Source organism: Cydia amplana, chromosome 21 (genome assembly GCF_948474715.1).
Source record: "Cydia amplana chromosome 21, ilCydAmpl1.1, whole genome shotgun sequence".
In the NCBI taxonomy this organism is placed as follows: domain Eukaryota; kingdom Metazoa; phylum Arthropoda; class Insecta; order Lepidoptera; family Tortricidae; genus Cydia; species Cydia amplana.
In genome coordinates, this window is record NC_086089.1 from 5,830,035 (window position 1) to 5,974,213 (window position 144,179).

Below are 144,179 nucleotides of genomic sequence, written 5' to 3' on the forward strand. Positions count from 1 at the left end.
ATAACGAAGAAAATGGCTCAACCAACACTAAAATATTTTTAATTTACGCTCTTCCAGTGACAGCTAAAAAATTGCATGTCTTGGCCATATACCTAGTATTATATACTTAGATGAGCTATACGCGTGCGCCCGTGAGGGACAGAACATACGTGATGCGACCAAATTAAAAACACTTTTTGACGTTCCTGACAACCTACCAAACATAACCTACGTAATTTGGTCGGGTTATTTCAAAAGCGCTTTCTCTGCTACTCCATACTAAAAGTTCTATAAGTGCATCTCGTTCGGTCAACTGGCTCCTCGCCCATTTCATTTATATAATTATGATTGTACCTCTATGGTCTTGTTTTTTTTTTTTTTTTAACAGTTATAGCCTGGATGCGAGTCCTTTAAGCCACTCTATGGTCTTGGCGGTTATGCAAGTGTTGCCAGCATAAACAAACAGCATAATTAAATCACATTTTAACAAAACTCTTATTTTTTCGCAAAATTAATTGAAAATTATAATAATTAAAAATATTAATTCGTACTTATTTTAATTTTAATATGAATGCCACTAAAATTATATGAATTTTATAGTGACATCTGGTGACGTAGTTTGTGTAATCGGAAGTCAACTTTACGCAATAGTATGTTGTCGGGGGCAAAATATAGAAATCGCCTGCATCTTTACTGACGTTAACTACATTCCTAGTGTCCCCCCCCTGAGTTACTGCATACTACCATCTATGGAGTGATCCAATGTCTATTTGTCAAATTGATGTCAAAACACTCAAAACTAAACGTCAGACTCAGAGAAGAGAAGACATTAGACAACAGATCCACGAAAAATTCTGGACAAATTCGATCGGGACACGTGTACAAAGCTGCAATTTGCATAGAATTACATCAGGAATATTTATTTATCAAACGAGAATTCCTTAAACAGCGAGTCATTCCAGAATATATCGCGTAACCATATTGTGTTGTGTTATCTAGCACCGGTGTAGATAAGCCCTAAATTTGTTTCTTGCACAATAACATTAAAATAATTGGCTTTAAATAAATATACGAGTTATACAATGACGGAATTTAGAGACTGGTATTACGGAATACCCTTCTTCACCCGTTACTGGTTATCCTTAACTGTTGGACTCAGTATATTAGCCAAATTTAATCTTCTCGACTTCAGGTATTTAATTTTGGATATTGGCGCCTTCATCAACAGATTCCATGTAAGTGCTCTTAATATAATTACCTTTATTTTTATGTGAATCACCTTCAAAGCTACAAGCATGCCTAACTGAATTTCTGCCAAACTGTAATTTAATTTAAATTACCCTATTTACAAGCTTTGTTTAATTTGGGGCTGTGTAATATTGTCCCCACGTACTTATTGTGTGCTGCGTGCATTCAGTCCGCAGCCTTAGAAATAGATACCCAAGTGACAGTAGATTTCCCAATCAAAATTTTCCCTCAATATTAACTTAGCAAATAGGCTGCTATAAAAGATAGAGAAAAGCAGATATATAAAAAAATACTTTCTTTTTATAGCTATGGCGTCCAGCAACAGCACTATTCTACTATCCCATCACCCCATCGACCGGGTTCCACTTCCTCGTGAACTGTTACTTCCTGTACAGTTATTCCGAGCGACTGGAGACTGGGATCTTCGCTGGCAAGCCGGCTGACTACTTTACCATGCTGATCTTTAATTGGCTGGTCTGCATTGGTATTGGAGTTTTGGTTGGATTGAGTGTGAGTACATTTTAAAGTAACTGATTACATTATTTATCTACATCCAAAAAAGAGTCCACCATTTAAAATACACACTTGCTTCTGATCTCAAACTAAGAGTACGCAAACTAAGCATGTGTAGGGGCGGTACTTGCAGTAGGGGCAATGTCCGCGCTGCTCGAACGGGCAATTCACGTCTACACAGAATGAGTTGTTTAAGCAGATCCAGACAGAACGAAACGCCTCGCGAGGAAATTGCCGCGTGTAGACATGCCTCGGGCGGAGCAAACACACTCGTGGCCGCAATGCCTCGAGCGACGTACGATTTCACAGACCGAGCTGCTTCGCGCGGCATTTTCATCGTAAGATGGTCGTTTTCCTCGCGAGGCGTATTGTTCTAATCTAAAGAACAATAAATGGAACATAGGGCAGGTTTTGATCGTTACTTTTCCTTAATATTTTGTGTGTAAGTAATTTAACGACGAGTTTCGTTCCTCAGTACGTAATGGACCCAATGGTTATCTCGGTGCTGTACGTGTGGTGCCAGCTGAATAAGGACGTGATTGTGTCCTTCTGGTTCGGGACGCGGTTCCGCGCCATGTTCCTGCCGTGGGTGCTGCTCGCGTTCAACGTTATCGTCAATGGAGGGTGAGATTTTTGACATATATAGTTTTATTTAATTTTTTTTAAAAGGTATTGATCAAATTTATGATGATTTCGCCAATGACAAGTGTGCTGTGCCGTTGTTCGATAGTTGTGATAGCTGGACAGCGACGTCAGCGACAATTCGGCATGCATTGCTGGTCCAACAAATAAATATTGACGCTAGGTACCAGAATTACTTATCGACCAGGACATGGACAGGAAATTATCAGTGTCAGGTGCCAATTAGCCGGGTCTACACAGACCGAACTGCTTCGCGCGGCAATTTCCTGGCGAGGCGGCTCGTTCTGTGTGGACCTAATTGTTAGAGTGGTGAAATAGGCCCCAAGCTCTAATGGTCTGTTTAAAATGGAGTCCATTTAATTAAATAATGTTTCCAGTGGCGTTGAAGAGTTCCTGGGCATCCTGGTGGGCCACCTGGCCTTCTTCCTGATCTTCAAGTACCCGCAGGAGTTCGGCGGACCCGCTTTACTTACACCACCTGCCATTCTGTAAGTATATACCGTGCCTACATAGTCTTTTATGCGAGGGCAAATAAATCTTAAGGCGGGTTCACACAGAACGAGCCGCCTCGCGATGAAATTGCCGCGCGAGGCAGCTCGTCCGGTGAAGACGTGCCAAGGCACGGCCGCAATGCCTCGGGCAAAAAAATCGATTGTTTATCCAATCCATCTTGTGTTTTTTTAGCTAATAGTACATTTTCACTTTATTTTGTTTATAGCAAGAAGTATTTCCCTGACTTCCGTCGCCCGAACAACTTCGGTCCTGCGGCAGCAGCACCAACCAGAGCCCCCGTCCCAGAGGGACACCAGTGGGGCCGAGGGCAAACCCTAGGAGGCCTCTGAATACACATTCTACCCTTTAAATACCTAGCTATCTTAGTATCTTAACACATTCACTGCCAACGTTTTCCTAGAGCAACGCTCGTAGCCGATTCCAGCGTTTTCTCGCTTTGTAGAGGAAAGCGACTATGAACAGAGAACCCACTGAGCGGGTTTCTGGCACTCAATGTGTTAAACTGGGTGAAAAAACATCAGTCCAAATAATTTCAGTGTGGCCTCAGCCCAAATGAGAGTAGGGCCCAATGAAGGAGTCCAGTTGGGCCGCGGGCAAACTCTAGCAGGCCTCTGAATACATTATACAATAATGATATAGGTAATCAAGCTTTTCAATCTTGTACCGTACTTAGGCCACTCAGCCAGCTTCGTGTCCTAAACAAAATATTAAAGTAGGTATAACTTGCAGAGGGACCTACTCACGTGGTTTGCTTATATTTTTTTAAATAACTAAATATGAAATATGTGATCAAGTCACAAGTCGAATAACAACTAAACTAAAGTATGAGCGCTAGAAATATACAGGTGAAATTTTAATCACCAGCCATACCTACTCTGCGTAGTGACTTTATAGGTCATTATTATTATTATATAGCCCTTTATTCTGAACATATTTGTTGATTTTAGTATGATTTTAGTTTTTTTTTTTGTTGATTTTTTTTTATTTAGGTCTATAGGTCATACGTATTGAACAACTTTTACTATGGGACTAATGCCGAAATCGCGAACAAAAATTTGGCTGTTTCATACATTTTGCCAATTTTTTTTTTGCGGTTAATTCGTTATTCGTCCCATACTAAAAGTATGATCTATAAAGTATGGCTGGTGATTAAAATTTCACCCTGTATTGACGTTATATAAAATTTTACGTATTGAGTGATTGATGTTGTGTGTTTTGATTATGATGGTCCATGTACAGTCAGCAGCAATAGTCGCTAAGCGGGCGAGGTGTTCAAAATGATCTTGACGCGACTTTATTGTTAAGAGAATAAGAGCGCGTCAAGGTAGTTTTGAACACCTCGCCTGCTTAGCAACTATTGCTGCTGACTGTACATATCTGTTAGTACTACTAACAGAACTTCGATCTATATCAGATTTGTTGATGTCAGAAATATATATTACTTATATCAAGAATATATTTTGTACATAAAGTATTATAATCTACTTTTATGTATGGACTTACACTAATTTAATTTTAAATAAATAATATGTAAAGCACTCAGTATTTTTAATTTATTTATGTCTAAACTTATTATCGTTAGCAGACGTTTCTATTTAACACAATATTAGTACATTATTGTCGAGACTCGGAAGTTGATGTACAATTGTACATATAAAGTCTGTGCGGAAAGAGACGAGTCGTAGAATGTATTGGTTTCTTCCTATAGTTTGTCAAAGTACTGTCTCATTTGAAACATAGAGAGAATCATACTATACTAACTATGTCTTACAGTGACACAGATAACACAGTAAACAGATATCTCTTTCTCGCTCTCACTTATGGGTGCGACACTCCAAGGTCGCGGTGCGGTGCGATAGTGTGTTATCACTTTTAGACTAGTACCTATTATATAATATGTGCTAGTACTAGCACTCAAAAGAAAAATATGAGTATAGTTTTTTGTTCTTATTTACTGACAAATTGGTTTGACCAACTATATATTCCTCGACCATTCTCTTTCCGAACAGCTATGTTTACAGGGTTCCGTACATGCAAAAACAGAACCCTTGTTAAGATTACGTCACTGCCACATCACTCATACTTTTTGGCATCTAGAAACTTCAAATCTGACAGATAACCTCTTCATCTCGATAGTATCTGTGGTGTCGTGTAGTTTTGCATTGCAGTGACTAAACAATAATAAAATAAGAAAGCTAATTCAATTTATTGAGCATATAAATGATAAAAAATTGACACGTATGCCATGACATCATTTTAACTCATTACCAATAGTGTTTTTACAAGTAAGCGGTGTAAACTTAAACATAAAAAGTGCATACGAACTCGAAATCCTACATTTGTTTATTTTACCCAGAAAGCTATAAGTATAAGAATTTATAAAAATGACTGAATTTAGTGAGTTCTACTACGGAATACCATTCTTTACACGATATTGGTTGAGTGCTACTGTAGTGATCAGTATTTTAGCCAAATTCGGATTCTTCAATCCATTCAATTTAATTTTATTATGGTCGCCGTTCTATTCCCAGTTCCAAGTAAGTAGTAACTTCCTTCATATACTTATAATTTTTGCATTAGATCCTTACAATAAAGTCGTATCCAGTGTTTGCAAAGGCTTGATAACATTTTCATGCAAAACTCCTTAATGTTTATCATTTATTTATTTAATTTTTGGTAAGAAAACTAATGTATGGAGTTACCAGTCTTTCTTTACTTATATTTCTCTATGGGTTATATTATATAAATATAAGCTCAATATAATCATAGAGAAATATAGTAAGACAAGAGTTCTCCCTCCATACATCAGTTCAGACTATTAATTTCAGTGTCTACATCTAGCATCGAGTAGCGGAACTATCAGTACTGCTACTTGACAATAGATCTAGCATCGACTGGAAAGTCTTATCTCAACAGCATAAGACTTTCTGGTCGGTGCTACATCTATTGTTAAGTAGCAGTACTGATAGTTCCACTACTCGATGCTAGATGCTAATAGTCTTTTTGGTACTAAAACTGATGAATGGAGTGAGCACTCTATGTATTTTTTTCTCTATGATATAATTGATCTCTTACTGTATTTATGGAATTTAACCAGCAACAATTGAAAAGCTATATTAATTACTGGCGATCTCTGGGATCAGATCGGAACCACAGATCTACAACCTACACAATCTATTCCAGATATGGCGCCCTCTAACAGCCCTCTTCTACTTTCCCCCGAGCTTCCCGTTCCTGGTGAACTGCTACTTCTTGTACAGCTACTCGGAGCGCCTGGAGACGGGCATGTTCGCCGGCAAGCCTGCCGACTACTTCACCATGCTGCTGTTCAACTGGCTGGTGTGCGTGATTATTGGATTCTTAATTAATATGCCAGTGAGTGTTTATATTATTTTGTAAATTAAAACTTTTTTTATAGCTTTGCACCTGAAATAGATGGGTGGATCAACTATTTCTTGTTGTTTTTCTGTTTGGTCAGCCAAGAGACAATAGTAGCATAGACATAGTTGTACACCACCTTCTTCTGACACGCTTGGTAGACGACCCTCAATGGAAAGGGTTTATAAGTATCACAAAAAAGCGTGTTTGGTGAATTTAAATGCCTAAAAATCAGGTTTTAAAGAGTGACCCAGGAGATCATAACCATTGGCAACGAGTGACAAGAAAAAGTTGATTCACCCAGGAAACAACAATCCATCTAAAATTTAATTTAAATGACTATATTTTGGTAACAAAAGTTACCTGATAATTTTAAACCCCAGCTACATTTTGTTTTAATTAATGTTGGCTAACATTGCCAAAACTTTAAAACTAACCTAAAATCTGTTTTCCAGCTATTAATGATCCCGATGGTGATCTCGGTGCTGTATGTGTGGTGCCAGCTGAACAAGGACGTGATCGTCACGTTCTGGTTCGGGACGCGGTTCCGTGCCATGTTCCTGCCGTGGGTGCTGTTTGCGTTCAATCTTATTGTCAGTGGAGGGTAAGTCGTTACCAAAGAGTATTTGGATAGAGCAGTCTAATAAAGCATGGTCTTTTCTTCCCAGAGTGACACAAGCCTACGTCACAATAACATTGCCACTTTATACAGAGTGCCCAGTAATTAAAGAATAACCATCTAACCACCAACAGGGCACCTTAGGCTAGTCCAGAAAATTCACTTACAGGTCTAGTAAAAGTTTCGTGGTTTTCGAGATAATCGAACTTTTCTGTCTTTTTTAATAGTACTAGCACCATACTTCAAATTTAGAAAAGTGCGATTATCTCGAAAACCACGAAACTTTTACTAGACCTATAAGTGCATTTTCTGGATCAGCCTAAGGTGCCCTGTCGGTGGTTAGAAGGTTATCCATTAATTACTGGGCACCCTGTATAGCGCTGTCGCATGATGACGTAGGCTTGTGTCAGTCACGTGGTCAAGGTCAAGTCGGAAGAGAGTACCAGGCAGAGTATATTATTATACCATGGGATAGAGGCGGATTGTCAAAGCATAAAAAACTGATGTATGGAGTGAGCACTCTTGTCTTACTATATTTCTCTATGACCTGTAACCTGTGGTAATTTTCTATGTGTTTTTGCAGTGGAATCGCCGAATTCATCGGCATTCTAGTGGGCCACCTGGCTTTCTTCCTGCTATTTAAGTATCCTCAGGAGTTCGGCGGGCCTACGCTGCTCGCACCACCAGCTATTGTGTAAGTATTACCGTCGGCGAAATAACTACTGTTTTCCTTCCCCTCGGACATAGAAGGTAGGATCCTATAGAAGTGGTATACGCGTGCCTAGACTATTAACATCTAGCATCGAGTAGCGGAACTATCAGTACTACTACTTGACAATAGATCTAGCACCGACCGGAAAGGCTTATCTCAACAGCATAAGACTTTCTGGTCGGTGCTACATCTATTGTCAAGTAGCGGTACTGATAGTTCCACTACTCGATGCTAGATGCTAATAGTCTTTTTGGTACTAAAACTGATGAATGGAGTGAGCACTCTATGTATTTTTTTCTCTATGGTATTACCGTCGGTGAAAGAACGACTATTTTCCTTCCCCTCGGACATAGATGGTAGGATCCTATAGAAGTGGTATACGCGTGCCTCCGTGAGGGACAAAACATAGGCAATGCGACACTATGATTGGTCGAATTTATTTGTTGCCCACCATAATACATACTAATTTACGGTGGGGAATAAAATAAAATTGTGACAAGGACAAACAATAATAGCGCTTTCGCTGCTACTCCTACTGAACGATACCATAGAGAAAAAAATACATAGAGTGCTCACTCCATACATCAGTTTTAGTACCAAAAAGACTATTAGCGACCGACCGGAAAGTCTTATGCTGTTGAGATAAGACTTTCCGGTCGGTGCTACATCTATTGTCAAGTAGCAGTACTGATAGTTCCGCTACTCAATGCTAGATGTAGACACTGAAGTTAATAGTCTGAACTGATGTATAGAGTGAGCACTCTATGTATTTTTTTCTCTATGACGATACATAAGACTATCCCGTTCGGTCATTTCCCCCACCCCTCATGCCTGGTCCAGTTAAAATACTAGATTCATGTCCTCGGACCTCGTGCACAGATTGTGAGACTTACTCTGTGTCTCTTATGCATTGTATCAAGTTTTCACACGTATACATATACTAGCTTTTGCCCGCGACTTCGTCTGCGTGGAATGAGGGCTGCCGCGTTTAATTTCGCCGCTAGGGGCGCTAGTGTAGATGGAGGTCTTTCAAAATGTCAAATGCATAGAAGTTTTGCTCCTTATTCATAATGGTGGCAAAGAGCGACAGAGACACAGACACACTTTCGCATTTTAATACTAGCTTTTCGACTTCGTATGCATGGAGTTAGTAATTTGGGTAGGGTAGTTAGTTATTTTTAACCTATCTGCTTTTAATCGATTAACCATACAAATTTCCACCCCCTTAAAGGGTGATTTCTGGGATAAAAACTACCCTATGTCCTTCCACGGGACTCGAACTATCTCCATACCAAATATCAACTAAATCGGTTTAACGGTTTAAGCGTGAAGAGGTAACAGACAGACAGACACACTTTCGCATTATTTATTATATTATTATGGAGTAATGATTAAGTATGGACATAGAGAAAAAAATACATAGATTGCTCACTCCATACATCAGTTTTAGTACCAAAAAGACTATTAGCATCTAGCATCGAGTAGCGGAACTATCAGTACTGCTACTTGACAATAGATGTAGCACCGACCGGAAAGTCTTATGCTGTTGAGATAAGACTTTCCGGTCGGTGCTACATCTATTGTCAAGTAGCAGTACTGATAGTTCCGCTACTCGATGCTAGATGTAGACACTGAAATTAATAGTCTAACTGATGTATGGAGTGAGCACTCTTGTCTTACTATATTTCTCTATGGTATGGATAACAATATTAACAACGTTATCTACTTGCAGACGGAAATGGTTCCCAAACTCGCGGACGACGGTGACCGGTTTCGGTCGCCCCGCGCAGGCGCAGACGCACGGCCCCGCGCCGGGGCAGCGCAACTGGGGCACGGGGCACACGCTCGGGGGCAACTGACTCTGATTGGCCGTTTACACTTGTTGGTCTAACGCTATTGGTCGAATTGGGTTATTCCCACTAGTTACCACCAAGTTCTTACCAGTGGTAACTACTGGGAATTTTTTTCCCACCTTTTACCACTGGTAACTACTGGGAAAAATAATTCCCAGTAGTTACCACCAAATTTTTGTTAGTGTTAAATACTAATAAAAGCAGTATAAAAAAATAAAAAATAAATATAGAGTGCACAACACCGCCCACAACAACAACGCAACAACGCAACGCAACGCAACGGGGACAACGCCGTCCTCGAAACGTCGGAGGTAAATCTTAAAACTTAGATACGCGATTAAGTCCCGTTGTATAATTTAATAATGTGTAAAAATCGTGAAAGTTTAAATCAGTGAAATATAGAGTGATTTAATAAATCATTATTAAGTCGATTAGTGTTTTAGTAAACTGCCTTAAAAGTGACGAAAAAATATTGAAATAGTTTAACAGGTACTAGTACAAGCAAGGATAAATTTAATAATCCATTTAGATTATTTTTAAGTGATTTTATTCGGTAATTCAAAAGCACTCTATATTTATACCATACTATTTTATACTGTTTTTATTAGTATTTAACTCTATCAAAATTTTGGTGGTAACTACTGGGAATAATTTTTCCCAGTAGTTACCAGTGGTAAAAGGTGGGAAAAAAAATCCCAGTAGTTACCACTGGTTACAACTTGGTGGTAACTAGTGGGAATAACCCGTCGAATTGGCTACTTTCCTAGAACTGTCAAAACGATTTGCGTCACGGTCAACTCACGTACTTTTTATATTTCACTCAGATTTATTAAATAGCAATTTTGTTTAAAAATAACTGCTATCTATGTTTTTCTAATAATTATCTGGTGTTTTATTTCGTGCACAGTTTGAAATAATTTATTTCAAGTAGTGGGAAGTACCCAATTAATCCACTGGATGTGGCCAAAGAATACTATGACGCATAAAGTGGTGAAATATAAAATGTAGAGGGCGCTGTATACGGTAAGGTTTGACAACTCCATTTATTTACAACACCATACTTACAAGGTTATATTGACGCGAACAATTTTTTTTCTATGCCAAAGATATATGGCGTTCAAAAAAAAAACATATACATACATATTTTTTTAATACATTTTTAGTTTTAATCCTGTGTCGATATATAATTATGTAGCAGTAAATTTACTCTGACAATAACTCTATTCTTTTAGCTTTTTTCCTAATTAGAACACGATACATAACGGATCCCCACTATTATTTGTTAAATCTTGCATAATTCAGGTGTACACCGCCATCTACTTCAGCCGTTAATTTGCGACTACATATATTATTTTACACTACTTAACCTTTTCGACGCCGTGTCAAACACAAAAGCTGTCACGCTGACGCCACGTCACCGAAGTGTCAAAACTAAAATTGAACCTTATGCATATGCACGTAGGTCTATGTTGCTCTGTGGTCTGTGACCGATTAATCGGTCTTTGGCGTTGAATCTACGGTGCGGATATATCGGTCATTGGCGTCGAAAAGGTTAACGCCTCCTAGTATTCCTTTGGGTTTAGTTGTATAAACTATTTTTTAATGCCTTTTTTCTAATGCAACGACAAATGCTGTGACGAATTGTTACGAGTATTAAGTCTTAAATGAGTTCTCAGTTTTGTGTAAACATCTGTTCTATGTATTTTAATTTTTCACTGACTTTGCTTTGTATTTATTATTTTTGGTAATTTAAGAGACTGATAATTTCCAGTATATCAATGTGTATCAAGATTTTGAATACAAGCATACAGATGTAGTGAACAAATCCTTTGTCATCGTATTTTCTTGAAAACCTTCGTATTTGTCATGTTACTTCAGTCAACCTCAGTAGTTTTTCTACTGAGACTGACTGAAATAGCATAACACGTTCGTGCGTTTCCGTGAAAATACGACGGTAAAGGAGTATTCACTAAATCTGTACCTACCCATGTTTAAATAGGGGCAAATTTTGAAATTGTTATATAGTTAAATGTCTGTGTTCTAGACCGGTAAGATAACTTTGTTAAAAGTTAGAATTAAACTATTGAATGTATTTTTGAGAACTTTGTATTAGTGCACAGTTTAGTGACATACATACTTACTCAATTTACGGGCATCTAAAATTACACAAGGTTTCGCTTTTGTAACGTAAATTAATGGTACATTCCTTCCTGGACATATCGGGGTCTAGCATAAGTTGCGTTCTCGCGTCATGCTAGCAGGACAGATCACACAATGTATTGTTTCAAACAAACCTGATTCTTATTTAAATAGGAATTTGTACATACAATATCATGTAGGTAATATCTACATCAAGTACAAGTGTATATAACATTTATTTATACAGAGTGATTTAACTTAAATAAAGAATTTAAACACATATCCTTTGATTACTATGAATTCCTTTTGTACTATACAACCCTTGTGACTTTTAAAATTTGAATTTTATTAAATAAACAAATCAATATTATAGGACATTCTTACACAGATTGACTAAGTCCCACAGTAAGCTCAAGAAGGCTTGTGTTGTGGGTACTCAGACAACGAGATATACAGGGTGCCCGGTAATTAGTGGATAACCTTCTAAGCACCGACAGAGCACCTTAGGCTGGTCCAGAAAATGCACTTATAGGTCTAGTAAAAGTTTCGTGGTTTTCGAGATAATCGAACTTTTCTGTCTTTTTTAATTGGAGCTAGCCATTAAAAAAGACATAAAAGTTCGATTATCTCGAAAACCACGAAACTTTTACTAGACCTATAAGTGCATTTTCTGGACCAACCTAAGGTGCTCTGTCGGTGGTTAGAAGGTTATCCACTAATTACCGGGCAACCTGTATAATATACACATACAAAATACATAGAAAACACCCAAGACTCTGGAACAAACATCTGTGCTCATTACACAAATAAACGCCCTTACCGGGATTAAAACCCAGGACCGCGGCTTCACAGCCAGGCCAGTCAAAAAGACCAGACCAAAAAACAGTCTTTATTAGTGCTAAAAAGCAGTGTTTGCAAATTGTCGGGGTGTTAAAGTAAAAAACCTGGTTACAATAACAAATATATTTACTAATTAACTATGGTACACAATATTTAATGGTGTGGCTTCTCTTCATGCTTGCCGTACTGCTTCTCCCACATGGCGATGAACTCTTTCTTGCGCTGCTCGCGCCGCTTGAAGTACTCTGGGTACTGCGCCTTCTCCAGCGGGTGCCAGTAGTCCAAGACCCAGTCCGGGGACTCCACTTCACGCTCGTAGGCCACGCCGCCGGGACTCTCGGCGACTAGAAGGAAAAAAAATGGTTCTTAAAAAGGCAACTTACCAACATAGTTACAAAAAGTTTTAAAAACGAATAAAAGCTGTGATATATAAAAGCAGTGGCCTGCTTCGATACTTAACAAAATGGATTCCTTACATTTAGAATGCACAATATGACTTGTAGTCCTATAGTTCGTTTTTTATAGCATTAGAAAAAAAGTAAAAAAATCTTGACATGTCTTTTCATTGAAAAACACCTTTGAAAAGTAAGCAAATATCTAACAATTGTAAATTATATACGATTATTTACATTGTTTTGCTTTCATAAGCAGAGGGCGGAATTGCTCATGGCAAAAATCAAACGTCAATAGAGTTGGAACGGAACGTTGAATTTATCGACTTTTTCAGCTATCGATAAGTTCAGTCACCTTTTACATTTCTGAATTTAACATTAACCTCTTTGATTAGCTAGTTGACTAGCTAGTTTTAATAATGAAGTGCTAAGTAGGTAATTTTTAAAATTATCGTTTTATATTCTTTTATTTAAATGTTATTCCGTAATGTTCATATGAAGTCTATTATTGTTTGCTTATGGATTTGAGGTTTAGTTTTGTTAATAAATAAATAAAGATACGCTAATAGGTACCCAAATATAATTTCAGTTTATTCAATAGTCGATAAAATTCAACGTTCCAACTCTATAGAATACTATAGATGTTTGATTTTTGCCATGAACAATTCCGCCCTCTCTTCATAAGTAATAGTTACTGATTTTTAAAGTGTTTTTCAATTAAAAGACATGTCAAGATCGCAGTCTTTTTCTAATGCTAATAAAATTAACTTTAATCCCAGTAGTAACACCAAAGGGAATGGGTAGGTTTTCTCAGTTGTTCCCAACCTGTGGTTTTTTCACCTGTTACCATACCAGTGGTAATGTCTGAAAGGAACAGCTGATATTCACGGTAACCTTTATCCTCCTAAAGCCCAAGGTCCTATGTATAGTACCTATTCAGTTCGATGTAATTTAAACCATGTTCAATTGGAACAGTTGCTTTAATTTTGTTTCATTCAATTTTCAAACAACACAAAACCAACTCTATTTCCTACAGTTTAGGTTCAAATTTCAGTGGCAAATTTTGGATGTTTAGTTTGTATGGCTGGGCCTTAGGAGGATATATTACTTACACTTCTTAGGAATAGGATGCTGCTGCAGGAAGAGCTCCTCTTCACCCTCCTTCAGGAGCTGAGCCGCCTTACGCATGTCCTGGATCTTGGCATTCTTGTCAAAGCGATCACGCATCAACACGGCTTGGTAGCGGTATACATCACTGCAACAGAATAGTAAGGAAGGGCTTGATTTTAGTACATTCTTTTGGTAAGTTAAAATAATTATATTAGTCAACTTATTGTCTAAAAATTTACTTTAAAGATGCCTAACCTAAAACAGATTTCGTTTGATCTTCTGTCTGTATTTTCCTGTATTGCATTTATCATAATAAGGATAACTAATTGTTATAGCTATATAGCAGATTGAGAGTAACAGTTTCAAAGTATTTGACATACTTGGGAAACTAAATCTACTAACCAAAATCGAATAAAACTGCTAAATCTATCCTACGATTAAAGGTAAAACTAAAATAAATAAAGACCTACAAATGAATAAAATAAACACCTCTTATCGTCAAGAGCTCAACAAAAAGCAAAATGGTAATCTTGCAAAGCTGATTTTCAGTTATCTTGGAAAATAAACCTGTAATTCAATGAAAAAATAGGTTATAGTGTTGACAACAAATTACGTAACCCTATGGAAGTAAGGTTGCAAAAGTATTTTTAATCTTTGTAATAACTTACCGTCTATCGTAAAACGCTTCAATATTACGCAGAGCCCTTTTGTAAAGGCTGCAAACTCTTTGAGAGTGGGTCCTAATTCCAAGAGGCAGTGCGCCTGCCATCTTTGTTTTTGCAAAATATAACTTCATGGTTTTTGCACTATATTCTGACGTTTATCTGACATTGACATTTCAGTGAGTCTCACCCCGAATTTACTCTCGCGCGAGCCACGAGACGAGCCGCGAGCCGCGCCACGAGACGCGAGTGTAAGCGGTGGGCTCGCGGCTCGTCTCGTGGCTCGCAAGCTCGTCGAGCTAATATAATTTAAACACTAACGGCACGGCATAAGGTTTATAACCGAATGACAAGCCGAACGAGAGTGTAAGCGGTGGACTCCATGAAGTTATATTTTTTAAACTGGAGCGAATTGTCACTTTTTTTGCCATACTAATTTGAACCTTATCACCGAGACAGAAAGTTGTTCGTACCAGACTAGAGAAAACGGTCCACTTGAGATAGAAAAACCCGAGCCCTGTGTCTCACTCGCACATGTTGCCAATGTTAAAAAGATACGGTAGAAATTATATCATTAAACTACTGAATTTAATTACCTTCTTATACAATTTTAGTGCTATATTCAGATTACAGTTCCGATATATTTTAAGTAATTTGTAAATAATTATGATGCCAATATTATTAACTGATTAAACCAAGCGCATACACAGCAAAAAAAAAAAACCTAAATTTTAGTATGGTAGGATTTGTAGTAACTTTAAATATTAATTGGTATCCCCAACTTGATGACATTTCTTCAAAACACGTGAATGCGAAATTTCTTAAAAATTGTGAAGAAATGTTATGTTAAAGGTTGTTGGAGTGAAATAATTGCTAATTGTGGAATATTGTTTCACAAGAAAGCCACAATTATTACATTTTACTATAAAAATACAAGACAACATTGTCAAACTCATTAGGGTGACTATGATGTCGGCACGTTGTGAATCGGTCTCACAGAATTCTTATAATTAACGTAGGTAATGTAAAAGTAAGTTTAACTTAATAGGTATGTCTTAATTTCGGCATGTTTAATTTAAGATTTGTTATAGAATACCTAATTGAAGGGATGTTTACAAAAACAACATAACTGATTAGAGCGGTTGTCATTTTTTTTAAGAACATGTTAATCGTTTCAGGTGTCAACCAGTGTAGTCAGTTATGTTGTTTTTGTAAACATCCCTTCAATTGCCAAAATTAAAAACCAAAGTGCTTAACTCCTTAAACATTACAGACTCTCATTTATACATAATATTTTGTTACGGAAAAGGTGTGTCAAACTGTTGATATATATGCAATCGATTCTTTATAGGTAGGACACATTTCCGACAATAGAAAAAAGGCACCAACTTTAAAAAAAACGTCATATTTGCTAAACAGATCTTCAATGACGCTTACACTTAAAAAAAGCTGAAGTGGACAAAAGGGAAGCCTACCTTTATGAACATACCATGAGTGAGTGCTAAAGAGGCCGACTACAAATGAAAGAAAAAACCCGACTACTTAAAATTTCACTTTATTTAGAAAATGTCACACCCTACTGATATATTTCATGTTATCCTAATATCCCACATACAGATGTCTTATGGTCACCCTAATTAGAACGAGATGCAGGGCTCTAGTTTGACTTCTCATGTGGACACACTTTTTGGTCAATGTACTCGATCCAGTTTATTAACTCTAAATCCGTGGTGGACTCGCGTCTCGTGGCGCGGCTCGCGGCTCGTCTCGTGGCTCGCGCGAGAGTCTAATTTGCCTATCAGATGTCGTTCAGAAATCCGATTTATTTCACATGGCGCATATAGCTAGATGAAGTAAACACGTTGCAGGTTGCGCAAATTACTTGTACCATAGAGAAAAAATACATAGAGTGCTCACTCCATACATCAGTTTTAGTACCAAAAAGACTATTAGCATCTAGCATCAAGTAGCGGAACTATCAGTACTGCTACTTGACAATAGATGTAGCACCGACCGGAAAGTCTTATGCTGTTGAGATAAGACTTTCCGGTCGGTGCTACATCTATTGTCAAGTAGCAGTACTGATAGTTCCGCTACTCGATGCTAGATGTAGACACTGAAATTAATAGTCTGAACTGATGTATGGAGTGAGCACTCTATGTATTTTTTTCTCTATTCTTGTACGAGCCCGCACCTTTATGTTAAGGCCCCAGTACACAATGGGCCATCGCCGGCCACTCCAAGGGACGCATTTATGCGTTAGAGGGAGCAAGTGATATTGCTATCTCATTCTACCGCATGGCTGCGTCCCATGGAGTGGCCGGCGATGGCCCATTGTGTACTGGGGCCTTTATGGCAAGCCAGCTTTGTCAGGAGAAAAAGGCGGCAAATTTGAACATTGTATGCGCGAAGGATTGATATAAATGTAGAATTTCGCGCCTTTTTCTACGGACAAGGCAGTGGCGTAGCTAGAGGATATGGCGCCCGGGGCAGGCACCAAATTTGCGCGCCCCCCCCCCCCAACGAAATGAACTAACGAAAGGGTTACTTTTTACTTATTAAAGTTTACTTTTGATTTAGACAAATAAGTGTTTTTTTAGTCCATCGGTGGCTAACAAGCTTACGACTCACCTGATCGTAAGCGGTCACCGCATCCTATGGACGTCTACACTCCAGGGGCGTTACATGCGCGTTGCCGACCATTTTAAAACTTATACCTACACTTCTTTTTTGGAGATCTCCTTAGACTTGAAGATTCAATATCGCTTGTAAGTTTGGGATCGTAGACTATTCATAGCGCGCCTTTGGACTGATTTGAAGGGACCAAGGTGGCATCTAGGTGCTCATTATATGGGATCTGTCCATGGTCGTACGCAGTGGCGTAGCTAGAGGATATGGCGCCCGGGGCAGGCACCAAATTTGCGCGCCCCCCCCCCCCAACGAAATGAACTAACGAAAGGGTTACTTTTTACTTATTAAAGTTTACTTTTGATTTAGACAAATAAGTGTTTTTTTAGTCCATCGGTGGCTAACAAGCTTACGTCTCACCTGATCGTAAGCGGTCACCGCATCCTATGGACGTCTACACTCCAGGGGCGTTACATGCGCGTTGCCGACCATTTTAAAACTTATACCTACACTTCTTTTTTGGAGATCTCCTTAGACTTGAAGATTCAATATCGCTTGTAAGTTTGGGATCGTAGACTATTCATAGCGCGCCTTTGGACTGATTTGAAGGGACCAAGGTGGCATCTAGGTGCTCATTATATGGGATCTGTCCATGGTCGTACGCAGCATTTTTTAAGAGGTGGGGCAGAAGTAGGGGAGGCTGGGGACGTTGTAACAGGGTACGGTTGAAACAGAGATTCTTAGCTTATGGTCAGAGACCAGGGTGGGATAACTGCTCCACCTTGCCCCACCGTGGGTACACCTATGAATCTGTCTGCCCCAGAGTAAAGTATCGCCTCCCTTTATTGAGCACGCCGAGTTTTTTTGATACGAGCGCAGCCTACCCAGCAAGGTGGCTACGAAATTATTAGACGTCCCTGATGGAGATGTCAACACCGAGGCTCCCAATAAAGTCAAAGTCAAAGTCAAAATATACTTTATTCATGTAGGCCTAGCAACAAGCACTTATGAATCGTAACATACTTATAAATTATCTTAAGCTAATTATCAGAGCAATTTATTGATGTTATTATTCCATAAGAATATTGGATTATTATACAAATCAAATTAAACACAAATTAAATTAAATTAAATTACTCCCTGACATGGGAAGGGTTGTGCCTTGAAAGATGAGGTTTTCTTAGCGGTAAACGCGCAAAATTGAGCCTTGGATCCCACACCGATACTCTGGATAGAATGCTCTCAATACCTGACACAGGTTTTTCACGGCATTCTAGTATCGCAGAACGAGCGATGTTAGCACGGCATGTGTTATAAGTACAGGTTGGTCCAAACCTTGCCGTCCAAAAATTTTTTTTTAGATTCCTCACGCTGTGGGCTATCGGAATATGTATGTTAGCCGACTTTTCGTAGTTTTCGAATTATGATTTTTATTTTTATTACTTTTAACTTTTGTTGAGAAATTCCGGGGTAAGCTATTATTTATTAAAAAAAACTATTGAACTTTTTTGAATATTTCTTTTTGTAACATAATCCTTCACAAACGGCGCAGTTGCTAAAAAAAATCAGCATCCTCACTTGGCTGTGTTTGGAAAAAAAGACAAACTTTTACGTTCAAGCTTAGATGTTGCCCTTACCTAAATAAATAAAAAATACAAGCGATTTCAAGGACTTTTGGTTATTTTAGAAACTGCTAGACCCTACGTTTTTTAAAAGGTCAAAAAAGTGATACTTAATAGTCATAATTTGTCAGAGTCGCCGGTCAAAGGATCTGAGGTGGAAAGCTTCCAAATTCATTACAAAAATCCTGTTTTCTTATTTCTACTATTATTTTATGGGGTCACTTCCCCATCGCTATTTCATTAGAAGGCATAAAAGCAACGCAAAGCTTCACCCCGGAATTTCTTAACAAAAGTTAAAAGTTAAACTCGAAAACTACGAAAAATCGGCTAACATACATGGGGTAAATTCTGATGACCAACGAGTCCAACGACGAGGATTCTAAAAAAATATCAAATATCAAATATCAAATATCAACATTTATTCAGCAAATAGGCCACAAGGGCACTTTTACACGTCAATATGGAATTTACATACAGCAAAAAAAAAAACACATCAATAATTATAAAATACAACTAAGCCGTAAATATCAAATCAAACTAACATAGAGATGTATAAAGCCTCTAAATGTCGAATTACAGAAAACGCAATAACAATAGTATTGAAAAAAAAAACACAAAGATACAAAAACTATAATCTAAAATTATTTAGAGATGTAAATGTCTCTAAGTGTCATCATAACTAATGTTTTGGATGTCAAGGTTTGGACCACCCTGTATACAGGGTGGCTAAAAAATAACTGCATTTCCGTTGCCAGGGAGGTTTTGGAATTATACTGAGCAATTTTTACTATGAGACCAACCCCTAAGTCGCGAAAAAAATTTTTTCTGTTTCCTACTTTTTGGCTGGTCCATTTTCTATGGGAGGTATTTTGCCCATTTTGGCGCCCCCCCTTGGACGGCGCCCGGGGCACGTGCCCCCCCCAGCACCCCCCTAGTTACGCCACTGGGACAAGGTTAGCTTGTCAGCGTATACTTGCTCCAGTCTCGCAGATCGTAGGGTTTCGTTATTTAAAATAACATCATTCAGATATCATTCTGATGTGTGTTCGAATTGGCCTGAAATTCCTATGTGGAAATCCGTGAGTTCTCCAAGGTCGTAAGAACAGTTAAGCTTTGGATTCCTCCGAAAACGGTGCCGTCATATTACGGCCGTAATATAGCCGCGAATGACGTCACTAGAACGTTGTCGATGTAAACAAGATGGCGCGGTTTCCTAGACGGCGTTGATTGTCAACGTAACGTAATAAAGCGGTGCCGTCATTTGGATGACGGCCGCCATGACCTTGGCGATAGTTTCGTGAACGTTTTATTAGATAGCGGTGACGCCATTTTGAATAAATGACACGAGATTTGAATAAATGATTCCGTACTACGATTATTTTCCTCTTCTGATGATATTTCATCTTCCAAGTAAATTATAGATGGTCAAGCAAATCTTGTCAGTTCGCGCCTACATTTTTCAAATTTGCCGCTTTGACCTTGGTGGCTGACGGTGTGTTATGACGCCGTGGTACTTTCCACATGTCGTCACCGTAAAGACGGCCGTCTTTTGCTGCCGCTATATGACGGCCGTCATATGACGGCACCGTTTTCGGAGGAATCATGTTTATTTGTTTAATAAAATCTGTTTGCAAAAATAAGAGAAATTGCTAGTGATTCATACGATTTCACCTATTTCGTAACTCAATAGAAATACAACAGGTATAGGGACTATAGGGAGACATGGCAATCAGCCAATAGGGATGATGACACATGTTGAATTTTATAACAAAATCTAGTAAAATAGATAGCAATAATGTAAATATTAAAATAAAATATTGAAAAATTACAAAAATACAGGACCTGAAAGTTTCAAAATTTTAGTTTTTAGGGTTCCGTACCCAAAGGGTAAAAACGGGACCCTATTACTAAGATTCCGGTGTCCGTCCGTCCATCCGTCTGTCACCAGGCTGTATCTCACGAATCGTGATAGCTAGACAGTTGAAATTTTCACAGATGATGTATTTCTGTTGCCGCTATAACAACAAATACTAAACACAGAATAAAATTAAGCTTTAAGTGGGGCTCCCATACAACAAACGTGATTTTTGACCGAAGTTAAGCAACGTCGGGCGGGGTCAGTACTTGGATGGTTGACCGTTTTTTTGCTTGTTTTGCTCTATTTTTTGTTGATGGTGCGGAACCCTCCGTGCGCGAGTCCGACTCGCACTTGGCCGGTTTTTTTTTTACTTCCAAAAACGATAAAAGGGTACCATTCGATTCCTTACATTTCATCCAAAAAAAATGTATAGCAACTATATACATAAACGCAATATTTCACCGACAAAAACGCAATTTTCTTGTTTTGTCCATACTTCAAGATGGGCTCCCAGAGACCTTGACGGCATGTTCCCTTATCGTTTTGTTTAGGGCGTTTCGCGAGTGAAGTGCGACTGTCGGCCTTTGACTACAATTTTTGACTTTTGTGTTACTTTAAATCAATGGGTCGCATATAGACATTTGATCCTAAAAACAAACCCGATCGATTGATACCATAAATGAAAATTAGTCATGTATAGCCTAATTAAGTTATCAATATCATGCATGCATCTTCAGGCATTTGTAAACCACTTGTCTCTATAATATTGAAGAGAAAACTTCTTTAGCGGCGCTGTGCATTTTTTGTGATGGGGATAAAATGTTAAACTCGTAACAGGTGTCACGTGACCGTAAGACTTAAAGACTGTTACTTCAATGTCATTGAGTTTTTCTTTATTGATTTAAATGCCATCTAGTGAGTTTCGCTCTAACTGATATTAATATAACTCGAATACTAACAGTGATGTGCTTAGGGGTTTCAAATAATGCGACGAAATAACGCTAGATGGCGTTAACCTCAATATACATAGTGCTGCAGACATTTTGCAATAATGATTGAGTTTTCACTTGTCCCGGCACTCCCTGAGTGCAGCCCGTTGTTTCTATAATAAGATTTTGCCTCACTGTACTTATATTGTATAGATTTGGCAATGTTTTGTTCTCAGTATGATTACAATATTCGCCAAATATGGCCAAAGTAACACTAATAGTCACAGAACAATAGAATCAAATAGATTGAAGATTTTGCAACATGCATTTTCCAATTTCGTGACGCAAGGTTCATATCTTACGGCACCTCGGCTCGGTTAACTGACAATTCTACATTTTATTGTAAAGCAAATATGGTCTACAACACAAAGTCTATAGGGTCTACACAAAGATCTAGTGTTGGTTAAGACTCGACACAGTTCTTCAGATTCTTGATTCTGTACGGAAAGAGAAGTCGTAAATGTATGGGGTCCAATAGTTCCAATACATTCTAGTCATTCTACGACTCTTCCGCACAGACTCTACATACAGGTAGACTCTTAGTTATGTTTAATTTAAACCCGAGTTCGTTTCAACTTGTTACAGGCCAGACTTTTGTGACTTGAGTCCTTTTCAGATATAGGTACCTACTTTTTTTACAAAAATAAATCAAAATGCATTCAAGTAAGTTATTACTGTTATTAGGTACACAAATCATACAATAACGCGTATTTTATTTACTTTTATTAAGATAAAACCTATGAATTGTTGATGGTGTCTTTATTTTCAGTTGCACCTAAAAATATCCAATAAGTAACTCGTGATTTCACCAATTTAAAACGGGTCGAGTTACCTACTCAAATGTATATGCAAAAGACTCGAGTCCCTACCGACACTACAAAGAAGGCGAATCTTCATATCTGTGACAAGGCCGGTGGTTGCATGCGAATATCATTGCCAGGCACATACATACAATACTTATACATAATCGACTCTAAACTCTAACACATCATTTATGCGCGACATGCGATGCCAAATGGTGCCTTAGATGTTGCCTACACCTCCTATGAGGCCAGTGCACGGCCGGCCGTTGTTTTATAAGGGGCCCACTGATTAACAGTCCGCCGGACGGTATCGGCCTGTCAGTTAGAACAAAATTTTGACAGTTCCGAACAACTGACAGGCCGATACCGTCAGGCGGACTGTTAATCAGTGGGCCCCTTTTTAGGGTTCCGTACCCAAAGGGTAAAAACGGGACCCTATTACTAAGACTCCGCTGTCCGTCCGTCCGTCCGTCTGTCACCAGGCTGTATCTCACGAACCGTGATAGCTAGACAGTTGAAATTTTCATTCTATTTCTGTTGCCGCTATAACAACAAATACTAAAAACAGAATAAAATACAGATTTAAGTGGGGCTTCCATACAACAAACGTGATTTTTGACCGAAGTTAAGCAACGTCGGGTGGGGTCAGTACTTGGATGGGTGACCGTTTTTTTGCTTCTTATTTTTGCTTATTTTGCTCTATTTTTTGTTGATGGTGCGGAACCCTCCGTGCGCGAGTCCGACTCGCACTTGGCCGGTTTTTTACATATGCCCATCAGTGCATTAAGGGCCGGTACAGACTAAATGCAATCCGACTGCAACTTGTATGGGAACTGCACGCCGACGTTGCAGTTGGCGTGCAGTAAGGGTAGGTAGTACCACATTTGACATCTTCCTGACAAAAAATGTATACCTTCCTTTTGCTATATTTTTTCCCCCGTGAGCTTGATAATGATAAGCAATTAATTTAACGCTACACAGAACGAGACTTAAAAATCAAAAGCCCATAAACGAGGTCGGAGAAAGTTGAAGCTGACGCGATGCTACTGCCACAAGATGACTGTTGAGTGTTGACCAATCAGAACCGGTCTGAACCGCGCCATTTTAAAAATTGAAATTGGAACACCCCAATTGAGAGCTGAAAGGTTTTTTATAGTGCTGAGGTCTGATGAGAAACGAATTGTGAAAATTTTATACTGAAATTAGCTGTTGCGTTCACTCTAGAATCACCTGAATAACGTACCTAGCGCTAGTAGTTGGAATTCTACGCCAGTGTTCCGCTGACACTCGGTGAGGTAGTATCTACGTCTACTACGCCATAGCTCAACTTTTTTAATTTAAGTTTTTGACACTTTCGTGCCAGTGCCAGACTTTGTGATAAAATAATTTATTTGTAATTTATATTTAGAACTACTTGCCATTGCAGCAAATTGGAAGTGTGATAGTTTTGTGGGAAACCATTGGAATTTATCAGGTAAGTTTCATATTTTCTTTATTGTTTTAAAGTTGTTTTTAAGTAAGCCCTTTTTTGCAATGTAGGGTAAAACACCCATTAACAGACACTCGAACTATTAAAAATGAACACCAAGATTTTTTTACTTAGATAGGTATAGGAATTATAGGATAGGTTAGTACGTATAGATATAGGTACTAGATGATTTTGGGGTCGTGATCCCAGATGTCAAAAATATATTAAGATGGTCATACTGTACAATACCGAGTTTCCCATGGGGCCGATATGAAAATACGAGGCACATACTTGGAAAAATTCGGCCAATGCCGCCCTGACCCCGGTGGCCGAATGGCTCAGGCACCGCCGCGATAGCAGAGGACGCTAGTTCGATTCCAGCCTGGGGCACTGGAGGCCTTGGCCACTTTTTCTTAGTATATGACATATATTTCTTAGGTCCAATATATTGATTAATTGATTATTATGCCCTTAACCGGATCATCAGTGGTTTTGTTAAATTCTGTATAAATAATGAATAATTAATTCACACACACGTTCCATTTTGAGCATCAACTTAACACAAAAAGCTTTCACTTTTTGACCGGCCACTTTTTAATGTGAATCATGTTGCATTCCAAACTTTCGAACTAACCTATTGTTGGTGGTGTAATTAAGGAGAAATTGGCATTAAAATGAACTGTTATGAATTGATAGGAGACTTTGTAAAAAAGAGGAAGACTTGACGCAACTTCATCAAACAGTCCCCAACCTACCTATAAGCTGCCTTCGCAGTTCGCACTGAGGCCGGATTGAGATGAGACGAGACGCGCGGGATTTGGTTCTCTTCTCCGCTCCGCATTAGGGCTCTTTTAGACGGCGCGCGAACTCGTATACGAATTTAGTTACATTGCGGAGCATTGAAGTTACATCAATTCAGCCGACCGATCAATGTAATGTAAACTCGCATGCGAGTTCTCGCACCGTCTAAATGAGCCCTAAACAGATAAAGCTAATGGTACCCCGTACGTCTCCTCTCATCTTCGCCTCAGTGGAAAAGCAGCCTTACTGTAAACGAGCAGACGAATCGCCTGATGGTAAGCGATTACCGTCGCCCATAGAAACCCGCAACACCAGAGGGGTTGTAAGTGCGTTGCCGGCGTTTAAGATCTTTTCTTGAAGGTCGTAGTATCTTATCTTGTTGCGTGTGAGATCTATGGTGTTAGTTGTCGGATTTTCTTATGACTCATTTCATTTATTTGCTGAATATGGGTTCACAAAGGTGTACAGTTAATTTTTAAAGGATCGGTGACGCGCATGTGTTACTTTAGGAGTCATCAACAGGCGGACTAATTGTTTGCCATGTTATTATGATAAGGTAAACGTCCCTGTGTCTGACAGCATTACAATATTTATAATGTGGCCTGTCCAGCCTATTTAGGTGGCCGTCTATTGCTAAAAAATGTAGACCGAAAATGGCAATATCGGAACACTGCCAAGCACTAAATTTAATTACATTATAAGAAAACCTGTCGTGAATGTTGCGAATACGTCTGCGACATAAATTTAAACTTGAATTTCTCCTTTTGTAAGTCCCCATCCCAAGGCCAATAACGTTGACGGTTGCCCAAGTGTTAACGCAATGTGTTGTGACAGTCCGTTAGCACAGGGGTCGTTGTTCACAACACTAGCCGAACTAACCAGTAAATCCTAGATCTCTAAAGAATGGTCTCTATAATAGACAAAAGGATAAGCCGTTCGGGGCCAGCTACAAATCTAACGACTAGGTATACCTCTAGCACCCTCTAGGTCTTTACCTAGTTGGAATTTTCTGAGGTGCTTTTTTAGGATTATACCCCAATCTGTTAAACTAAAGGTACTACTTATTGTTTCCTTATGCAGCGGTTACTAATGTTACTATTATCTCCAAAATAAATACCTGAATGCATGAACCTATAATATTACGGACAGAGTTTCGCTTACAACACAACTGTGATTCCAACATCCACCAGTTTCTAAGTATTTACGCGTGACACACACACATTGACAGCCCACATCCACCAGTTTGCCGTCAGACGAATCGAAACGTCATTGAAGTAAACATGTTGAAGAAAAATATAAAATATGCCGGTATGCGTAGCTAAATCCTGCTAGAATTGTACCGATCGAAAGAAAAAAAGTCACGGAATAACTTTTCATACTTAAGTTTATCAATTAGTACGTAAAATCACGATAATTTGTTGTTTATAAATTATCAAACTGCAAAACAGGAGTGTGACATGAATAGGGTAATTTCCTGAAAGTAGGGTAATTGATACCCTTCTTATTAAATAATTATGTATTAAGAGATCATTTAGGTAAATGGTTAAATTATTGATTATGCATTTCAAACTAGGTCGGTATGGTAATTTCCCGATACTAAGGAGCGATACTTAACGTTTGTTTGTTATGTATTATAATTTTTTTGTTGAAAACCAGATATGTTTCAAGTTAAATGTATAAATTAAAAAAAACATGACGAACTGATTTCATTACGATGCTAAATATCATTAGGTATTGAAAATAATGTTTGCACAAAGTAATTGTGCAATATTGCGCATTTTCAAGACCTATAAAATCAGGTACACACCTATTTTATTGTCTAACGTAAAACTGTCCTAATTTTTTTATTTGAAAACAAGGACGATGTTAAAAATAATTGTTTCACCATTAGGGGAGAATTTGTGTTACATGGTAACACTCGTCTACACGCACACATTCAAACCGTCCGCCATTGCAGTGTCACAGTTTGTCTTAGGTGACAGTCCGTCCGTAATATTCTAGGTCCATGCCTGAATGTGTCGAATGATCGTTCTACATCACCCAAACGTGTTATCTCCGAATGAGCTATTACAGTATGGATTTGAACTATAAATAGGATAGGAGGAACGTGAAAGAAGACGTACCTCATCTCATGGCTCAAAAACGTCAGAGGCTGGTTCAACATGAGCACCAGATCGCTGTTTCGAGCTGCAGCGTCAAAAGTGATAATAGCCCTAATGATAGTCAACCTCCGGCAGGAGACGGCACCATAAGAAGATAATTAGGATGGCAAAATTTGGCTTATAAACCAGCTTGTTAACGTTCAGTCAGTAGCAGTAGTTACCGATGCATAAAATAAACAATCATCGTCATCTCAGTCGAAAGACGTCCACTGCTGGACAAAGGCCTCCCTCAAAGATCTCCACAACGAACGTCAGGAACCGCTTCCGAAAGACGCAGCGTGGGAAGGGAAGGCTTCAGATTAGATGGACCGCGACTATCTGGTTAAGTAAAGTCGCGGGAAACCGTTAGCTGAGGGCAGCGATAATGACCGTTCGTTGTGGAAACAACTAAACAAAACCTTTTGTTTAACCTTTTGGACGCCAATGACCGATATATCCGCACCGTAGGTTCAACGCCAAAGACCGATTAATCGGTCACATATCACAGAGCAACATAGATCTACATGCATATGCATAAAGTTCAATTTTAGTTTTGACACTTCGGTGACGTGGCGTCAGCGTGACAACTATGTGTTTGACACGGCGTCGAAAAGGTTAACAGATTAAGCCCAAAATATCACCTCAGAAAAGTCCAACTATGCGCGCGTCCAACTGTTGTTACAGCCTACGTTGCGGGGTCAAGATATGTTGGTAATAGCCATGTTTTAAGGGCACGGTGCATGTGCCAATTACCATGGGCAGTTACCTAGTTGCTCATTGATATTATAATGGACCACGGTACATTTTGTAACACGGTGTAATATGAGAAATAATCAAAATTAACGTAAAGAAACTAATCGTAGCGTAATAAGCAAGTCGGTTAGCAATGTTAGCATATTAGGTCCAAAAGTCATGTCTCACCATGTAAATTGACTAAATTTGTTAAAAATACTCATTGTAATGTAGTGATATTTATCTAGATGTCAAGGACACCCTGTTTTTAAATTTTTAAATATTTTATTATAATTCAGACATGTTATTACACGACTGCCCCAAAAAAGGAGTGTATTGTTTCAGGGTTCATGTTTGTATGTGGGTGGGTGGGTATGTAAGTTTCTTTGTTCCACTCTAGCAGCTAAATGCCTTAACCGATTTACATGTATGATATATCATTAGAATCCTTACATCATCCCGAGTAACATAGGCTATGTGACGTCATTATAAAGACAATATGGCGGACTTAATACGCCATATTACGCAACCTTTAGAAAAAACATTTAGCTTTTCAGTTCGCTTTTAACTTGCAGTCGTGTTTCTTAATTTTTAATTAATTTATACCTAGTCTAGTCTCAATCTCTATCATATGTATTATAATGATGCTAAAAATATAGAATGAAGATCATGAGAGACAGGAGAATGAACCGATGAATTTTTGTTAGGTATTAAAATCATAGCGAGAGTATCACTTTAACCTTCTAAGGCCCAAGGTCCTTTCAATTTACCAACAACGCAAAATCAACTCTATTTCCTACAATTTAGGTTCAAATTTTGGATGTTTCGTTTGTATGGCTGGGCCTTAGAGGTTATAATATTACACCTTTCAATTCGGCAAAGTGCCGCGTGATTTGGCGTACGTTATTCGAAGTTATAAAAATTTTACAGTTTAATTTTATAGATTAGTTCTGGTAATTAGCTAAGCGGGTAATAATGTGGTTATTTTACAGCTAAAATTGCTTATTACCTTAATGGAATACTACTTAAGTAATTTCTTATTATGTAATGTTAATATAATATCTGGTGCTCTATTACCAATCGTCACAGAGGTTACCTTTAACCGTGGAACGTCACATTTGATGGATTTCTAAGGGTTCAAGATATTTCCAGAATGGAATAAACCCGAACACCTAAGTTTCTGAACGGCACATTCTAGAAATAGACTAGAAATAGTAGAAATAGGTATCGGGGAAATGGTAAGTAAAGTATGTCACTCGGTTAGTCGGCACTGTCGGCAGGCCTGTTATGTAATGGTGCGTTCACAATGATGGCTTGATAACTATGTATTAAAACTGGAAAGTAACTTCTTAACTACGACTTAAAAGCTTTTAGAGCAGAGTAAGATACCTTATTTAATTCAGTGCCAATTCAGTGGTAATTGACGCTATGTTTTTAACACGAATTTAATCTCAATGCGAACATAGAAAAAAAAACAACGGGTCGCACTCCGGGAGTGCCGATAGAAGTGAAAACTCACCTCACTATGTTACCGACGCCCGGTAACACGATACATACGTTTGCGGAGGTATTCTATTTATTTATTATATATTATTATCATTCTCAAATAAGATCACACTTTTTCATTGACATGTTTATTTACATACTGCAATGACAACGTCAAATTATTTGATTGAACATAGGTAAAGAGTCTTGAAAAGGAGTCCGCAACATAAATGTCAAACGGTCGTATAACATTGAGTTTTTCTTTATTGATTTAAATGCCATTTAAATTATGAGTGGCCACCTTACGGGGCTTACGGTCACGTGATCGCCTTACGCTGTCTCGAGACTCTCGAGTTTATCATTTTACCCCACCTCGAAAAGTGCCCAGCGCCGCTAAAGAAGTTTTCACTTCAAAACTATTCACGAAATAGTTTTTTTTTTTTTTTCGAGTTTTAGAGCAAAGTCGGTACATTTTATCGCTGCTTCTCCAGTAGACTACCAGCGCTTCCATAGGCTACATCGAGTTGGTCGAGCATAATTAGGGCTGCCATTCGTCCGGGTTTCCCCAGATTTGCCCTAGTTTGGAGGCCGTCCGGGGGACGTTCGAGGGCCGTCCGTTTTCATTAAGTGTGTTCGGGGAAACTTTTTAGAATGAAAAATAAAGCGATTGTTTTTATTATATTTTAAATATTTTTTCGGACACGTCCGGGGAAAAAATGCGATTTACGCCAAATGTGCGGGTTTTTTAAGTCTTTCTTCAGGTTCAGCAAATTTAGAGATGGCCGCCCTATCTAGCCATAACTCGCTAACAACAGTAACGTATCTAATCTACGTTTCTGCGCTGGCGCATGCTACAGTTAACGCGATCTCGTTCGGCTTCGCTACTTTCACTGAGATTGCGCGGATTTTGGTCTCATTTCGGACAATTTCGCTTAGCAAAAAAAGAATTATTGTTGCAGAAAGACTAGAAAGTCTAGAACTGGTAAATGTCAACAAAATGACTTAAATGAGGGTACTTTTAAAATCCTTGGTAGATATATGTAATTATTTATTATTTTATACCCCGTAGGGGCCGTAGCTTATGGACGGCCAAGGTTTTTATTTATTTATTTATTAAGGCAGAAAGGCACGTATTGCTGCCTTTTTAGATCAGGTTTGGCTCAGTGATCCAAAAATAATCTTGGCCGCGGAAACAGAATTGGTCTGTCTGTCAGAGAGATAAGAGCACCTGGAGGAAGTTATTACTTACGCACTAATGCATATTAACTGCACGTATGGAAAGAACTTATTAACCAACATTTATCTAAGAAACATTTATAAATCTTATGGGACCCACAGATTACCAGTTCGCCGGACGATATCAGCCAGATCAGCCTGTCACTTGTTCGTTTAACTGACAGGCTGATATCGTCCAGCGCACTGGTAATCTGTGGGCCCCTTTAGACAACGTGGAACCGGTGGAACCTTATAAGAATAGAGGATTGTACATTTGTGTGTGTGCCAATGTAAAGATTTCTGGTTAAGAGCCAACAGGAAATAAGATTTAAATATTTTAGGTAAATATACCCGTCTCGCTAACGGAAGCGGCTCCTAAAACTAGCGCGATAAGGACAAGGCGAAAAATCCTACGTAAAAATATCAAAAATCGAGGTTTCGTACTCGACTGTTTCCTCCTCCAAAACTTAACCAATCGTAACCAAATTTGTAAATCTAAATGATTATGACATTATCTGTGTCGGACCGTTTTGCTTTTTTGACTAATTGATGTCAGTTTTGAATCGCCTCTCATTGCGGCATAGTCAATTAGGCCATTTTGGCCATTTTTGAAGGGCTCTAGCTCCTTAAAAAACAAAAATATCAAAAAAAGCAAAACGGTCCGACACAGATATTGACAAGATTAATCTGTGTTGAAAAAATCATTGCTCTAGCTTCAAAACCCACGGAGGAAACAGTCGAGTACGTTTGTATGGAGAAATGACCACTCCTGTTGGCTCTTAAGCCAGTTTTTTTATGGAATTCTATGGGTCAATAAAGCACCTGTGTTTAACTATTTGATAATTATGCAAATTATAATTGGTTTCCATGTTGGAAAACGTGATAGAGGAGGTTGTTCTCTTATTGTTTGTTTTTGTATACAAACATGTTTTAAAGCAATTAAGGTTTATTTCTCAGTACATAATTACTCTTCTCAATTCGCACTTATCGTAACTATTAATTATATCGTATCGTAACGCTTACTTGATTTTTACAGCGTAGGTAATACACACGTATACGTAAGTACTAACAATAGGTACCTATACCTAATAAGCTACATGTATATTGTCAGTTAAGATATTAAATACTGGCACGTGGAAAGTGATAAAATATGTACCTACACACGAACAAGACCTTATTGCCTTGTCTATTATGTTAAGGAAGTGTGTACACATTTTTGGCACGTTGTCCGTGTCGATGTTTAATAGGTACCTTGACTGAACCTATATATCTACTTGCATAAATATCTCTTTTTGCAAGATATTATAAAGATAAAGATAGAGATTTTTGATTTACTTACAAGATAACTTAATTCTAAAATACATACATAGATGTTATCTTATAGGTACATATCTTCTTTACGTCACGAAAAAAAACCATGACGAATTAACGATATTATACCGAATTGAAAACATATTCTTTTAAAATTTGAAGTGCGAATTTCAATTTGTTAAATTCAGTTCCCGGAATCTCGGAACGATTCGCGGCACTAAACAGAATTAAGTACTTATTACCATCACTAACATTTTCCGTGTACCGTGTAGGGTAAGTGCACTTTGTATAGGACATAATTGATCCTTACATGGATGTTGATGGGTTTGCTAGTAGAAAACAAAGGAATGACACGGGTAAGACGATTTTAATGATGAATTATGTACGTGAGTTTGTTTCTAATGTGTATTTACTGAATGAGTAGATGTTTAATACATGGAGATGATATTAATATTAACATAATTATACGGTCTAGAGGTCGTCTGCTATCTTTGCTTTCAAAAATAGAACATTGCCTATTAACCCTTTAACCGCCAGAGTCTGATATATAAGACATTACATATCCAGCTCATTTCGCCATAGTCTGATAAATAAGACAAAGATCTGATTTGGTTTTTACAGCACATTTATAACTCCCGTAACTATGCCAACCTTACTCTGCGTGGTACAAAATATTACTGTCGGTGGCGACACAACCACGCTCGATCAAAAATTGCCGGCGGTTAACACATTCGGTGCGGCAGCGCAAAACCCAAACTTACTGCCAGTGCTTTACGAGTCATATACTTCCCGTATTGAGAAAGCCAAATTTGCGGCACGACCTCCATTTTCCCGTACCATGTCCTGACTTTAAAGGTCCCTACAGACCTGGAATATCATCGATTTGAACTAAAAGTCATTCTGATCAATAGACCATATCCTTGTGTATATATAGCTGCCGTCGCCCGCGGATCTGTATAAAATTCCAAAAGATATAGGCATTTTTCAAAACCCTTAATTTTACGGGAATATACGTCCCTTGCCGCACAGGCCGTATATATCATAGATATGAGCGCCGCGCCGGCGCGCCGCCGCCGCCGACAAAATTTTCGCGCCGCCGCCGCCGACGCTGCGCTATCGGCGTGGCATCGGCGTGACCTTGGTAGTTACTACTACTTTCGGAATCAGATAATATATTTTTAATCGAGTTTAGATCATTAACGGCGCCATTTCGAATAGTTTATAGGCATTTAAAAGGTATTTTAAGCCCATATAATTGAAAAATATTGAAGGCAAATGCAAACTTATCTGTCTAGTAACCGCGCTACTAGTCTTGGGGAAACGAAATTATTGAATATCAATTTTAACATCAATATGCTTGTAATCAAATACTGCTTTCCTTCCATTTTTATTGTGGAACGTTCCACATTACAATTTATAGATTGTATATATACACTAGACATATGTCAATCACAATGAAAAAATTAACTGTGATCAACTCTGGCTAACGTGAGACTCGAACCCACATCTTTGGATTACCGATGCAATGCATAACTAATTTTGTTAGCTAGCCATCCGTCATTTACCGCGAATTTAACCATTGCAAGCATGATTAAACGTCTTTAAAAGGTATAAAATGGGGTTAAAGTTGAGATATTAAGCGTTTCCACGTCCAAATGTCCGGCCGTTGGCTTCGCACGGAAGGGCGTCGGAATCGGGTCTCAATTAAACTTGGCCACTGTTTAAATTTCAATCTTTGCTCTCTCGCAGCTCAATCTTTGGCCTTGCATCGCTCGCATGGAATTAAGCCGCTATCTGAACCTGCAAGTTTTTGGCCCTGTTTGGAGCTCAACTTTCGGCCTATTTTAAAACGCTTGAGCATTGGTCCTTATCCGATCTTAGCTCCATTGCAGCTCGGCCTTTGGCGTCCGCACGAATGCGCCCGCAGGAAAGCACCAGATCTTTAACACATGGCTTCAGTCTTTATCGGCCTGCGCCCTCGCTCTGCTCTCTTGCAGCTCGGCCTCGCACAGAAGCGCGCCGCAATCGGCGCTCCAGGCGTTCGGCCATCAGCCAAGCTTACACTTGGCGTTCGATTCTTAGCTGTATGCTTACCTGCAGCTCATCCTCTGGCCTCGCATTGGGAGGCATCGAAATCAAGTCTTCGGTGTTACATGGAGCTCGGCGTTGGGCCTCACTTTTTGACATACTTAAATCGGTTTTGTTGAATCGATATTGGTTAATGACAGAGCTCGATTTTCTTTGGACTGTCGACAAGACTTTTCCCTGATACAGTCAATCCGCAATTTTTAACTTAGCACAAAAGATAAGGGCCTCGCTAAGATCTTCCGGCCAGAGCCTCGCCAAGATTAAGACCGCCTCTGATGCCGCGCGATACCGCTTATCCACAGTTTATACGATATCAATTTTTTTCGTACCATTATTCAATAAATTATCCTTGAAAATAAAAAATGCATTTATTTCATAACTTTCTTACAGCAAAGACATGTTTTTTCGGTAAAATTTTGGTTTGAATTCTTTTTCCATTAATCGAAGGTGTTTCAAGGCCACGCCGCCGATTCGCCGCCGCCGCCGACCAATTTTGACCGGCGCGCCGCCGCCGGCTAAATGCCTATCGGCGCTCATATCTAATATATCACTAGTGATGGGATACTAAAGAATCGATTACGACTTTTATAATCGACAAATTATTTATTATCGTCATCGTGTCTATACGTGTTCAAAACAAATATTATTCATCCTCATATAATTATAAAAAGGCGTCGGACTTTTAGAGTAGGTAATTTTCAATATAGATGTCATAATTTTAATTTTTAACAATTAGAAACGTCTGCGAATGATGCTATTCAACTTAGAATAAATTTAAAAGTGGAAAAAAAAATCATATATCAAAAATCATAAATATCATAAATGCCATAGTCTTGAATTGTTGCATTAATAAAATGTCGTATCGACGCGGCAACGTGAACAATGCGCAGCATTATACCCAATATGAGCGCTGCGTACCCGCCTTTCGGTGCGGTACGGGGTGATGGAGTACGGACAAATAGCACCCGTGCCGCACTTAAGAAAAAAAAATACCTTTCAGTGCGTTACGCAAAAATACTTCCCGTACATTTTTTCTTTTGAAATAGAATATACTTGAAGTAAGAATATCGGGAGTATAGTCATCTTTTTCTTACTCACACGAGAACATAGAAAAACCACCGCCGCACCGGGGGTAAGACAAGCGCAGATAGCTGCCGCACCGGCGGAAAGTCAAATACGCCCAAATGCTTCCCGTAACGCAGCGAATGTGTTAAAAGGTTATTAATATAATGTTTGAATGAGAAAGTGAAGGTCTTTTCTTACTTGGAAATGCATAAAAAACAGCTGAACCAACTTCCAAAAAGAAAGGGTTTCAAAATTTAAACAACGCGTACTAATCCATAATTTATTACCGAACGGTTTTCGTTACCTAATAAACCTAACCTAACCTAACAAATTATAAGTACCTAATAAATTATAAAAAAATATTTGCATTCCAGGGTCCCAAGTCCCAAGATAGAGGCTCAGCCACGGTCATACCCATGTACAGCTATAGCAGGTTTTTAAAAATGAACCCCTTTTGGAGCATTAAAACAAACTGTGAATTGGGACCGGTATGAACAAATGTAAAGTCGCCCTGTGTGGCTCGCGGAAGAGACCAGTCCAGTTTGACTGGCAAATTAAAAAATAAGTATAAGTAGGTAGGTTTTAAAGTCAAGGGCCCGTACAGTTCATTGTCTTTTGTAGAATTTTCATGTGATATAATTATTCACAGAGTTTTATTAATTTAACTGCCCTTGCAATTAAATCTTGCAAGACAAATTTAATCCACTTCCCGATTTCCGAGATGAAATTTTGAATAGGTACTCATGTATTAACAGCAGCCACTATGGTAGGGTAGATCTTATCTCAATACAATAAAGTACACGAACGCTCAGTTAAATTGTACTGATCGTAAATTCAGTGAGAAATTGACAATGGATTGGTAGATGCATAAGTGCATACAATACATAGCTAGTCTGATAAAGGAGAAGTCTGGCGAAGGTTCCCCATAAGAACTCAGTAATAAATTAAGTTCGAGCTCGTTAGAAATGACAGACGATAAAAGCTTGTAGTATCATAAATTCATCTTGATAATAACCAATGCTTGGTTTTCATCATCACACTGTTAAAGAGGAAAGGGAATGGTTGCTTCTCGATACAAACGTAGTCTCCATTTTCCTCTCTGGATATTGACATTATGGAAAATATTTGTTTTGCCCCTACGTGTGACTTTTCTCAACCGATTCTCGTGAAATTTTGTGAGCAGGTTCGATGAAAAATATTCAGAACGGTGGAGCCATACATTTACTAAGTTTTAAGATATGTTCGCGAGGTCTACAGTCACTATAGTTCAGTGGTTCCTAACCTGGGGGTAAAACTGGTATTTTAGGGGGGTAATAAGCTAACCTAATATAACAATACAACAAACGTACACGTTTTATTTTTTATTACCATTGGGAGGAGGGGTAAAATCAGGTTCCCTAGTTAGTCATAGGGGTGACCGGACTGAAAAGGTTAGGAACCACTGCTATAGTTACTTTAGTTGGTAACTATTTAATTTTACTAAGTATACTCAAAGGTTGACTGCAATATTTTTATACCACACCATCCTTCTATCTGATGTAAGGTCACAATAGCCTAAGGTAAATAAAATAAGAAGGAAAGACGGAACCCAAGGATGCACCAATTGCAGTCAATGACTCGCAATTCGGGTGTAACGGTGCATCTGGGTGCATCGACCGTGGGCACTTTTCGACCACGTGCATAACAGTACCTTTTTAATAAGTTGGTTTTTTGCTGTCTTTTTTATGGATTATTATGACTGTTATTCATTTGTATTTAATAAAACATTAATTTGAGAAACTTTTGTGATGTGTCATTTAAATGGGAAATGAATGACGCCCCACAATAATATTAATTAAGGTAAATTAATATTTAAGTACGTCATTTACCTAATTAAAGATTGCGTCAAATTAAGATTCCAAGCAATAGAGCTGTTAAACACTAGGGTTTTTAAGGATTAGGGTTAGTTTTATTATAATATATACGTAGGTAATTAATAATTTCTGTTAAGGAATTAAAAGTGAGGAAAATATGAAAATTCTATTAGACACCTACTTGACATTCATGTGTAAAAAATAAACAAATATTATTTTCTTGTAATCTATAACATTTTAGATAATAACCGTTCATATAGCGATTCTTTACCAAAACAGAATCACAACTTCCCATAACCTTACATTAAAAATACGATTTTTTCTACCTTTAATATACCAGTTATTATACGTACAACCTTCATATTCGGGGTCGTCAAGTTACGCCCGTTAAGGCATTACCATGAAGTACCTCATATCATATTTTAAATAATCGCCACAGCCAAATAAGCTTCGGTAGCTCAGTTGGTAGCGCGGTGGGCCAGTGTCCCTGAGTTACTTTATAATTTGAGAAGCCATCCATGGGGCAAGCTGTGAAGGGGCCCACTGATTTAGTCCGCCGGACGGTATCGGCCTGTCAGTTGTTCGGAGCTGTCAACTTTTTGTTCTAACTGACAGGCCGATATCGTCCGGCGGACTGTTAATCAGTGGGCCCCTTAACTCATTTAACCTACCACGAAACCGTCTCTAACTTGACAAGATATACTGTATCTTAAATCTTAATACATTATTGTTTCACAGGGAACCCATCTCTTCTGTTTACATAACAGTTTTTATATCAACGATCTGGTTACATTATGCCGATAGCGTGACTATTCACGAGTTACATAAGTGTTACATGTAACGAGTCAACCCTAATCTACTAAGCCGATGGAGCTATTGACCTCAACGATAATTCATGCTTAAATATTAATAATACAGATTCAGTTCCTGGTTATTTTGGGGAAGTCGGTTATTTCCTAATTCTAGAAACTTAATTGGTTAACTCTGTAACTCCATTGTCACGCGCGTGTGGCTATAACTGAAATTATTTAAAAAAAAAAGAAAAATCATCGCACCTGGCCGAAAACTTTCAAGAGTACCTATCGGTTGCGAATTGCGACCTGTAGAGGACATGACATACGAAAGCATTTTTGCCCATGGAAGCTAAAACGGCGACCTTATTGATGGTAAAGCGATTTATTCGATATCTGTTCCAATAACGATAACGATTTTCCCATACACCGTGTCCAAAATTCACAAACCGCAGGTCATCAAACTCCAAAAACTCGTACAAATACCTGCTAAGGGCAATACTCTACTTATAAAGTCGGCATGTCGCAATATTTCGGGAGCGACCGTTACTCCCGCAGTCGGGACGGACCGCCGGGCTATGCCGACGTGCCGGCTACAGGCGCGTTTACCCTACAAAATGGCGTTTTGTAGGGATGTGCTAATTTTCGCATAGACAAAATAGAGTTGTTAGTGTAATGTTGCCAGGATAAAGGCAGTATTTTTTTTATTGTTGTGTGACGTTTTCTCTTTTGGTACTAATGTGAATTTTGCGTTGATTTCAAAATAGAATGTTTTTTCTTTGATTACGATCTCGATACAGTATCATACTTTATTTAGATCTATTTAAAACGAGTACGAAAACAAAAGGCTTGTTGTATAAAATTCTGCATCCGTCTCAGAAAAAACAACAAAGAAAAAGCCTATGCTAAATTGTTAACACTAAATGCCAGGAAACTCATATCTTTAACTCAATCTTTACAGCATTTTCATATTCTTAATGTACCTTTAAGATTAGTTTTATTCGTTTAAAAATAGCCATTATAAGCGACGTAATAGAGTCTAAAATGCTTCAAAATGTGAAACAATGACGTCAAACGTAAGGTAAGGAGCGCGTTGGATGAATCCAAATAGCTTTATTGAGAGTGAGTCGATAGAATAACAATTAAGCTCCCATGTTTACTATATTTTATTAATAACTATTGCAATTTACAAATGCGACCGAGAGGCAACACTTCGAACGTGGTGGAAAACCGAATTTCGCATATTGCGGGGATCTTTCTCTTTTACTCTCATTAAGACGTAATTAGAGTGACAGAGAAAAATGCCTGCAATTGACGAACTTCGATTTTCGCGGTTATAAATAGCCCTGTTGAGTAGGTAGTTTGGTTGACGACATTCGGAAGATTGCGGATTACTTTTGGATGAGATTAGCTCAGGACCGGGACAAGTGGACCGGGGCCGGGACACATAGTAAACTTTACGGGCCAATAAGAAAATGGCGTCGCTGCGCAGTTGCGCAAAGTCACCAACCATTCGCCAACGCGTTGCGTCGAGCAGCAGCCATAAAGTTTACTATTAGACGCCGACGCTCGGGAGAGCTGGTGGGGGTTGGCCCTAACAGTTGAATAGTAAATAGATAAAGACGACAGGAACACGTCATTCGACCTTCAACCTAGCTGTCTACATGTCTAGTCATCCTCAGAAAATTTGCATGCAGCACTTTCACTTTATGAGAAATAAAATCCGTCAATCTATGCTAACTCTGGATCGAATTTGTGGATATTGAAAAGTGGGAAATTGTGGGAGTGCCACTATAAATGTCAAATTCAAATTCCTATGAATATATTCATAGGCATTTGAAGTTATTGGTGACACTCCATTGCACACACTGGTACTGCAAAGTCTGTGCAAAGTTAGCTCGGTCTGACTCTAGAGGTGTCTGTGCAAGCCGAAATGATGTACTTACTTAACGAATTATTTGAAAATGGGTGAAATAGAAAATTTCAACTTTTCCCATCTTAAATTTGCATACTAAAGTAGGTAACCCATCAGGGTTCGCTTTGGCAAGGAGCACAAGAATTGACGCAGGCACTACACTTTACGAAAGTGACTGCCGCCTGACCTTCCAATCCATAAGAGAAAATGTTTGATTCACCGGAAACTGATTTATAAATATAGAATAATTATTTCGTACAGAAACTCATTGGTACGAGCCAGGGTTCGAACCCGCGATCATCTGTTTAAAAGCCACACGCTTTATACCGCTCGGCCCCAACATATATCAAGAAGATTTATTCTTCTAATTATGCTTATTTATTATATCCGGTTCTTACGGTAAATTTCTACTTAATGCATCAATTAAATTCAGCTTTTGAGTCCAAATACCAGGTAAGAAATCTAAACGAATTCCTTGAATAAAATTTGCACGAACGAATCTCATAGTGTAGAGTGTGCTCAATACCACTTACCTATCTTATTTTAGTTAATGCCAACTAACCGACTATGCTAAAATGAATTTCCGTGTTCGTGAATTTACGATATTAACAACTGTAAACTAAGTATTCATTAATCCTTTTGTACCTTTTTGGTACGGAACCCTAAAAAGTTAAAGCATTGACCAAACTAGGGGTGTTAAAAATAAATATAGGTACGAGTATAGAATGGCAATCAACGTTAGTAGAAAAAGGCTGCTAATTTTAAAAAAAAGTGGGCAAAAAGGGTCGATCATTCAGAATACAAATTTTGCATTTTGCGCCCTTTTCAAGTGACTTTACAAACAGGTTTGACAGACTATTATGATTATTATGTACATTACGTTATTCAAAAAATATTTTTTTCACCTCAGCAGCTCGAACAAGGGTACTTTGCTACTTAAAAACAGTGAGCAAAATCGCATTTTGCTGACTGAGTGAAACAAAATGAGCAATATACGATTTTGGTCACTTAGTGAGCAAAATGCGATTTTGCTCACTGTTTTTAAGTAGCAAAGTACCCTTGTTCGAGCTGCTGAGGTGAAAATTTAATTGTTGGTATATATTAAGAAAACATGAGTGAATAGAGGTAAGTGATGAAGAAGGAATACATTTTTCGGGTTCTCTAATATGTTCTCACTGCTGAGGTGAAAAGTTTTGTGAACTACACGAGATCAAAGTTATTTACATCTCGTGCGCTTTTGAGTCCCTTACTACGCTCAAGATTCTAAATTAGATTATAGTATAGAATCTTTCGCTTGCACGGGACTCAAAATAAGCAGTCGAAGAAATATCAAACTTTGATCTCTTGTTGTACAAATAACTATTTTTAAACAGCAAGTTTCAAATCAATATTTACACGCTACGCCACACGTAGTGGTTATATTATAGTGTGTCAAAGGTCTGTTTGACTTCAAACATAGACAGAGCGAATCATACTATCTTTGTCTAACACTAGTACTAGCACCCAAAAGAAAAGGATGAGTATAGTTTTTTTTGTTCCTATTTACTGACAAGATTTGGTTGACCCAGTATATCTTTGGCCACATAGCTATGCGACACGTTTTAGCAGCCAAGCATTGGCATTGTGATTTGTGATGCAAATTTTGTTCGTGATAAAACGTAAATGTGCTACTAGAACTTAACCTAGTCAACCCTTCCATTTGAACTCGAATTTCCAATAGTTTGTTATCCTTTTCTACTTTTTGAATGAATAAAAACTTCATTGACCAAACTATAAACGCATACTTTCTATGGGGCTTCCGACTTACCTATAATAAGTTCATTATAAATACATCTTAACTATAATAAATAAGAATGAATTCGACCAATCAGGCGCCGGCGTGGGCATAAGACAAAACAAAAGACATCAACGCGGTTTAACACATTTGGGTCAATATACATTGCACTTCGTTACGTGGGGCCTAAAGTCTATTTTTTTATTCGGTAGACTGAAATGACAGTTAATAGTATGAACATGAAATGTCATTTCATACTATTAACTGTCATTTCAGTCTACCGAATAAAAAATAGACTTTAAATAATATATATAGCTGGTCAACCAAATCTTGTCAGTAAAAAAAGGCGCGAAATTCAAATTTTCTATGGGAAGATATCCCTTCGCGCCTACATTTTTCAAATTTGCCGCCTTTTTCTACTGTCAAGATCTGGTTGACCAAGTATAGATTTTCATTGGACACAGAAATAAACAAACTAGTGTGTTGTGATTTCGGTTGATTCGTAGGAAAAGATGGTACCCTAACAGACGACTAAGCTTGCCAAATAAAAATAAAAACATTCATCTACCTACGTTAATAAAAAAAAAAACATAGTATCTCCACTGGCATTAGAAATCTATTTCACTTATTTCATGGCCATACATTAATATACCTAATTATAATTAAAGCTTTCAGTAATTCAGATTCAGCTAAACATACATTAGGTATTCATAAATATAGTATTTATCTTTTAAGTATTGTCCTTGCCCGATTTCTACGAGCTAAGTAGGGCAGTTGTTTAGTGACTGCAGAGAGTTAGTGTAAGGCCTGAGTGGACGCTCGAGTTGGGCGTGCAGCGGGGCGAGGCGCGCAGCGTGCATGTTAAACAAATGCAAACGTATAGTAGCGGCCTTAGTGCACGCTGCTAAAATCCCTTGGGAGCTCGACGCCACGCTGCACGCCCCGCCGAACGCTCCGCTTCGGGCGTCCACTCAGGCCTTACACTTAGACGTACGATACGAACTGTAAGTAAAGATCTAAAGATCATGAGTCGTATCGAGTTTGACAGCCGAATATGGAGATATTTGCTTCGTAAAGTGTGTCAAAGGACTGTTCCATTTCAAACATAGACATGTAGAGAGATTCATACTATATTTGTCTTACACTAGTACTAGCACCCAAGAGAAAAGGATGAGTATAGTTTTTTTGGTTCCTATTTACTGACAAGATTTGGGTGACCAGCTATATAATTATTTATCTATACATAGATAGCCTTATACAAAATTCGTTTACGCGTTAGGTGAATAAACAATTTAGGATTCTAAATATAGTTGTGACACATTAGCAGATTTAGGGGGATACATGAAAAATTTTAGGGACCCTACCAGTGGCGAAAGTCAAAAATATTGATAGAAAAAACTGACCTAAGTAGTTGGCTTGTGGCGTTTCCTCCAGCCCTCACTGTCGACGACTTGCCACATGATTCTAATAGATAGCGTTAGGAAGCTAAAACCTAATTTAATTATTTATTTATTTATTTAATCTTTATTGCACAAATGAAAATACAAACGTACAAAAGGCGGACTTAATGCTAAAATGCATTCTCTACCAGTCAACCTTCGGGCAAAGCAGATAACTTGTAGGCGGTGCAATATCATGTTGTAATTACAAAACAAAGTAGGTACCTACTTTTACACAACTAAACAAATACAATGAATATAAATAATAAATAGATATAATACATACATAATACATATAACATACTAGAATACATATACATAAGAAATCTGATGAAAGTAACAAAATAGAGACGCTAAGAACTTGCCATTTTGCCAGCAAAGTACTCACTTAAGGCTTTTTTAAAAGCAAATCTATTCGGAGACTGTCTTATTTTAACAGGGAGACTGTTCCAAAGGCGAGCTACCTGAATGGAAAAAGAATAGGACATGTAACCTGATCGGTGAGATGGTATACACAGGGAAAGGTTGCCAGTAGAACGAAGTTGACGGACGCGAGAAACACCATAGTAGTTGAAGAAAGCTTTCAAATATTCGGGGGATTGGGGATCATTAATGACAGAAAAAAGGCTGCATAGCATGCGAATGTTGCGACGAACTCGTATAGGAAACCATCCAAGTTTAGAGCGGAAAGAGGAAACATGGTCGTATTTCCGGAGACAGAAGACAGAAGACAGAATTTGGTAGAAACCTACATCGCACTTACGGAGTTTCTAATGTCACTTACTATATTACATATATTATTACACTCCTTCTGACTAGGTACCTCTCAGTGGACTTCGGTCCTCAGGCATAACATTCGCCTGGAGAGAGTACTTACCCGTACTTACGCGTATTTACCCTAGGGCCATCCGGGCCATGGCCCGGGGCGCCAACCCTCGCCGCCCCTAGCGGATTGCATTTTGTTTTTCTTCTTTGACTTCTGGGGCGGCGAAACGTATTGGCCCGGGGCGCCAAATTTCAAAATACGCCCCTGGTTCAAACCAGTTCAAACCCTTACCAAACCTAAGCCCCGAAGATCAAGATCCTGGATCCGTCAGCTAGTGTGACACGCCCTGAACATTCTCTGCATTTGTAATCTCATTTGCTCGCACACATCGCTTTTTGGAAGAACTCGATGGGGTTTACCCGAATTTTCTCTAGCTGTAATACCTATTTCCTTAGACATAACACATACACAACTTAACATTTTAAATTGGTCATTTAATACTCAAGTTTTTGCGTAACGTGTTGCATTTATACTAACGCAGAGATCAGAATTCTCATTGGTCCGAAAACTTGGGCCAATTTGGACCAACATAAGGTATTCTCCGATTATTCATAGTAGTTACGGATCTCGAGTTCACGTTAATGTGGTTCGACTTGGAATACCATCGTTGACAAAGTTTGACTGTTCGGGAACCTTATGGCGAGGAGATAAGGTGTATTATAATCAGATTTTAATGCTGTTACTACTTGGTCTGCAAGCGGGTCAAGCTCCATGCCGCAATGCTTGTGTCAGTAGGGCTAAAGGGCTCTACAAGCGTCACCGATAATCGCATGTGATTTTCATTAAAGTGGTACCAGACTATCGCACCGCACCGTGACCTTGGAGCGTCGCACCCATAAGTGAGAGCGAGAAACAGATATCTCTTTCTCGCTCTCACTTATGGGTGCGACGCTCCAAGGTCACGCTGCGGTGCTATAGTCTGTTACCACTTTTAGGATAATATCTGGGTGACCGAGCGAAATGCGCGTTTTCCCAGAGATAAATAGCAAATTTCATCGAAATCGTTAGAGCCGTTTCCGAGATCCCCGAAATATATATATAAATAAATAAATAAATAAACAAGAATTGCTCGTTTAAAGGTATTAGATAAGCGCCAATCGATGAGATAACTATCACCTCCAAAATACTCAACATCAGTCTACTCAACTACAAATCAAAAGAATTCAAATTAAACGTTTTTCCTTCTCTTGTTTCAGAACCAAGATGGCGACATCAGTCCTCCAACCAGAATCGCGACGCGAACACGAACCGAAGGCGGAAATACCCGAGTCCCCCCGACTGACCGACGACGAGCGCATGGCGATCCTCGAAGCGAAAGAGAGGGAGACAGGCGAGCTGCCTGCGGAACTGAGGGAGAGAGCTAGAATAGAGATGAGAGAAGAGCCGGCGATTAGGGAGCACGCTTTGGCGCAGATGAGGCATTTTATTGAAAAGCATCCGGCCATCAAAAAGTCTAGGACAGGTTTGTTTATTTTTGTTGTTTTCTCGGGAGATTCTTAAAGGGCGACCGCATTTGATTTGATATCAAGATACAGGGAAAAAAATAACCTAGTCACTCCACCTATAATAGTTCAGATATTGTTGGAGAATTACTCAAGAATTAATCAGCCATTTGAAAATCCAACTTGGAGTGGCTTTTATTAAGTAGAGTCCAGACGAGCTGGGCAAATCGACCGATTTGATCAGGAAAATAAATGCCGCCAATCTCATCTAGCGTCCACACGTACACAATTTAACACCAATTTGCATTCCATAGATACTAACTTCGAAAATTGGCATTTTTGTGTCCGCACCTGCTGATTCGATCGGGGAATCAAATTGGCGTTTGGGTCCGATCGGACAATTTCATCAGATTGGCGAAAAATTTTCTCGTCTGGACTCCACTTTAATAGGGAAGAATAGGTTTCTCTGGTGTTGGAATCCAAGATTCTCATGGAGCCACAAGGCCAACGTTTTTAGGGTTCGGTACCCAAAGGGTAAAAACTAGACCCTATTACTAAGACTCCGCTGTCCGTCCGTCCGTCCGTCCGTCCGTCTGTCACCAGGCTGTATCTCACGAACCGTGATAGCTAGACAGTTGAAATTTTCACAGATGATGTATTTCTGTTGCCGCTATAACAACAAATACTAAACACAGAATAAAATTAAGATTTAAGTGGGGCTCCCATACAACAAACGTGATTTTTGACCGAAGTTAAGCAACGTCGGGCGGGGTCAGTACTTGGATGGGTGACCGTTTTTTTTGCTTGTTTTGCTCTATTTTTTGTTGATGGTGCGGAACCCTCCGTGCGCGAGTCCGACTCGCACTTGGCCGGTTTTTAGTTAGTCAGATGTCTTTACCCTTGTACATTTCTGTCAAGTTACTTATTACAAATTAATTCTTCGCTAACATTACATCATCTTCCTCGCGTTGTCCCGGCATTTGGCCACGGCTCATGGGAGCTTGGGGTCCGCTTGACAACTAATCCCAGGAATTGGCGCGGGCACTAGTTTTTACGAAAACGACTTCCATCTGACCTTCTAACCCAGAGGGGAAACTAGGCCTTATTGGGTTTAGTCCGGTTTCCTCACGATGTCTTCCTTCACCGAAAAGCGACTGGTAAATATGAAATATTTCGTACGTAAGTTTCGATAAACTCATTGGTACGAGCCGGGGTTTGAACCCGCGGCCTCCGGATTGCAAGTCGCACGCTCTTACCGTTAGGCCACCAGCGCTTCGCTAACATTAACAATATATTTAACTCAATTTCAGATGCCCCATTCCTCCTCCGGTTCCTCCGCACTAAGAAGTACTCCGTCCCCCAAGCCTGCGCCATGCTGGAGCGCTACCTCTCGCTGCGGCAGGTCCATCCCCACTGGTTCCAGAAGCTGGACCCGCTGGACCCTAAAATAGCGGCCGTGATTGATGCCGGGTATCTCGTTCCGCTGCCGAAAAGAGACGCTGAGGGCAGACGAGTCGTGTTATCTTGCATGGGTAAGATTTAAATGGTTCTTATAATAGAATATAGATGGTAGTCCATCTGGGGTATGGGGCACTAGTTTCAGAAGTCAAAGCTCTTGCGTGCCCTCACTATACTTACTATTATACTTAATTTATTCTTTGATGCCCCCTACGGATCCTTCATGAGCGTAAAAATATCATAGTGGGGTTGCCAGTTTAAAACCCTTGTCCTCAAAATAACCTTTCGATTTCTTGGCAGCGAAAGAAATTGAAGAATAATAAATTCTTTTAATGTTAATTTTCATTATTTTTGGTTGAGCGTTCCGACTGAACATCTAGCGACCTCACCAAGGGAATTTTGACCGAAGGGTGTCAAGCTCCGCGAGTTTTGCGTCCATTTTGCGTCCTGCTCCCAGAGGGGCTACCGCGAAAACCGAACTTCGCAAATTGCGGGATCTTTCTCTCTTACTCCAATGAAGGCGTAATTAGAGTGACAAAGAAAGATGCCCGTAATTTGCGAACTTCGATTTTCGCGGTTCTAGTTCTGACCCTGACACTGCGGGAGTTGTCAACTTGTGAAATTCATTGCAGCCATTGGTGTGTCTTTTAGCACTTATTTTATGACAAATTTGTTCTGCAGGTCGCTTCGACCCCTATGTATACGACAGCTGCGTCATGGCGCGCGTCCACTCCATGATAGTGGAGTTGCTGCTGGACGAGCCGCGGAGCCAACTCCTCGGCTACACTCACGTGAACGACGAGGCAGGCATGCAGATGCCGCATGTTAGTTTATGGTCCTTCAACGATGTTAGGACCATGCTCAACTGTATCCAGGTATTTCTTCATTCTACTCTCCTTTATACTCAAATCAAACTAGCGACCCGCCCCGGCTTCGCACGGGTTAACAAATTATACATAAACCTTCCTCTTGAAACACTCTCATCTTTAAAAAAAACCGCATCAAAATCCTTTGCGTAGTTTTAAATATCTAAGCATACATACAGACAGACAGCGGGAAGCGACTTTGTTTTATACTATGTAGTGATTTCTACACAATAATGCAAGAAAGTACTACCCGTTCACTTCGAGTTGGCCGTTGACGACCGTTAGACGATTACGTCACAGGTACAATTACTAGTTTATACTGCCATATACTGTCGACAAAAAATAATTTCGTACTGTATTTTTTAATGGTTACTTTAATAATAATTTAAGCCAAAGTAGATATTTAAAGCTGTGGTAGTCGAGTGGATAAGGAATCAGAGGGGGTGGGGCGGGGAAGCGGGGAGGTAACGGCCAACGCGAACGGGTAGGTCGGGTAGGGTAAATAAACACCTTTCAATTTCATGCGCAGACGAAAAAACACTAGGATTGTCGACTACACTTAGAAATAATTTGCAATGAAAATAAGGAAAACAGATGAACACACTCACCTATTTATTTTACTATCCCAAATTTATGTTAATCAAGTTTGTGTTTCTTTTTAGAATTCAACACCGATGCGCCACAAGTGTACACATTTCGTCAACGTACCTCACTATGGAGCCAAGTTTTTCGAATTCGCCGTATCACTGCTCAGTGATAAATTAAAGGACCGGGTTATGGTATTATTCTTTTATCATAAATTATCGTTCTAAACATTTTAATTAACTTAATTTTTATTTAATTACGTGTATGTATTTGCAATTTTGAATATCCCTGCACGGCTAGCACATGATTACCCGCGGGATAGCTCGCGCCGCGAGAGACGGCAGTCGCCCGTCACAAATTTCTATCTCTATCTGTCAATTCCTCGATTTTGGCAGCATGAGTTCGCACATCGAGAAAAGAGTTCCACGAGAGAGAGCCATCCCGCGCGCGACTTAGCCAATGTGGCCATTTATACATGGAACAAACTTTTCATTCGTGGCAACACTGAATCGGTAAAATAATAATCGGATAAGTAATGAATAGTCAGCCTTAGAAACGGACGTCCCTAGTCACGATAACTTTGCCTCTTTCTCGCAGTATGAAGAATAAGAAATAGCAAATATTATTTTTAAGTCGAAAATGTCAGTGTCAATACTGTCAATCAAAATTTGATTCGCTTTGTCGTTACAAGTTGGAATATATTATTATAATTATCTAAAGATTACCTACCTAATCATTAAAATACAACTCCTTACGAATAATTGGCGTTTTGTTAAAAGTTTTGGCTAACAAAATACCATCTTTACGAAGAAGTCAAGTTGTAAGTACTTACGTACACAATTCAATCTTCATAAAGCTCTTTTCCGTTGTCTTTTGCAAAAAAATTACATTCCTTTTAAATCTTATTTACAGACTAAATATCTTATGCTAATCCCCGACATATCTCCCTTATGGCTGGCTAGCCGCTGCATTGCTGGCTTCGAAGATAGATTGAATGACAATCATGCACAAGCCTATCATCAAACACGGAGGTATTCTCTACACCTAAGCATGCTGCTGCTAACCGCAGCCCTCCTGCCATCACGGAGGACATAGAAGGGCTCAAGTTGGGAGCCTACTCCGTGCAAGGACAGTCGAGTGTTGATAACACTTCTCAAATAATGTGACTTTTAAATAAATACTACCAAAAACTTTAAATGATTTTATTTACTTTGACCTTTTTGAGATAGGTACTCAGATTTAAGTACGATTCGTCGGAGTCGGAGCGCATTTCACATTTGTATGCCCAAAGCCGGTCGGCTGCTTGCGGATCGGATGGCTCCGGACGGATTCTATCGCTTCTGCCACACATTATGTAAATAGGTACACTGAAAAAGCATTCCGGCGCGGCCCAACTCCAGCCGGTCGGTGGGAATCGTAACTTAAGGATTAGGCTAGTACCAACTCGTACACTACATAGTAAGTATTACGGCTGTGGTCTTCTGTGAGGTGGAGTTTGAGTTGAGCTGCCAGATTCATTATTTGCATTCTTTGTGGAATGTTGTTTCACAAAATTTCGTCTAAATCGGTTCGGCGGATTAAGCGTCAAGAGGTAACATATAGTCAGCAGCAATAGTTGCTAAGCGGGCGAGGTGTTCAAAATTACCTTGACGCGCTCTTATTCTCTTAACAATAAAGTCGCGTCAAGATCATTTCTGTATAGGTACAGATTTACTTTTGCATTTACTTATTATAAGTGAGGTTGATCGCAATATTCAGGTCGGGATTGTGTTGTTTATATCCCACAATGAATGGAAACACCTAAGGAGCGACATAATATAGGTTGTCAACAATAATTGCATGTAAAAATACGCGTGTAAATATAACGGGTTAGCACTGATTGATAGCACGTAATTGTTTCCCGGATTAGCAATGTAATATTTTTGTATCAATTATTTATGTTTCTATTAATTATCCCCCAGTCAATTCGCCACCAAAGGTTTGCTTTGTTGATGTGGTCGTGATCGTACAATCTTAGGCTTAGATTTTTTTGTCGGATTTTCGTTTAACTTAAGAGAACAAACAAGTCATTGTGAAAAAATATAATAATTTTGATATTAATGGCATGATCATGAAACTCAAGATTCAAATTATACTTAAACAAAAAAGTGTTGTAGTATGAAATAAATATAAAATATGGAAAATTATCTTTCTTTTAGAACAAAAGTCAACAAAACTTCGACCAAATGCGCTTGTCGCCAAACTCAGTACCGGGAGCAAACCCTAGTCGCGACCCTCTAGCCTCGAAGACAATTTCTCTCATTTTGACGTTCAAACGCGGGACATTTTGTCTCCCATAGTACACTCGTGCTACGATTTTCGAGAGTATCCCGCGTGGAACTGTCAAACGACAAAATTATGTCGCTTTGACATTTGTCCGCGAGACAGCGGGTTGTCGCGCGGCTCTTATGCTACCGATTCGCGAGAGAGCTCTATGTCGCGGCATTTTCTCGCCTGTCGACTGTCGCGCCCATCATGTGCTAGCCGTGCTGGCTGTTTTTAACCAATCATAGTTGCCAAAGAAAGTTGTTGCCAACATTACAACATGCAGCTAACTTCATGGTATAGAAGTTTAGCGACCACAGAATGTAAAATTTTAATGCAATGCAGTGTGACCAAAGCATGGACCAAAGTATGACTGAGATAATAAAATTCTTGTTTTCAGTTTCACCGCAACACCCAAGACCTGAATAAGCATGTAGATCCTGCTATTCTACCCAAAGAATATGGCGGCACGGTTCCTCTACGCGACATGATCGAAGAGCTGAAACGCAAACTTCTTAAACATAGAGAAGAATTACTTGCACTTGACGAAATGTGTGTCGATGTAAACGCTCTCGAGAAAAATGATATTACTCAAGATGTTCATTCCACAGCTGGATCATTCAGAAAACTTGAATTGGATTAGGATATCTTACAGTTTCTAGCATTTCAGCTTAGTTTTTTTTTTTCATTATTATAATTTGTGACATTCTACTCTATTGTTGTTATGGATTTAATTTTTAAGTATGTTATAGTAACATGAGCTGGCAAATAATTCTAAGCTTTCCAATAGTTTTACAGACTTCATATTATATACATAGATCTCAACGGCTTCCCCTTCTAATTAAGGAATGGGTTATATGCAATTATTTCAGATTTAAATAAGTTTTACTACTCCACATTTACTTGTATCGGTTGTAAAAACCATGGCGTCATATTTAAAAAAATCGACTGTTGATTTGATGAATATAGTCTGGACAACCAATTTATCAATAGAAAAGGCGCGATATTCAAATTTTATTTGGGAGACCGAAACTTCGTGCCTACAATTTATCAAATTTGCCGACTTTTTTATTAATGAATCTGGTTTTTCAGACTATAGTGATACCTATATAATTATAAGAGGAATAATTGCATTAACCTAGTACTAATTAAGTAACTATAATAGTGACCGCCGTCGGTGGTGTCACGTTACCATTCCTCCTTGCTGGGTTTGTAAATCTCTCATACTGATTGATTATGTATGTGACCGATAAAGTGGATTTTTTGTAAATGTAAAGACAACCGATTGATATTTGTTGAGCTTGCAATATTGGGGGATTCTAATTTAGACCCCAATACTTGAATTCACAGCTGTACTCATACTTACATGACTTTGTTGAAGTTTTAGTTTATTTTAAGCATGATAAGTAAAATACTGTTAAATTAATGCTTAAGAATTAAAATTACTTCTTATTTATTTCAGTTTCATTTCTTCCTTTAGAATAATATGATACATATAAAATTATAAATATACTGTTTTGATAAATTACAAAATTTTAAGTAGGTAGGTAGGTAAATAATCGTGCAAAACCGCTTGACTTTGTTGGGAAACTTATGCCATTATTAATTGAGGGACCTATTCAAGCACAATATATAGGTACATATTTTTTACTAAATAAACTGATTTTACAAATACATTTAATACCATAGAAGAAACGTATGGCCATAGAAGTTCCCTGATTTTTTTCAGAATCCCAATCCCGGTTACAATGGACCAACGGGTAAGTATACGCTTTAAAATAAAAGAAAAATAGAGGAGTATATAAATATGACAAAACCATACATATTTTATTTCAACTTTTGAAGTCGGTTAAAAATAATTATATATTACAGCGTATATTTATTTATAGCCAACATAATAATATAAAAGATCTTTTTATCCGTACATCATCATAGACAATGAGCTAATCATAGACACGTCATTTGAGCATAGATAGTAGAACGACCTTGAAAATGCGAACACGATCGTAGCTAACTTCGCTGTAGTTTTTCCCGCAGTTTGGCGTCCACACGGACTGATATAAAAAATATTATACAAATTTTCTATGAATTTAGATCAATAGGACATTACAATCCCTGTGTGTTTTGTTCTTCAGTGATGTTCTAATGGACGGAATATGTTTGTTCTGTGATTGTTTTGTTTGATAGCTAGTGCCGTGGCGGTTTTGTAAACACGAGAAACGGGACCCACGTCTATGACTTATCGTACGTATTTTAGCCATTATCGGTAGCAAATCATTGTTTCATTACAAGTATTCCTAAAAATCAAGTATATTTTGTTGCTATTCTGTCTACTTCACACAGATTAACCTCGAAATGGTTCCGATGTTTGCTTAGTATGAAAAAAAAAATGTTGATATGCCATAATTTGATTGTGGTGTTGTTACGACTGAATCGTGTACAAACGTAGTTTATGCTCCACAAAACAGTGATTTGCTTGAAATATACTGTTATTTAAATGTAATGTCTGTTTTTGGACTGTTTCTTGTTACTACGTATTTCATGTTTTCGTATGAGCGTGGAAAGAGTAAGCGTTTTGGAGATATGTGACCGATTTGGTTGTTTGGCAATAGGTAAGTTGTGCACGGTGCACGGATGTTATGATTTAGGTTAACAGAATACATAGAATAAATCTTTTTTTTTTGTAATGAATCAATATGTAAACTTAGGTTTATTGGCTAAAAGCTAAAAAGAAACTGAACCTGATATGAGGATTGCAAGAAAGATGGCAACTGATCTATAGTAAAATATAGCATTCTTATAGTCTTATCTATGCTACTATAAGTTGATGTATAATCAGTTTGAAAATAAATACAAGTAACACATGTTAAAGGCTGCATTTATACTAAAATATGGCTATTTCAAAGATTAACATTATGATATTTTGTAGTCATTTCATATGAGATTTATATTGCTTGAATGATGCTATCTTGGCATCACGCTGACATTAGCAAAAAACTAATTTAGTATTAGAATTTAAAAAGTAATTCATAAAATAAGAGCAGCAATATTATAGCTTATAAATAAATAGGTAAGCATTATTATAACAATGGAGTTTTCAGTCTTTCTATTGTTATAGGTAGATTCAATAGATCAACAATGAAAAATGAAATACCTTAAAAACTAGCATACACATTATACAATATATATTAAAAACTAAAACACACACTATGGCTGCGATACACTTGGCAACCCCGCTGTGTCAGGGAGCCGGCCGTGGAACTGTCGAAACTTGACATCCTTCGGCCAAAACTCCTCATTCAGTCGGAACAATGGTTGCAGTGATATAAAAGTGGCATAGTTAGATCTTATCTTAGTAGCATCTTTGACCAAACACACAAGTGTAGATAACACATTAAAAGGAAGGTATTTTTTTGATCAGTCAACTCTATACTCGCTGCAAAACTAAGTGGCGAGTCAGGTCATAATGCCATCTCTTTGACTCTTGGTTGGTCTTAACAAGTACAGTCATTCCATGTAATTTTAAGCTCAATCAAAATAGCCCCGTTTCCAGTACAAAATGTACACACATACATGTTCTTGGCAGTGAATGTGTTAAAGTATGAATGCTTATATTAATCGTGTAGGTACTTTAACCTGCCATGCACAAGAATTTCATACAAATTAGAAGATAAGGGTGGATATCGTAAATCATACAATTTGTATAAGACAACGGAAAGTAAGGTGAAGTTAAGATCATTAAGAGTTGTTTGCTGGTAAAACAAGATGAGAATTAAAATTGTTATTCTCATTTATAAAATATACTTCTATTTACAATTAATAGTCCTTATCAAGGGCCAGTATTATAAGGAAAGAAGAGCATTATAACTATTGTGCCCATGTAACTGATGGTTTATATTGTATTTATGGAAAAGTATGCCAATACTCTGTTTGCAACTAATTGGGACACTGATATTAAAATAAAAAAAAATGATATTGTTATCTAACAATTTCGAAGCTAATGAAGTCAGGGTAGTATTTGGTAGTTAAAACCTGGGTGAATCAACTTTTTCTTGTCACTCGTTGCCATGGTTACGTTCCCCTGGGTTACAATCTGATTTTTAGGCATTTAAACTCTCCAAACACGCTTTTTTGTAAAACTTATAAACCGTTTCCACAGAGGGTCGTCTACCAAGCGTGTCAGAAGAAGGTGGTGGACAATGTCTCCTAACAAACTATGCTACTATTGTCTCTTGGCTGGCCAGACAGAATAACAACAAGAAATAGTTGATCCACCCACCTCATAGTCTCTTGAAGGTGCAGAATAGTAATTTTATATAATGTTGTAATTTCCTTGCTATAAATAGTAAACCGGGTCAAGATTCTATTGATTTGACAGTTTTGTCTACTTAACCATTGTAGAGAAATATAGTAAGACGAGTGCTCACTCCATACATCAGTTCAGACTATTAATTTCAGTGTCTACTTCTAGCATCGAGTAGTGGAACTATCAGTACTGCTACTTGACAATAGATGTAGCACCGACCGGAAAGTCTTATCTCAACAGCATAAGACTTTCCGGTCAGTGCTACATCTATTGTCAAGTAGCAGTACTGATAGTTCCGCTACTCGATGCTAGATGCTAATAGTCTTTTTGGTACTAAAACTGATGTATGGAGTGAGCACTCTATGTATTTTTCTCTATGACTTAACTTTAACTTACTTAACTGAAATAAGTTTAAAGTAAAACCATACATTTTTCTACAGTGGGTATAACATTGCTACTAATTTACACGCTCAACGCCTTTCATTATTGTTTTAAGTATGTTATATTACAAGACGCATAACATAACTATTTAAACAGCATGGTCAGGGTCGAATGTGACAATGAGGTTTACAGTAATGTGTATATATTAACATCTATTTAATTTATTAAGGTCCTTTATTGATTACGATAAATTACTCTCTAGTGTCTGTAATTAAATATGTTTATGACACATTGAAATCACCAAAAAGTTGTCCGCAGTAAAAACAGTATAAAAACCGGCCAAGTGCGAGTCGGACTCGCGCACGGAGGGTTCCGCACCATCGACAAAAAATAGAGCAAAATAAGCAAAAAAACTGGCCAAGTGCGAGTCGGACTCGCGCACGGAGGGTTCCGCACCATCAACAAAAAATAGAGCAAAACAAGCTAAAAAACGGTCACCCATCCAAGTACTGACCCCGCCCGACGTTGCTTAACTTCGGTCAAAAATCACGTTTGTTGTATGGGAGCCCCACTTAAATCTTTATTGACCGAAGCGTAAGCGAAGGTCTACGTTTTGACTCGGGCATTTTGCTTTTGTATGTCCGGATGTTCTCCTCTACAGGTCACAATTCTCAACCGATTCTTGTGAAATTTTGTGACCAGATTCTATGAGTAAATAATTTTTTTTTGTCGATCGCGTTTTTGGAAATTTTCAAAAATGGAGGAGTTGTGATACCTCGCGCTTAAACAAATAGTCGTATCGATATCATAAGAGTATATTCTTTTTGAGACATATTTACATAGTAAATGGCAAAAAATGCAGAAAAATTGTATCGCTGGTTTAGGCGGTATTTAGATATTTAGTTTGTACTCGAGAATGAGTAGCCGAATTTCGTCAGCTTAGCTAAGAACTATCATGGCGCATTTTGTAAACCATCGCTTTTTTTGTTTGCACACAGAAAGTCTGGGTCCGATCCCCAGTAAGACATAACTTTTTGTATTTTTTTTTCGCTTAAACTTCGTATTTTTTTAAATAAATTAAAACCTTTGTATTGTTGATTGATCAAACCGCTGTGTGGCGCTGTGTTGCACGGTTCCAATAAGCTATGCTCGCGAGGTCTACAGCTCACAGAGCCACTAGTTTTATTCTGTTTTTAGTATTTGTTGTTATAGCGGCAACAGAAATACATCATCTGTGAAAATTTCAACTGTCTAGCTATCATCGTTCGTGAGATACAGCCTGGTGACAGACGGACGGACGGACGGACGGACGGACGGGCGGACGGAAGGACGGACGGACGGACAGCGGAGTCTTAGTAATAGGGTCCCGTTTTCACCCTTTGGGTACGGAACCCTAAAAAACAAGCAAAAAAAGCGGCCAAGTGCGAGTCGGACTCGCCCATGAAGGGTTCCGTATTTAGGCGATTTATGACGTATAAAAAAAAAACTACTTACTAGATCTCGTTCAAACCAATTTTCGGTGGAAGTTTACATGGTAATGTACATCATATATTTTTTTTAGTTTTATCATTCTCTTATTTTAGAAGTTACAGGGGGGGGGGACACACATTTTACCACTTTGGAAGTGTCTCTCGCGCAAACTATTCAGTTTAGAAAAAAATGATATTAGAAACCTCAATATCATTTTTGAAGACCTATCCATAGATACCCCACACGTATAGGTTTGTTGAAAAAAAATTTTTGAGTTTCAGTTCGAAGTATGGGGAACCCCAAAATTTATTGTTTTTTTTTTCTATTTTTGTGTGAAAGTTTTAATGCGGTTCACAGAATACATCTACTTACCAAGTTTCAACAGTATAGTTCTTATAGTTTCGGAGAAAAGTGGCTGTGACATACGGACGGACAGACAGACGGACAGACGGACAGACAGACAGACAGACATGACGAATCTATAAGGGTTCCGTTTTTTGCCATTTGGCTACGGAACCCTAAAAACGGTCACCCATCCAAGTACTGACCCCGCCCGACGTTGCTTAACTTCGGTCAAAAATCACGTTTGTTGTATGGGAGCCCCACTTAAATCTTTATTTTATTCTGTTTTTAGTATTTGTTGTTATAGCGGCAACAGAAATACATCATCTGTGAAAATTTCAACTGTCTAGCTATCACGGTTCGTGAGATACAGCCTGGTGACAGACGGACGGACGGACGGACGGACGGGCGGAGAGCGGAGTCTTAGTAATAGGGTCCCGTTTTTACCCTTTGGGTACGGAACCCTAAAAAGAACAGGCAGTAACCAATCTCCCACTCTTTATGTATTCTCGTGGTGCCATTTGCGCGGAGTAGTCAAGGCGCTCACAAATATCTGAACACGCCTCTATTGTCAAGGCTTTAGAGTGCGTGTTCAGATATTTTTGAGCACCTCGGCCGCTCCGATATATCTGATGGCGACTGTACACTACTCTATATATTTTTTCTTGGTGAACCCGTGTTTCAGGAAAAACTTTATTATGGATTATTTGTTTCCAGATTGGCAGTATGGCGGAAATAGTGTACCCGCAAGGCTGCAGGCCTATCACCGATGACCTAGGACCCGATGAGCTAGTGCGGAGACTTAAGGTTGGTTTAATTAAAACATTAAACTATGAAATTTGGCAAGTAATATCGTCTACAAATACAGGAAAAAATCTGAAAACTGTACATTTGTAAAAAAATAGTTAAATTTGTACGGAACCGGAACTGGAAACAATTTTGGTGGGCGAGTCCAACTTGCACCTGGGTTGCCCTTAACTGGCACAGGCACCAGTTTTTATGAAAGTGACTGTGTCTTTTAACCCAAAAGGGGAAAGTTGCGATCAGTCCAGTTTGCTGCTGATGTTTTCCTACACAGAAGAGCACAATGGCAGATATTTAAAGTTAGAAACATAATTATGTTTGTATGAGTCGGTATTCGAACCCATGATACTCGTATCTGAGGGCCTACCGCGAACCACGTTCGAAGTGTTACCTCCCTGTCACACTTACGTACGAATTTACAAGTGCGATAGAGAGGCAACACGTCGAACGTGGTTCGCGGTAGGCGCTCTGGTTTAGAAGCCTTACCACGAGCCGTGGCACCCAGACGTTATGAAGATTTACGATGTCAGTTTGTAAACATGACCACTGTTATATTGAAACGAGAGTGAAATTAAAGAATGCTTAACGTGTACTATTTTTACCGCGTGACCCACATACTATTATATCTTCATAATGTATCGCTTATACTCACCATTCTTTAACTAGAAGAATTTTTATGGTTATGAAATGACACATGACTTGTGACACTTCGTCGTTGTATTATAGTGATTAGTAGTGGTCATTTGATTAGTTTATTATTTTTAGGTTTTTTTAACACATTCATTGCCACCCAGGCAAACAAGACTTCCGCGCCGTGCCACAAAAATTTCGTCATATAGAGCTGTAGTACCACGATCCCGACTATCGGGTCGTTCGGCCTGGGAACGAAATCATAACCGATAGTCGGGTTTTCGGCACTGAATGTGTTAAAGGACTGAAGACTCCGAAACAGTCTCAATAACCGTGTAAATAAGAGTACATATTAGGGACTCTGGTTTCTCTTCGAAACGAATAAAAGAGTTCATATTAGAAGGGCTCGGTACCAGATCTGTTAATAGGTATCGTCCCAGAACCGTTTTATTATTTCGTTCATTAAAAACCGGTTCATTGTTTGAACGCGAACTAAAAAAACTCGTTCTCTTTCTTTACCGGTAAGAAGAGGGAACCAAATTGTGTGTTTCGCGGGAAAGATATAATAGGTACCGGTTTCTATCGACTCTCGGAGACTCGGTTAAACTCGTGTCCATAACGTGAAAGAGATAGCAGTACCTTCTCGTTTTATCCTGCTTCGATATCTTTAATTTAACCGGTAAATTTCATCGTCTCACAATAAGGAAAGACGAACAAATTTGGCACAAACTGGTATCTCAATAGAACAGTTCTTTAACCGGTAACCGCAAACGGGAACCAAATCCTTTAGCGGTTTGAATAATTAAACGGTTTCCGAGCCCTGAGGTATTTCTTAACAACTGGCCGGAAAAAATACAAAATTGGGAGCCTAGAAGATTCAACGCCTCTAGGTCAAGATGTGTCAGTTTCACGAAGTCCTAGGTAACAATGTTGACCACTGCTCTATGTTTAGGGTTTAGGGGCCTTACCATAATGTCCTTATTGCAATTCAGTTTAGGCCCTAAATAGAATCGCAATAAGGACATCATGGTAAGGCCCCTGATTGTATTACATATTTGTTTATCTTAGTTTCTAGTCAGCAAATTCAGACGTTTAGCTACTGAACTGACTATTTAAGTATCGCTAACATGTGCCATATGACACATTAATTATGCATGAACAATGGACGCGATTCTACGGCGGCCGCTAAACCTCCTAATTTTATTTAGGCGTCGCTAAACCACTTTGCTATTCTATGAGCAGCTGTCATAATCAAATGACAACACCAATTTGAATCTGACGTTTCTTAATTTAGGCGGTCTATTCAATTTAGGTTTAGCTGCTTAAATGCTATTCAGTACATGTCTTTTTTAAACAAAAACATAGAAACGTCAAGCTAAACTGACTAATTTTAGCGGCGAATAAAATAGTCCCGTTTAAAATACGATAACACAAAAAAGTCAAGTTTTGCAGAATTTCTTGTTCGAAATGGATGAAGAATACGTCATAGCTGCTGTGGTGGCCGAAGAGAGGGAGTATGGCGAGGGCGAGGGTGAAAAAATGTATTTGAAGAGGTTGCGAGACGGGTCTAACCCATTTGACCGGTCCGAGCGGAAGTTCCGTAAATTGTTTAGGCTGTCGCGGGCCATGGGCCGTCACGTAGTGGACACTCTGTGTGAAGGCGATGCGCTACGAGCGGGGACGGTGCCACCACATTTAAAGGTCCTAAGTGCACTGAACTTTTTTGCCCATGGCAGCTACCAGACTGCTGTGGGAGAAATTAATATACTAGCTCAAAGTCAGCCAACAATAAGCCGCAGTCTGGCAGATGTGTGTCCTGTTATTATAGAAAGGTTGACCCCACAGTGGATCAAATTCCCAGTGACCAGACTGGAGAAAGACAGGGCAATGCGGGAGTTCCAGGACAATTTTGGAATGCCATATACATTGGGTGCGGTAGATGGGAGTCACATCCCTATACACAAACCCCCAAATAACCACCCTATAGCCCCGGGTAATATTTTCTACAACAGAAAAGGGTTTTATAGTATAAATTGTCAAGTGGTGTGCGATGCCACAGGTCGGATCACTAGCGTAAACCCGAACTTTCCGGGTTCAACCCATGATGCTGCTGTTTGGAGGAGCAGCAATGTGCACCAGCACCTCGAAGGGCAGTATCTTCAGAACCAAGCGATGGAGTGGCTTCTTGGGGACAAAGGCTACCCACTTCTGCCGTGGCTGATGACACCTCATCCTGACCCAGTTGCCGAGTCACCAGAGGCAAGATTTAATAGGTGCCATGCACAGGCGAGAGGGGTCATAGAGATGTGCTTTGGAGTATTAAAAAATAAATTTAGATGCCTTCATCGCCACCGAACGCTGCATTACAGTCCAGAAAAAGCTGCCAAAATTATAATATCATGCTGCACAATTTATAATATGATTAATGAATTAGAAATTAATCATGATTCAGACAGCAGTGACGATTCTGAGAGTGACGAAGACATCACAGATCTAAGTGAAGTAGAGGAGGATGATGAAGAACAGAATGATCCTGAAGATCTCCCACAACAACCAGAGAATGATGTCAATTTTTTTAATGAAGCCCGTGGACGACGTGCATTTTTAATTAATAGATTTTTTAATTGATTAAAACATCAACTGTTTTTTTTATTTGATTTGTCGGCCTGTTTAGCCTAGTTGGTAGTGACGCTGCCTATGAAGCTGGAGGAGAGAAAACATTTGTTCCTGAGACTTGGATGTTTTCTATGTATACATGTCTATAATATATCATCGTCTAGTACCCACTACAAGCCTCATTGAGCTTACTATGAGACTAGTTCGACTTGCGTAAAAAAATGCTTTCTAATATTTATGTATTAAAAACAAAGTTAACACTATCATAGTCTTTTATTACTTATTACAATTACAGTTTGGTACATTCCTTCATAACTTATAGTTTAAGTAATATTTTGAAATAAATCTTGCCATCTCTGTGTAAATTAAAATGAGCCTTAAGGCAAATCAAGTTATTGTTTTTCGCTTATTAGGATATGCCTAGAAAAATATTTGAAAGCTGACAAAATGTTCTACATTCTATACTGGAAACAGGTTTTTTTTGGGAAATTTAGACCCATTTGCGGAGCGATATTTCATTCTGATAGCAGTATATAGGTAAAAGTACTGCTATCAGTCTATACCGTCGAGTTCATTATGAGCATTTCCAAGGTTTCAAACATAAATGTACGTAGTAAGGTACAAATACTTATATCTAAACAGATTATTTTAAATATTTATCTGAGCAAGCCTCTCAATAATGCTTAAGCAACTGGAAAATAATAAATGTCTGTATTGTAGAGCAATGGTTCTTAGACATGTTTTATCATTATCAAATCGGTCCAGCCGTTTTTGAGGAAAATGTTGTTCTTTGAAATGAAAATGTCAGGGGCTTACCAACTTTCCTGAGTTGGTTAGTTATTTAAATCATCATCATCATATCAGCTGATGGACGTCCACTGCTGGACGTAGGCCTCCCCTCGTTTCAATATCTAACGTTAAATTTAAATCACAGTTATTTACGAGTGGCACTAGTGCACACATTACAGACTTCCAGGGGTCTCCAGAGCTTCCGGAACTACGTTGTTTTGAGATTGGGGTACCTGCATTTGTCTCTAGCTGTCAATATAACGAATTCTCATATCAATAACCTAACCTAAATTTAAAATTTAAAAAACCCCCGACCAAAAATAACAAACGACCTGATGACCTGAACCGATTTCCACCAAACATAGCTAAGAACACTCTCGACTGATATACCTTTCAAACAAAAAAAAACCGCATTAAAATCGGATCATCCGTTTGGGAGCTACGATGCCACAAGGACACATACACATTTACGCACACAGACACGTCAAACTTATAACACCCCGTCGTTTTTGCGTCGGGGGTTAAAAAGGGTAAGCAGCGCGCTCGTGATTGTTTTTGAAATCAGAATCGTCCACGTGGGCTTGTTTGCCACGGTTGTAGTTTAACCATTTGGGCGCCAACGACGTATATATCCGCACCATCGGTTCAACGCCAACGACGGATATATCGGTCACTGCGACGTGTTTGATATTTTGATGTCATGGCGTGTGAGTGCCACCTATTTGTATTTGACAGAGCGTTGAAAAGAAAAGATTACAATAAAATTAAAATGAAATATCGCTTCCTTACAAATAAAACAAATTATCAATATACAAAATAAAATTACTAAGTATTAACAAATCATTACTGCAGCCTACAGGTCGAAACGCACAGAGCAGGCGCGGCACGGTGCGGCGCGGAGGCGGTTTTGCATTTTTGATCTTTCCGAAACTATCGACTGTCATTACTGCTTCATTTTTTGATAGGACGTCCCCCGGACCGCGTTGGCTTCACCAAAAAACCGTCTCCGCCACGCAACGACGCTGTGCCGCGCTCTGTGCTTTTCAAGCTTACATCATGAATTTAGGGGTCAAGCTGACCTCTCAGGGTCGGGTACTCTTAGGTTGTTTACCTCCTAAGAACCCCAAACTGACAACTAAAATTCCGCTCCATGCAATCTATAATGATTTTAGAAAATAGAATGGCCTACTATTTTCATTTATAGATAAAATGTTTCAAACATAACAATTTAAATAGATAAATTTGATTTCTGGGCCACTTCGTACGTTGTCACAGTGATAATAATAAGAGATCTCTAACAGCTTCAAATTGATTTTCACTGTGACAAGGTACGAAGTGGCCCAGAAATCAATTTGGTCGACCGTACTTGCAAAATTGCAACTCTATTCCGCTTGTTGTTGGTAAATCAAAATGTCACTAGTTTTGCAAGTAAACGCTAGTTTTCCGCTTCACTTTACATACGAACGTAAAAGTACGTCGTTCTCAATTGAAAACAGACCATCAAAGTCAATAAAGATTTGTAGATATATTCTAAAAACGAGTACATGTGGTTTGTCAAAATTTTGTAAAGATATGTTGTTTCAAACTAAACGGAGAATACATTTTGAACAAAAATCATTAAGCTTAGATATGTAGATTGACAACCTCCAATTTTAGCAAAAGCTAGCAAAGCAAAGGAATATTCCCTTTAGAAATATGTGTACAAACATTTAATGACTTGTTGGCTCGTCTTCAAATAAGAACTGTTTGTATGAAAAGTTGGAGCGAAGAGAAGCCCGAATAAGGGGAGGGGTCAAATATTTTCATACAAAAAATAACAATAAATATCGCTAACTTACTAAAGAAACAACAAATTGGATGGCTCTTACTGTTACTCTAATAGATCTTCGTCTAAATATTCTACCGACTGCCCACCACCATCATTGTTCTGTAAACCACCATGGTTCCTAATAGCCGAGGAAATGGCCTCCCCTGCTACTCTGATGGCAGTGGCTAAGGTCTCTGCTGCCTGTGTTATTGTAGACCGGAATAATTCATGATTCCGGTCTAATGACCCTTGCAGTAATTCTGCTGGTTTGGGCCGCGAAGGTCTTTTCCGCTGTCGTCGTTGCGACGAGGTAATAAATGAGCGAGGAAGAGTACGTTCTGGCCTATGAGAACTCCGCAATTGGGCTGAAGATGATGGAGGTTGAACAGCAGCAGATGATGGCTGGACAGCAATTGGTGGCTGGACAGCACCTGGTGGGTGGTCAGCGACTGATGGCTGGATAGCAATTGGCAGCTGGGCAGCAACTGGTGGTTGTTCATCAACTGGTGCCGGTGTTGAAATTTCAACAGAACCAACCTAAAACAAAGTGACAAGTGCATAAATTTATACTTTATTTACTCGTATACTTAAAGAAGTAGAAAAACCTCGACATTTTTATTTCAAAGTTTAATGTCTCAAAAACATGGCTAAGAACCATCTCCGCGATCAAGACTTTCGATTAAAAAAAACCACACTCAAATCTGTTCATCCGTTTAGGAGCTATGATGGCGCAGACAGACACACACTTACACAGATACACATGTTTAATTTACCTTTGGCTGAATGTATCTCGTAGAAAATCCAAAAAGCCACTTAACAGTTTCTTTATAAGAAAAAATATGAAAATTATCCACTGGGACTTAATCGCGTACAAGTGAAACTAATTCAGTTTTCGCCCGCGTAACTGGCTATTACTAGCTGCGCCAGAGGCGCGCACCGTATCGTGCCAGAACGGATGGATGTATTTGGCGTATAGTGTTGGGAAGCCTAAGGTTCTGTAGGTGATGGGTGGATGGATGTCATTCTTTTGTTATAAAATGGGTGCTGACCCTTACTGAGTCTACCAAGAGGTGGAGGTTATTGCCATCATAATTGTATATCCTAAGATCCTAAGCTTTATTAACCATTTGAGGTGCTACAATCCAAGTTAAAATCAGGACCTACATCTTATTATTTAAAACAAGTGCGAGTCGGACTCGCGCACGAAGGGTTCCGCACCACAATGCAAAAAAAAAAACAAAAAAAGCAAAAAAAAAAAACGGTCACCCATCCAAGTACTGACCCCGCCCGACGTTGCTTAACTTTGGTCAAAAATCACGTTTGTTGTATGGGAGCCCCATTTAAATCTTTATTTTATTCTGTTTTTAGTATTTGTTGTTATAGCGGCAACAGAAATAGGTACATAATCTGTGAAAATTTCAACTGTCTACGGACGGACGGACGGACGGACGGACGGACGGACGGACAGCGAAGTCTTAGTAATAGGGTCCCGTTTTACCCTTTGGGTACGGAACCCTAAAAAAAGGTGACTTACTAGTGGAGTCTCCAGATTGGTAAATCCATCCACTGCAGCTGTTCCTACGACCTCCAAAACCTTAAGTTCTGTGTCTGTCAGTGGGCGGACTAATGCAGGACCTCCACCAGTGCCCTCCGTTTGATCTCTGTATTTTCTGTACTTAGATTTGACCTTCTGTGTCCACTGCGACCAAATCTGCAATTATAAAGGAATTTTACGACATGTAATTTGAAATATGTAGAATGTTTTCTGTGCTTCTGGAAGTATATGAACTCAGGCAACCTTTTTATGTTAATAAATTATCCCCCATAAGCTCGCCTCTCCCCTCCATACAAACATAGTTTCATTCTCATTTTTAAGCAATAGGCAATAAGTATGCTAGATTTTTATGAAACTTTGTGTACAGTCTTAATCGAAAATATTGACGCGGAATTAGCGAATGTAATTAATTAAAAAGTATGCGATGGCCTTAATGGCAAGATCTTATGAGCACACAGATACATATTTTTAAATTTGATTTACCCCCTGATATTTATGTTTAGATTGTATAATAAAAAATATAGCAAATCAATCAATTGCATGTACAAAACTTCATTTCAGTCAAGAATTTTGTTTTATATAAAAATGAGGATATAGCTCTATGTTCATAAGGCAAGGTGAATTCAGCCAAGTTTCAAACTTCAAGAAAGTTCCAGCGTTACCAATATAAACCAACATTTCTTTTTCACTTCATTTAAATTACCCATCACATGATGCTTGTGTTTTGGGCTCTAGATGTTAATAGGCAAATAGTATAATTTAATATCTTCAAACACAAATTCAAAAGAATTTATTTTTTATTTGTTATTTATATTTAGGAGTACCAACAGCTGCAAAAACATGATATAGTCTTAGATAGTAAAACAAACTAAACTTTGCTTTGTTATTTACACTGGTTCTACCTCTAACCCTCTTGTGTGGGATCTTGAAGCATTAGAGAGATAATTCTCATCTGTTCATATTATTCAGAAGCCGATACAATTTATCACATGACCTTAAGACAACTGACACATTTAATATTGCTCCCATGTAACATGTACTTGTGCCTAGGTGCACGCTAAAATCAAGCTTAAATTGAAAAACCATTGGCTGCTCGGCCTGTTTAGCCTAGTTGGTAGTGACACTGCTAATGAAGCTAGAGGTCCAAGATTCGAATCCCGGTAAGGGCATTTGTTTCTGTAGTGAGCAGAAACATTTGTTCCTGAGACTTGGTAGTTTTCTATGTATTTAAGTATATATCTATTAAATATATCATCACCTAGTACCCATAACACAAGCCTTATTGAGCTTACTTAGGGACAGGGACTAGATTGATTTGTGTAAAAAAATCCCCTAATATTTATTTATTTTATTTTGATTCCAACAGTACTTACACTCTGCCACTCCGCCACTGTCCTTCGACATCCGTGACTATTAAGAGTAACAGTTAGGGCCGCCTAAAATGCTGCCACTTTGGGGCTAGCCGTATTTCCTGAAAAGATACACATTTTACCCATACACAAATACATACAATAAAAAAAAAACTTCATGACACAGGTAGTTGATTATAACAAGGTCATTATCATTAACATTACAACTAAACCAATATAAGCCTAGTCAAATAGACCAGTGGGATTTGTACCAGGTGCAAAGGTGTCCATCACTACACAAGTAACATTTCCAATAATTTGATATACATATTGGTCTTGCCTACTCCTACAAATTATAGTAAGTTGATCTTCCAAGGCTCTTACAACAGAATTTGCAGCTGTTTTCGTGGGTCTGATTATTTTAGCAGCTTCAGTTTCAGCGCAGTGGATGCGGTAAGGCGTTGTCGTTACGGTGCTGTGGCGATATTTGTACGGTACCTAAACTTCTCCATTCTCGAAAGTGGTAACCGGAGTTCTGCGTTGGCGTTACATTCAGGTCCCATGGAACACGAACGCAGAACGCCGGTAACGGCTCTAGAGTCGACGGCTAGAACGAACTCGAGACACAATTTGAGATGAAGAAAAGAGGAATTCATTTCTTCATCTCAAATTGTTTTCACCTTATGTCACATCATATTAGTAAATAAACATGCTTACCTCTTGCTAACATCAAGTTAGCATGGAGATGCTCTACGAGCACCTCCTGTTGCGTTTTATTGCTCCGCTTTCGCGACACCGACATTTTCCACGTTTTCCACAAACAAAACCAAACAAATTGGAATACAAACAAGTTTACAAACTTCTTCGTACTTGACAGCAGATTTTTTTAAATGTTGCCTATTAAAATTTGATTAATTATTTTTAATTACATAATTAAAAAGTAACGTTTTAGTGGTCTAAGGTGTGTACACTAGTGTTAAATATATGTAATGGAATAAAATTCATTAAATTATCATATTTCACCCAAAAGAAAATACGATTTTACAGTTTTTATACAGATATCATTCATTCATTCGTTCACTTATTTTTTTAAAGTGGCAACACACTCAATTCAACTTAGAAATTTTAGAATCCGTCTAAAATCTGGCTAAATTTAGTCAGCTTGACGTTCTGGAATAGCACTTGTTAAATCCGCCGTCTAAAATATGATTAAAACTTAGACATTTTAATTTTAGGCTATTTAGGCGATGTGCACGTAGAATCGCGTCCAATGTAGGTACAAGCATAATCAATCGATTGCGAATACAAATTTCACTTATCAAATGACGTCGATAAGTTTCTTAATAAATGCTCCATACGATACAGTCCGCGAAGAAACCAAATTAAGATATTGTATTGAAATTGACTGAGCGTTAGCAAAGGTCTCCGTATCAGCTTGGGAAAAAACGCTGATGTTCTCCACTACAGGTCGCATATTTCACAACCGCACTTCAGGAGAATCCTGAAATTTTGTGAGCAGGTTTGGTAGTTAGATAGAATTTTCCTGCCGTTTCGTTTTTGTAAACATAAGACGACTCACCGAAATAAGTATTTTTTATTTATACACGTTATAAGGTTATCGCGAAGTAATTTAGTAAGACGACTTTGTTACATGTACATTATAAAGATATTCCACTATTTTGAAGAAAAAAAAACTGAATCCTTATAGGATCGTGTCTGCCTGTCACAGCCAATTAGCTCGAAACTACTTGACCTACATTAAGTTGAAATTGAGTACACATCAGAAACAGTAACAGGAGCACCAGTTTACTTGTTTTTGTTGTCTACAGGCGTTGGCGCACACCCTCCAAGGTCTAGGCCAGGATGAGGGCATGTACCAGCAGTACATCCCCCTGGCGATCCACCTCGCCGACGATTTCTTCCTCACCAACCCTTCTCGCGACGTCCAGCTGCTCATAGCGTGTTGTATCGCGGATGTATTGCGTGTGTACGCACCTGAAGCGCCGTATAAAGACCAGGAACAGGTATGTTACATAACATCCCACAGATAACTGAACTTAAGGGGGTAGGTATATCTGACGCTCTGTGCTGACGAGTCCCTCACCAACCCTTCTTGCGACGTCCAGCTGCTCATAGCGTGCTGTATCGCGTATGTGCTGTGTGTGTAGTGTACGCGCCTGAAGCAGGCGTGGCTCACTCCGCGATTTCGTTGCTTTGCTACAGGTAGCTAAAAGTACATCCGTTCCACACCAATTTTGGTGGCTAGCCATAAGCCGCGCGTGGCGCTGTCGCCACCTAGTGGCCATATCTGTGCTGATCGTAACAGACGCGTTTTGTTAGAGAGTGAGTCTTCTGTACCTAGTACTATTATTTATTTTGTGCCTGAAGGCCCTATGAAGACGACCAGGGATGTTACAGTCATAGTAGACCAACTTGTCGAGTATCCAACTTCCCATAGCAAGCCTTGATGCGTTGCTTGTATGCCCATGAATATTTCAAGATAACGCCATTGTCTACTTCTGGTATCGTAGATAAATTTAGAATCGTCAAAGCGGACTTTTCCATTAAAATTACGATATTGTAAAAAGTACTTTAGACATGAGATTAAAACTGATGTTTATCCACAGGTGAAGACAATATTCCTGTTCCTAATCAACCAGCTGCAAGGTCTCAGGGACCCGAAGGACCCGGCCTTCAAACGCTACTTCTACCTGCTCGAGAACCTTGCCTACGTCAAGTCGTTCAACATGTGCTTCGAGTTGGAAGACTGCCAGGAGATATTCTGCGCTCTCTTCTCGCTCATGTTCAAGATTGTCAAGTGAGTAGACCGATAGCTAGGTCTTCAACTGTTTGAGAATCTGGCTTATGTCTATTTGTTCACCACGTGTTTAGAGTTTGAAGACTGCCAGGAGATATTCTGCGCTCTCTTCTCGCTCATGTTCAAGATTGTCAAGTGAGTAGACCGATAGCTACATCTTCAACTGTTCGAGAATCTGGCTTATGTCTATTTGTTCACCACGTGTTTAGAGTTTGAAGACTGCCAGGAGATATTCTGCGCTCTCTTCTCGCTCATGATCAAGATTGTCAAGTGAGTAGACCGATAGCTAGGTCTTCAACTGTTTGAGAATCTGGCTTATGTCTATTTGTTCACCACGTGTTTCAAGCTGGAAGACTGCCAGGAGATATTCTGCGCGCTGTTTTCGCTTATGTTCAAGATTGTCAAGTGAGCTGACTGATATCTGTGTATTTTGAATGTAGACAAATTTGATAGAAGTGTGTGTGCAAACGTTTTCCCATACCTTATATGTGTACAGTTGTACATATTCGCCATAATTTGTGAAGTAAGGCAGTGCGGCCAAGGCACGTCCACACTGGCCGTTTTGTGCGTGACTAAATTGCCTCGCGCGTATGCTCACTCTGTGTGGACTCGGCCAATGTCTGACAATGTTACTTCGGATAAATTTTATATTTTTAATTTTGAGGCGTGTTGTATACATTTATAATGCTGACTTTAAAATGCTAGTTACTTGTCGTTGTAAAGCGGTCAGTAAACACTTTTTTTTGGAACCTTAAAAGGCCTTTTTTATCTGGAAAACATTAACGAAACTTAAAACATCCTTTATTTTGACAGCACGGAGCACTCGTCCAAAGTGAAATCGTTCATGCTGGACGTTCTGTGCCCGCTCATCACGGAGTCGGATGTGGTCTCCAACGAGCTGCTGAACGTGATCCTCATGAACCTGGTCGAGCCGAACAAGCGCGAGCGGAAGCACGCGTACGCGCTCGCCAAGGAGCTGATCAGCAAGACGAGCGAGACTCTAGAACCTTATATACAGGCGGTATGTTACTTATAACTAAAGTTTCATGTTACAAAGTGAAATCGTTCATGCTGGACGTCCTGTGCTCGCTCATCACCGAGTCTGATGTGGTCTCCAACGAGCTGCTGAACGTGATCCTCATGAACCTGGTCGAGCCGAACAAGCGCGAGCGGAAGCACGCGTACGCGCTCGCCAAGGAGCTGATCAGCAAGACGAGCGAGACTCTAGAACCTTATATACAGGCGGTATGTTACTTATAACTAAAGTTTCATGTTACAAAGTGAAATCCTTCATGCTGGACGTCCTGTGCCCGCTCATCACGGAGTCGGATGTGGTCTCCAACGAGCTGCTGAACGTGATCCTCATGAACCTGGTCGAGCCGAACAAGCGGAAGCACGCGTACGCGCTCGCCAAGGAGCTGATCAGCAAGACGAGCGAGACTCTAGAACCTTATATACAGGCGGTATGTTACTTATAACTAAAGTTTCATGTTACAAAGTGAAATCGTTCATGCTGGACGTGCTGTGCCCGCTCATCACAGAGTCTGACGTGGTCTCCAACGAGCTGCTGAACGTGATCCTCATGAACCTGGTCGAGCCGAACAAGCGTGAGCGCCAAGGAGCTGATCAGCAAGACGAGCGAGACTCTAGAACCTTATATACAGGCGGTGAGTTACACATGCTGTCCTAAAGGTTCATGTTACAAAGTGAAATCGTTCATGCTGGACGTTCTGGTCGAGCCGAACAAGCGTGAGCGAAAGCACGCGTACGCGCTCGCCAAGGAGCTGATCAGCAAGACGAGCGAGACTAGAACCTTATATACAGGCGGTGAGTTACCCTTAAGTTTATAAAGTGTAGTTGCATGCCTTAACACATTCATTGCCACCCGGCCAAACAGGACATCAGCAGCAGGCCACAAAACATTCTTCATATAAATCTGTAGTACCACGATCCCGACTATCGGGTCGTCCGGCCTATGAACGAAATCATAAAATACCCGATAGTCGGGATTTCAGCACTGAATGTGTTAAGGTACTCGATGGCTCGTATAATACTGATTGGAGTCCTCCATTGGGAAGTGGACATTGACAGTATCAGGTCTACTCTAAAAACAGAATATTCTACAAAGTTTCTTTCAGTAGCCGCTTTGGTAAGATTTTAAATGAGATGTTCAATTCCCTTGGAGGATATAATCAAACGGAGACGCCATGTCTGTAATTTTCTGTACACAACAGTCTGCCGATTTTTGCGGGGGAGGGGAACGTCAAATGTATGCGTAACGTAAAAATAGCCATGTCAGATAAACGTCAGTCCATACATTGTGTATGACCGTTGGCCGCCTATTTTCGACAGAGGGGAAAGCCTGTTAATGGCTACTCCGTTTAGTTGTATCCTCCAAGTCAATTCCAAACAGTCTTGTGGCATCGAATATTATAAAGAACACGGGTTTTGGCACACTTGATGGTCATTTTGAATTTCTAAGAATATTAGAATTTCGTTTAGCCTTTGATATATACGAGATACAAGTATTAACGCTTTTAAACTGGGTTATCACCCTAAACAAATTATTATTTCAAATTGTAGGGTATGTCAAGATTAGAAACTCAATTTATTAAAATTATTTTCTCTTTTACAGTTCTTCAACCACGTCCTAATCCTCGGAAAAGAAGAGAAAACCCTGCTCATCTTCTCCAAAGTGTACGAGCTTATCTATGAACTGAACCAGTGCTGCCCCTCCATCCTCATCGCCGTGCTGCCCCAGCTCGAGTGCAAGCTCAAATCCGCTCAGTTCCAGGAGAGACTCAGCGCTGTAGCGCTACTTGCTAGAATGTTCTCCGAACCCGGCTCAGGACTTGCCAAGCAATATCCAGCCTTGTGGCGAGCGTTCCTAGGACGCTTTAATGATATAGCAGTCCCGATTCGAATCAAATGTGTCCAGTATTGCATGCACTTCTTAGTGCACCACCCGGACTTGAGAAAAGACATAACGGAGACATTGAAAATGAGACAGCATGATGCTCATGAACAGGTTAGGTATGAAGTCGTCATGGCCATAATAGCAACAGCACAGAGAGACTTCCAAGCTGTAGCTGAATCGGAAGACCTACTCCATTTTGTTAGAGAGCGAACTCTGGATAAAAAATTCAAAATCCGCAAAGAAGCCATGTCGGGTCTAGCTATGATTTACAGAAAATTTTTGACTGAGGAAAGCGTGCCGCCGGCTACAGAAAAAGCCGTACAATGGATTAAAGACAAAATCCTCCACGGATATTACATGACCGCTCTAGAAGACAGATTGCTCGTTGAAAGACTGCTGAACACCTCTCTCGTTCCTTACACTCTGCCGCCCCAAGTTAGAATGAAGAAGCTATACTATCTCATGTCAAATGTCGACGCGAACGCAACTAAAGCGTTTATAGAACTTCAGAAACATCAGTTAGCGGTGCGTCGTACGGTCGCGGAATGGGTAGAGTTACACAGGAAACCACCGACACCAGCGGTGCAAAAGGAATTGATCGCTAAGGTCTTACACATAAGCTCCAAATTCCTGCCGGAGTCGGTTAAGGCACAGGAGTTCTTGAATAAGTTCTCGGCGCATATGAAACAGGCGCCCGAGCTGCTGCAGGGTATGGAGATGATACTGAACCCTAATGTTAGCTGCGAAGTGTGTGTTCGTACAACGGTAAGTTTTTGGCATTTCTTTCCAAAAATGCATTACTTTTTTTCAAAATTGTGTTGTGTTATGTTGCTTGTCCATGGGCGACGATGACCGCTTCCCATCAGGCGGCTCGTCTGCTGGTTTGCTATCACATATAACTTATAGTATCTATGGGTGGTGTTCCATCTGTCCAATATCTTTGCTTCTCACATTTTGCTTAATGAGAGTGAGACGCAATGACATTGGACAAAGAAATTGGAGACGTGGAATATACCACCCTTAGCTATGTAATTAGTTTGATTTTTTCGTGGGAGACTATTTATATAGACTGTCAAGCCGGATATGTTAGTAGCAATGTAAAGCAAACTAAAGTGTGGTATCCCGAGGAAACGAACAAAAAGCAGCAATGTACATCGAACAACGATGAAATGTAAACAAAACAGTTCCACAGATATAAATGACACGCGATTTTCGAACAATTCAAATGTAGTGTTGCTAGCCCGCGATTTTTCAAATTTGCCGCCTTTTCTACTGACTAGATTTTCTTGACCAAGTTATAATAACATTTATATTTGTCAGTCGAACGTGCTAAAGAAACTCGGCCAGCCAGTAATGACCAACCTGTACTACAACACCGTGAAGATGCTCCTCGAACGCGTCAGCTCCGTCATGATTGACCACGAGGCCCTGCTCATCCTCGTCGGTTACGTAGAGGGCGCCTGTAGGGGCTCTGATGACTCCATCGCCGAGGAGTGCGGTATGTAACACAAGTGTCCGCTAGATGTCGTTGAAACGACCGGAGTGTTTTCTACATCGCGCTAACGATGTGACAACGTAGAATTCACAACTATCGAGGGTAGGGTTTCCGTGATGATCAACCACGAGGCCCTGCTCATCCTCGTCGGTTACGTAGAGGGCGCTTGCAGGGGCTCTGATGACTCCATCGCCGAGGAGTGCGGTATGTAACACAATTGTCCGCTAGATGTCGCTGACACGACCGGAGTGTTTTCTACATCGCGCTAACGATGTGACAACGTAGAATTTACAACTAGCGAGGGTAGGGTTTCTGTGATGATGGACCATGAGGCCCTGCTCATCCTCGTCGGTTACGTAGAGGGCGCTTGTCGAGGCTCTGATGACTCCATCGCCGAGGAGTGCGGTATGTACCGCTAGATGTCGCTGAAACGACCAGAGTGTTTTCTACATCGCGCTAACGATGTGTCAACGTCAGTGAAAGCATATAACTGGAAACCGCCTTTGGGAACATTACCGTTCAAATTCTCGGGCCAAATTAGCACACATACACAATTACGCCTACATTTAAATAAGACGATAAGTTTACAGAGCCTGTCTCTATTACACTAACGTACACAGCTAAGTGTAGATGAAATGCATATAATGTCAATAACTACCAATCAGCGACATTAATCCGCTAATAACCTTCTTACTGTACGTACTGGCCGCTGAGAGTTCGCGGTTCATATTTGATTAGAATATGACTTGGACAGGGATAGGTTTATGCCATACATTGAAGAACCAGTCAAATAATTCACGTATAATAATTTAATGCAGATTAAAACATAACTAGTTAAAATGTTGTCATAAAATTAAATGACATACATTGAAGAACCAGTCAAATAATTCACGTATAATAATTTAATGCAGATTAAAACATAACTAGTTAAAATGTTGTTATAAAATTAAATGACAGACTAACTCAACATAATTAAATATTCATTGTTGTATAAATGTATTCCGCTATAATAAGTAGTTTGTATATTTTATTATCAATCTGTATGGCAGTGCGAAGTCACGTTCAGAGCCCGTACCATGAGTCACTGACAGTGTCAAAACTGACATTTACGCTATCGAGAACGTAATTTACTTTCTATACATCTCGTTTGCACTAATATGCGAGTACGAGCGAGATGTATAGAAAGTAAATTACGTTCTCAACGGCGTTTATGTCAGTGCCAAACTGATGGTAGCTGTACTGGTATAGTCTGTCCGTTTTTCTAAGATCAAGTACGCCATAGTAAATGTATGGCGAACTTGATCTTAGAAATCGGACAGGCTATACAGCCTGCAAAATTTACATGAGTACACGAATCGGGTCAAAAACATTTGAACAGGCGGAGTCACAATAAATCCCCACTTTCAGTTCTAATGGAAATATTTTATATGTATATAGCCGGTCAAGCAAGTTTGTCAGTAGAAAAAGGCGCAAAATTTTGTATGGGACCATAACCGTTCGCGCGCTTACATTTTCTAAATTTGCCGCTCTTTTCTACTGACGGAAATGGCTTGAGAGAGAACCTACATATATGTGACAGTAGAGGCTGGATTCAAATGATCAACATTTTCAGATAATGTGTGTATTTGTTAAATTAATTCAGTGAAAGCGTGATAGAAAAAAATGTATCTACATATAGGAGACCGGGTATGATTATCTCACGGGTTATCTCATGGATAGAACATAATATTCTAGATATCTTGCCAGGCATCCACTCAATTTCATGTATCTCTAATTGGACAGCTTTTTTCCATAGTTCTCTGCGAATAGCATCTTGTGGGAATCTGAATGGAAAGTAATGTAAAATGACAATACCAAATTTGATTATTAATTTGAAATAACTAGGTAGTTTTTTTATAGTTCCATCTCATGAAATAAAAAAGGAAAATACAAATCTGTAAGAAGGAATTTATTACTACATTTATAATTATATAGAAAACACCTAAACCAAACATAAATTAATAAAATAGTCTACTTCATTTGGCATAAAACCATCCCTATTATCCTCGCAATTTAAAAAGTCGTATGTTGTTATGAAAGTCGTATGCAGTTATTACGTTTTAGCTTAGCACGATAGTATTGAAAAAATGTCGTCATGTTTATTCCAAATTTTACCTGAAGATATCTGTTTACTACAAGTGAAAAGTGATTCCACTGTCCTTGATATGAACTAAAATAACTTCTGCACCACTTCACGACACATGAAGACATTTTTAATTACAAAAAAACGTAGTTTTTATAAACCAATTTAGCCATCCGTCACTGACTGTCATCTCGGCCGAACTGAAGTTGCCAATCGAACAGTCTGTAAGCACCGCCTACAATCGAATACTTTACGTTGGGTCATAATTGAGCGGACAGAATACTTCCATGGTTTATATGCGTTCACTGGTCAACGTAGAATTTACAACTATCCGAGGGTAGGATTTCCGTCATGATCGACCATGAGGCCCTGCTCATCCTCGTCGGTTACGTAGAGGGCGCTTGTCGGGGCTCTGATGACTCCATCGCCGAGGAGTGCGGTATGTAACGCAATTGTCCGCTAGATGTCGCTGACACGACCGGAGTGTTTTCTACATCGCGCTAACGATGTGTCAACGTAGAATTCACAACTATCGAGGGTAGGGTTACCGTCATGATCGACCACGAGGCCCTGCTCATCCTCGTCGGTTACGTAGAGGGCGCCTGCAGGGGATCTGATGATTCCATCGCCGAGGAGTGCGGTATGTAACGCAATTGACCGCTAGATGTCGCTAAAACGACCGGAGTGTTTTCTACATCGCGCTAACTATGTGTCAACGTGGAATGCATAAGTAACTAGGGCTATGGGGTTAGCCGGTCGAAGTTTAGAAGATGGCACCATTATAGCTTGCCCTGTTAATCCCTAGAATTGTGACATATTTTTGTTTTTTTAATGCCCTGGATGCCTGCCCTTTAAGCCAAATCTCATAGAACAAGAGGCAAGCTATGATGGTGCCATCTATGCAAACCTTTGACAGTTGCCAACCCTATTGTCGGTAGGTATGAACCCTCATCTAAGAAATATATGTCTGTCAAGGTTTTTCCTGCCCCTCTGCAGACGAGATTATGTAAGCAAGGTGATAATTTAAGGGCCCTGATGCTAAGGGTTTATGGCTGGGCCAATAAATTTGAATATAGATAAGTAGTTTATTTACTGATTACACGCTTTATTTTTCAGGCACAACACAAAAAGTGGCAGCGGAGCGCGGCCTGAAGCTCCTGGTGATGCTGTCCTTCGTGTTTCCGGCGCACTTCTTACACTCTGACGTGTTGGAACGACTCACAGCTCTCCTGGAGCACGAGGATGAAACCGTGGCGCCGCATATTCTAGCCGCGCTCACGTTCCTTGGGAAATACCGCCCGCTGAGTGAGTAGCTTGTCTAATCGTGCGCTAGATGGCGTTGAAGCGGCCGACGCGATCTCTACATCGCGCTAACGATGTGTCGACGTAGAAGGCGTAAGTATTGAGGAAGCTCTTATTCATGCTGTCCTTCTTACACTCTGACGTGTTGGAACGACTCACAGCTCTCCTGGAGCACGAGGATGAAACCGTGGCGCCGCATATTCTAGCCGCGCTCACGTTCTTTGGGAAATACCGCCCGCTGAGTGAGTAGCCTGCCTAATCGTCCGCTAGATAGCGTTGAAGCGGCCGACGCGATTTCTACATCGCGCTAACGATGTGTCGACGTAGAATGCGTAAGTATTGACGTCGCTCAGTTGAAGAGGAAGCTCTTATTCATGCTGTCCTTCTTACACTCAGACGTGTTGGAACGACTTACAGCTCTACCTGGAACACCAGGATGAAACCGTGGCGCCGCATATTCTAGCCGCGCTCACGTTCCTTGGGAAATACCGCCCGCTGAGTAGCCTGCCTAATCGTGCCCTAGATGGCGCTGTACCGCCCGAGGCGATTTCTACATCGCGCTAACGATGTGTCGACGTAGAATACGTAAGTATTGAGGTCGCTCAGTTGAAGAGGAAGGAAGCTCTTATTCATGCTGTCCTTCTTGCACTCGGACGTGTTGGAACGACTCACAGCTTAGCGATGTGACGAGTCTACTTTTTTTCAATTCGAATCATTCGAATTGATTCGGCCGCTGATTCGAATTCAAAATCGAGTTGACTCGACTCGACGATTCGCGTGGTTCGCGACAAGGTCACAGGCACAGGCGCGGAGCGAGTTGAGACGGCGAGTTACGCGGCAGTTGTTGTAAAAAGAACCTTCAGGGCACGAAATTAAGGTTTATTTTTGAATGGCCATACTAGCAGTGAACTTGAGTTGGGATACTTGGGATGGCGAATCAAGCGGCAGTTGTTGTAAAAAGAACCTTCGGGTCATGGAATTAAGGTTTATTTTTGAATGGTCATAGTACCAACTCGAGTTGAGACGGCGAATCGAGCGGCAGTTGTTGTAAAAAGAGCCTTCGGGGTACGGTTTTAAGGTTTATTTTTGAATGGCCTTAGTAGCAGTGTGATAGCGTTGACTCTGCTCGGCGAGTTGGCGAATTGGTGATTCATTCGTCGAGTTAGCTAGTGGTCGAGTTGATTCGAATTGCCAATAGTCTTGATTCGAATTAACTCATCTGTAAGCTGATTCGAATTATTCGAATCAGATAACTCGACTCGCCCATCGCTATGTCACAGCTCTCCTGGAACACCAGGATGAAACCGTGGCGCCGCATATTCTAGCCGCGCTCACGTTCCTTGGGAAATACCGCCCGCTGAGTGAGTAGCTTGTCTAATCGTGCGCTAGATGGCGTTGAAGCGGCCGACGCGATCTCTACATCGCGCTAACGATGTGTCGACGTAGAAGGCGTAAGTATTGAGGAAGCTCTTATTCATGCTGTCCTTCTTACTCTGACGTGTTGGAACGACTCACAGCTCTCCTGGGGCACGAGGATGAAACCGTGGCGCCGCATATTCTAGCCACGCTCACGTTCCTTGGGAAATACCGCCCGTTGAGTGAGTAGCTTGCCTAATCGTTCGCTAGATGGCGTTGAAGCGGCCGACGCGATTTCTACATCGCGCTAACGATGTGTCGACGTAGAATGCGTAAGTATTGAGGTCGCTCAGTAGAAGAGAAGAGGAAGCTATTATTTGTGCTGTCCTTCTCACACTCGGACGTGCTGGAACGACTCACAGCCCTCCTGGAACACGAGTATGAAACTGTGGCGCCGCATATTCTAGCCGCGCTCACGTTCTTTGGGAAATACCGCCCGCTGAGTGAGTAACCTGCCTAATCGTCCGCTAGATGGCGCTATAAACTCGATAAGACTATAGTTTTATTCTTTTACACTTACTACTTACTAAATAAGTAATAATTGTATTTGTTAACAGGCGAGGCGTGTCCATCTTTGTTCCCGCGACTGATCTCGCTGTGCAAGGCTTACGCGGAAGTCGGCACGCCCAAACAGGCCAAGAATGCTGTCAGGTAATCTCATAAGTCAGGTTTTTTGACGGACACCTTTTCATACAATTACGCCATGACACTTTAACATGTAAATTTTTTCTCAGATGTCTATTCGTGAACGTCCCGGAGCAGCGGTCTGCCATCTTCACCGAGATCCTGGAGACGCTCAAGGGCACGCTGACCCCCCACTCGGAGCACTACCGCACCGCCATAGTGACGCTCGGACACATCGCCCACAACATGCCGGACAGCTTCCCGCTGCACATTAAGAACATCGTCTCCAGAAAGGTTGGTCTTGCTCTATGTTTTTAGCATTTTGTGGTAAAAAATGTACATAATTAAGTCGTATTTACATAAGAAAATAGCTATTTTTTAACAAGCAGATACGTTTGCAACTATACTACATTTTTTTTATAAAAGAAAAAATGGAAAAAATATGGTTCTGGATTTAAATTGGCGGGTCCTGCCGGAAGCGTAATTTTTTTCATTCTTTCCTTTAATATTAAAAAAAGAAAATAGCTACTAAAAGACGCACTCGACAAAAAAAATCCAGTTGGGTCTTGTCTATTAAGTTGCCACAATATGACTCATACTTTAATACTCCTCATATTTAAGAGCTTGGCTCTTTGCGGTGCAATAGACGCCCCGTTTTTACGGTTCTCGGGCGGGTATTTCTAGAGATGAGAGATTTCTTTTGTCGTTAACCGACTTAAGAAAAACTCAGTTTCTGAATTAGTCGCAATGTTTGGTCTGTTTTCTTGGTTTTCCCGCTTAATAAAGAAAATGCCACCTCTCATTAAGTGACCCACCATTTTGTCCTGTTTATTTTCAATTTTATACTTAGTTTAAACAAACTATGTAACCTCAGGGATTGCACTCAAATGGAAGCGAAAAAACTACTTTTCATACTGCTGCACTCACAAAATTATGCCGAGACAGAAGCCATATTTGACAGGATCTAGTTTCAATATTGTGTCTAGGGTTAGCTTTAGTTTGTAGTTAAGATTACTATTCGTAAGTAGTTTCTTACTAAATGTTAGACTAAATGTAACAGCTCCGATATTTAATTGTAATTTGGTTCCCCGCGATACAGGCATTGCCTAGTGCGGAGACCCCTGGTATATCTGTAACCTATTGCTGAAATAAATGATCTTTATTCTTTATTCTATTCTAGTTTGTGTCTAAATCGCATGGTGTTTCTCTAGATCGTGAAGGAACTCCTAGTCCGCGAGGGCGGTGGCGGGCCGCACGCGCCGGACGAGGAGTGGTGCGCCGAGGAGGAACTGCCCGAAGAGACGCGCTGCAAACTCGAGGGGCTCAAGTGCATGGCGCGCTGGCTGCTCGGGCTCAAGCGGGACGAGCTGTCCGCGCAGAAGACCTTCCGCATGCTCAACGCGTTCATAGTGCACAAGGGGGACCTACTGCAGGTATATACAGGAGGAACTGCCCGAGGAGACGCGCTGCAAACTCGAGGGGCTCAAGTGCATGGCGCGCTGGCTGCTCGGGCTCAAGCGGGACGAGCTGTCCGCGCAGAAGATCTTCCGCATGCTCAACGCGTTCATAGTGCACAAGGGGGACCTACTGCAGGTATATACAGGAGGAACTGCCCGAGGTGACGCGATGCAAGCTCGAGGGGCTCAAGTGCATGGCGCGCTGGCTGCTCGGGCTCAAGCGGGACGAGCTGTCCGCGCAGAAGATCTTCCGCATGCTCAACGCGTTCATAGTGCACAAGGGGGACCTACTGCAGGTATATACAGGAGGAACTGCCCGAGGTGACGCGATGCAAGCTCGAGGGGCTCAAGTGCATGGCGCGCTGGCTGCTCGGGCTCAAGCGGGACGAGCTGTCCGCGCAGAAGACCTTCCGCATGCTCAACGCGTTCATAGTGCACAAGGGGGACCTACTGCAGGTATATACAGGAGGAACTGCCCGAGGAGACGCGCTGCAAACTCGAGGGGCTCAAGTGCATGGCGCGCTGGCTGCTCGGGCTCAAGCGGGACGAGCTGTCCGCGCAGAAGATCTTCCGCATGCTCAACGCGTTCATAGTGCACAAGGGGGACCTACTGCAGGTATATACAGGAGGAACTGCCCGAGGTGACGCGATGCAAGCTCGAGGGGCTCAAGTGCATGGCGCGCTGGCTGCTCGGGCTCAAGCGGGACGAGCTGTCCGCGCAGAAGATCTTCCGCATGCTCAACGCGTTCATAGTGCACAAGGGGGACCTACTGCAGGTATATACAGGAGGAACTGCCCGAGGTGACGCGATGCAAGCTCGAGGGGCTCAAGTGCATGGCGCGCTGGCTGCTCGGGCTCAAGCGGGACGAGCTGTCCGCGCAGAAGACCTTCCGCATGCTCAACGCGTTCATAGTGCACAAGGGGGACCTACTGCAGGTATATACAGGAGGAACTGCCCGAAGAGACGCGCTGCAAACTCGAGGGGCTCAAGTGCATGGCGCGCTGGCTGCTCGGGCTCAAGCGGGACGAGCTGTCCGCGCAGAAGACCTTCCGCATGCTCAACGCGTTCATAGTGCACAAGGGGGACCTACTGCAGGTATATACAGGAGGAACTGCCCGAAGAGACGCGCTGCAAACTCGAGGGGCTCAAGTGCATGGCGCGCTGGCTGCTCGGGCTCAAGCGGGACGAGCTGTCCGCGCAGAAGACCTTCCGCATGCTCAACGCGTTCATAGTGCACAAGGGGGACCTACTGCAGGTATATACAGGAGGAACTGCCCGAAGAGACGCGCTGCAAACTCGAGGGGCTCAAGTGCATGGCGCGCTGGCTGCTCGGGCTCAAGCGGGACGAGCTGTCCGCGCAGAAGACCTTCCGCATGCTCAACGCGTTCATAGTGCACAAGGGGGACCTACTGCAGGTATATACAGGAGGAACTGCCCGAGGAAACGCGATGCAAGCTCGAGGGGCTCAAGTGCATGGCGCGCTGGCTGCTCGGGCTCAAGCGGGACGAGCTGTCCGCGCAGAAGACCTTCCGCATGCTCAACGCGTTCATAGTGCACAAGGGGGACCTACTGCAGGTATTATATATACTCCAAGACGATTTAGGTGGATACCACACTGGATGCGATTCGCATGTGCGAGTGCAAACATGAATAACGCCATTAATCAGCGACCCCTAATTTGCCTAATCTCTGTATTAATGCCCTATTGATGTCCACAGCAAAACCAGCTGTCGAAGGCCGAGATGGCGTGGCTGCGGCTAGGCGCGGGCGCCGCCATGCTGAAGATATGCGAACAGAAGGGCGTCGGCGACCAGTACACCGCCGAGCAGTTCTACAACCTCAGCCATCTCATGATCGTGAGTCTATCATACCGCCTTACTGTACAACACTATACAAAACCAGCTGTCGAAGGCCGAGATGGCGTGGCTGCGGCTAGGCGCGGGCGCCGCCATGCTGAAGATATGCGAACAGAAGGGCGTCGGCGACCAGTACACCGCCGAGCAGTTCTACAACCTCAGCCATCTCATGATCGTGAGTCTATCATACCGCCTTACTGTACAACACTATACAAAACCAGCTGTCGAAGGCCGAGATGGCGTGGCTGCGGCTAGGCGCGGGCGCCGCCATGCTGAAAATATGCGAACAGAAGGGCGTCGGCGACCAGTACACCGCCGAGCAGTTCTACAACCTCAGCCATCTCATGATCGTGAGTCTATCATACCGCCTTACTGTACAACACTATACAAAACCAGCTGTCGAAGGCCGAGATGGCGTGGCTGCGGCTAGGCGCGGGCGCCGCCATGCTGAAGATATGCGAACAGAAGGGCGTCGGCGACCAGTACACCGCCGAGCAGTTCTACAACCTCAGCCATCTCATGATCGTGAGTCTATCCTATAACGGCCTCCGTAGCCTAGTCGGTAGTGACCCAGCCTAGCTATTTAGATGCGATAGTCTCTAAATATGGCTTAGATATTGTAATTCTAAAACAAACTTTCTTTTCAGGACCCCGTGCCACAAGTCAGAGAGGCGTTTGCAGCGAAACTACATAAAGGACTTTCAAAGGTTTAATTTTTATTGTATTATTTCCTTTATTTATTTACAATCACAGTTATGTCTTTGCCTGTTTCATGTCTTGATGTTTTTTGTCCAGGGTATTCCGAACAAGTGCCTGCCGCTGGACTTCATGGGCATGTACGCGCTGGGCGGGCGCGAGCCGGAGCGGCGCCTGCGCGCGCTCGTGCGCCAGTACATGCTGGCCGACGTGGTGCGCCGCCGCGAGTACATACGCAACATCACCGTCGGCACCAAGGGTCAGTGCCGGACTATTACACGTAGAGTACACGGTACATGCTGGCCGACGTGGTGCGCCGCCGCGAGTACATACGCAACATCACCGTCGGCACCAAGGGTCAGTGCCGGACTATTACACGTAGAGTACACGGTACATGCTGGCCGACGTGGTGCGCCGCCGCGAGTACATACGCAACATCACCGTCGGCACCAAGGGTCAGTGCCGGACTATTACACGTAGAGTACACGGTACATGCTGGCCGACGTGGTGCGCCGCCGCGAGTACATACGCAACATCACCGTCGGCACCAAGGGTCAGTGCCGGACTATTACACGTAGAGTACACGGTACATGCTGGCCGACGTGGTGCGCCGCCGCGAGTACATACGCAACATCACCGTCGGCACCAAGGGTCAGTGCCGGACTATTACACGTAGAGTACACGGTACATGCTGGCCGACGTGGTGCGCCGCCGCGAGTACATACGCAACATCACCGTCGGCACCAAGGGTCAGTGCCGGACTATTACACGTAGAGTACACGGTACATGCTGGCCGACGTGGTGCGCCGCCGCGAGTACATACGCAACATCACCGTCGGCACCAAGGGTCAGTGCCGGACTATTACACGTAGAGTACACGGTACATGCTGGCCGACGTGGTGCGCCGCCGCGAGTACATACGCAACATCACCGTCGGCACCAAGGGTCAGTGCCGGACTATTACACGTAGAGTACACGGTACATGCTGGCCGACGTGGTGCGCCGCCGCGAGTACATACGCAACATCACCGTCGGCACCAAGGGTCAGTGCCGGACTATTACACGTAGAGTACACGGTACATGCTGGCCGACGTGGTGCGCCGCCGCGAGTACATACGCAACATCACCGTCGGCACCAAGGGTCAGTGCCGGACTATTACACGTAGAGTACACGGTACATGCTGGCCGACGTGGTGCGCCGCCGCGAGTACATACGCAACATCACCGTCGGCACCAAGGGTCAGTGCCCAGTGGCTAGTGCCCGGACTATTACATATAGTATATAGTTAGTCAAACCAATTTGTCAGTCAGTAAGGACCAGGAAAACTATACTCATCCTTTTCTTTTGGGTGCTAGTACTAGTGTAAGACAAATATAGTATGATTCTCTATGTGTATGTTTGAAATGAGACAGTCTTTTGACAAACTATAATGCTAAACTACTCGTTCCAAGGGTTCCGTACGTAGGTTTTCCTGTTATCTATAGGTAAAAACTATTTTGTAAAAAAAATCCAAATTTTAGACTCAGTAGTTTATTTGAGATTCTTACAATAAGCTCTTTCATTTAATATAATAACACCATATAGTTTGAAAAACTTTATTTTTTAATTTTCTCATTTACCCCCCAAAAATGGCCTCCATATTTAAAATTCATTTATTTACGTTACATGTCCATCTTTGGGTCACACACTTACATATATATACTGAGAAAATAGTCTGTGACAGACGGACGGACAGACAGACAGACGCACGAGTGATCCTATTAGGGTTCCGTTTTTTCCTTTTGAGGTACGGAACCCTAAAAAACGAACTATACCCTAACCCTTTGAACGCTACGCGTATATTGACGACTTTGGCGGATAAAGGGTTAACAATGTTTACATTCAGTTTGAAAGACACAATTCATCAATTTATTAGGTACGTACGCCAAGACCAGAGGTAGTATAATAGAGGTACGCATTTGTACGGATTATGTTTTGTCCACGTAATGTCATACATTCAAGGTAATATTCCAATGGACCTGGAACCCTCAATTATTTTAAATAGCAACTGATTTAAAATGAAGTAACACATTGTTACAAAAAATCGACATCAACAATTTGTTTGCTATATTATAAATAAATTTTTTAACAAGCAGATACATCCACGAGCGATATTCCAAATTGTATAAGGAAAAAATGCAACTTGAGACTCCGGTGCCGGTAAAAGATGTAATCGTCTTTCGGTAGATGTCGCTATACGCCACCCCAGAGGCGTGTATGCATAAAGGAAGGAATGGAAAGATTTGCGATGTCCTGGTAGGCTTCCGTAGCTCAATTGGTTAAGATCAACACACGGAATGTGGAGGATCCGGGTTCAAGTCCTGCCGGAAGCGTAACTTTTTCAATTTTTTCCTTTAATATAAAATTTAAAATATATTATGTTTTGTAATGTTACAGTGGAACGCGCGGTGTCTCAGCTGCCACACATCCTGCCCGACTACATGCTAGTGTTCGCCGTGCCGGTCCTCACACACGACCCCTTCTTTGACACGTATGACAACGTGGCGCAGCTTAAGGTATACCATATTTATTTATATTATATTATTTTAAGGTTCACCAACAGTTATTATTTATTAACATTGAAACCTACATCTATACAAACTTAAATAACATGCTGAATGTATAACTAATTACTGGTAAACACCACATGCAATAATTAAAAAAGCAATTTAAAAAAACAGTCAACAACAAAGCTGACACATTTGAACACACATATTCACTTAGGCACCTGACATGTCTTATGCTTAGGTGACTAAGAAATAACCCTTATATTAAGCTTAGAATACATTTAATTCCACTTTTAAACACAACTTTGGGAACAAATCAAATTATTTTATTAAATATTTTGATTTGTGTTTTTTAAGTAGGTAGTCACACTACGATATATAAATTATAAACTGAAATAGATGTCATATATTAAAGAAAATGTGACGAAGCCCTCCAGTGGTGAATGCCGGAAAAAAAACCAATGCGTTTTCTAAAAATGAATTGACATCACCTCTTTACGTACTGAAATATCCCTCACAATGGTATAAATCATATTGCAATGGCATTAGTAGATCAGGAGCAACTAACAAGTTTCGGATCAGCCCTCGTATTTTACTAGATTTTGTTATAAAATCATCCCAATCAGGGATGTTGCGGATGCGGATGCGGATGCGGATTTTTAAAGGCTCACATCCGCGGATGCGGATGTCAAGATAGTACCATAAAAAATGTCAAATATTACATTTTAGTAATTTTTATTTCAAAAAACCGGCCAAGTGCGAGTCGGACTCGCGTTCCAAGGGTTCCGTACATTAAGTCCCACTCACGCTTGACTGCTCATTTCTAATAGGTTTTTTGGTTAATGACTAAATTACCTAGCAGTCTAGCACTTACGCCGATGCTAAGACGTTCCTGTACCGACCTGTTCCACATCCGCATCCGCATTAAATCCGCATCGATTTTATGCGGATGCGGATGCGGATATTCGCAACATCCCTGATCCCAATTCATCATGTGTTCTGTGTTTACAGGTGATGAAGCAGTGCATATGGTTCGTGCTGGAGCCTCTGATCACCCGCAACGACTTTTACTGCTACGGGTTCTACAAGAGCCTCGTCGAGCGGATGAAGAACCACAAAGACGCCCTGCACGAGTCTGACGACAACTACAACTACGTAAGTTTTTATATAAATCCGCAAGTTATATTATTTTGATTGTCACGATCACGCAATATAGGCTATATACAGGGTGGATTTTCTTTTTGGGTCAGTGAGGGCAGCTACCAGATCCCGTGCTGCTACGAGAAAACGGTCTAAGAAGACCTTCCCTCGATTTCAAATTAATGAAGATTGGCTTTTACAGATTTTGGAAAAAACATACAGGGTGCGAGAAAAAGGTCATTTTTGACAAACTTTTTTTTTGATGCCAATCGATCCCATTCCTATTAAGGATCAAAAGCTTATATGGAACCAAAAAAAATTTCCGGCTAGAAAAGCCACAAATCGAGGAAAACTTTTCCCATACAATTGGTATGAAGATGAAAACTTTTATTTTTCACATGCTGTTTTTGTATGCCAATCGATTTCATTCCTATCCAGTATCAATAGTTTCCTAGGGGTCAACTTACGGTAATGTACTAAAAAGCCACAAATTAATAAAAACTTTTTCCATACATTTACTATGGGGAAAATGTGAAATGTTATTCTCAATTTTCTATCTCGCCATCAGTCCTACATCAATGTCTTCATACAGTATTATGGTCCTTAAATGTAACAGGACTGATTGGCCAGATAGAAAAATGTGAATTAAATTTCACGTTTTCTCCATAGTAAATGTATGGAAAAAGTTTTCTTTAATTCGTGGCTTTTTAGTACATTACCGTAAGTTGACCCCAAAGAAACTATTGATACTAGATAGGAATGGAATCGATTGGCATACAAAAATAGCATGTGAAAAATAAAAGTTTTCATCTTCATACAAATTGTATGGGAAAAGTTTTCCTCGATTTGTGGCTTTTCTAGCCGGAAATTTTTTTTTGGTTCCATACAAGCTTTTGATCCTTAATAGGAATGGGATCGATTGGCATCAAAAAAAAAGTTTGTCAAAAATGACCTTTTTCTCGCACCCTGTATGTTTTTTCCAAAATCTGTAAAAGCCAATCTTCATTAATTTGAAATCGAGGGAAGGTCTTCTTAGACCGTTTTCTCGTAGCAGCACGGGATCTGGTAGCTGCCCTCACTGACCCAAAAAGAAAATCCACCCTGTATATATACCAATCGTCTCGATGCGGAAAATCGCATGAGATTACAAATACCTACTCTTTATTGCAAATCTCAATAAAAATAAAACAAAACAAAAAGAAACCAGAAACACAAGCAGAGGTAAACAACAGGCGATACAATATTTTGATTAAGGCGGAAGAACTGATTCCAGGCTGGGATTTTGAAAGGCAGATTGATGTAATTAGGTTCTCCGGTATATTACGGCCAGATGCATCTAGTTCTAACCGGCCGCCTTAGGGGCTGTTCATAAATTACGTCATTTATTTTTGACCTCATAAAAAAATCATCCAAAAATCATGCTTCGAATGACCCCGTTTCCTCCTACGTCATGCTACCATCATCCGATGTCCAGACCCCCCCCCCCCCCAATTTGAAATGACGTAATTTATGAATAGTCGAACGAGCGAGCGAAGCGAAGTGAAGTTCTTACATTCAACTTGGAGCACACGGCTGGCTAGGGGCACGTCCCGGCATTTCGATGTTTTTAAGCTGAACTATCAGATGATAGTTTGATACACAATAACTTAAGTAAATTTGTTCTAATTTAAATGAAATTGGGTAAACGTGTAGTTGAGGGCATTATATTTTAGTCATTAAATTATGAGCAGGCTCGATCAAGGGGTGATTGAGCTAGACGAGCTTAGAAGGCTAAAAAGCTATTTGTGATGGGTCTTGCTATTCTGGACATCTTTTTTGCAAGAAAGTATGGTCGAGTTTGGTATCAAATGAAAGTGCTCGGCTTACACATTTATAATATAGTTTTTAAATTTACAATTTTAAAATAACGATCTAACATTTTGGCGAACCGCGAGTTCTCAGTTCGGGGCGAACTACTAGTTTAATAAATAATGAAATGTGTGTGTTTCAGAAAATGTGGGCGATCTGCGACCTGGCCATGTCCGTGATCTGGGCGCGCTCGGCCAGCTTCGAGCTGCGCGACTTCCCCTCGGACGCGCGCATCCCCACCATGTACTTCGCGCCGCAGAACGAGTTCTTCGTCAACACGCGCGTCTTCCTCCCGCCAGAGCTGCAGGTACGAGTACATACACACTTACGATCTGCGACCTGGCCATGTCCGTGATCTGGGCGCGCTCGGCCAGCTTCGAGCTGCGCGACTTCCCCTCGGACGCGCGCATCCCCACCATGTACTTCGCGCCGCAGAACGAGTTCTTCGTCAACACGCGCGTCTTCCTCCCGCCAGAGCTGCAGGTACGAGTACATACACACTTACGATCTGCGACCTGGCCATGTCCGTGATCTGGGCGCGCTCGGCCAGCTTCGAGCTGCGCGACTTCCCCTCGGACGCGCGCATCCCCACCATGTACTTCGCGCCGCAGAACGAGTTCTTCGTCAACACGCGCGTCTTCCTCCCGCCAGAGCTGCAGGTATAGTTTGTGTAGCATATGATACCAAAGATGCATACCACCACGACGAGCAGAATATTTGTGGTATTTATACTCTTAACCACCTCGGCGCTGTTGCTGGAGCCCCCGGCAGCAGTCTGGGCTATAACGACCTCTTCTTTTGTTTGCGAAGACCCCATCTTCGTTCCACACTTATAATTTCATATTTGCAATGAGTCCCATGTCGAGCACCGTCTTTAATTTTGTTTTTCACAGCCAAAGATTTAGTCCTTGATAAATAAATGTAACACTTTCGCGCGCGGTAGTCACGGTCGCGGACGTCGCGATAGGCAGCGCGCAAAGCGCTGCGATGGCAGGATCGCCATATGAGGATGGATGTCGGGAGGTGTATTGACACAACCAGATTCTAAATAAGACTACTCTTTATTCATAAGATCATTGATTATATAGCATTGAAATACACGTATATAAGCATGTATAGTTCTATACACTACAGCTTTCTAATAGACCCCGAAGGCTAATCCTATTGTCTATTGTTAAGAAAAACCGCTCGTGCCACGTGCCACAACCACCTGCATAAAAAATCGGTACTTCGGTTACTGAGTGCCGGCGAGTCGAACGCTACAGAACCAGTCTAAAATGTGTCATCGAGATGCGTAACAAAGGCGCGTTATCGGAGAGCGCACCTACACTGGTTTTTTTAGCGTTGGACTAGCCCGCGCTCAGGTGCCAAATAGAATAATTAGGACCCTTTTTTGCAGGTAAGTAGCACGTGCGGTTTTACTGAACAATAGACAATAGGATTAGCCTTCGGGGTCTATTAGAAAGCTACAAACTATATACGAGTACATACACACTTACGGTCATAAACGGCTGCTTAATCAGTTGATGATCGTCGTTTGTCCCTATCTGTCGTTGTGCCATAGATAGGGACAAACTACGATCATCAGCTGATTAACTTAGCAGCAATGATATTATATAACCATAGATAGGTTATACTCATACTTGAGGAGCACAAAAAATACTTCCATATTGATTTCTGTGCCTACGAAGAAATTTGTTATTTTTTATTAGTTTTCTCATTACAATCATCTTTGTCACACTCGTTGTTAAACATAAAGTCGTTTCTTTCTCTTTCGGTGTGCGGGAGCTCGTTAGCACGTGCACATTTCTCGCTTGTCCAGCCGCGTCTAAAGGAAACTTGTCCAATTTGTCACAAGTTAAGCGCTTCAATTTTGGAACGCCTATAACCTATCTTGAGTTATAAATCATTGCTTAGCAGACGTTTATGAATATGGGACATTTTATTTAAAGTTGTCCCCTACACTTTTTTTTAATTTATGAATTTCTGTTATTTCTACTCAGAATCACGAGCTCTTTCTACCCTAATAGGAGAAAAAAGTGTCCCAAGGTTTTTTCCCCATAGACTTTGTATGGCGGTCACGGAATGGAAAGATCGAAAAATTTATGGAAATTTGTAAAAATATTGTAGGGGACAACTTTAAATAAAATATATCTCTCTCGTCCAATGATGTTCCTTATGACAGTTCATTTTTATAGGGATGAGCCGTCACGTAAAATGTTTGTAGATATTTTTTGGAAGATCGGTAGACATGTTGCTACGCGTCGCGTAACGTGCGAGCGAGCAAGAACATTGCAGTAGTAGAGGAGGTAGGGGACCTCCCCCTCCTGAATACTCTTGATTTACAAGGGGGTGCCCGACAGTGTTGGCCGAAACGTTAATGCAATTGAAAATGTTGGCCATAAACCATTATAAATTGAACCGTAAACTGTAATCGTCCGTTACGGTTTAAGGTTCAATTTATAATGGTTAATGGCCAACATTTTCAATTGCATTAACGTTTCGGCCAACACTGGTGCCCGAGGCTCCCGACTGCGCAATGGTCCCCTACCTCCCCTCCCTTAAGCTTTGGATTCCTCCGAAAACGGTGCCGTCATATTACGGCCGCTATATAGCGTTGACTGACGTCACTAGAACGTTGTCTATGTAAACAAGATGGCGCGGTTTCCTAGACGGCGTTACGTTACGTTGATTGTCAACGTAACGTAAGATGACGGCCGTCATGACGGTGTCGATAGTTTCGTGAACGTTTTATTAGATAGCGGTGACGCCATTTTGAATAAATGACACGAGATTTGAATAAATGATTCGGTACTATGATTATTTTCCTCTTCTGATGATATTTCATCCTCCAAGTAAATTATAGATGATCAAGCAAATCTTGTCAGTAGGAAAAGGCGCGAAATTCAAATTTTCTATGGGACGTTATCCCATCGCGCCTACATTTTTCAAATTTGCCGCTTTGACCTTGGTGGATGACGGTGTGTTATGACGCCGTGGTACTTTCCACATGTCGCCACCGTAAAGACGGCCGTCTTTTGCGGCCGCTATATGACGGCCGTCATATGACGGCACCGTTTTCGGAGGAATCCAAAGCTTTACGATCACGACTCATCCGTCCGGCGATAAGTTTCAATCTGCTGGACTTTTCTGAGGACCCGACACCGAAGTGTCAAAACTGAAATAGAACTTTATGCATGTGCACGTAGGTCTATGTTGCTCTGTGGTATGTGACCGATTAATCCTGTGCTGATATATCCGTCATTGGCGTCCAAAAGGTTTATGTAACACACACACATACATATACATACATCTTTATAAAGCAGAGTTGGCTGTCCCGCAATTATATGGCGGAGGGCTAAATTTTGTATGTAGATAGATCTTTATTGTACAACCGTGTTACAGAGTTGTTAAATAGTAGTTACATGTGAGTTTCAACGGTAACCCAACTCAGTTATACAATGCACACTTAAAACTAACTTAAAACTAAGAAACACATAACTATTGTACACATACATAGCATGTATGAATTATTGATATTAATATTATTCAAAGAAATCCTTGAGAGAATAGAATTCATTCTTTATAAGCCATTTTTTTAAACTACGCATAAACTCTATGTCATCTAACATTTTTAATTCGTCTGGAAGCCGATTAAAGACGCGAATGGCAGTAATATATGTGCTTTTATCGTAAGTTTTATTATTGACTAGAGGCAGTTTTAAGTTATACTTATATTGAGAGCGAAGGTTGTCGCGGAGGGAAGCTAATGTTGTAAAATAATTCTTGTTGCTCTTAAGAGATTTACAGAGTTCGTATATATATATGCCAGTTAAGGTTAGAAAACCTTTGTCCCTGAAAACATTTTGCAGTGATTGTCTGTAGTTCATACGATAGATAGTTCTTATGCACCTCTTTTGCAAAATACATATACTGGGGTAATTCCGTAGATGTTCAGTCAACATTTATTTTGCATTTTATTCTGCCACCATCCTATGCCGATTAAACTTATATCGCATCGTTTCCAGTTCCAGCCGAAAAAGCCGATGCCTGCGGAGTCTGCGCCGCGCGGCAAGAAGCGCTCGCGGCCCGCCACCGACAACATCGACACCAACGACGTCGAGGTAACACACACTACTTACTCAATATTTATAACTTGCTAAGTGTAAGGCCTGAGTGGACGCTCGAAGCGGAGCGTTCGGCGGGGCGTGCAGCGTGGCTGTGGGCTCACGCGTGATGTGAGCAGCGTGCACTAAGGCCGCCCCTATACGCTTGCATTTGTTTAACATGCACGCCACACGCCCCGCCCCGCTGCACGCCCAACTCGCCTTATACTAACCAATTCAAAATTCGACTCCTTAGATAGCCTCAATAGTAGCTGAACCTTCAACGTTAGTTTTTAATTAACAGGTGGTTATTAGCCGTTACCTTTAAACACTCAAAATAAGGTTAATATTTACTTGTGATCCATACAGAGGCTGCGGTGAAAAGCATTTATTTTCGGATTTAAAAATATAATATGTGAAATATATTCCTGCCAAATTTGATGAAAATAATACTTGGATTATTGTCTAACAAACATAGAATGCCCTTCTGTCACCCCTGGTTGACCCTAAGATCTCGCTCTGCTCGGATACTGAAATATCAACTTCAAAACATAGTATCGTAACAAGACATGCCGGCAATAGATATTCATACAACATAAGAATTGCCAGCCGAACGTACGAGGGAAACGAGGCCGTTTAGTATCACGAGGCTGGCTATTCCCTATTGCGAGCCTCTAGTACTATTCTCCAAAATACGAACTATATTTATTAGGAATTTGATAAATTCCATGGAACAAATGAGACCCTGTAGCGTGTACCGTTCTGTTCCAAGCTCCCTCCGCGCTCGGGCAGCCTGGACGCGCGTGCACCACCCGGGGTCATTGACCTCAAGGTAACCCGTGCCCTGCGACTGCACTCTGTGTTGCATAGTGTCATGGTTGCCTGTCATACATATTTCAGATTTTTGTTTCTTGCAATGTAGTGAATCTGCTTTTGATGGATCCGTAAACTTACTTTTATGATTTGTTAATTAATCTTTTACATCAACTTCTGTAGCCTTACCATGAGTTTGACACAGATATATTCGCTAGCGTGTGCGTAACTTGCGACGCATCTCGCTCGTACTGGCATATTAGTGCAAGCGAAATGTGTAAAAAGTAAATTACGCAGATGTTAGCGAATTTGTCAATGTCAAACTCGTGGTACGGCGGCTCCTGGTGTCGATAAAAGAAAGTCTTATATTTTGTTTTGCCTTTTTTGTAAATGTAGTATTGTTTTGTATGGACAAAAGTTCTTGGTCCAAATAATTTACCATACAAAACCATAGATGTTATAGTGATATGGAAACGAAAAAAAAGCATGGATTTGTAAATATTAATTTCAAGTAGAGCTGTTATAGTTTATTGTACGTTTCATTTCTTGCATGTAATATTATTCATGTCGATATTTCTCGTGAAAAATGAAATCAAATTAATCATATAAGTATCTTATCATTATAGTCAGAGCTAAATCAGTATTCTCTTTTCGTACTTAATTTTTTATAAATAAAATAAAAAATAAACGAATTTCTAAGTTTACTTTAATGATGTAAGAAAAACCAATATTGAAGCTCATAATTTGATCATATTATATTGTTATACAGCCGGGGGCAGGTTCAATTACAATTTTATCGTTGTTATATCGGAACCCTATAGTAGGAAATTCCTACTAGGAATAATCTCGGTATCAAATTATCACCGTAACATGATGTTTTCAGCCATCGGAGGCGTCCGACACGCAGATCCAGCTGCCAGGGCTCGAGCAGCCGCCGGAGACGGACGTCGACGAACCGCCCGGCAAGCGACCCAACTCCGAGTGAACCACTACCAACAAGCAACCCAACTCCGAGTGAACCACTACCAACAAGCGACCCAACTCCGAGTGAATCACTACCAACAAGCAACCCAACTCCGAGTGAATAACTACCAACAATCGACCCAACTCCGAGTGAACCACTACCAACAAGCAATCCAACTCCGAGTGAACCACTACCAACAAGCGACCCAACTCCGAGTGAATCACTACCAACAAGCAACCCAACTCCGAGTGAACCACTACCAACAAGCGACCCAACTCCGAGTGAATCACTACCAACAAGCAACCCAACTCCGAGTGAATAACTACCAACAATCGACCCAACTCCGAGTGAACCACTACCAACAAGCAATCCAACTCCGAGTGAACCACTACCAACAAGCGACCCAACTCCGAGTGAACCACTACCAACAAGCGACCCAACTCCGAGTGAATCACTACCAACAAGCAACCCAACTCCGAGTGAATAACTACCAACAATCGACCCAACTCCGAGTGAACCACTACCAACAAGCAATCCAACTCCGAGTGAACCACTACCAACAAGCTACCCAACTCCGAGTGAACCACTACCAACCAAAACCAAACCTGCTCACAAACGAGAATCGGTTGAGAATTGCGACCTGGGGCCCGTTTCACAAAAGCTTATAACTTGTAATACAAGCGGATGTCACTTTGTGACAGCTTTTGTTAGAAAGGGACTTCCACTTGTATTACAAATTACAAGCTTTTGAGAGACGGGCCCCTGTAGAGAACATCCGGACATACGAAAGCATTTTGCCCAAGCTGAAATGGAGACCTTCGCTAACGCTCGGTCAATAATAGAAAGTTCCAAATTCAAAAGCGCTACAGTTTACCGAGGTTAAATTTACCGTATCACTGTATACGGGTATATATAATAAAACCTAAATTACCCGAAATGCTTATAGGAAATAGGAGCCATACATATTTGCTCCAAACCGATAAGGGTCACTTTCAATTGGAATGATATGTCAACATGTCTCAAATTGAGAGACGGATTTACAGAAACTTGGCATTTATGTTATACAGAATAAGGCCGAGTTTCGACTGTCGAAAAATTGGATTTGTCCGAATAATTTATTTGATAGGTTATTTAAAATGGTGTGTAAGAGCTTCTCACTCATAATAGATGAATAAATACATGTAATTTGTGTAAAGAGTTACGGAAGACTAAGTGTAAGGCCTGAGTAGACGCTCGAGTTGGGCGTGCAGCGGGGCGGGGCGTGCGGCGTGCATGTTAAACAATGCAAGCGTATATAGTTCGTTTTTTTAGCATTAGAAATAAGGTAAACAATCTTGATGTGTTTTTTAATTGAAAAACACATTTTAAAAATAAGTTACGGTAAATATGTAACAATTATGAATCTAATACGATCATTTATGGTCTTCTGCTTTCATAAGTAATAGTTATTGATTTTTAAAAAGTGTTTTTCAATTAAAAGACGTGTCAAAATCGCTTACCTTCTTTCAAGTTCTTTCTAATGCTAAAAAAACGAACTATAGGAGCGGCCTTAGTGCACGCTGCTCACATCACGCGTGAGCCCACAGCCACGCTGCACGCCCCGCCGAGCGAGCGTCCACTCAGGCCTTACACTAAGGCAAGATTGGTACTATAGTTATTTTAATAGTCATTTCAAAATACACTTATAATTCGGTTTGTGTTACTGTGACTGTTTCAGCATTTATTTCGAGAGACTCGAGGCTCGTTTGCTTTTTCTAAAAGTCATAGTAATAAAATTTGTGTTCCGATGTAGCATTAAAACTGCACTTGAGCGTTTTCCAAAAAAAATGTACATTTCATTAATGTCTTCAAAATATTGACTTCTTGGGCTCATTTTACTCAGAATCATTTGTACATTCACGCCTCATACATGAAAAAATGTGTCCCAAGATTTCTTTTCCAGATCGTCACATTTTTGGAAAAATATTTTTTCGTACAAAATTTTGGGTCACATTTTTTCATGTATGAGGCGTTGAGGCGTGAATGTACAAATGATTCTGAGTAAAATGAGCCCAAGTCAATATTTTGAAGACATGAATGAAATGTACATTTTTTTTTGAAAACGCTCACTTAATAATTTCACAAACCATCAGTCTAGACATAGGTATAAGTTTGTAAAAATGGAAACTTTATGATGCTGGACGATTTAAGTAATCAGAAAACTAGATTAAGGTCAAGAATCATATATTTTCAACTACGCCCCTTAATTACTGCCAATCCTATATAATGGGCCAAAATAATCGACAGTTGACTATAGTAAATCTTGTACTGATTACTTAAATATTATGATGAATTTCGTCTATTTTCTGAATTTTAACTTTGTCCTGAATTAATTTAGTGTGCAAGGACATTACCGGCATCTTATGTCATTGTAACTGTAAAATGTTGTCCTTTTTGAAGGACATTACCGGAATCTTATGTCATTATAACTATAAAATGTTGTCCTTTTTGAAGGACATTACCGGCATCTTATGTCATTATAATTGTAAAATGTTGTCCTTTTTGAAGGACATTACCGGAATCTTATGTCATTATAACTGTAAAATGTTGTCCTTTTTGAAGGACATTACCGGCATCTTATGTCATTATAACTGTAAAATGTTGTCCTTTTTGAAGGACATTACCGGCATCTTATGTCATTATAACTGTAAAATGTTGTCCTTTTTGAAGGACATAGAACGTTCTTTTTCTTTTTTCATCACCTTAAGATGACATTCGAAGGAGTGATAATATGGATTAAGTCGAGTCTGTAATATAGAATTATAATCATAAGTTTTTAGACTTTAATACGTAAAGTTTGCCCGTTGTTTTTAGTTTGTATTCTCGGCTGATAGTTATCTGTTCGTTTTAGTTTCTAATTGACAAAAATTTTTATTTAAACAATTATGTTTTTACTATTCTGACTTAATTGTATCAATTATAAATAAATTTGGACACTTCATGGACATCGTAGCTAGTTTAACATGAATTAAGTCTTACATTTTAGCAGTTTCTTCATGATATTATTATCTTACGAAATGTCCTTTTTGAAGAACTATTAACCTTTTCGCTGCCGCGTCATTGAAGTATTAAAAATTTATAAAGTCATCAACGCCATGTCAAAAATTGCACGTAAACAAATGACTTGATATGGAGTCGTGGCGTGTGGGGCACGAAATGTGCTGACTTTATATCAAGTCAATGGCGGCGAAAAGGTTAATTTCCTACCGGCTTCTGCTATAAAGATGTGTGTCATTTCCCAAAATCGTTTCATTTATTATTAAGTTTTATTTTTAAAAGCTAAAATCGCAAATATTCGTATGGAGATGAGATGAGTAATGTTGTGCTGTAAGCAGGGTTGGGCAGTATTTCAATTACATGTATTTGAAATACGTATTTGAAATACAAATTAGTATTTTGTATTTGTATTTCAAATACTACCTCAAAAGTATTTTGTATTTGGTATTTCAAATACTGCACTCACATGTATTTAGTATTTTGTATTTCAAATACTTCAAGCTTCAAAATACATTTCTATAAATACATTTTATTAAATTCTATAATCCTAAAATGTCTAATCTCTCGCACAAGCTGTGAGCCGACCGCGAACCTCCGATCCAGCCGAGATACAATTTTCATTGGCTGAATACTGGATCTATATTAGGTCAACTTCTGCGTGGAACTTTTCGTTTAAATCTAGGGGATAGGGTCATTGCAGTAGTTTCCGTCCATGCACTAGTTTTCGACGACTTGACGGATTATCAAATATATATTTCATTTTTAATTTACTACTTTTTGCGAAATCTTCATCTTCCTCGCGGTGTCCCGGCATTTTGCCACGGCTCATGGGAGCCTGGGGTCCGCTTGGAAACTAATCCCAGTAATTGGCGTTGGCACTAGTTTTTACGATAGCGACTGCCATCTGACCTTCCAACCCAGAGGGTAAACTAGGGCCGTAATTGGAATTAGTCCGGTTTCCTCACGATGTTTTCCTTCACCGAAAAGCGACTGGTAAATATCAAATGATATTTCGTACATAGTTCCGAAAAACTCATTGGTTCGAGCCGGGGTTCGAACTCGCGACCTCCGGATTGCAAGTCGCACGCTCTTACCGCTAGGCCACCAGCGCTTCCTTTTTGCGAAATATCATTGTTATATGTAGACAGATATATTGCTTAGACGCCTTAGACATAAGGATTGAAATCAGTCCAAATTTGTGCAGGAATGTAGGTATATATTCAAATTTCGTCAAGTGGACGTAAACTAGAGCTAGACGAAAACTAGCGCAATGACCCTATAAGTTTATATGAAAGGATTTTCGTTAACGTTAAAACTAAATGCTAAACAAAAAAATAAATAAAGGTATATTTTGTAATTGAAATACATTATTTTAAACACTGTAATTTGTATTTTGTATTTCAAATACCCGTCACCAAAGTAGTTTGTATTTTGTATTTCAAATACTTTTAAAAATGTATTTTGTAATTTGTATTTCAAATACGTGGAAGCCAGTATTTTGCCCAACCCTGGCTGTAAGTATTTAGGAGCAGAATATTACAGTTCCTATCAGGGGCCCGTTTCTCAAAAGCTTGTAACTTGTAATACAAGCGGATGTCACTTTTTGATAGCTTTTGTTAGAAAGGGACTTCCACTTGTATTACAAGTTACAAGCTTTTGAGAAACGGGCTCCAGGTTAGCGTTAGGCTGTGCACGTTTGTGACATTTTTAAAGGGGCGAAAAGATGTCGGAGCGAAAACGACAAGAGTGTTTTTTTTTTTTCAATTTTCACAATGAATGTACCTGGACTCTTATCGTTTAGGGGGTGCCTAGCCAAGATGCCAATAGTTTGCTCCGTAACGAACTAAACGGCAATCTGTATCACTAGCGTATCGTTCGCCACGGAGCGAACGATTAGCATCTTGGCTAGGCACCCTGAGATGGAATATACGTCTCTCACTGTAGGCTCGTGGAAAAGAGATGCAAAGATATTGTATTTAAAGTGTTATTCAATAGAACTTGCTAACTATGTAAACAAAAGTCACTAGTAAATTGACATTCAGAGACAATTTCGATATGGCGGTTTGTTTACATAGTTAGCAAATTCTATTGAATGACACTAACTGTCAAAGCTACCCAACGAAATTTGTTCTTTATAAAGCACATGAATTATTTTTGTAAATGTACGCTTTATTTGCTCGGTGTCCAAACTGTGTGTAGAGCCTGGCAATAGTGTATTTGTTTTTTTTTTTTTAATTTAAATTCACTTTTGTATCAATTAAGTGTACCAAAAATTGGATAACAGCTTGTGACGTTGAGTGACTAGACGCGTGCGTCGAGACGATTCTCTGTAGTTATATATTAAATAATAAATATAAACACTTTGTTTTTTTATTTAATTCCTCCTAAAATACATATAACATTGTATAAATATATAAAAAGGTAATATCACATATATTACAATCGAAATCTCAACCGAATCTCCCATAATTGGCACTAGTAAAAAGTTGATACTGATATTGTTTTCCTGGTACAAACAGCAGCAGAAGTTGCTAAGCGGGCGAGGTTTTCAAAATGATCGTGACGCGATTTTATTGTTAAGAGAATAAGAGCGAGTCGACGTAATTTTGAACACCTCGCCCGCTTAGCAACTTCTGCTGCAGACTGTACTTGTCTTCTATTTGTCATACACTTGATACACTATTTATAATGTTATACATACACAGTATACACACTTAGGGATTGTATTATAAACAATTTATACAATACCTAGGTACTAAGTACTTTTTTTTAAAGGTACAAAAATATAATTTTCACCACAAGTTGTATTTTATTCACATGTGAGGCAAAGTAATCAAATGTACATTTTGAGTTGTTTTCTTATGTTTGCTGGTAGAATTGACTTTTGAATGATAAGTACATTTCGCCCGACTTTCAAGCGCGCTAAATGCGTTGTAACATACATACTCGTAAGTGTAAGGCCTGAGTGGACGCTCGGAGCGGAGCGTTCGGCGGGGCGTGCAGCGTGGCTGTGGGCTCACGCGTGATGTGAGCAGCGTGCACTAAGGCCGCTCCTATACGCTTGCATTTGTTTAACATGCACGCCGCACGCCCCGCTCCGCTGTACGCCCAACTCGAGCGTCCACTCAAGCCTTATACTAAGCGGCCGTAGGCAGCCTTTACAATAAAGTTCCACTATAAACCACTGCGGCTGTGTCCCTGATACAGCCTATCCCCTTTTTTTATACATGGACGGGTTCAGGCTTGACCCAATACTCCCTAATCTCCTGCAAACTCTTCCCCCTCGTCTCGGGCACCCAGAGCGCCGTGTACACCACGCCCCACGCCGCCACGGCCGCGAACACGTAGAACACGACGTGTACACCGAACGCGGTCGCTACGCGCGTGTAGAACAGGACGGTCATTGAGCTACAGAGGAATGAGAACGCCATGGACGCGCCGGCCATGCGGGCGCGCATCTGTGGACACAATGTTAGGTTCAGAATGGTTGCAGCGAAATAAATTGCATCCTACGAGTGGTATCCTAAAATTACATACCTGGCAATAAAGTAGGAAATGATTTATTATTTATTTCCTGAGATTTGTTTACTATTTTTCTGCGCGACAGAGCCGGAAAAACGTTTTACTCAGCGGGCCAAAAGTTGACGCTTTCCTGCCGGAGGGCAGAACAACAAAAATCATGTATTTCGAACAAAGTCCAGCATTTTTTATTTTACCACGTTGTCGACTGAATTAATGTGTGTGATTCATCATGCCTGATTTAATCATTAGTATCATTACCTACTTATATATTCGTATACTACCACTGATCTAAACCGCAGACGGATAGACAGACAGATCAACATTGCAATACATAAGGGTTTCTATTTGACTACGGAAACCTAAGGCCCTGGTCTCCTATTTTATGCTGTACGCGGCGTCTGGCGTCAGCGTCAACGTTTTTGAACAAAAAAGACGCTGACGTCGACGTCTAAAACAGACCACAACAGTACATCTCTATAGTAAGCATCGTGACGCAGACGCTGTAAGCGGCCGATGGCGTTTATAGGAGACCAGGGCCTAAAAAACAAAAAGAAAACTTGAAGAATGATTTACCTGGTATGTGAACACCTCAGCCATAACCACCATCGGCACGGGCGCTAGCCCGGCGCCGTATGAAAGCAGGCATAGACACACAGACACCACGGGCAGCCATCGCGGACCCGCGTGTGTGAGGAAGTAGGTTGCTAGGGCGACCATGCAGAGGGAGACTACGGCGCAGCTGCAAGCCAGGGGGATCTGGAGATGACAATTTTAACACATCAGGGGGCCGATTTTTGAATTTCGATTGTTCGATTTCGTTACTCGAAAATCGGTGGAAAACGGCGAAATGCTAATTTTTGAAATACGAGCGATAGAAATTTGGAATCTAGTGGTATTGACCACTCGTTTCCAATTCTATTAGTGGAATTTACATGCCTACTAGTGGAGATATTACTGAACGAAATACACGAAATCGAGTGGTCGAATTTCAAAAATCGGCCCCCAGTGCCGAAAACCCGACTATCGGGTATTTTATGATTTCGTTCCCAGGCCGGACGACACGATAGTCGGGATCGTGGTACTACAGCTTTATATGAAGATTTTTTTGTGGCCTGACGCTGATGTCTTGTTTGGCTGGTTGGCAATGAATGTGTTAAAGTACAACTAGTACAAGTCATCACATCAGCTGAAAGACTCACTACTGCTTACGACTTCGAACGGCCCTTTGTTACGACGGGAATTGGGACAAAGAAATTCCCTAAAAATCTTTACAGAATGGACGCTTTTAAGGCTTCGTCACAGAGGCGCGTTTTCCGGGCGGGGCGTGAGCGTTTTATATGTAAAAGCGGCGCGCCCGAGCGGCGTGACGAAGCCTTTATACTTTGTGGTCGTCCACGAGGTGTATTCCTATTTGTCCCCGCTTCATACTGTGTAGCGGCGGTCACTTGGGGCGGGGACAAATGGGAATAGGTACACCGTCCACAGTAATGACACTAACAACTAGACTTCAGGACTACGCAGAAAACCAAAATTTACGGTCCCGGTTTTGGTCCCTTGCTTTATTGTGTTGTGACGATAAATTGTGTCGTTACCACAAACGACAAAACATAAATCAAAATTGTATAAGTAGGGCTATAGTCTTTGTGATGCTTTCTATATAGTATGTACGATTCTATGTACACTTAAGAGGCAAAAGGGCATTTCTATGTACACTTAAAGACAAACGTCATAAATTCTGTCTTACCTTCCTTCCAAACTTCTCTATGGAGACCGTCGTAAAGAACGAGCCAGCCAATTGCAAGAACCCCATCAGCAGCGTCAGCAGATTAGGGTCCCACGTGGAGCCGGCCCTGGCGAACACTTCGGACGCGTAGTTCATGAGGGCGAAGCACCCCGAGAGGGTCTGGAGCGCCATCAGCATGAGCGTCACCCGGAGAGCGGAGAATGTAGCCCGGTCCCGTACTGAGATAATATAATATAATAATAATTAAAGTAATACTCTCGCTGGGTGGTTGGATCAAGGGTCAGATGCAGAAGGCGGTAATTTTGGCCACGGCGCGTATAGTACGTCGGTTCCTCACTCTGCGGCCCTGACCACGGGCAGCTTGGGCCCTGCCCCGCTGCCGGCGGCACCCTAGGTTAGTTTTTTTTATAATGTGTTTATATATTTTTTGTAATGTTTTGTGTTTTTATATTTTACTTTTATACTCACATTGTAAAACTCTAACCTAAGACCCTAATTGAATAAAAAAAGTAATAATAAAAGGGAATGGGGTTGACCGGTCGAAGTATTTAGCAGATGGCGCCACCATAGCTTGCCCTGTCAATCCATAGAATTGTGTCAAATTTTTGTTTTTTTAGTGCCCTGGATGCCAGCCCTTTAAGCCAAATCTCATAGAAAAAGGGGCAAGCTATGATGGCGCCATCTATGCAGCCCTTTGACAGTTGGCAACCCAACTTTTACGATTTTCGCTTTATCTTTTAACCTCCCAGCCATAGAAACGAAACATCCAAAATTTGCCATTGAAATTTGAACCTTTCTAAATTGTAGGAAATAGAGTTGATTTTGCGTTGATTAATAATTGAACGAAACAAAGCAAAACAGACTGTTAATTTAACATGGTTTAAATTACATAGAACTGAATAGGTACTATACGGTAGGACCTTGGGCCTAAAGGTAGACGTCCACAGGGCCGCGTAGCACGTAACGGATTTTAGTAAGTAGGTATTCTTTGTATAGAAAGTCCACGGAGCGGATCAGTGGACGCACTCGTGTGATGTTGTTTTTAGGGTTCCGTACCCAAAGGGTAAAAACGGGACCCTATTACTAAGACTCCGCTGTCCGTCCGTCCGTCTGTCACCAGGCTGTATCTCACGAACCGTGATAGCTAGACAGTTGAAATTTTCACAGATGATGTATTTCTGTTGCCGCTATAACAACAAATACTAAAAACAGAATAAAATAAGATAATAAGTGGGGCTCCCATACAACAAACGTGATTTTTGACCGAAGTTAAGCAACGTCGGGCGGGGTCAGTACTTGGTGGGTGACCGTTTTTTTGCTTGTTTTGCTCTATTTTTTGTTGATGGTGAGGAACCCTCCGTGCGCGAATCCGACTCGCACTTGGCCGGTTTTTTGTGTGATTATTGAGGTTATGAAAAATCTGAGTTATTAAAGATAACACTTAGCTAATAACGAAATCATTAGTTATCACATTACCTAACTACAGCTATAATCTACATTAGGTACTACAAAGATTAGTGTGTTTACATTCAACCTACGACTAGGTAAGTATATCCGAGATTTCATCTATCTCAATAAACACAGATATTGTTCTTGCTGTGAAATACTAAGGCAATTAAAGTCGGATGTCTATTGAATTAAGGCTCAATTTGCTGTAAACTAGCTATTATTTTATAACGGAGGTAATTATAATTCAGTATAACTTCATAATTATCTACAAATAACCCTGGATTATGATTAAGTTTCTATAAACTGCGTATACTTAACAAGTAGAGCGTTGTACCTACTTTGAATATCATGAAATTAAAATTTATGATTTTATTGCATTCTTTACACAGGTACCTATTTAAACGCGAAAACGTACAGTCGCCATCAGATATATCGGAGCGGCCAAGGTGTTCAAAATATCTGAACAAGCACTCTAACGCCTTGACAAATAGAAGCGTGCTCAGATATTTGAAAGCACCTTGGCCGTTCCGATATATCTGATGGAGACTGTACTATAGACAGGCGTGGCTCACTCCGCGATTTCGTCGCTTTGCTACAGGTAGCTAAAAGTACATCCGTTCCACACCAATTTTGGTGGCTAGCCATAAGCCGCGCGTGGCGCTGTCGCCACCTAGCGGCCATATCTGTGCTGATCGTAACAGACGCGTTTTGTTAGAGAGTGAGTCTTCTGTACCTAGTACTATTATTTATTCTGTGCTATAGATAGGTCGAACGGTACTTACTTATACTGCACAGCGTGACCCTGGGCATCTCATCGAACCGCCTGTGCTCGTCTTTGAGTGTGTGCACTTCATCAAGGACGGATGCCTCTCCTCTGTTGAGGCTCCGGAGCCACGCTATCGTTTGGGTAGCTTTCTGAAAAAATGCAGCATACACTTTAAGAATAAGAATAATGGGGTTGGCCGGTCGAAGTATAGCTGGTCAAGCAAATCTTGTCAGTAAAAAAAGGCGCGAAATTCAAATTTTCTATGGGGCGATATCCCTTGTCGCCTACATTTTTCAAATTTGCCGCCTTTTTCTACTGACAACATCTGCTTGACGTTATATTTATACTTGGTCAACCAGATCTTAACAGTAGAAAAAGGCGGCAAATTTGAAAAATTTATGCGCAAAGGGATATCGTCAGATAGAGAACTTGAATTTCGCGCCTTTTTTTACTGACAAGATTTGGTTGACCAGCTATAGCAGATGGCGCCATTTTTGTTTTTTTAATGCCCTGTATGCCAGCCCTTTAAGCCAAATCTCATAGAAAAGGGGCAAGCTATGATGGCGCCATCTATATAAACCTTTGACAGTTGCCAACTCCATTGATTGAGAAAACCTTATTGCTAATGTTACAATGTGCCCGATGTGATAAGATCTATTAATAGTCCAGTCAATGCGTCTACCTTTTTTGTAAACCCTATTTATAGCATATTACAAAATCACTAGACGTGGAATTACCAACAAAGTAGCTATTAGATTGAGCAACATATGTAAAACATGTCTTTTTAATAGGTACTAGCGCCTCGGGGGTTAGCAAATAGCCAAGTGTTTTGCTTAAGAATTTAAGTACTAAAATACTTTACTAAAATGACAGACCGAACGCTCCAATTGGTTGATCTCTCACTTTAGTACAAAAACAGAATCATTGGGTAGTAAATTGGTTAATCCGACCGTCATTTTAGAATCTAGGATCATCATGGGATGTAAAAAAAAATGGTTGTCTGTAAAGACGGTTTACGGACGATAATTTTGCGTGATAACGTCATAAGAAAACATTGATGAAAAATTGCATACTTTTATACGTTACCATGGAGATCTGTCCACAACGTGACACTTTTTCGTGCATGCTACCAGTGTTCATCGATTTATAAGACGTTATCACGTCAAAAAACCCAACTGACTGAAAGTGTTTCTTACCTTCTCTCTGCCCCGCTTCAGCAAGTAGTTAGGGGACTCCGGCATGAAGCTGAACGCTAGCGCATGGACGACCGCCACGGTCAAGTAGACCGCCTGGTTATGTGTGTAGGGCAGCCACGTGCCCAACCCGTACACGAAGATGACACCTAGCTTCAACAAACACAAGTGACAGTTAATTTTGTACCAAATACAATTATTGAATTAGCGGGTGAAGCGAAAATTACCAGGGTCATTGAGTCAGGTCAAGAGATTAGCTAAGTAGATAAGCTCTCAGCAGCGATTTTCATGGCAATCTTCTTGCTTTTTTCTTGATTTTGATTTGATTTGACTGTGCAAGTGTTATTTTAAACGTCACACCCAATCTCATATAAGTTTGACGTTTAAAATAACACCTTGCACAGTATGTAGGTATATCAAAATCACTGCCAATTTAGCTTAGTCTAACTCTAGGTATGCTTAACTCATTCGCATCTTTCCGGGTTATTCCCACTACACCAAGTTGTCACCAGTGGTAACAACCGGGATTTTTTCCCTACGGGGCATAGATAAATATAAGTAGGTACTGGGGAAACAAGTCCCACTAGCAGAGATGCGATTTATTTGAAATACTTCTATTTAAAATGCAAATACAAAATGCAAAATACCTATTTTGTATTTTGCATTTAAATGCCTTTTAGTAAAAAGCATTTTGTATTTTATTTGAAATACTTTTCGAGATGTATTTTGCATTTTGCATTTATTTCAAAATGCAAAATACTTTGTGCTTAAGTTTAGCCAACATTACCAGTCAAACAAAATGAAATGAACGAATGACGCTTGTATTGCCAAATTTGACCGATAGAGGCGCCTACTGCTAGCCATGCCAGTCAGAGTGCGCGCCTTATTCGCTCCGTGCAAAGCACCCGTAGGGGAAGCCGAAACGATCGCAGCGCTTGATGTGGCCAATAATGACAAGATTGGTATCAGTGTTTCTGTCAATTCCCATACTTCTCAGTTATTTTAGCTTTATAATCATACTTACGATAAAAATCACGATAGCTATTGTGTGGTAAACTGCAATAATACTGGACGAAACCGTAATAGTAAATTTTATATATTTTCAACGCCGAGCTAGATATTAGCTTTTTATATCATATAGTACTATTCCAGGCTTAACAACGTAATGGCTAAACATTTTATCTAGTCTATGTCAACACAGAGTTTTTCTTGTATGTTAATAAAATAGCTAATACAGTGTACCAACATTAAGTGATTGTAATATTAGTTATTTAAAGCCCGTCAAAAGCACACTTTTGGCACGTAGGGTTATCTGTCGTCTGTCACAAGTGTCACAACAGACATTGTGTCTTAAGCGGGAGAACATAAATTTTTAACATAAAATGTGTTGATTAAAACCTGTGAAAAAGGTCAAAGTTTTTATAATTGCAAGCATCGTACGTATCCCCAGGAAAAGGATCACTAAGTGAGTCATCAAAACATAGTGAAACATGCGTTTATTCATTGAATTTGTAACGAAACAACAACGAAGGATATTGACCGAATAATATAAAATACACAGATAATTCTTACTGTTTTCACTAAAGCAAAAACCAAGTGTATTTAACATTAAATACGAATAGATTCCGCACATTGTTAAGTACATTATAGTAAATATTTTTAAGGAATAATCTTTATTTTGTTGCGCTCGCTATTTGACAGCGCCGACCACGTTGCGAACGCTAGGCGGCGCTGCCATCGTGCACGGTCTCAATAGTCGTTTAGACTTGCGGCTCGCGGCTCGGCTCGTGGCTCGCCTCGACGCACTCGCGTTCGGCTTGTCATTCGGTTATAAACCTTATGCCGTGCCGTTAGTGTTTAAATTATATTAGCTCGACGAGCTTGCGAGCCACGAGACGAGCCGCGAGCCCACCGCTTACACTCGCGTTTCGTGGCGCGGCTCGCGGCTCGTCTCGTGGATCGCGCGAGAGTCTAAACCGGCTATTATGTCTGACTAGTGTCAATGTCAAACGAATACGACGAACATGATCTATGGCTATGAAACGCAACGCCGCTGACGCCGACGATTCGATTTCACTGATTTATTGTTTGCTGGTGCTGGTGAAGTGGTTACTGATTTGATTTGATTACCTACTTTTATGATATTGAAGTGTTGTTGTTATCCCTACAATACTGGAACGGCTATGTACTGTACTACAACAAGATAATTTAGATAATGTAAACATTTACATGATTTATATTATTGATACGCGTACCTACTGATAAATATGACCAAAATGTCATGCATAAGGTGCCATGTTATTAGACGTTTTTGTTTGGCTCGGCATTGTGTCTCTATTTCTCATGATAAATAAGTACCTAAAATAAATAAAAATATCTGAGATTTGGTCAAAAGGTATTTTATTTTGAAAAAGTATTTTGAAAATACCTATTTTGTATTTAGCATTTGAAATACAAAACGCAAAACTATTTGGTATTTTGCATTTGAAATAGTAAATCTGAAAAGTATTTTGCATTTTGTATTTAAATGCTTTTTTAAAACCATTTTGTACATCTCTGCCCACTAGTTACACCACCAAACTAAGTGGCCCACCAGTCCAAGATAATTAGCTGTAGCACCTACTACAAGTTAGGTTCCTAGCGCCTTGTGTATTAAATTGAATTCGAATAGAATGTGTGTGAATGAGGCCCTTGAGTATATTTATTCAGCAAATAGACCTCAAGGTTGCCGGTTACTAAGATTCAATGAATCTCAATATAGTCGAGTGGGTCTAATGATAGAGCCAAAATGATATTGCGAGTTTTCAACCGTTAACGGGACGCAATAAGCCTCAGTTTTTCGTCCGTACGTCCGTTGGAAAAAACTATTTATTTTTTTGGGCGCCAAATTTTTTGTAGACGTCACATGCAGTAAGAGCTGTGCCGGTGCTGCTTATAGAGTTACCAGATCGAAAGGCGCTATTATCGGGAACAAATAAAAAAAATTCGGGATTTTGAGACTTAAGTCGGGAAAAAGAAAACATTCAAATTAAAGTACCTAATTGTATTAAAAACAACGATATTTTACATTATTGGCACTACGTAAACTGCTCTGCCCATAGACGTTTTTATAACGCTGATGCGCTCGACACGGGTCGCTCGCTCGCTCGACGACAGTTCGGAATTTGAAATTATTGTTTTATAACGTGCAGCTGTTTTTCGGGACATTAATTTCCACTTTGTCGGGAATCGGGAACACATGCTAAAAATCGGGAGAATCCCGCCAAATCCCGACCATCTGGCAACCCTAGCTGATTACCAGAAATTCATAAAGTACAGTCCAGACCAGCTGGGCAAATCGACTGATTTCATCAGGAAAATAATTGGCGCCAATCTCATCTAGCGTCCACACGTACACAATTTAATCACCAATTTACATTCCATAGATACTCGTACGAACTTCGAAAATTGGCATTTATGTGTCCGCACCTGCTGATTTGATCGGGGAATCAAATTGGCGTTTGCGTCCGCGGGGAATCAAATTCGATCGGACAATTTCATCAGATTGGCGAAAATTTGTCTCGACTGGACTCCACTTAAGCGATCTCTTTAACGTACACCTAGCTGTACCGCGAGAAAGCACTCAGGATCACGAAAACTCAGTCTTCAGAAAACACCTCACAGACGGACATAGTAAGAGACGCCACAGAGTTCATCGCCAGGAGTAATTAGTAATCTCCTTATTAGGTAGGTACCATTTGTAGGGTACCGTACCGCAAAAGGAAAAAACGGAACACTTATAGGATCACTCGTGCGTCTGTCTGTCTGTCTGACCATTTTCGGAGATAAGGGGGTGGGGGGCTTTATCTCCGAAACTACTGGGTGTAACATTTTGAAAAAAAAATACACAATTAAATCCTTACCTATAGATGACAGGAAAACCTATTAGAAATGTTCAGTCAAGCGTGAGTCGGACTTAAACCCTTGGAACGCGAGTCCGACTCGCAATTGGCCGGTTTTTTATCTTAGTTCAGGGCAAGTCTAGGGTCAGAAAGTACCTTGCAGACAGTCATAGTAAGAGAAGCCAAGGCTCCCCGCCAGGAGTCCTCAGCAATCTCCTTCACATAGACAGGGACCACGACGAAGCACCCGGCAGCCGCTACCCCGGCCACGGCGCGCGCGGCGATCAGTAATGGGGCGGAGAGGGTAGTTAGTTTGATGGACCATGATATCTGTGGATAAATAAAGAATACTTTGTCTATTATCACGAAAAGATACGGTTGGGCCCTGTTGACGTTGGTGACGCTGTGTGGTTTAGGCGGTATAATGCGAGGAACAAGTGCCTGGCGTTGTATCTGAGCGATTAGGAACCACTGATTGTGATTACGCTGTGACATCTTACACTGGTGGGGTAGCTCATAGACATATTGATCAGCTGAGACTGAAGAAATTGAGATTGTTATCTTGTCCGTTGTCAGGGCCAGAACCTCCGGTGACTGATACCTTCACCTGACGTTTCTGTTTCTCACATGACACCGTGGCAGAGGTCCCGGCTGGGCCAGTACTCCAAACTAAAAATTACACGTAAACAACCCGTATAACAAATCAAGTCGTGGCGTGAGGGGAACGAAATGTTCTGACTTTATATCAAGTCAATGGCGGCGAAAAATCGTCTTCGTACTATAAGAAATATAATATTATTCGTAGAGAGGTCTGAGAGGACTCTCGTTCCCACCTATGGTTGTCGCCTTAGCCGAAGCCAGTCGCGCAATGTCGTGGCCAGGCCGTAAGAGATATCGCTGTCAGTCACGGGAATAGCGGTCCTCTGTTCAGCAGGACTTACACAAGATAGAAGAGACACGGCGATAATGCAGATCTTCCTCCCGAAGCGATCGCTGGAGTAACTAAAGAACGGTATGCCACATATAGCCGCTAGTGGTAGTGCGGCCGCTAACCAAGAGATGTCGCTGTCTGTTATGCCTGCGGCCTTCAGGTGGAGACGGGTTGGCGACAACCAGCCGATTTGAATACCGTAGGTGAATGTAGGGATTGTGGCTGTGAACAAGTAATTACAGATGTAATGCATATTCATTGTTTCCCATCGAATTTTGTTGGAAGCGTTCGTAATTTTCATGTTACTTACATGAAACTGACTGAAATACACGTTCGTAAGTTTCCGTAAAAATGCGAAGGAAAATAATGATGCTCTACCTACATCTGTAAGGAAATTTCAGTAGGGTGCTTTGTCACAAATTTTCTTGTATTTTATTATTATAGTGCACCTCGTTCGCATTTCTAAATGGGATTAAAATAAAACCATCATATTTCTAACACCCGAATACGCCTCTAGATTCAATTAAATGCTATGCTCGTTTGCTTGCCATACCGCGTCTGGTTTTATGACATACGTTGCAATATGCAATACGTACTTCAACTATTTATATTATGGGCCAATGCTGTTTTATTAACCTGCTGTTTTCATAGAAGCAATATTACCTATATCATAATAACATAGATAAATAAGTTATATGTATTTATAATAAATTTTAAGCGAGCTTTGCAAAAATATATTTATACCAAGATTTACCTAAGCGTAGTAAAAGTACCTAAGTATTAACTTTTAAGCGAGATTCTGATTTAACTATTTGTTACGGTTTAGATTTTGTTTTGACATGATTTTGATGATCGCTCACGCTGATTGGTGGAAAGTTGTGCTCGGGATGTGCACCAATCGCCATGTCGATCGTCAAGGTCTTATCAAAACAAGATCAAAATCATAACAACTCGTTAAATGAGAATAGGCCTCCAGTAATATAAACCCAATTTGTCAGTAAATAAGAACAAAAAAGAACAAAAAAAAACAATATTCATCCCTTTTTTTGGTGCTAATACGCGTAAGACAAAGCCAGTATGATTTCTCTCTATCTATTGAAGGCCCTTAGCTTTTTTATGTAGGTATTCTAAAAATATATAAAAAAAATACCTAGGTATCTATACCTAGGTATTTCTAAAATGACTAACTAACATCGACGCTCGCTCTAGCATTAGGTAACCATTCGGTGTACAGCTGTGAGAATATTTAATTAAGTTAATTTAACATTAATTAACATAAATATAGATACGTAGGTATTTATTACAGAATTTTGCGTCATATTGTTTATAATTGTTATATTAAAATTATTGTTATTTCAATAATTTTATTCGATAATAACAAAAACTTTCTCTTACCTAACAGTGCTGTGAAAATTTGTCTCCTAGCACTACTTTCGACCGGCGGCCGCTTTCTGTCCACGGCTGTATGATTCATTGCCACTGCCACAGTTAACCATTGATGACGGACAATTTAAAAACAAACACTACACTCGATACTTTTTGAGGTTATGTTGCGTAAATATTACCATACGCACGATTTACATTAAATTACCGTTTGAGTACTAGAAATTAATGATAAATGTAACTTTTTATCAAATTTAAAAGTAAAGTTTAGTTATCACAGCTTGTTTTTTAACCGTAACTTTTTTATATACGAACGTAGAGTCATACAGACGGCGCGAAACGTACTGAAGTCGGACTATAGCGATATGCATATTTTATCTACCTATGTCCACATACGTGCTCGAGTGGCATACATGTGTGTAGACTTTATGGTATAATTTCGCATGTTTTCAGATTTAATTAGACAGCATTTTTGCGCAGATACCGTGTCATTGTACCTACTGATTTTATTGTAATTAGTAATTAGATGTACATAATATGTCGAAACGGTTTGGTTTATGTTAATATTGTTAATTGTCAAGCATCGGTATCATCCTACAGCTCATTAAAAATAATAGGTACCTAAGCTACTTTGTATGTGTAATATTCATGAACATGTAGAGTTATTAAGCGTAATATGCCTAATGTATAATTTATATTTATTGAAACATATTTTTTACATATTTATGCAGTGCTTTTTTGAGATTTCTGTTTTTCTGTTCGTATTGTTTTAAATGCAATTACCTATTCATGTATCTATTTCTTTTAATAATGAAAAATGCCAGACAAAGAAATAAAAACGTTTAGGTAGAGTCGCGAATTAAGTATAAGTTTTGATGCTGAATATGTTTTTAACCGACTTCCAAATCTCAAAAGGAGGAGGTTATCAATTCGGTTGTATGTTCTTTTTTTAATGTTTGTTACTCGATATCTCCGTCTTTACTGGACCGATTTTGAAAAAAAATTTTTTGTTTGTATGTATATATATATGCATGCAGATTGGTCTCGCTTTTTTTTTAAACCCAGTTCTGATGATGGAATCCATGAGGAATCGAGGGAACTCCCCAAATCTTAAAGGCATACATATATATAGTGATTTTTATTATTTATTTATTTTAATCTTTATTGCACAATACATGAAGGTACAAATAAATAAATAAATAAATATAAATATTGGGGGACATCTTACACAGATCAACCTAGCCCCAAACTAAGCAAAGCTTGTACTATGGGTACTAGGCGACGATATACATACTTGTATAGATAGATACATACTTATATACATAAATGGCGGACTTAATGCCTTAAGGCATTCTTTACCAGTCAACCAATGGGTCAAACCAGAAAGATTAAGTAGGTGCAGTGTCTTTTAGAATAAATTAATTTGAAAACAGGACTATAATTATCATTATGAATATAAACTATATTGATAAACTTACACATATACTTAATACAAATAAACCTAAATATATACCATACATATATAAACACCTAGTGTGAATCATTAAGTTGACGAAGAGGAAAGTTTGTCAAGGAAATACTTGCGCAGCATGCGCTTGAATGTGAATTTGGTCTGCGTTTGTCTAGGGAGTGGGAGAATGTTCCAAAGTCTGATAGCCTGAATAGTGAAAGAATTGGACATGAAACCCGTTCGATGCTGGGGGACAATGAGCGTAAGGCTACGGGAAGAGCGAAGATCTGTAATACCTGGACGTGGAGTGACAAATTTAAATTTCGACCGGAGATAATCTGGGGCGGACGGGTCAAACAAGATTGAGTAGAGAAGTACGAAGGGACCTACGTTCTCGTAAAGGGAGCCAATTAAGTTTTCTACGGAAATAAGAGATATGGTCATACTTAGGATTTTTGTGTTTTTATCAACAAATCAAGCATACCTATACATTCAAAAAAGTGACATTTGAGGAAGTGGAACTGCTGATGATGATCAGAACGGAACTCTTCAACGAAGCATAGTTCACGTTTGGCGATTTGTCCTCTTCGTTATGTTTGTTAAGCATGTTAAGTTTTTAAGCCACATTTTTGTCAAGCTTTAGTTAGAGATAGATGATAGTAATTAGTTAGAGAAGTCGGTTTTTTTCTTTTAAAGATTATTTCATAAATAGTAGCGAATTATTCTATACGCGCCAATAACTATCATTCATCCGAACATCAGGCGGTCTAGCATGAGTTGCGTTCTCGCGCGCGACCAGGCGTGTCTCACTCCGCGATTTCGTCGCTTTGCTACAGGTAACTAAAAGTACATCCGTTCGGTCCGAATTTTGGGGAAATTTAGCCATAAGCCGCACGTGGCGCTGTCGCCACCTAGCGGCCATATCTGTGCTGATCGTAACAGACGCGTTTTGTTAGAGAGTGAGTCTTCTGTACTTAGTACTATTATTTATTCTGTGGCGCGACTCCAAACTTGAAGTCGCGCAAGTCGCGCGCGAGTACGCAACTCATGCTAGACCGCCTGATAAGACCTTTACCCGTAAATGACTCATGAACGGGAATGGAATATGATACTAAACGTGCACACCAAAACTAGACTACTTACGAGGAATTAATTTTGAATGGCGGTTTTCCCGTAGGTATTAAAACAATATCGCGAAGTAACTATAAGCGTGAATCACAGAGAAGTTAATCGCAATGAATAAACGAAATGAAATTAAGTTTTCTTATAATATCAAATAGATAATTATCAGAATCAGGTCAGAATGGCAGCGGAACAATTTATTTATGTCTGTCTGTCTATCCATATGTCACTGTAATATAGAAACTTGGGCAAGATTACCGAAACAATGGCAAGATTATCGAAAACAATTGAGTTCTGACTATTCGATACGGATAAAGTACTAAAAATATGTACACACTACCTAAATATAGGTACTTAATATATGGACAGATAGGTTGTGTATATCAATTTTTAGCATTTTGCCCGTGTCCACATGAATAATAATAAAATACGGACGCCTATACCACAGTATAATAAAGAGTACTAGCATACAGTATGGACGCTCCCTGCCTCCCGTTGAAAGTGCCGCCCACCCGCTGAGACCCGCTCTCGGTTACCTCACAGTTACCCTACAATGTCTTATCTCACTCACACAAGCATGGTACACGTTCACCTACACGAGCTTAGGCTGTGTGCGTAGGAACGCGTTTGTTTCATACATTTGATCGCCAGTGTCCGAGGTGTGCCTATACTAACCAGCTGCGCAATAATTCACAAACTGGACGTTACGTCACCTTAGTATACTGACAGGTAGGGTAATTCGCCAGTAACTGGCCACCGGCCAATAACTGGCCACCCTAAATTAAAAACGAATTATACTCACCTATAAACAGAATTCATTTTAGTATACCTAAGGTTTCAATAACTGGCCAGCTTTCAATAACTAGCCACCTTTACCTATATAATATGCAAGGTACTGAAAGATCCTAAAAAGATAGAAAGACTTTTCAGGCAAATTTCACATGAAATAAATAAAGTTCCCATTTTGGAAATAGGAATTTTCGTTCCCCATATAATAATATGAAAGTTTTCGAGATAGTTCGTTGTGGAAAGATCACAAATGTTAGGGTCGGCAACGTGCATTTAACACCACTGGAGTTGTAGGCGTCCATAGGGTACGGTGACTGCTTACCATCAGGCGGGCTGTATGCTTGTTTGCCACCGACGTAGCATAAAAAAAACAAGTTTCAGGCCCTTATTAGTTGCCTGATTATAAAAGATTACATTAAGGATCTTTTATGGTTGTCTATCTCTTTCACCGCGACTTATATTAGGTATCTAATATAACCATAATATACTGGGTCAACCAAATCTTGTCAGTAGAAAAAGGCGCGAAGGGATATCGTCCCATAGAAAATTTGAAATTCGCGCCTTTTTTTACTGACAAGATTTGGTTGACAATCTATACCTAGTAACCATGATGTTCAATAAGATCGTCTGACTGCATCACAGGCTATCTAAATGGATGTTATGATCAGGTGTTTGCTAGTTTATCCCTTATGCTTTGAAACCCTCGCAACGCTCAAGATTCCACTTTTAGAACCACTCGCTAGTGATCCTTAATTTACTTTGGAATCCTTGGCTTGCTCCGGAGTCAATACTAGTACGAAGGGCTAACAGTAACTCACTTTGGTCCTGGTGGCCTTGGTTTGGTCCCCCTCGTATTCTTGGCTTTCTGTGAAATATGTAGTTTATAATGACTAATAACCTAGGAAACCTAGAATTAGGTACTTATCTCTGCCAAATAATAGTTATTTGTGCTACAAGGGGGCAAAGTTGTTTAACCGCTCGTGCTAATATCGTTGCGAGGGTTTCAAAGCACGAGGGTTAAACAAAATTTGCCCCCGAGTGAAACACAAAAATTTTTCACCACACCAACCCGAAGCAAATATTAAATGTAAAATATCAAACAAAATCAAACCAAATCAAATGAAAATGAATGTTATTAAATATTTATCATCCAAAATCCAGCAAACATAAGAAAACAACTCAAAATTTGCATTTGATTACTTTGCCTCACATGTGAATTAGTGATAGCAAAGTGCAACTTTGCTATCCGTTTTTGAAGTGCAAAGTAAGCCTTTCCGAGCTGGTGTGGTGAAAAAAATAATGCGTCGTATGAAAAAATTAAAAGACTGGCACACGAAAGAAATGATTGGCGATTACTCCACCGACAAGAGCAAAGCTCTTTAAGTTATGATGACGATGATTGACTAATAGGTGACATATAAAGGAAAGTCAACACACATTTTAAGTATTTACTGTTTTTAGCCAAACGACTCGGAACTATTTACAATGATGCTACTTAATCGTTAATATAATCTACAAAACAATTAAGTATCTAGTACGAGTATCTAATACATACCTACATGTATTCTAAACTTAACGAAATAGTTGAAATACCTAACTAATCAACTGACAAAATATTTTTCACCTCAGCAGCTCGAACAAGGGTACTTTGCTACTTAAAAACCAAAATGACCCAAAATGAGCAAAATCGCATTTTGCTCACTCAGTGAGCAAAATGCGATTTTGCTCACAGTTTTTAAGTAGCAAAGTACCCTTGTTCGAGCTTCTGAGGTGAAAACTTAATTGTTGGTATATCTTATGAAAACATGAGTGAATAGGTAAGTGATGAAGAAGGAATACATTTTTCGGGTTCTCTAATAATAATAATATGTTCTCACTGCTGAGGTGAAAAGTTTTGTGAACTACACGAGATCAAAGTTATTTACATCTCGTGCGCTTTTGAGTCCCTTACTACGCTCAAGATTCTAAATTAGTATAGGATCTTTCGCTTGCACGGGACTCAAAATAAGCACTCGAAGAAATAACAAACTTTGATCTCTTGTTGTACAAATAACTATTTATACAGAGTTTGCCTAAGTTTAGCGGGCAAGGTGTCCAACATGATGTAAACACATTAAGACTAGGGCGCCTAGCCAAGATGACAATCGTTGGCAGAGAAACGAAACGCTGTCTATCTTTAACGCACTAATATGGAAGTGATAGAGAGACAATAGCGTTTCGTTTCGTTTTCTGTCATTGTCATCTTGGCTAGAGCCCCTGAAAGCCTACCATCAAAGCCTACCATCGAAAATAAAAATTTCGTTATCTGCCCTTCTATCGTTCTTGCATATTGTATTAGTGGTAAACAGGCAGATATAACACTTTAAGCTCTCGCGTTTTGTACACATATTTAATTTCACAAACGGGTCTACCGCGATATAATTTCATTGTTGTTTCATTCATTTCATTGTCTTTCCGTGACCATAGCTGGTGCAACTCAGCTGAAACGTCGGAATTTAAGGTGAAAACAATGAAATTATATCGCGGTAGACCCGTTTGTGAAATTAAACAGGCAGATAACGAAATTAAGATAGATATTCGCGGCAGACCCTCAGAATCGTAAAACTTCTAAAGACAGCAAGAGGCGGGGGTCCATGTACAAAAATCTATTTGGAAAGCGTCTCTGCTTTACTGTGGGTAAATATTAAAAATATTTATTTACTGTATGGGTTGCTTTTGGTCGATTTTACATCTCAAATGATACAACTTGTCTAACTTTCATTCGACTACAAACTGAAATTACATCTCATTCACTACACACAAAATGAAATAAATGTCATATATGTACTCAGAAAAAGTGACCCAAGCCTCTAGTGCCCCAGTCTGGAATCGAACCAGCGTCCTCTGCTATCGCGGCAGGTGCCTGTTACCTCTCGGCCACCGGGGGACAGCGGCATAGGTCGAATTTTTCCAAGTATATGCACTTCATACTGAAGGCTTATGGCGCCCCCTGGCCACCTCTACACATATTTCGGTAATCAAATTACCAATGTCCACAACTTACTCTCCTAAACAAACAATAAATAATAACCTAAAAAATAACCTACAACCGCGTTACGTCAGGCGCTTCGCAGCCCCGCTTCGCGCCATCTTGAATTTTCCCGCCAATCCTAGCGTAGATCTGGTCTATGGTCTTCATCTTTGTCTCTGGCACGCAGACGACGATGTAGACGGTGCTGACGAGGCAAACGCCGGCGAACAGGAAGAAGACTGTGTGGAGACCGGCTAGTTCGGAGAGGGGGTGGAAGAAGCGAAGTTCGATGGAGACGAGGGCGCAGGCGAAGGCTATGACTAGAGAGGTGACGGTGCCGCGGAGCTAGAAAATAATGGGAATTTTGAGCTCAGTTCACACTCATCTTAGTTCAGTCTAATTAAATTTTTTAAACATGCAGATTACGTCTGCGAGCGATATTCCAAATTTTATATTAAAGGAAAAAATGGAAAAAATACGCTTCCGGCAGCACTTGAACCCACAACCTCCGTAATCTGCATGTTTAAAAAATTGATTTAGTACGGGTTAGCACATTGTTACTGGTGAATTCTCAATGCAACTTGAGACTCCGGTGCCGTTAAAAAAGATGTAATCGTCTCTCGGTAGATGTCGCTATACGCCACCCCAAAGGCGTGTATGCATGAGGGAAGGAATGGAAAAATTCGCAAGATTCTGGTAGGCTTCCGTAGCTCAATTGGCAGAGCTAACGCACGGATTGCGGAGGTTGCGGGTTCAAGTCCTGCCGGAAGCGAAATTTTTCCATTTTTTCCTTTAATATAAAATTCAGAGTCTAATTGTTTGTTAGTTCTGATAATGATGTAATGGTATATGGTGTAGTTTGCTGCATATATGTTATAGTCTCAGGGGGCCTAGTCAAGATGGCAATCGTTGATAGTAAACGGCAATCGAAACTTAAATAATGTATGGATGAGTGGCGTTTGTCAATCTGTCCCAGATATGTTAGATAAAATTGATACACAAATTGAGGTTACGACGTGCCTTCCTGTTCCCGGAGTTTATAAATCTTTGTACGAGTACAACATCCTATCTTACAGTATGTGGGGACTACTTTACTAGGACACCACGAGGGATTCAAAGCAAACATCATTCAGTTACCTTACTTGGAAGGAGAACATCTCGGTCACCAGCACGAATGGCATTGGTTATAGCGTCACAGTAGATGCAGACAGCGCTACCATAACAGCCTGTTACACTGATCCGTCCCTTATACCTGACATGGTAACTTACTCCTCATCTCGGTCACCAGCACGAATGGCAGGGGTATAGTTCGTCACAGTAGATACAGAGACAGCGCGACCATAACAGCCTGTTACACTGATCCGTATTTAGTGTCTTATAGCTGATATGGTAACTTACTTGGAAGGAGAACATTTCGGTCATGACGACAAACGGTACAGGCTGCAGCCCGGCCGCGTCGCAGTAGATACAGAGACAGCGCTACCATAACAGCCTGTTACACTGATCCGTCCCTTATACCTGACATGGTAACTTACTCCTCATCTCGGTCACCAGCACGAATGGCAGGGGTATAGTTCGTCACAGTAGATACAGAGACAGCGCGACCATAACAGCCTGTTACACTGATCCGTATTTAGTGTCTTATAGCTGATATGGTAACTTACTTGGAAGGAGAACATCTCGGTCATGACGACAAACGGTATAGGTTGCAGCCCGGCCGCGTCGCAGTAGATGCAGAGACAGCGCTACCATAACAGCCTGTTACACTGATCCGTCCCTTATACCTGACATGGTAACTTACTCCTCATCTCGGTCACCAGCACGAATGGCAGGGGTATAGTTCGTCACAGTAGATACAGAGACAGCGCGACCATAACAGCCTGTTACACTGATCCGTATTTAGTGTCTTATAGCTGATACGGTAACTTACTTGGAAGGAGAACATCTCCGTCATGACGACAAACGGTACAGGTTGCAGCCCGGCGACATCGCAGTAGATACAGAGACAGCGCTACCATAACAGCCTGTTACACTGATCCGTCCCTTATACCTGACATGGTAACTTATTTGAAAGGAGAACATCTCGGTCAGCAGCACGAATGGCACTGTGTATAGTTCGTCACAGTAGATACAGAGACAGCGCGACCATAACAGCCTGTTACACTGATCCGTATTTAGTGTCTTATAGCTGATATGGTAACTTACTTGGAAGGAGAACATTTCGGTCATGACGACAAACGGTACAGGCTGCAGCCCGGCCGCGTCGCAGTAGATGCAGAGACAGCGCTACCATAACATCCTGATTCACTGATCCATATTTATTAGTGTCTTATAGCTGATATGGTAACTTAATTGGAAGGAAAACATTTCGGTCATGACGACAAACGGTACAGGCTGCAGCCCGGCCGCGTCGCAGTAGATGCAGAGACAGCGCTACTATAACAGCCTGTTACACTGATCCGTCCCTTATACCTGACATGGTAGGTAACTTATTTGAAAGGAGAACATCTCGGTCACCAGCACGAATGGCAGGGGTATAGTTCGTCACAGTAGATACAGAGACAGCGCGACCATAACAGCCTGTTACACTGATCCGTATTGGGTGTCTTATAGCTGATATGGTAACTTAATTGGAAGGAAAACATTTCGGTCATGACGACAAACGGTACAGGCTGCAGCCCGGCCGCGTCGCAGTAGATGCAGAGACAGCGCTACTATAACAGCCTGTTACACTGATCCGTCCCTTATACCTGACATGGTAGGTAACTTATTTGAAAGGAGAACATCTCGGTCACCAGCACGAATGGCAGGGGTATAGTTCGTCACAGTAGATACAGAGACAGCGCGACCATAACAGCCTGTTACACTGATCCGTATTGGGTGTCTTATAGCTGATATGGTAACTTACTTGGAAGGAGAACATTTCGGTCATGACGACAAACGGTACAGGCTGCAGCCCGGCGACATCGCAGTAGATACAGAGACAGCGCTACCATAACAGCCTGTTACACTGATCCGTCCCTTATACCTGATATGGTAACTTACTTGAAAGGAGAACATCTCGGTCACCAGCACGAATGGTACTGGGTAGTCCGTCACAGTAGATACAGAGACAGCGCGACCATAACAGCCTGTTACACTGATCCGTATTTAGTGTCTTATAGCTGATATGGTAACTTACTTGGAAGGAGAACATTTCGGTCATGACGACAAACGGTACAGGCTGCAGCCCGGCCGCGTCGCAGTAGATGCAGAGACACAGCGCCGCCACGGGCAGCCAGCCGCCGCCGCCCATAGCGAACCAGGCGCCCAGGAGACACATGGACACGCCGGACACGAAACATGTCACGCTCAAGAGCGGCTGACGACAAAACATGTAGGTATGGTATAGTAAATTATCATTCATTTGACGACCGGTCTGGCCTAGTGAGTAGTGACCCTGCCTGTGAAGCCGCGGTCCCGGGTTCGAATCCCGGTAAGGGCAAGTATTTGTATATTACGAGTATATACATCGTTGTCTGAGTACCCACAACACAAGCTTTATTGAGCTTACCGTGGGGCTTAGTCAATTTGTGTAAAAATTTCCTATAATATTTATTTATTTATTTATTTGTTATTTTCTTCTGGGAGTTGCGGTGTTGGTTAGAACCGTTTTTGAAATTCATAAGGGTAGCCTAAGCCCACTTTTAAGTCTAGCGTCCACACGTACCTACACAATTTAATCACCAATTGTAGATTTATTTTATGGTGACAGCCCTTACAATATGTTTGTGTCCTTATATGCCGAAATGTTTGATACTCGCATTTATCCCAGAACTCATTCATTCGGGAGGAAACTATTCATAAAGTGTTGTTACCTTCCTCCCAGTCCTCTCGACCAAAGTGGAAGCCGTGACGGACCCGAACAACTGTACGGCGCCCAGCACCGTCGCCTGTTGGTTGGCGGTCAGCACCTGCAACGATAAGAGCGACTCCTCTAGCTTGGGCCAATGATATTATATAACTATAGATAGGTTATACTCATACTTGAAGAGCACAAAAAATACTTCCATATTTATTTCTGTGCCCACGAAGAAATCTGTTATATTTGATTAATTTTCTCATTCCATCCATTTGTCACACTCGTTGTTAAACATAAGGTCGTCTCTTTCTCTTTCGGTGTGCGGGAGCTCGTTAGCACGTGCACATTTCTCGCTTGTCCAGATGCGACTAAAGGAAACTTGTCCAATTTGTCACAAGTTAAGCGCTTCAATTTTGGAACGCTTATAACGTATCTTGAGTTATAAATCATTGGCTTGGGCTAAAATGCTTTCCTGTTCAGCCAGCTGTTCTCTATAAAGGGGCCGACTGATTATCAGTCCGCCGGACGATATCAGCCTGTCAGTTATTCGGAACTGTCAACTTTTTGTTCTAACTGACAGGCTGATGTTGTCTGGCGGACTGAAAATCAGTGACTCCTATATCTACTCTCATATTTGACATTTGAACAAGGGCGTAGCCAGCCAGTCAACTAGGGGGTGGCGAATTCATAGGCCTGGGGGGGGGCAGAGGCCACAGAGGGGCCTGCATTGTATGTAAAATTTGAGCTCCAGGGGGGGGGGGCCCTGCCTGTACCTGCCTACGCCCATGCATTTGAAACAGTTAAACGCAAAAGGTGACAGCTCTGAACAACTGACAGGCCGATATCGTCCGGCGGACTAATTCAGTGGCCCCTTTCAGTTGCAATTTTCAACTGAATCCTGTAAAATGTTGTCAGCGGATTCGGTAATTATATGGATTATTATATCGTTTAAGTTTATGGATATTTTTTAAACAGGTTATCAGGACTTCTTGAAATCAGGTCAAGGATGTGTCAAGGGTCTTGTGTTAGGTCAAATATGACAGTTGATAAAAGAGCCCACTGATTTTCAATCCGCCGGACATCAGCCTGCAAGTTAGAACAAAAAGTTGACAGTTCCGAACAACTGACAGGCTGACGTCGTCCGGCGGACTAATAATCAGTGGGCCTCTTAAGATCTAGGGGTAGTGTCGTATGACATAGAGAGTGGAAAGCAGAGGTAGAGGCTGGGCCGTCTTAAACTGTGCTGGGGCTAGGGTTCGGGAAATAATATAAATTTTTCGGGATTTTGAGACTTAAGTCGGGAAAAAAAACATTCAAATTAAAGTAATTGTATTAAAAACAACGATATTTTATTATTGGCACAACGTCAGCTGCTCTGCCCATAGACGTTTTTATAACGCTGACGCGCTAGACACGGGTCGCTCGCTTGCTTGACGACAGTTCGGCACTTGAAATTATTGTTTTACTAGCTGTTGCCCGCGACTTCGTACGCGTGGATTTGTATATTGGTGGTTATATATTCTACATTAGCTTAGAACATTATGCAGCAAAATATTGCAGTAGGACGGTTAATCATTTGTTAATTATTAATATTATACAACGCATGAGACATGTCTTTCACAACCTACGAAGTTTCTAGCCCCTAACTAAATAAAATTGTTCTCGACATAATCCCTCTCAACCCCCTTAGAAGATTTTCATGTCCTCTATTTAATAAAACCTACTACCTAACTACCTATTTACGAAGTTTGAAGTAAATAAAATTTGAACCCAATATAAACTTTCAACCCCTTTTTAACCATTTTAGGGGATGAATTTTTAAAAACGCTGAAGTTACTTTTCCTGTCTTCTAATAATATGCCTCTGTACAAAGATTCAAGCCCGTTCTCACAAAAATGTTTGAACTCCATACAAACTTTCAACCCCTTTTTCACCACCTTGAGATATAAATTTTCAAAAACGCTGAAATTATTTTTTTTCCGTTTTAAAATAATACCTTTTTATGAAGTTTCAAGTTCCTAGCTTAAAATAAAATTTGTACCCTGTACAAACTTTCAACCCCTTTTTGTTCTTGTGTGTGTTTGTACTTGTATTGTCTTCTAATAATATCCCCAAATACAAAGATTCAAGTCCCGCGCTCGAAAAAAATTTTGATATCCATACAAACTTTCAACCCCTTTTTCGTCACCTTAGGGGATGAATTTTCATAAACGCTGAAATTAGTTTTCTTGTGTTTAAATTTAGTATCTTTTTGCAAATTTTCAAGTTCCTACCTTAAAATAAAATTTGCACCCCAAGACGAAATTTCATCCCCTTTTTAAATCCCTTAGGGGTTGAATTTCCAAAAACGTTGCAATAACTTTATTTTGTAATCGGCTATTATGCATTTCTAAGAAGTTTCAAAGCATTTGTTATGGATTCAAACTTTCAACCCCTTTTTAACCCTGTTAGGGGATGAATTTTACAAAACGCTGAAATTACTTTTCCTGTCTTTTAATAACATCCCCAAATACAAAGATTCAAGTCCCGCGTTCGAAAAAATGTTTGATATCCATACAAACTTTCAACCCCTTTTTTACCACCTTACGGGATGAATTTTCAAAAACGCAGAAATTAGTTTTCTTGTATTTTAATAATATATCTTTTTACGAACTTTCAAGTACCTAGCTTAAAATAAAATTTGAACCACATACAAACTTTCAACCTCTTTTTAACCCTGTTAGGGGATGAATTTTACAAAACGCTGAAATTACTTTTCCTGTCTTTTAATAATATCCCCAAATACAAAGATTCAAGTCCCGCGCTCGAAAAAATGTTTGATATCCATACAAATTTTCAACCCTTTTTTCACCACCTTAGGGGATGAATTTTCAAAAACGCTGAAATTAGTTTTCTTGTATTTAAATTTAATATCTATTTGCAAAGTTTCAAGTTCCTAGCTTAAAATAAAATTTGCACCCCAAGACGAACTTTCATCCCCTTTTTAACCCCCTCAGGGGTTGAATTTCCAAAAACGTCGCAATTACTTTATTTTGTAATCGGCTATTATGCCTTTCTAAGAAGTTTCAAAGCATTTGTTATGGATTCAAACTTTCAACCCCTTTTTAACCCTGTTAGGGGATGAATTTTACAAAACGCTGAAATTACTTTTCCTGTATTTTAATAATATCCCCAAATACAAAGATTCAAGTCCCGCGTTCGAAAAAATGTTTGATATCCATACAAACTTTCAACCCCTTTTTTACCACCTTACGGGATGAATTTTCAAAAACGCAGAAATCAGTTTTCTTGTATTTTAATAATATATCTTTTTACGAACTTTCAAGTACCTAGCTTAAAATAAAATTTGAACCACATACAAACTTTCAACCTCTTTTTAACCCTGTTAGGGGATGAATTTTACAAAACGCTGAAATTACTTTTCCTGTCTTTTAATAATATCCCCAAATACAAAGATTCAAGTCCCGCGCTCGAAAAAATGTTTGATATCCATACAAATTTTCAACCCTTTTTTCACCACCTTAGGGGATGAATTTTCAAAAACGCTGAAATTAGTTTTCTTGTATTTAAATTTAATATCTATTTGCAAAGTTTCAAGTTCCTAGCTTAAAATGAAATTTGCACCCCAAGACGAACTTTCATCCCCTTTTTAACCCCCTTAGGGGTTGAATTTCCAAAAACGTCGGAATTACTTTATTTTGTAATCGGCTATTATGCCTTTCTAAGAAGTTTCAAAGCATTTGTTATGGATTCAAACTTTCAACCCCTTTTTAACCCTGTTAGGGGATGAATTTTACAAAACGCTGAAATTACTTTTCCTGTCTTTTAATAATATCCCCAAATACAAAGATTCAAGTCCCGCGTTCGAAAAAATGTTTGATATCCATACAAACTTTCAACCCCTTTTTTACCACCTTACGGGATGAATTTTCAAAAACGCAGAAATTAGTTTTCTTGTATTTTAATAATATATCTTTTTACAAACTTTTAAGTACCTAGCTTAAAATAAAATTTGAACCACATACAAACTTTCAACCTCTTTTTAACCCTGTTAGGGGATGAATTTTACAAAACGCTGAAATTACTTTTCCTGTCTTTTAATAATATCCCCAAATACAAAGATTCAAGTCCCGCGCTCGAAAAAATGTTTGATATCCATACAAACTTTCAACCCTTTTTTCACCACCTTAGGGGATGAATTTTCAAAAACGCTGAAATTAGTTTTCTTGTACTTAAATTTAATATCTATTGCAAATAGTTTCAAGTTCTTAGCTTAAAATGAAATTTGCACCCCAAGACGAACTTTCATCCCCTTTTTAACCCCCTTAGGGGTTGAATTTCCAAAAACGTCGCAATTACTTTATTTTGTAATCGGCTATTATGCCTTTTCTAAGAAGTTTCAAAGCATTTGTAATGGATTCAATATTTCAACCCCTTTTTAACCCTGTTAGGGTATGAATTTTCAAAAACGCTGAAATTACTTTTCTTGTCTTATAATAGTATCCCCATATACAAAGTTTCAAGTCCCACACTCACAAAAATATTTGATCACCATACAAACTTTCAACCCCTTTTTCACCACCTTGGGGGAGGAATTTTCAAAAACGCTGAAATTAGTTTTCTTGTTTTTTAATATAATACATTTTTACAAAGTTTCAAATTCCTAGCTTAAAATTAAACTTGTACCCCATACAACCTTTCATCCCCTTTTTAACCCCCTTAGGGGTTGAATTTTTCAAAATCGCTTCTTATCTCTTGTACACTTTATAAATGCAACCTAGTGTGCAAATTTCAACTTTCTAGCTTTTGTAGTTTCGGCTCTGCGTTGATGAATCAGTCAGTCAGTCAGTCAGTCAGTCAGTCAGGACACTTGCATTTATATATATAGATATCCATACAAACTTTCAACCCTTTTTTCACCACCTTAGGGGATGAATTTTCAAAAACGCTGAAATTAGTTTTCTTGTACTTAAATTTAATATCTATTGCAAATAGTTTCAAGTTCTTAGCTTAAAATGAAATTTGCACCCCAAGACGAACTTTCATCCCCTTTTTAACCCCCTTAGGGGTTGAATTTCCAAAAACGTCGCAATTACTTTATTTTGTAATCGGCTATTATGCCTTTTCTAAGAAGTTTCAAAGCATTTGTAATGGATTCAATATTTCAACCCCTTTTTAACCCTGTTAGGGGATGAATTTTCAAAAACGCTGAAATTACTTTTCTTGTCTTATAATAGTATCCCCATATACAAAGTTTCAAGTCCCACACTCACAAAAATATTTGATCACCATACAAACTTTCAACCCCTTTTTCACCACCTTGGGGGAGGAATTTTCAAAAACGCTGAAATTAGTTTTCTTGTTTTTTAATATAATACATTTTTACAAAGTTTCAAATTCCTAGCTTAAAATTAAACTTGTACCCCATACAACCTTTCATCCCCTTTTTAACCCCCTTAGGGGTTGAATTTTTCAAAATCGCTTCTTATCTCTTGTACACTTTATAAATGCAACCTAGTGTGCAAATTTCAACTTTCTAGCTTTTGTAGTTTCGGCTCTGCGTTGATGAATCAGTCAGTCAGTCAGTCAGTCAGTCAGTCAGTCAGTCAGGACACTTGCATTTATATATATAGATAACGTGCAGCTGTTTTTCGGGACAATTTCCACTTTGTCGGGAATCGGGAACACATGCTAATAATCGGGAGAATCCCGCCAAATCCCGACCATCTGGCAACCCTAGGGACCCCTGGGCACATAAGAATTTGGGGCCCTCTTGGAAAGTAAAGAAAGCTAATTAAACTAACATTTTTCAACTATGATCTTCTATTTATTATGAGTAATCAAATATACTGTTATTGTCTGTCCTTGGGGCCCCCCTGAGGATGGGGGACATGGGCACGGGCCCCTTATGGTAAAGACGGTACTGGGTAGCAGGGACGTTGCGAACATCCGCATCCGCAACCGCGGAACTTCCGCATTATTTTCAACATCCGCATCCGCATAAAATCGATCCGGCGCTTATGCGGATGCGGATGCAGATGCGGATGTTGAAAATAATGCCCTTATGGTAAAGACGGTACTGGGTAGCAGGGACGTTGCGAACATCCGCATCCGCATCCGCAACCGCGGAACTTCCGCATTATTTTCAACATCCGCATCCGCATAAAATCGATGCGGCGCTTATGCGGATGCGGATGCAGATGCGGATGTTGAAAATAATGCCCTTATGGTAAAGACGGTACTGGGTAGCAGGGATGTTGCGAACATCCGCATCCGCATCCGCAACCGCGGAACTTCCGCATTATTTTCAACATCCGCATCCGCATAAAATCGATGCGGCGCTTATGCGGATGCGGATGCAGATGCGGATGTTGAAAATAATGCCCTTATGGTAAAGACGGTACTGGGTAGCAGGGATGTTGCGAACATCCGCATCCGCATCCGCAACCGCGGAACTTCCGCATTATTTTCAACATCCGCATCCGCATAAAATCGATGCGGCGCTTATGCGGATGCGGATGCAGATGCGGATGTTGAAAATAATGCCCTTATGGTAAAGACGGTACTGGGTAGCAGGGATGTTGCGAACATCCGCATCCGCATCCGCAACCGCGGAACTTCCGCATTATTTTCAACATCCGCATCTGCATCCGCATCCGCATAAAATCGATGCGGAGCTTATGCGGATGCGGATGTCAAACAAATCGGTACGGGAACGTCTTAGCGGCGGCGTGTGCTAGGTAATTTCGTCATTACCCGTTATAGGTAATGACGAAATCGTCTAGATCCAGAAAAGTCGGCCAAGTTACTGTTTATTAAATATAACGCACCTATATTCTTGCTCAAATACTAAACGTTTCGTTTTTTTAATAAAATATACTAAAAATGTAATATTTGACGTTTTCTAGAAGTACCTAATCTTGACATCCGCATCCGCATCCGCGGATGTGAGCCTTTAAATATCCGCATCCGCATCCGCATCCGCGGATGTCAAAAAATCTGCATCCGCAACATCCCTGCTGGGTAGAGATACGTCTAAAGAGAGTACATAGTAGGTACATACCCAGCTGCCGCTGTGGTTGGCCTCGCTGAAGATCTTGGAGGCGAAGTGAAGGACGGCCAGGCAGCCGCAGAGTTCTCTGGCCAGGGTTATGGTGAGGACTATGCGGAACGCGCGGAAGGCGATGCGGTCTGATGCTGTTGAAAAAAAAAAGAAAATATTTTATTTATTTATTTGTACTTATATGTAAATTTTTGCCGAGTCGCTTAATCGATTCAATAATAAAATCGATTTTGGACGGGCCTTTGTATAGGTCAAAGATCGCAAGTAGAAAATTAAAAATGAAACATTTTATTTGCTAATCCGTCAACGATAACTAGTTTTATGCTCTAGGTTTAGACCAGCGGTCGGCAACCAAGGGCCACATAGTAGTTAAAAAAGTTGATGTGGGCCGCACATTGTGACTTTATCAGGCATTGTCGTTTGTCAATATTACATACAAAATAGCCAGGGAGGCTCGCGGGCCGCTTGTTGCCGACCGCTGCTCTAGACCATAGACGGAAACTAGCGCAATTACCCTTATAATAGGTATATAGTATGCAACATTTTTTGGATATTTTTCAATCTTTAACAAATTCACTCCATTGGTTATCGTGATCGTGGCCTTCATGTAACACGGTCAATCGCTGCTTGTATCATTTGCTGTCACGAAGAAAGGTAACAAGGTCGTATATTTCTATTCACTTTGCGATATAATTTCTCAAACTCTCCAGAATACGCTGGTCACAAGACGGTAGCAACTATAAAATAATTGGAGAGCGTATTATACTGGTTAAATACCGCTGAGCGTCAAATACCTGTGAATGTTACCTACATATTTAATGATTAAACATTGTTAGCACTTGTTTGCACGATTCGCGGTGTCAATAGAAATGGGGATTTTGGTAGTCGCGTGTCATTGGTATTTATTTAGTGTCAAAAATGTTGATTTTGGTCAACGTATACGTGATCGTCACCTGTTTTGTTAAGTAAGTCACTTAAAGCTTCGGTGGCTCGGCCATGTAGAGCAAATGGGAGGTTATAAGGCGATTAAAAGAGGATTTGAGGGAAAACCGACACCACAGTGTCCACGTACCACGTACACCGCCACCTAGGCTGGACGGCCCTGTGGTGGAATGTCCGCGATCCCAGCGTGCCCTCGCTAACGGCAAAGAAGGTGAACCGCCGAAGTGGGTTTAGTAAGTACTAGCATAGAGAAAAAAATACATAGAGTGCTCACTCCATACATCAGTTCAGACTATTAATTTCAGTGTCTACATCTAGCATCGAGTAGCGGAACTATCAGTACTGCTACTTGACAATAGATGTAGCACCGACCGGAAAGTCTTATCTCAACAGCATAAGACTTTCCGGTCGGTGGCGACATCTATTGTCAAGTATACTGATAGTTCCGCTACTCGATGCTAGATGCTAATAGTCTTTTTGGTATTAAAACTGATGTATGGAGTGAGCACTCTATGTATTTTTTTCTCTATGGTACTAGGGACAAGCAAGGTAGGATAGTGGAAAGGAGCGGCGAGTCTCCCCCCCCCCCCGCTCAAAAAAAGTATATGTTAAGCGCAATTATCACTACATAGTATAAAACAAAGTCGCTTCCCGCTGTCTGTCTGTCTGTCTGTCTGTATGCTTAGATCTTTAAAACTACGCAACGGATTTTGATGCGGTTTTTTTAAATAGATAGAGTGATTCAAGAGGAAGGTTTATGTATAATTTGTTAACCCGTGCAAAGCCGGAGCGGGTCGCTAGTTCATACTATTTGACATACATATGTCAACTGTCTAAACAATGTGTCCAACAGCCGCCAGCATCGCCAGGCGAGTGCCACTGTCACATACTTAGTCATAGTAAGCTATTGGAATAGTACCCAAAGTCAGTTTCAAGGACTCATTTCAAGGACTCGTTTCACTAAATAAATAAAATGTTGTTTGCAATATCTAGTCTACGGAATGAAATGGAAAGTCGTTTGGTTTGATTTGGACTGTCAACAGGAGACTGATAAAATAGAAATTAAATGTAAACAATGGAAATAAGGGGTATGAGTACTTAAGCCTGTCTAAAAGTCCTTCGCGGGACACTGATATATAGATTATATTCATTCTGACTGTTAAAAATAGGAACGGTTTAAAGAGGGAACATGCCGTGTAGCCAACATGCCAATCGCTTACGCTCCGTAGCGATCGAAACGCTACTGTCACTGTCGCACTAATATGGAAGAGTGATAGAGAGGCACAAAGCATTTCGTTGTCGAAGCGATAGCGATTGTCACCTTGGCTAGGCCGGCAGGGACCCGTTTGGGGCTTGTAACTTGTAATACAAGTGGAAGTCCCTTTCTAACAACAGCTGTCAAAAAGTGACATCCGCTTGTAATATAATAATAGTACAAGCTTTTGAGAAACGGGCCCCAGATCTTGCAACAAATTGCATACCTACGATTTTAATATACGATATAATATTGCAACGAATACATCGATCGCCTCAAAGGCAGCAATGCAAACAGCAAGCGATTTGTAGCAAGGTCTATGAAGAAGCGAATACTTTGGGTCCCTGAGCCAACGGAGTTCCGTGCGTCAAGAGGACCAAAGTGCCAACCAAGATTAAGATCGAGAGTGCCAAGTCTGAGGCGGAGTGTATCAAGTCCCTAATATCAAATACAAAATTATTTATTATTGTAAGTTACACGATAAATGGGGCATTATCTATGAAAAGGGATCTTATTGTCGATGGCGTTTACGCCGCAGAGCGTCGCGCGGCATTGTATTTATATCGGAGCACCGTTAATAATGCCGCCATCGACAATAAGGTCCCTTTTCATAGATAACGTCACAAATGTAAGCTAAGGGATGGAGCCTCCCTGTAAGCAAAAATATCTTGTGTTGGGATCCTCCGCTCTTCCTTAGGTATCATGAGGTTAGAAAAGCTATATAATTCTAGTTATTAATGTTATTAAGAGGAAACAGGAGTGGTATATTTTCCATACAAACGTACTCGACTGTTTCCTCCGCGGGTTTTAAAGCTAGAGCAATGATTTTTTTTAAACACAGATTAATATTGTCAATATCTGTGTCGAACCCTTTTTATTTTTTTGATATTTTTGTTATTTAAGGCGCTACAGCCCTTCAAAAATGGCCTAATTGACTATGCCGCAATGAGAGGCGTGGTATTCAAAACTGATATCAATTAGCCAAAAAAGCAAAACGGTCCTACACAGATAATTTCATAATCATTTAAATTTATAAATCTGGATCCGATTGTTTAAGTTTTGGAGGAGGAAACAGTCGAGTACGAAACCTCGATTTTTGAGATTCTTACGCAGGATTTTTCGCCTTGCCCTTATCGCACTAGTTTTAGGAGCCGCTTCCGCGTTAGCGAGACGGGTATATTTACCTATTAAAATATTTAAATCTCAGCTCCTGTTTCGTCTTAACAAAATAACAGACTCACCAAGAGTTTTGATGGCGTATCTGAACTGGTTGGTCTTGTTTTGTTCTAGTTCTATGAGGAGCATCTTCAGCTCGCTGTCCACAGCCTCCGAGCTCTGGCGACAGCGCAGCCATCCTAGAGCCTCTCGAGCTTCCTGCACAGATATTACGAGTGCTGTCAAAAATAAAACACGAGCGTAAATAAAATTACGCTCCCTGAGTATGTAATAGTATTTTATGCAACCGTTGTTTAAGAGAGGTCAAAAAAGCGGCCAAGTGCGAGTCGGACTCGCCCATGAAGGGTTCCGTATTTAGGCGATTTATGACGTATTAAAAAAAACTACTTACTAGATCTCGTTCAAACCAATTTTCGGTGGAAGTTTACACGGTAATGTACATTATATATTTTTTTTAGTTTTATCATTCTGTTATTTTAGAAGTTACAGGGGGGGGGGGGACACACATTTTACCACTTTGGAAGTGTCTCTCGCGCAAACTATTCAGTTTAGAAAAAAATGATTTTAGAAACCTCAATATCATTTTTGAAGACCTATCCATAGATACCCCACACGTGTAGGTTTGATGAAAAAAAAAATTTTGAGTTTCAGTTCTAAGTATAGGGAACCCCAAAAATTTATTGTTTTTTTTTCTATTTTTGTGTGAAAATCTTAATGCGGTTCACAGAATACATCTACTTACCAAGTTTCAACAGTATAGTTCTTATAGTTTCGGAGAAAAGTGACTGTGACATACACGGACAGACGGACAGACAGACAGACAGACATGACGAATCTATAAGGGTTCCGTTTTTTGCCATTTGGCTACGGAACCCTAAAAAGGCGAGTGGCGTGAGTAACAATTTGAGGCGAAGCCGAAAATTGTTAATAAAGACGCCACGAGTATTTTTTGACTCGGTTAAACAATCAATCAATCATGTTCATCTATTTTAGCCCACATTCTAGGTAGTTAGCCTACCTTTATCTCACAGGTCGCTTTTTAGGGTTCCGTAGCCAAATGGCAAAAAAGGGAACCCTTATGGATTCGTCATGTCTGTCTGTCTGTCTGTCTGTCTGTCTGTCCGTCTGTCTGTCCGTCCGTATGTCACAGCCACTTTTTTCCGAAACTATAAGAACTATACTGTTGAAACTTGGTAAGTAGATGTATTCTGTGAACCGCATTAAGATTTTCACACAAAAATAGAAGAAAAACAATAAATTTTTGGGGTTCCCCATACTTAGAACTAAAACTCAAAATTTTTTTTTTCATCAAACCCATACGTGTGGGGTATCTATGGATAGGTCTTCAAAAATGATATTGAGGTTTCTAATATCATTTTTTTCTAAACTGAATAGTTTGCGCGAGAGACACTTCCAAAGTGGTAAAATGTGTGTCCCCCCCCCGTAACTTCTAAAATAACAGAATGATAAAACTAAAAAAAATATATGATGTACATTACCATGTAAACTTCCACCGAAAATTGGTTTGAACGAGATCTAGTAAGTAGTTTTTTTTAATACGTCATAAATCGCCTAAATACGGAACCCTTCATGGGCGAGTCCGACTCGCACTTGGCCGCTTTTTATTTACTGTGGCCGTCAACATACTAAGACAAATATTATGTCTAATATCAAAACATATCTCACCTCAACCTTCCCACATTTCAGCAAATACGAGGGCGTTTCTGGCATCGTAGCAAACACCAACAAATGCACCAGCGGCACCGCCAGACAGATCCACAGGACCGCGTGGTAACTCAAATATTCCCCCATGATATACACCGCCAGGTTGCCAAGGTTCTGGCTGAGGACGACCAGGCTTCCGAGCGTCCCGCGGATGGAGTCTTCGCTTATCTCCTTGATGTAGAGTGGGGTGACCACGTACGAGCCACTGACGCCCAGGCCTGTTAAAAATAAACGTAAGATATTTAATTCCCTACCCGCTTTGGGACTATTGCCTACAGACAAGACATCCTCTAGACTCAGCATAGTAACGCTACCCCCTCTGCCACTTATACGGTAGTTTTACTCCATCTTCGAGTCAATCCCGTGCCGTGATTGGTCCGTGTCTTTGAACGAATTAAATATTTCCTATGTCTGTCTAATTAAAATGTGATAGGACAACAACTAACAAACAGTAAGTACCTATAATGGCTCGCGCGGTGATAAGGGCCCATGTAGATGTGGAGTAGAGCTTCAGACCCCAACATGCCTGTGGAAAGATATTTAAGATTGCAGAAGAAATGGACACCTGGACCACCAGGGGGTTACATTACAAGTAGGTAGGTGGGCGTTTTTTTTTTCGTTGTCCCCTACACTTTTTTTTCAAATTTGGAATTTTTTATGTTATTTCTACTCAGAATCACGAGCTCTTTCTATCCTAATAGGAGAAAAAAAGTGTTCCTAAGGTTTTTATTTCCATTCATTGACTTTGTATGGCGGTCGCGAAATGGAAAGATCGAAAAATGTATGGAAATTTTCGGACACTTTTTTTCTCCTATTAGGATAGAAAGAGCTCGTGATTCTGAGTAGAAATAACATAAAAAAAGCGGCCAAGTGCGAGTCGGACTCGCCCATGAAGGGTTCCGTATTTAGGCGATTTATGACGTATAAAAAAAAAACTACTTACTAGATCTTGTTCAAACCAATTTTCGGTGGAAGTTTACATGGTAATGTACATCATATATTTTTTTTAGTTTTATCATTCTCTTATTTTAGAAGTTACGGGGGGGGGGGACACACATTTTACCACTTTGGAAGTGTCTCTCGCGCAAACTATTCAGTTTAGAAAAAAATGATATTAGAAACCTCAATATCATTTTTGAAGACCTATCCATAGATACCCCACACGAATGGGTTTGATGAAAAAAAAAATTTTGAGTTTCAGTTCGAAGTATGGGGAACCCCAAAAATTTATTGTTTTTTTTCTATTTTTGTGTGAAAATCTTAATGCGGTTCACAGAATACATCTACTTACCAAGTTTCAACAGTATAGTTCTTATAGTTTCGGAGAAAAGTGGCTGTGACATACGGACGGACAGACAGACGGACAGACGGACAGACGGACAGACGGACAGACAGACAGACATGACGAATCTATAAGGGTTCCGTTTTTTGCCATTTGGCTACGGAACCCTAAAAACCCAAATATGAAAAAAAAGCGTAGGGGACAACAAAAAAAAACGCCCAGGTACGTGGGGTGTGTGGTTATATATACTTGGTCAACCAGATCTTGACAGTAGAAAAAGGCGGCAAATTTGAAAAATGTAGGCGCGAAGGGATATCGTCCCATAGAAAATTTGATTTCGCGCCTTTTAGGGTTCCGTAGCCAAATGGCAAAAAACGGAACCCTTATAGATTCGTCATGTCTGTCTGTCTGTCTGTCTGTCTGTCCGTCTGTCCGTCTGTCCGTCTGTCTGTCCGTCCGTATGTCACAGCCACTTTTCTCCGAAACTATAAGAACTATACTGTTGAAACTTGGTAAGTAGATGTATTCTGTGAACCGCATTAAGATTTTCACACAAAAATATAAAAAAAACAATAAATTTTTGGGGTTCCCCATACTTCGAACTGAAACTCAAAATTTTTTTTTTCATCAAACCCATACGTGTGGGGTATCTATGGATAGGTCTTCAAAAATGATATTGAGGTTTCTAATATCATTTTTTTCTAAACTGAATAGTTTGCGCGAGAGACACTTCCAAAGTGGTAAAATGTGTGTCCCCCCCCCTGTAACTTCTAAAATAAGAGAATGATAAAACTAAAAAAAATATATGATGTACATTACCATGTAAACTTCCACCAAAAATTGGTTTGAACGAGATCTAGTAAGTAGTTTTTTATTTATACGTCATAAATCGCCTAAATACGGAACCCTTCATGGGCGAGTCCGACTCGCACTTGGCCGCTTTTTTTTACTGACAAGATTTGGTTGACCATCTATATGTCAGTAGAGATAGAGGTACTCACAGCCATAGAGAAGGAAGTGAACATGAGAGCCCTCTTCCTTCCATAATTATCCACGATGTATCCAAAGAGGAACACGGACGGCGTGCCCACCAGGTACACGACGGACGCCATCCACGACACCACGTCCGTGGACACGGTCGCGCGCAGGCTCGGGTCGTTGATGAGACGCGGACCCATGGGTGACAGCCAGCCGACCGCCATGCCGTACGAGAATACTGGGAGGACCACTGGAAAACAAATGAAGGTGAAAACTAAAACTGAGTGGACGCTCGAGGGCAAGTTGTATATGTCACCGTAAAATTGTAAACACTCGTCATATTACAATCTCGCTAGTTACATTATAAACTGACGGTAGGGAGATTATAGTCTAACCTAACCTACGTTAGATTATAAACTAACGGGTTCACAATCTTACGGTGTCATATATAAAGTTCCCCAACTTGCATTTTAGATTTTGGAATTTTTACATTATTGCCACTCAGAATTACGAGGTTTTACGAACGGAATATGAGACAAAAGTGTCCTTAACGTTTCATTTTTAGGGTTCCGTACCCAAAGGGTAAAAACGGGACCCTATTACTAAGACTTCGCTGTCCGTCCGTCCGTCCGTCCGTCCGTCTGTCACCAGGCTGTATCTCACGAACCGTGATAGCTAGACAGTTGAAATTTTCACAGATGATGTATTTCTGTTGCGGCTATAACAACAAATACTAAAAACAGAATAAAATAAAGATTTAAGTAGGGCTCCCATACAACAAACGTGATTTTTGACCGAAGTTAAGCAACGTCGGGCGGGGTCAGTACTTGGATGGGTGACCGTTTTTTTGCTTGTTTTGCTCTATTTTTTGTTGATGGTGCGGAACCCTCCGTGCGCGAGTCCGACTCGCACTTGGCCGGTTTTTTTGTTAATCCGCTTTATTACTATTATAAAAGGTTGTATTGTAAATAAAGTAAATATCAGCAAATGGACCAAAAAAAGGGGATTTTTTTTCTCGGTAAGAATGGAAAGGGCTCTTAATTATGACATGAACCGACATCTTTCTACAAATTGAACGCTTAATATGATTAAAACACTAGTAAAAAATACCCAAATCACTACATAGTATAAAACAAAGTCGCTTCCCGCTATCTGTCTATATGTATGCTTAGATCTTTAAAACTACGCAACGGATTTTGATGCGGAGTTTTTAGGGTTCCGTAGCCAAATGGCAAAAAACGGAACCCTTATAGATTCGTCATGTCTGTCTGTCTGTCTGTCTGTCTGTCTGTCCGTCTGTCTGTCCATCCGTATGTCACAGCCACTTTCTCCGAAATTATAAGAACTATACTGTTGAAACTTGGTAAGTAGATGTATTCTGTGAACCGCATTAAGATTTTCACACAAATAAAAAAAAATACAATAAATTTTTGGGGTTCCCCATACTTCGAACTGAAACTAAAAATTTTTTTTTTCATCAAACCCATACGTGTGGGGTATCTATGGATAGGTCTTCAAAAATGATATTGAGGTTTCTAATATCATTTTTTTCTAAACTGAATAGTTTGCGCGAGAGACACTTCCAAAGTGGTAAAATGTGTGTCCCCCCCCCCTGTAACTTCTAAAATAAGAGAATGATAAAACTAAAAAAAATATATGATGTACATTACCATGTAAACTTCCACCGAAAATTGGTTTGAACGAGATCTAGTAAGTAGTTTTTTTTTATACGTCATAAATCGCCTAAATACGGAACCCTTCATGGGCGAGTCCGACTCGCACTTGGCCGCTTTTTAATAGATAGAGTGATTCAAGAGGAAGGTTTATGTATAATTTGTTAACCCGTTCGAAGCCGGGGCGGGTCGCTAGTCGTTAATATATATTAGAATGTTCACAAGAAAGTCACCAGTTTTCCGAAATGGAATGGAGAATGGAATGGAATGGGATGGAGAATGGTTATGACCCAAATAGGTATGATCTGAATTGTGTTACCTTTTTAACCGTCCAATTAAAATCCAACCCCAAAATATTCTCAAAACTTGTTTACAAACAAATATGAATGCCAATAACGCCAATAACAATGTACTAACAAGCATCAATAACTATCAATTGCCTAACCTCATAAAGGCCACTTGTCGTCCTACGGGAAAACAACGTAATTAAATCTGTCCGGGAACAAATTCCAATGCTATATTGTCCCATTCACAAAGTTTAATTATAGCAACGCGTGCGCGGGGAATCACTGATGGAGAATGGATATAGGGAAGTCATCAACTCATTATCATTCTTTTGCCCTTGTCCCATTCACTTGGGGTCGGCTCAGCATGTCTTTCTCTTCCACACCTCTCTGTCGCCCGTCATCTCATTCACTCGCGTTCGTTTCATATCATCTCTCACACAGTCCATCCTTTTCCTCGGTTTTCCTCTCCTCGTACTTCCCTCCACATTCAGTCGTAATACCTTTCTCGTCACATGACTTTCATCCCTCCGCATCACATGCCCGTACCACGCCCTTACTTCGCCCTTACTTTTTCTGTTATGGGTGCTTTTAACCTTTTCGACGCCGTATCTAACACAAAAGCTGTCACGCTGACGCCACGTCACCGAAGTATCAAAGCTGAAATTGAACTTTATGCATATGCACGTAGGTCTATGTTGCTCTGTGGTCTGTGACCGATTAATCGGTCTTTCGGTTTTTGGGGTTGAACCTACGGATATATCGGTCATTGGCGTCCAAAAGGTTAAGGCTAATAAGGTGCTTGGACTATGTACCGAGCAGAACTTTTCAAAGTTCAGGAAACAGAAAAGATACCAGTTTTCTTCGCATCTGTCATCGCGATACATTATATTTCGTAGTCTTGGTTGCGACCCCAGCTTATCCGCATTGAAGGGTTTCACTGACAGGAAAATGATGTGACCCTTGATCCAGCCACCTAGCGAGTCTCTCAAGGATACAATACAATTACTTACGTCTTTCCCATCATTAAAACAATGGTGTTTCTGCGACTTCTGCGAGGCGTGCGCGAGCCGAAGTCGAAACGTAGAGCCCTTTTGACGTTTTAATGAAATGTAAGGGGTACACCGATGTCCTTGACCTTGTAAATGGGACGCATGCAGAGACAGCCCCCGCCAGGCTCCTACTATTAAATAGGTACTTAATTAAGGAAATTAATGTACCTACGGAGTGAGCACTTCTCTATGGTCACGGTCAACCCTAGTTCCTCAACATGTGTAAAAACAAACCAAGACCCTGAAGACCCACGTGACCCTTATCACCCTTAGGTTTAATAACTTGTTAAGGAAGTAACGAAGGAGCTAGTTCAGTTTAGACTAGCTCCTTAATAGGCAGATCAGCGAATATTGCAACCATCTGCAGTTGTTTCGCAGTTGCGTCGGTACATTTTGTGCGGAGCTATTGTTTGGCGAGCTGTATTGGTTATGTATGTATGCATGACGTTTTCTCGAAGGTTCGGCGGTCGGGATCAGGACATTTCTAGATGAATCAGAGTCAATGTCTTTTTCAGCCAATTGCTACACTTTGATTCAGTATTTCATTGATAAAAAAAAAAATATTACGAGGTGGAATTCGTTGCAGGCGGGTGAATTCGCCATCGACAATAAGGTCCCTTTTAATAGATAACGTCACATATTAAGAATAGGTACCTAATACGAGTATATATGTATTTTAATGTAAAAGTGTGACTAACCTACCCCAATTACCCCAGCCGGCTCAGCACGGTTCCATTTTTATCGACTATCACTATGCCCGTCACTTTCGCACTTACATACTTGTTAGAACGTGACAGGCATGGTGATAAACGATAAAAATGCGACCGTGCTACTAGAGCAGGTACGTATATTATAACAGATGTTACACAATTAATTGACACATTAATGAGACAGTATTAATTTCCAAAGCAGGTCGTCTCGATTTGATTAAGTTATTATTTACCTACCTACTAGATACCTATACATAAGTTACAACTTAAAAATGTGGTGTCGTGTGTATTTCAAGCAGATGTAGGGTAACGGCACCAATAAAGCACAGTAGTACTTAATACTTACCCAGTAACGCATTACCTATAGTCCACCATTTATGATCTTTAGGTACTAGTTATTATGGGCATCAGTTATCTAAACATAGTACGGAAAAAAATGCCCATAATAATTGGTTTTTGGCCATTACTGTTGCCGTTACCCTGGCTGAAACGTTCAGCTGTGCGATTTTCTACCCTGAGGTAGAGGGTTTAAATCTTGACTGGTACTAAAGCCTAGGCTTTACTTATTTGTCAGAAGTTAGGTACGAGAAATCGGGGCTAATAATTACAGCAAAGCCTATTTTTAACCACCTACCCGACGCAAAAAGAGGGTTCTTGTACGTTTGAGGCCAATAAAAAAAAAACAGAAGCGCGCTCTTACATCCTTCACACAGAAAGGCGCGCTTTTACATACGCCCCGCCTGTCTAAAAGATCGGCGGAGCCCGACATTCATCGCGCGCTTTTACATAGGTATACTGGGCGCCTTCACACTAAAAGGTCGGGCTTCACCCGAACTTTCAGCGCGCTTCGCGCTCTTTTACATACCTACAGCCCTTCATACTAAAAGATCGGGCGAAGCCCGACATTCAGCGCGCTCTTAGATACTGGGCGCCTGCGGCGCCCTTCACACTAAAAGGTCGGGCTAAGCCCGACATTCAGCTATTTTCTTTAATATCTCACAGAGTTTGAGATTGAGATTATAATAGAGATTAAATCTCAAGCTCAGTCCCTCTTTAATTTTTTTTTGGATTCGTATCCGCATGCCGCATGATCGCACGCGCAACTATCATTAGGTATACCGGCGGCGGATCCATATTAGTGTAAAGCGTTCTTCTTGATTGAAATAACACATGATTAATATAATATGGGTTAATTATTACTTTTTAATGTTACTTTTATTATACCTATTCACGGGTGTCTATCTATAGTTATGTAGAATTCGGGAAACCAATTAAGTAATAGCGTGTGCCAGCCAGATTGGCATATCCATTGTTTAAATTAAAACATCGTTTAAATAAATACTTCATTCATACTCAACAAAATGAGATATTTATAAGTTATAACCTTAAAAATATTAAGGTTATGCTGTTCCCACCTGCCAGCCTTTTATCTGGCGTCTAGTGGAGATTTCTAAAAAACCCTGACACTCGCCAAGTCCCCCCGTAATCTTGACAAAGGACCCAAAATCCTGACGTGTCGCGGAAAAATGGAAAATCCTGACATATGGCAACCCTAGACGAAGTTAACGGGATATCCTGGATACGTTCGAAAGCGATTGGCTGGAGGTTGCAACGCATTTACGAGGCAGGCAACGGCCCAGCACAAAGACCCAATCAGCCTATCTTAAATATCGCTCTAGGTACAAATAAAGAGGATACCTAAAGCATCACTACATAGTATAAAACAAAGTCGCTTCCCGCTGTCTGTCTGTCCCTATGTATGCTTAGCTCTTTAAAACTACGCAACGAATTTTGATGCGGTTTTTTAATAGATAAAGTGATTCAAGAGGAAGGTTTATGTATAATTTGTTAACCCGTGCGAAGCCGGGGCGGGTCGCTAGTTAAACATACTTACCTAATTGAAAAAAATCGTACTCAGTTTCCGTTTTTATAAATTGCACTTGTTTGTAAGTAAGTACATTAATTTTGTTTAGTTTTTAAGTTTTAGGTTATTTGTTTGGTGTTGCGATAGTGTTTTTTTTCCTAAAGTAAGAAGACAATTTATATTTAAAAAAACTTACTTAAAGCAGCCATAATGACTTGATTTATCCTGCTCCCTTCAGAACAATATTTCTTCACCGTATACTTTAACATTTTACTTTTTAAATACACTAAAATTTAAGAAACAAATGAAAAGGCGTGGCCGCACACAAATCGCAAAGTAAAAAAAAATGTGTTCGAATTTTAAACAATTGCCGCGCGCGACCGTTACTGAATTCCGTACACGAGTGAGAGCGTTATGGCGGGACAAGCTTTTGCCACAATAAAGCTAAGCTACTCGTAAAATAACTACCTAGGTATCAGAAGGAAAAAGGAAACTAAACAGTTTAATTGACCGAAGCGTAGCGAAGGTCTACGTTTTGACTCGGGCATTCTGCTTTTGTATATCCGGATGTTCTCCTCTACAGGTCACAATTCTCAACCGATTCTTGTGAAATTTTGTGACCAGATTCTATGAGTAAATTTTTTTTTTGTCGATCCCGTTTTTGGAAATTTTCAAAAATTGAGGAGTTGTGATACCTCGCGCTTAAACAAATAGTCGTATCGATATCATAAGAGTATTTTCTTTTTGAGACATATTTACATAGTAAATGGCAAAAAATGCAGAAAAATTGTATTGCTGGTTTAGGCGGTATTTAGATATTTAGTTTGTACTCGAGAATGAGTAGCCGAATTTCGTCAGCTTAGCTAAGAACTATCATGGCGCATTTTGTAAATAATCGCTTTTTTTGTTTGCACACAGAAAGTCTGGGCTCGATCCCCAGTAAGACATAAGTTTTGTATTTTTTTTTCACTTAAACTTCGTATTTTTTTTTAATAAATTAAAATCTTTGTACTGTTGATTGATCAAACCGCTGTGTGGCGTTGTCATCGTGCACGGTCCCAATAAGCTATGCTCGCGAGGTCAACAGCCACAGAGCCACTAGTCTTATTATTGTTACGCGAACAGAGATGAAATAATTGGAAAAAGTTAAGTACTGGCATATTACTCGTAGATTGTGAACCAAGGGATGAACGGTGCTCAGTTAAACACTCTACTTTTCATTTCGATTACGAGGAAAGTAAAATGCATGTGCATTTATAAAAGTAGTTCAGTAGTATTTCTTGAGGGTAGGTAGTGTAGGTACCTACTTTCAATTAACAATTTAGGTGAAAATGAAAATGAAAAATGAAAATGAAAATGAAAATGAAAAAATGTTTATTCAGTTTAGGAATTACTTATACAGTTGTAAGTGTTGGCGCCTCTTTTTAAGTAACAAATACCTGTGTTAAGAGGCACAGCTCTTCCTTAAAATAACAAAGTAGGTAATTTTAACACAAAAAAAAATTTTTTTTTTTTTAATGAATATGGAGAATAAAATTTTCAGAGAATAACAAAAATAATTACTTATAAGTTTATAATTTAATGAGAAAATGGACTTGTAAGTCCTAATGAGAGTATATATATATGTGTGTGTGTGTGTGTGTGTGTGTGTGTGTGTGTGTGTGTGTGTGTGTGTGTGTGGTGGTGAGGTACCTAAAAGTATCGTTATTTATGTAATGGGGTCTTAAATATCAGTAGGTATTGAAATGTATAACAAATCCATTTAAAACTATAGTATAATTATTTATATAAAAAAATGATTGATGTAAAATGTAAAGTAAAATGCTCT

General features: G+C 40.2%; 7 protein-coding genes and 1 long non-coding RNA gene across 9 annotated transcripts; 4 read left to right on the forward strand and 4 right to left on the reverse strand.

Annotated features, from left to right (window-relative positions):
• Nucleotides 1–816: 816 nt before the first annotated feature.
• Nucleotides 817–3,511, forward strand: LOC134658161 (derlin-1-like). Its single transcript, XM_063513769.1, has 5 exons — nt 817–1,214; nt 1,534–1,737; nt 2,216–2,364; nt 2,760–2,870; nt 3,101–3,511. The coding sequence occupies exons 1-5, from the start codon at nt 1,062–1,064 to the stop codon at nt 3,222–3,224; spliced, it is 741 nt and encodes a 246-aa protein (XP_063369839.1). The 5' UTR covers nt 817–1,061; the 3' UTR covers nt 3,225–3,511.
• Nucleotides 3,512–5,035: 1,524 nt separating this feature from the next.
• Nucleotides 5,036–9,490, forward strand: LOC134658162 (derlin-1-like). The gene is made up of 5 exons (XM_063513770.1): nt 5,036–5,432; nt 6,079–6,270; nt 6,729–6,877; nt 7,476–7,586; nt 9,337–9,490. The coding sequence occupies exons 1-5, from the start codon at nt 5,280–5,282 to the stop codon at nt 9,461–9,463; spliced, it is 732 nt and encodes a 243-aa protein (XP_063369840.1). The 5' UTR covers nt 5,036–5,279; the 3' UTR covers nt 9,464–9,490.
• A 3,054-nt stretch (nt 9,491–12,544) lies between these two features.
• On the reverse strand, nt 12,545–14,720 carry LOC134657844 (NADH dehydrogenase [ubiquinone] 1 beta subcomplex subunit 9). The gene is made up of 3 exons (XM_063513422.1): nt 14,607–14,720; nt 13,941–14,083; nt 12,545–12,780 (listed from the first exon to the last, which is right to left on the reverse strand). Exons 1-3 carry the CDS (start codon nt 14,705–14,707, stop codon nt 12,590–12,592), a joined length of 435 nt encoding a protein of 144 aa, XP_063369492.1. The 5' UTR covers nt 14,708–14,720; the 3' UTR covers nt 12,545–12,589.
• Nucleotides 14,721–23,827: 9,107 nt separating this feature from the next.
• On the forward strand, nt 23,828–50,947 carry LOC134657914 (clavesin-2-like). Of its 2 annotated transcripts, none has more exons than XM_063513495.1 (6): nt 23,828–23,974; nt 44,601–44,866; nt 46,157–46,378; nt 46,986–47,179; nt 47,833–47,949; nt 50,460–50,947. In XM_063513495.1, the coding sequence occupies exons 2-6, from the start codon at nt 44,608–44,610 to the stop codon at nt 50,700–50,702; spliced, it is 1,035 nt and encodes a 344-aa protein (XP_063369565.1). In that variant the 5' UTR covers nt 23,828–23,974; nt 44,601–44,607; the 3' UTR covers nt 50,703–50,947. The 2 variants fall into 2 exon arrangements, with proteins under 2 accessions (XP_063369565.1, XP_063369564.1); XM_063513494.1 differs by lacking the exon at nt 23,828–23,974 and adding an exon at nt 38,373–38,531.
• Nucleotides 50,948–52,058: 1,111 nt separating this feature from the next.
• LOC134657854 (sister chromatid cohesion protein PDS5 homolog B) lies at nt 52,059–94,266 on the forward strand. The gene is made up of 19 exons (XM_063513432.1): nt 52,059–52,303; nt 57,276–57,365; nt 67,938–68,132; nt 68,736–68,926; nt 69,740–69,947; nt 71,562–72,608; nt 73,164–73,341; nt 76,577–76,765; nt 78,736–78,829; nt 78,913–79,096; nt 80,014–80,235; nt 81,979–82,116; nt 82,764–82,823; nt 82,912–83,071; nt 85,250–85,368; nt 86,371–86,514; nt 88,490–88,654; nt 92,376–92,471; nt 94,150–94,266. The coding sequence occupies exons 2-19, from the start codon at nt 57,285–57,287 to the stop codon at nt 94,249–94,251; spliced, it is 3,573 nt and encodes a 1,190-aa protein (XP_063369502.1). The 5' UTR covers nt 52,059–52,303; nt 57,276–57,284; the 3' UTR covers nt 94,252–94,266.
• Nucleotides 60,863–67,372, reverse strand: LOC134657881 (uncharacterized). Its single transcript, XR_010097649.1, has 4 exons — nt 66,826–67,372; nt 66,133–66,230; nt 64,739–64,915; nt 60,863–63,741 (listed from the first exon to the last, which is right to left on the reverse strand). It is a non-coding gene; the product is annotated as an uncharacterized LOC134657881 (long non-coding RNA).
• A 6,218-nt stretch (nt 94,267–100,484) lies between the features above and the next one.
• On the reverse strand, nt 100,485–112,466 carry LOC134657825 (facilitated trehalose transporter Tret1-like). The gene is made up of 8 exons (XM_063513397.1): nt 112,148–112,466; nt 110,763–110,974; nt 109,978–110,151; nt 105,944–106,093; nt 104,764–104,896; nt 102,533–102,750; nt 101,362–101,544; nt 100,485–100,724 (listed from the first exon to the last, which is right to left on the reverse strand). Exons 1-8 carry the CDS (start codon nt 112,224–112,226, stop codon nt 100,488–100,490), a joined length of 1,386 nt encoding a protein of 461 aa, XP_063369467.1. The 5' UTR covers nt 112,227–112,466; the 3' UTR covers nt 100,485–100,487.
• A 6,112-nt stretch (nt 112,467–118,578) lies between these two features.
• Nucleotides 118,579–142,675, reverse strand: LOC134657822 (facilitated trehalose transporter Tret1-2 homolog). The gene is made up of 9 exons (XM_063513394.1): nt 142,548–142,675; nt 136,792–137,018; nt 134,968–135,034; nt 134,470–134,726; nt 132,849–132,981; nt 129,411–129,544; nt 122,364–122,459; nt 121,688–121,867; nt 118,579–118,851 (listed from the first exon to the last, which is right to left on the reverse strand). The coding sequence occupies exons 1-9, from the start codon at nt 142,618–142,620 to the stop codon at nt 118,579–118,581; spliced, it is 1,440 nt and encodes a 479-aa protein (XP_063369464.1). The 5' UTR covers nt 142,621–142,675.
• Between the last annotated feature and the right edge of the window lie 1,504 nt (nt 142,676–144,179).

Excerpts from the sequence above, each read along its gene's own strand:
- LOC134658162 (XM_063513770.1), top strand. The coding sequence starts at position 5,280 with ATGACTGAATTTAGTGAGTTCTACTACGGAATACCATTCTTTACACGA. Across the intron at positions 5,433-6,078 it reads CGTTCTATTCCCAGTTCCAA|ATATGGCGCCCTCTAACAGC; the intron begins GTAAGTAGTAAC and ends AATCTATTCCAG. Across the intron at positions 6,878-7,475 it reads AATCTTATTGTCAGTGGAGG|TGGAATCGCCGAATTCATCG; the intron begins GTAAGTCGTTAC and ends GTGTTTTTGCAG.
- LOC134658161 (XM_063513769.1), top strand. The coding sequence starts at position 1,062 with ATGACGGAATTTAGAGACTGGTATTACGGAATACCCTTCTTCACCCGT. Across the intron at positions 1,215-1,533 it reads CCTTCATCAACAGATTCCAT|CTATGGCGTCCAGCAACAGC; the intron begins GTAAGTGCTCTT and ends TTCTTTTTATAG. Across the intron at positions 1,738-2,215 it reads GAGTTTTGGTTGGATTGAGT|TACGTAATGGACCCAATGGT; the intron begins GTGAGTACATTT and ends TTCGTTCCTCAG.
- LOC134657854 (XM_063513432.1), top strand. The coding sequence starts at position 57,285 with ATGGCGGAAATAGTGTACCCGCAAGGCTGCAGGCCTATCACCGATGAC. Across the intron at positions 69,948-71,561 it reads TAGAACCTTATATACAGGCG|TTCTTCAACCACGTCCTAAT; the intron begins GTATGTTACTTA and ends TCTCTTTTACAG. Across the intron at positions 85,369-86,370 it reads ACAACGTGGCGCAGCTTAAG|GTGATGAAGCAGTGCATATG; the intron begins GTATACCATATT and ends CTGTGTTTACAG.
- LOC134657844 (XM_063513422.1), bottom strand. The coding sequence starts at position 14,707 with ATGGCAGGCGCACTGCCTCTTGGAATTAGGACCCACTCTCAAAGAGTT. Across the intron at positions 14,084-14,606 it reads GAAGCGTTTTACGATAGACG|TGATGTATACCGCTACCAAG; the intron begins GTAAGTTATTAC and ends ATTCTGTTGCAG. Across the intron at positions 12,781-13,940 it reads GCATCCTATTCCTAAGAAGT|TCGCCGAGAGTCCCGGCGGC; the intron begins GTAAGTAATATA and ends TTTTCCTTCTAG.
- LOC134657914 (XM_063513494.1), top strand. Across the intron at positions 47,180-47,832 it reads CCATGCTCAACTGTATCCAG|AATTCAACACCGATGCGCCA; the intron begins GTATTTCTTCAT and ends GTTTCTTTTTAG. Across the intron at positions 47,950-50,459 it reads AATTAAAGGACCGGGTTATG|TTTCACCGCAACACCCAAGA; the intron begins GTATTATTCTTT and ends TCTTGTTTTCAG.
- LOC134657822 (XM_063513394.1), bottom strand. The coding sequence starts at position 142,620 with ATGTTAAAGTATACGGTGAAGAAATATTGTTCTGAAGGGAGCAGGATA. Across the intron at positions 137,019-142,547 it reads AGTCATTATGGCTGCTTTAA|TGGTCCTCCCAGTATTCTCG; the intron begins GTAAGTTTTTTT and ends TTTGTTTTCCAG. Across the intron at positions 135,035-136,791 it reads TCACTTCCTTCTCTATGGCT|GCATGTTGGGGTCTGAAGCT; the intron begins GTGAGTACCTCT and ends ATCTTTCCACAG.
- LOC134657825 (XM_063513397.1), bottom strand. The coding sequence starts at position 112,226 with ATGAATCATACAGCCGTGGACAGAAAGCGGCCGCCGGTCGAAAGTAGT. Across the intron at positions 102,751-104,763 it reads GGTCACGCTGTGCAGTATAA|TACGGGACCGGGCTACATTC; the intron begins GTAAGTACCGTT and ends ATATTATCTCAG. Across the intron at positions 100,725-101,361 it reads CTGAGGTGTTCACATACCAG|ATGCGCGCCCGCATGGCCGG; the intron begins GTAAATCATTCT and ends TTGTGTCCACAG.